Source organism: Gobio gobio, assembly GCF_949357685.1.
Source record: "Gobio gobio genome assembly, chromosome: 1".
Lineage (NCBI taxonomy): Eukaryota > Metazoa > Chordata > Actinopteri > Cypriniformes > Gobionidae > Gobio > Gobio gobio.
This window is the reverse complement of record NC_137097.1, coordinates 36,810,241-36,954,419: the sequence shown is the minus strand read 5'-3', so window position 1 is coordinate 36,954,419 and position 144,179 is coordinate 36,810,241. Positions and strand designations below refer to the sequence as shown.

The 144,179-nt window shown below is 41.3% G+C and overlaps 2 protein-coding genes across 2 annotated transcripts; both read left to right on the top strand.

The window, feature by feature from the left end:
- Window positions 1–34,529: 34,529 nt before the first annotated feature.
- cyp2k17 (cytochrome P450, family 2, subfamily K, polypeptide17) lies at window positions 34,530–121,830 on the top strand (the record flags this gene model as incomplete). Its single annotated transcript, XM_079834993.1, has 10 exons — window positions 34,530–34,630; window positions 114,179–114,281; window positions 114,356–114,518; window positions 114,770–114,919; window positions 115,004–115,164; window positions 115,250–115,429; window positions 120,880–121,021; window positions 121,110–121,294; window positions 121,400–121,541; window positions 121,643–121,830. 10 exons carry the CDS (start codon window positions 34,530–34,532, stop codon window positions 121,828–121,830), a joined length of 1,515 nt encoding a protein of 504 aa, XP_079691119.1.
- A 757-nt stretch (window positions 121,831–122,587) lies between these two features.
- cyp2k16 (cytochrome P450, family 2, subfamily K, polypeptide16) lies at window positions 122,588–137,405 on the top strand. The gene is made up of 9 exons (XM_079834872.1): window positions 122,588–122,849; window positions 123,211–123,373; window positions 129,097–129,246; window positions 129,393–129,553; window positions 131,018–131,197; window positions 131,283–131,424; window positions 135,977–136,161; window positions 136,330–136,471; window positions 136,600–137,405. The coding sequence occupies exons 1-9, from the start codon at window positions 122,652–122,654 to the stop codon at window positions 136,785–136,787; spliced, it is 1,509 nt and encodes a 502-aa protein (XP_079690998.1). The 5' UTR covers window positions 122,588–122,651; the 3' UTR covers window positions 136,788–137,405.
- The last annotated feature ends 6,774 nt before the right edge of the window (window positions 137,406–144,179 follow it).

The following is a 144,179-nucleotide window of genomic DNA, read 5'->3' as shown; positions in this document are numbered from 1 at the left end:
ACCTGGAAAATGCTGTCTTCGGAGTAGGGCTGTGCGATATTGAAGAAAAATGTGATATGCGATATCCTTGTTAAATAATGCGATATTCGATATGCGATACGAATTTGCTTTAAGTGTGTACAATTTATTTAAATTATATAAAAAAATATATATTTAAAAACTGAGAATGATACCATTTATGTGTTTCACATTCTTTCTGGGAAAAGAAAGCATCGCTACAACTTCTGAAAGTGACCAGCAGTGTTTTAGCAAAAATTAATGTCACAAATCTGACAATATAATATTACATCAATGTAAACAAACAAAAAATGTAATGCCAATATTTAAATACCAAAAACTCTTTGCTTGACTTGGTAATATATAGTTATATTGTAAGAACTCACCACTGGACTGCTATTTTCCTCCTGGTCAGCAGGTGGCGCCTCTCACCAGGCTCCTGCTGAACACTACCACTCATTATGCCTGATATGTGTCACCTGTGTTTTGCCCTATTTAAGTGGGTTTGTGCCATGGTTTATTGTTCAGTCTTGAGCCTATGTTACCTGTTGCCAGCCACAAGCTAAGTTTGTATCGAGTTATGTTTTTTGACCCTTGTGTCTGTTTTGTTTTCTCTGTTTCTTGGAAGCCTGGCTTCCTTTGTTTAGGTGTAATTTTCTAAAGTAAAGTTTGTCTTCTGTTGAAGAATCAACGACTCCTTGCTTTTTTCAACCATTAAGGCGAGACACTACAGGTGAATAGGGAATTTTTTTTTAATTACAAGATATCACTGTGAAACTTCTCCAGTTTATTACTGGCATAAACATAAGAAAAAAATTTATTACAAGTTTTGTGTAAATTAATGTTTTAAAATGCAAATGAGGCCTTATATACTTAAATATACGCTCATTTGCATACTTTTCCAAAAACAAAATCTGGAAATTGGAAAGGACCATGTTTAAAATTCTTGGTTCTATTTGTTGCCATGTTAGATGAGAGGGCTTTTACAGAGGGGATTCTGGATATCTTATTTTGTGCTTTAGTAAATTAGAGAATACTGACAATAGCCTTAAAAAATCAATTTTTGCCTTGTTTTTTGGAGTTAAAGGACCTATAACTCAGGATAGGAATGATATATCAACAAATCCCTCTGTAAAAGCCTTCAGAATATAGTTCAGTATAAGACTGCAAAAGATGGTGCTTGTAGGTGCTCTTGAAGTGAATATATCTGACTCTAAGTGTTAGAAACTCATTCTGAGAAAACGGCCTTTAAAGTTTTATACTGTATAACTGCATACATTTCTATAAAACCCCCAACCTACAAACAAAATATATATTCAGTTAATTAATATCAGTAGTGTATAATACTTAAAACACGTGGAAATTGATAAATGAATAAATTATTAATCGCAATAGCTATTAGAGAACTACCTTAAGATAAGTACCTTAAGAAACGCCAGTCACAAAAACTGCAGACGAACTGTCCCTGTTTGTTGTATTGGTCCATCTATAACTATTTGAATCTAATTCTGACGGGGTTTCGTCGTCTAATCTGTTGTTGTTTACTTTCTTTTTACTTGCTCTTGCTACTTGGTCTTTTCTGTGAGCGTTTATGAGCCGATTTCAGCGTTGTCTGCACTCTCTCAAGCACAGAATACACAAGCAAGCGGCAGCGCGTGAGAAATTCACATCGACAAATCAGATGTGTTGTTCGGCTGCAAACTTTCGCGGTTGGTTAGTTCTACAAAGGAAATATCCATAGTTGGATTAGACAGCACTGTCTGTGAGACTGAGAGCTTTATAGTGATACCAGGCATGACATGTTTCTGTGAATGGAGACGGCACGAGAGATCGCGCTAGAATAACTTTTGATGATTTCGGGTAGAAATCTAAAGGCGCACGGTGACAAAATATAATGAAATAACCAACTTAATGTGTAATGTTGACATTTTTTTTATTTTGACATGAAAGCTTGCATGTTAAGGGAGCAAACTGGCCCAAAATCTCAAAATTGACCACTGCATGAAAAAACGATGTATTCACCTGCCGTGTCTCGCCTTAAATTCATTAACTGGGGACTTAGCTCAATCAGTAAGCTCAGTGACTTTGAACACTAGAGACCCGTGTTTGATCCCCACCTAGAACAGGCCAGTTACAGCAAGACTGAACCAGAAACATGAATCCAGCAGAGGAGACATAAATGTGGATCACGTTCTGTCTGCCATAGCAGGGCAAGCTGCAGCTGATCCTTTCTGAGATTCTTCAACGATTAAATCTTCCAGCCACTTCATCCCAACAGTCCCACCTGGTAATCCTTCTCAAGCAGTGGTAGCCTCCCTGTCAGAACCCAAACTACCAGCACCAGAAAGATTTGATGGCAGTCCTGAGAAGTGTTGTGGTTTTGTCACTCAGTGCACCCTAGTATTTCAACTACAACCTGGTAGCTTCCCCACAGAGAGCAGCAATGTGGTCTACATCATCACCCTTCTCACTGGCAATGCATTAGACTGTGCCTCAACTTTGTGGGACCAACAGTCACCATTAACTGCAAACAGCGGCAGCTTCATTGCTGAAATGAGGAGGGTCTTCCACCATCCGGCCTGCACAGGAGATGTGGACTACCGTTTGCTTTGACTCTCTCAGGGGACTAGGAGTGTGGCTGAGTTTGCCATTGAGTTTCGTACACTGGCTTCAGAAAGTGGAGGGGACCAGCGAGCTTTGCAGGCCACATTCCACCAAGCCCTGTCTTCTGAACTCAAGGATGAGTTGGCACTTAGAGACCTGTCTCCGGATTTGGAATCCCTCATCGATGTAGCTATCCGAGTAGATTATCGCCTCCGAGAACGACAACAGGAACGACGTCGGGAGACTGGTGTGTATCGTCCTCAAGAATCCTCCAATACTGTTGAACCACCCTGGAAACCCAATGATCCGGAGGAACCGAGAGGGATCGCCAGATGAGGGAACGACGCTGTCCGTACTGTGGGAAGTCTGGCCATTTCCGATCCAACTGCCCTGAAAAAAAGGTCGGGAAACTGTCGGGAAAAGCCAGTTCTCATCCAGGAAAGGGGGAACTGGAACAAGAGTAGATATCTTCCCCCATTCCTGCAACCTCTTGAGTCACGATCCAAGCCACCATCTTCCACAACAAGCAGCGTCACCAGCTTGGTGCTTTCATTGATTCTGGGGCTGCTGGGAACTTTTTGGATCTAGATGTAGCCAGGCATTTGGGCATTCCATCCGTGCTCCTCTGGAAACCTCTAACTAGTACAGCGCTAGATGGCAGACCTCTGGGGTCTGGACAGGTCAGTCACTGCACTTCATTTCTTCAGTTTGAGATTGGGGGTCATAAGGAACTAATGCAATTTTTTTCTGATCCAGTCACCTGAACTCCCCCTAGTTCTTTAATTTCCATGGCTAACTTGTCACAACCCACACATTGACTGGTCCAGAGGTATAATTAAAGGTTGGGGAACTAACTGTTGTATTTCTGCTCTTTCTTTTTGCCATTCTCTTGAGATACTGGAGGCATTCACAGGGCCTTTGTCAACACTCTCCAGGTGGCTTGCCAGTATCAATTCAGACATATCTAACACTGAAGGGCTACCTGTATCAGTTTAAATCTGCCACCACAAGGTTCCAAGTCCTTCATCCTGAGTCATCTCAAGCTCCCCAGCCCACAGAAGAACTGAAGCTTCCTATTTCGAAAACTCTGAGTACTATGCCTCCTATGTTATTCCCTGAACGGTCCAGAGTTCCTCCAGAGTACACTGATCTCAGCGAAGTCTTCAGCAAGTCCCGAGCCACCTCCCTTCCTCCGCACAGGCCATATGATTGTGCTATAGACCTGGCTCCTGGAGCATGCCCACCGCGGGGTAGACTTTACTCCCTCTCTGCCCCTGAGAGGGCTGCTTGGAGAAGTACCTTAAGGAAGCCTTGGAATATGGTTTCATTTGTCCTTCAACCTCACCTGCTGGAGCAGGTTTTTTTTTTTTTTGTTGAGAAGAAGGATGGTGCCCTCAGTCCCTGCATTGACTACAGGGATCTTAACCGCATCACCATTAAGAATCGCTATCCCCTGCCCCTGATGACTACTGCTTTTGAGATCCTGCAGGGTGCCAACATTTTCTCTAAATTGGATCTCCGAAATGCCTACCATCTAGTCAGGATTTGAGAAGGTGACGAGTGGAAGACGGCATTCAACACTCCGACGGGCCACTATGAGTACAAGGTAATGCCCTTTGGCCGGGTCAATGCCCCAGCCGTCTTCCAGGCGTTCATAAATGCCCCTACGGGACATGCTGAACAAGTTCATTTTCGTCTACCTTGACGATATCCTCATTTTCTCATGTAACTACAAGGAACACGTTCGACAAGTCCTGTCCCAGTTACTTAAACACAGCCTCTTCGTCAAGCTGGAGAAGAGTGAAATCTCTATCGTTCAGTCCCTCCGAGTAACGTCAGTGACTGACGAATGGGGGGTTTCGCTTAGAAGCCAATCGCCTTTGAGCTCCAACAAAACGAGCCAATGGCATGAAAATGCCATGGGTCTGCAGAATTTGCATAATGCAAGCCCGCCCAACCGCGTGGGTATAAAGGGCGTCGCATAGCAATCTTGCATTATGTTTCTGCTTCAGAGCCGACATTTCAGCCTGAGCGTGTTTACCTCTTTCCATTTTTGGAAAGAGGTAAACACGAGCAGCTCCCTAGAGTGTTGGTGTGACGGTGCGTTCCAGCGAGACTCGTATTCCTGTCTGATCTGTACAGTGATTAGGTTTCTCCCTGGGCGCTTCAGCATCTCTGCGCAGCAAAACTCCTCACAAAAAGAGCGCAAGTGGCACGTCTTTTTCAAGATGGCTTGCCCTTGAAATGTTTCTGGGAGCAGTTGCATGGTTTCTCCGCTTGACGGGCACGGACGCTGTTTAGCATGCTTGGGCCTCGTGCATGCTGAGCGTGCGTTCGTGGATGACTCATGTTCTCACTGCGGGAACATGACCACCTCAGTGTTGCGGTCGAGACTCAGTGATCTCCGTAAAGGAGGAAGGGTCCCCTCTACCACACCCCAATCTGCTCCCACCCCGTGTGGGACCACTTTGGCTGGTGTTCAGGGTGACTTGAGGGTGACGGTGTGGAACAACCCGACGAATACTCCTCAGGCCACACCCCCTTCTAGCACACTGTTACCCGTGGTGCTGCCGGACGATGTCGCTGGTGTTTCCCGTGCTGGGCCCAGCGTGTCATTCGGTGCGTCGGCGGATGATGCTATGTTGATCGCCGCATCATAGGGCCGGCTTGATTCCTTCGAAGATGAGGATTCGGCTGTGCTGCCTCCCTCGGGAGTGCCAGCATTGCCCGAGTCGGATCCGGAGCTGACCGCCATGCTCTCCCGGGCAGCTGAGAGAACCCTCCGCCATGTCCCGAGTGCTCAAGGCTGAACGATTGGTATCTGGGGGCGGCCAGCGCCGAAGGCTAGCGCTTCCCAATCTGTCCAGGTGGCTCACTCGCACCATCAGGTTCGGCTACTCTGTCCAGTACGTGCCCTTCGCGCTTACGTAGACCGGACGCAGTGTTTCAGGACCTCAGACCAGCTCTTTGTCTGTTACGGTGGGCGGCAGAAAGGGAAGGCCCTCTCCAAGCAGAGGTTGTCCCACTGGATAGTGGACGCCATTGTCCTGGCTTACCAGGTTCAAGGCATGCCATGCCCCCTTGGGTTGAGAGCACACTCCACTAGGAGTGTTGCCTCCTCTTGGGCTTTACCGCGTGGCGTCTCGCTGACAGACATTTGTAGAGCTGCAGGCTGGGCGACACCTAACACATTTGCCAGGTTTTATAACCTCCGAGTGGAGCCTGTGTCCGCTCGTGTACTTGCCCCAAATGGCCAGTAACTGGACAGGCTCAAGTGTCATCGTTTGCTGCGCCATTCCACTCCATGGACTGGATAGGTGCGCTATTCTACTCAGGTGAGCTTCTCAGTAGGCCCTGAGCTCCTCCAGCACTTATGATGTCGACGCCAGAGTGTTTGCCAAAGTGGTCAGCTTTCGCGTTCGGCTAGGTGCCGCCGTGTGCATGGTTCCCCCACATGTGTATTTCCATGGTAAGTCTCTCTGAGCATGTGTCTTCCCTTGGCAAGTCACATTGCCACGCCTGGGGTTTAAAATGTTTTCCACCTGCGGCTGGTTACCCCGGTTTACCCGCTTACCTCAGCTCTTACTTCCCTCTTGTGCTGAATAAAAATCGGACTCCTGCTGCGTTTGTCCTGTGACTTTCGTTCGGCTCACTCACACTTTATTGAAAATATATGTTCGGTTTTTAATTGTAGTGTTTATTCTCTAACTGAATGAAATTATTGTATTATTATGAAGATCAAAACGACGTTGGGGGCGGTGTAGGGAGTGGCCTCGTAGGGCAGCGAAGCAAGTGCCTTCTGGGAGTTGTCTTTCATCCACATGAGACAAATACATTTTCTGACTTTTCTCAGTCTAGAAGGCAAATAATTTCACATTTCTACTACATAAATGACACAGTTTTAATACACATTCATCTTCCCAGTGCTGAAGTGCCCCATTAATGCACAAATGTTGCCTTACAAGTCATTGTCTGATAAAGCAGCGAGGCAAGTCAGCTGCCTAGGTTTTTCGGACGCAGCCCAGGAGTGTCCACCATCCTGCAAAGTTCAGCTATAACCCCAATTAAACACACCTGAACCAGCCAATCAAGGTCTTACTTATACTAGAAACTTCGAGACAGGTGTGTCAAGTCAAGTCACCTTCATTTATATAGCGCCATTTACAACATAGATAATTTATGTGATATTATTTATTATCATTGTATATATCATACAGTGACAATAGGAAATTAATGGAAGATATATTTATTTTGGCTGTATATTGGCTCTAGAAAAAAAGTTATTGTCCAGCTAAAGTAAGTTTATGATTGATTTATTTCCGTTAAAAGAAATCATTAGTTATTTACTTTGGGGCCACTTACACGACACCATCCACAACCAAAATAGAAAAACTCTCAATCCGTTCCGGCCGGCGTCAGCGCCCAGCAGCTATAGAGCTAAACCATTTAGGGCTTTGTAAGTAATTAGCAAGATTTTAAAATGTATGCAATGTTTAATAGGGAGCTAGTTCAGTGCTGAAAGAACGGGCTAATATGGCCATACTTCCTGGTTCTAGTAAGAACTCTAGCTGCTGCATTTTGGACCAGCTGGAGTTTATTTATTAAGCGCTTAGTGCAACCACAGAGTAGAGCATTACAACAATCTAGCCTTAAGGTCATGAACGCATGAACTGTTCTCCATTTTGCAAGTTTGATATATTTTTAAGATGGAAGACTGCGGTTTTACAAATGCTGGAAATGTGGCTTTCAAATGAAAAATTGGTATCAAAGAGCACACCCAGGTTTCGAACTGACGATGAGGATTTGACAGAGCAGCCATCAAGTGTCAGCTATGTATTCCATTCATTTTGTGAATAGGTACGTTTCGTCAGGGTGTGAAGATAGAGCGGAGTGTCGTCAGCATTAGTGAAAACGAATGATTAATTCCTAATGATAATTCCCAAGTACAGTGTGAAAAACAACAGTCCCAGCACTGAGCCATGAGGTACTCCATACTGAACTTGTGATGATATCTCTTTGCTTACTGCTACAAACTGATAATGATCAGATAAGTTTATGATTTGAACCATAAAAAAAGAAGGTTCAATCATCACTTAATAATATATTATATTTCCCTTATCAGAAGAGTATATAATTTCAGAACATAACAAAAGTCTTGACACAATTACATGAAGTAGAGTTATCAATCTTCTGCTTTTGTTCACCCACTGTTAAAGCCAAGAGTTACCACAATTGTCTTTGGTTCATTAAACCATTTTAGATTTTAGAGGGATGTAATCCAAGTTCATCACATAAAGGATAATCCAGAGAAAGGTGGCAGTTTATAAAAGAGTTCAGATATAATCCCAAATTGAAGACAATAACAAATTAAAACTTGAATCAATTGAGATGTCCTCAAAATCAAGTAGATACAAAAACCCTCAGGACAAAACAAAACAAAAAAATACAACATAAGGTTCAGCAAGCAAGATACAATTCCCACTATAAACCTGTATAAGAGGCTCCGGGGGCCTCTGGTCGTGATGTTTCTTCTTCCGTGGCTCGAGAGGCTGAGAGCAAGGGACGGGATTCGGGTCGAAACTGGCGAGCCGAGCCCGAAGGGTCTGCAGCGTCAGTTCGTCGCACTCCGGGCAGCCGCCCTGGTTGAGTGCAGCCTGCGTGTGGTCTCGTCCGAGACATGAGACGCAGATGATGTGCCGATCCTCGTCCGCGAGACAACCTCTGCACGAGACATTTGAAACAACGTCTCGGCTCTTTTTGAATGTGTAAAAAAACACAGAAAGGTATAAAAGGATATATGCCGGATGGCGCAGCTGGAAGGCAGGCTGAAGGCGGAGAATCCGACGTCCTCAGGCTGCAGAGTTCCGCTGGGTGCGTGTCGACGGCAGGCTTCGATCTGGAGCTCCGCGAGAGCAAGTCGCTGAAGAAGAATCAATCTGACTAACCTTGCGAGACAGGGTCTTATATACCCTTGGCTATGCAAATTCTGTTGCCCCTTGTGGCGGGAATTTAAAAGGACCTGATTGGTCCGTCCCGCCCCGCGGTCTCGCCATAGGTTGCTGCAATTGCAGCGGCACAGCCAATCAGCACGCAGCTGCTTCCTGCTGAGAGCTGTGCAGCTGCACTGCGTGTATAAGGTATTTTTGGATAAAAATTTGCTTCAATATCTCGAGGAAAGGAATTCCCCCATAGCGTTTAGCAAACGCAATACTCGTTCCCTCATCTTAGGGAACCGAGGTGAAGTTCGTAACCGAAGCGTTTCTCAACAAGGGTTTTCCAAATGAAAGCATGGAAAGAGCAAACACTCCCAGCTAACAGGTATCCAGTGTTGGGGGTGACGCATTACAAGTAACTTGAGTTAAGTAATAATATTACTTTTTCCAAGTAACTAGTAAAGTAACGCATTACTTTTCAAATTTACAACAAAATATCTGAGTTACTTTTTCACATTAATTTGACTGACAGCTCTCCTGCCCCCATGTTGAGAAAAATAATTGGAGAGGCGTTGTGTGTAAACATGATGGTTATTGTAGTTCCGGACTAAATGTGAGCATTTATTTATCTCACTTGCACAATAAAGATTCTGTACTCCTCAAAATGATTAAAATCATTCAAATGCAAAATCAGAGTACTATGCAAACCTCCAATAATTAAATGTTAAATAAAGCAACTATTTTTATGCATAATCTCCCTTTTTATTTAATTTACCAATGTCTTGTTACTGAACTTTGATGATGAAAATTACTAGATTTTTTGTTTTTATTGGTAAAACTTTTTTCTCCTGCATCCTATTCCACCATTATCCAGAATGGCAGCACAGCGGAGCTGTGCCCTCTACTGTTCATGCCTGAATTAGCATTTTTACCTCATAATTTTTACCCTTATTTTTTAAATTATGGTATAAAGAGGTCTTTACTGTTGCACATAAATATAATTTTTTTGTTATAAACAAAAACAAGCCCAGCCCCGGTGAGAAAAAGTAACGCAAAAGTAACGTAGGGCCCTATGATTTCCGCGATGCGGAAAACGCGGACGGAATCACGGAATTTATATATGAAAACGGAATTCTCTTAAATGCGCGGAATCGCACGGAATTTGCATATATTTTGTGGACATATTAAATAAAGATTTTTTTTTTTACTTTCTTATAATTTTTTTCAATTTAAAACAAATGTAGAAAGGTCTCTACCTAAACCGTGGCCAAATGGAGTTGTTAAACATGTTGCCTAGTAACCATACGTCCTTACTTTCCCGCGTAAGGAAAAAAATGTTGAAGCGAGTGGCTCCTGATAAGCCAACGGTGGCGGAAAAATGAAGAAACTCTCAATTGACTGCTAAATACCGGGCTGAACAATACCCCAACGACTACTATGATTCTGGACAACAACTGTTTTGTACGTTTTGTCAACATACTGTTGACTGGACCCGCAAAGACACATGTAAGGACCATTTGATATCAAAAGTTCATCTCAAGAACAAAGCTAAATCCACAGCGGGCAAATCCCTCCAGGTTACCATTGAGGCCACGACAAAATCAACAGAAGCAAGGCGTGAGTTTGTGGAAGATTTTGTTGCAATGTGTGCTGAAGCTGACATACCACTTGAGAAAATGAAGAGGATACGTCCGTTTCTTGTTAAAGGTCCCATGGCATGGCATTTTTCTATTATTTTATAATGTTTCCTGAGCTGTACTTATATTGTTAGTATGACTTTTACATCATAAAATGTCATAATTTAGAAATAAAAGGCATTTTTTCTATACTGCTGTTTGCCCTGTGGCTGAATGCCCTGCTTCAAGAGGCGTGTCTGCTGTGAGACTTCAGTAAAAACACCCACTGTTGTGATTGGCTGACATCTTTGCATTTTATATGAGCGGAGGGGGCGTGGTTTATCGAGGCACGAGCAGGCACGAGTCTGCCAGGGAGACGGATGGACCTGAGTTCACTTCACATCAGTTCTCAGCATGTCTGAACTGTTTTAGTTACAGCATATACTTTAGGTTATTAGTCTATTTCTAGTCGGAGGGACTGTCACTCATGTCAGAAAGTTAGTAACTTTAGTAAATTATGGATCAGCGCTGACTGGAGACGCGAACCGTTTAGAACGATTCAGTCCGATTTGGTGAACTGATTCGGTTCACTAAAAAGAACTGGTTCAAAAGAAAGATCGTTCGCGAACCGGACATCACTAATGTATCAGAGACTGAGCTCAGCGATTGCTAACAAAGTTATTTATAGTAACTACTGAGTTATGAGAGCGCTGTCAGTCAGCGCGAGTTTATTGTGTTTGTATCTGAGAGTTCTGAATAAACAGTCACACCGAGTCCGTCTCTTCATCATTATTCTACCAACTTTGTAACACATGCAAAGTACCATTACAGCTGTCGAGATGAACGAGTTAAAAGTAAGTGTTGATAATAGCATTATTTTTAAAATAAAATAAAAGCGTCAGTGACGCGCGTTGAGTACACAGCGCAAACAAAGACACAACAGCAGTAATCGGATGTAATCCAGTTTATTGTGGGGCTAGGCTGGCTAGCCCGGATATGCTCAAGCTTACCCCCCTTCTGCTTAATCTCACGCCGCGTTTGGTGCCTCCGCTGTGGGCCAGATGCAGTACTGTGGGTCGGGGATGTTGAAGGCCGAGCTTCGGCGTGTGTGAGGTTTATCTCTGCTGATGTTGAGCAGAAACTCATGACTGTATGCACATTTTAGAACCGATAGACGCGACGAGGACGTACAAAAACACTGACTCACAAGATATAAAACACGAAAACACCGTTCTGTCTGGAGAGAGAGAAGCCGCATTGTGTGCACGAATAATAAATAATTAGCTACACATCAGAAATCACTGATCACAGATCAGAAGGAACTGAAAAAAGACTTCTGTTTTCATTTGTACATCCAAACACTGAGAAACTGCCAGCGTTCACTCGTTCACAAGCAATGATGCAATGATCTCTCGACGAGCGTTTGCATGGGCGTGCCAGATTCTCTGGGCGGAGGAAAGGGAGGAAACCGTGCCTGCTTGGACGTCAAACCAGGAGACTTCAGGATTGGCTAGTCTGGCCTGTCATTTTCTCAAAGGCAGAGAAAGACAGCCACAACTCGGTTTTACACCGATCAACATTTCTATCCACTTGGGGACAATATTCAGGCTAGGGGAACTCATATTAATGTTGAAAAACCTCATAAAATGAAAATTTCATGCCATGGGACCTTTAAACATTGCAAGCAGGGAGGTGCACTCCCTGAAAACCCCAGCAGCCTCAGGCAAACCCACCTGCCGTCCGTAGGTCTTTGACCAGCATATGCAAAAAGTGCTCCAAGAGATCAGAGGAAAGAAATTATTTGTTGTTGTCGATGAAACCTCTGACAACCGAGATCGCAGTGTCCTCAACATTGTTATAGGTGAGCATCCAATTAACTTTTATTTAACTTGTATTTATTTTTAACTAGGGTTTATATTACATTTTAATATACAGGGAAGCAAACAGCGCGCTTTTCAGTATGCGCGCAACGTGAAGTGCAGTGCAGGGTTGCCAGGTTTTCACAACAAAACCCGCCCAGGGGGGTTTGTTGCGTTTCAGGGGGCTTCTCCGGTAAAAATCGCATTTGGGGGGTAAAATGTTTTTTTTTTTTTTTTTTGGGCATGGTTGCCTACTAAAATTTGCATTCCCGGGGCTAAATATCACAAAATTGGGGTCACTTCAACCCGTGGACATGAAAAACAGCCCGCGGCAACAGTGTTGAAATAGCCCAATTCCAGGGGGGGAAAAGCGGACTTGGCAACACTGCTAACTAGTGTTTCTTCTTGCTGCGTATCTTTTACTGTCTATGGCAGGGGTCTCCGTGGTCTGATTAACTTGCTCGTCAGGGGGCCGTTCACATGTTGTGTCTTTTGCGCACTCAAGTTTGTTAATTCCAATGTAGGCGCGCGGCAAACGCGCTCATATTGAAGCGACACGCTCATTTTTTCCAAGCGCAGCGAGATGAAAACACCTTGACTTTTCAGAATGCCGCAAGCGCACCGCAGTTCATGTGACAAAAACCAACATATCAGCTTCACCCTTTCCGTAACAACATTGAAAGCTCAGTAAACATAAATGTACGGGTGTTTTTCTCTTCTCTGTAAATAAATCTTGTAGCAGAGCTACAGCAAGCGTTTTTCGGTGGTGGAAATCTATTAGCTACTAAAACTTCTTTGCTGTTGTGGAGAGCGCAGTGCATGGTTGCATAGCAACGACAGACGCAACGGGAAAATTGGACCAAATTTTACTATAAAAGTTTTAGCTAATGTGCATTGTATTTGTAAATGTCAGTAATTTATCTTTTTTGACTCATTCTTTTTATAAAAATTATTTAAAGGCTTAAATATGTGAGGTTTATCTTTTTATAAAACCTTTTTTGTCAAAACTTATTTGAATTTCATTTTACGAAATGTGCCTATAGGGGTGGGCCGGGGATGGTGGGGCGAGGGCTTCGATTACCTCTCTCTTTTTTGACCATACATGAGTTTGCATCCCTAAATATACTTATAGTAATATAATATTTATATATAATATTCTACTAGCCTAACCTACTACATTCATCATTTTAGGAGCAAAGATAGGCAAAATAAACAGATAGATAGATAGATAGATAGATAGATAGATAGATAGATAGATAGATAGATAGATAGATAGATAGATAGATAGATAGATAGATAGATAGATAGATAGATAGATAGATAGATAGATAGATAGATAGATAGATAGTGTGGCGAGGCGGTGGGGAGCAAGGAGATCACATACACCAACTCCTTGGTGGTAACGCTAAATAATAAGCTGACTACGCCACCCCTTTTTAGAGAAAGAGGAAATAACTACCCAATGGAAATAGGGCACAGGTTCGTTACCATGGAAGGCAAAGAGACGTGGATATCGGTACAAAAATGAATTTATTAGGTCACATGAATAGATAACTTTCCGGTTACTGCTGTAATGCAGAACTTCACTCAAGTCGGTATAAGAGTGTTTGTCAACACACAGAAATTACATTAAAGCGGCTGAGGCTTACCCGTAACGGGTTGGTCTAGCTGGAAGGTGACTTATACACACACACAATATACACACCACACACACTCCAAGTGAGGTGTAAGCAGTTATACACAGCAAACCACTCTGTGCGAGAAATACCACCACCAGAAGGGCAGGAAAAGCTAGCCTCCCGATCCGGGGCCTATCAGCCTAAAATAAACACAAAAAAGAAGAAAAGAGACAACCAATATGCATACACACTAATGCACTGAATATAATAAAAAGACACCAAACAAATGATACAATTACTTTCAAATGATTGTTGATGTAAAACACTCACCACAAATGAGCACTGACTTGTAGACAACAAAAAGCAAGCAAAATATTACAACTGAATAAGGTACAAAATAAACAAAATCAAACTAAAACAAAGACAAGAGACAAACTGAAAACGTAATAACTCAATACACAAACAAACAAAAAAATAAAGAAAACAAACTAGTTGACACACCTGCAGCCAGTATCAATGGCTGACGAGCAAGACCGCGTGCACAGCTCAGGCACATACAGCGGTACTGATAAAGGGATCAAACGGCTTTAGCGTGAAAATAAAAACACGCATACGCATAACAGCAGAACAGCAGCGCCGTCTTGATGGCGCCTTTATGCAGGAACGATCTCCCCAGCACTCCCACTAAGACGGAGCACCCTCAAAGGAATCGAGCATCCTGCAGGTGATCACAACACTGCATAGAACGTACTATTGCTGTAGAGTTTTTCACAGCAGCTTGCGCATATGAATGCATTGAGAGGAAACAAACTGGGGGTAATAACAGCCTGCGCACCACCGCGGAGTCGCAAACAAAACACTAGTTCAGCATTGAATGGCAGCGCGGCCGCGCCACGGGGGCGGAGCTAACAATGACGCATCCCCCGGTAGGTTAAACTTAGTTCTTATATAGGAAGGAATCGAGTTACTGATAGGCTCTCAATAAATACGTGGGAGGGAATTTACTCATCCTGCCACAATCGCATACATAACATTTTTCCCTTTTCAATTCAATAGGCACTGAGGGAAAATACTTTCTAACTGATGTCATCTTCATGGAAAGCTGCAATTTTTTGACATTTTCACAGGCAGTACTGCAGTCACTTCATACCAGTCAATTGAACTTGAATGACATTCTTGCAGTGGTGACTGATAATGCATCATACTGTCTGAAAGCCTACAGAGAAGTACTGAAGGGAGTCATGCCTCACAGTGTCCATACAACCTGCTTATGTCATGTCATCAATTTGGTGGGAGAGACCTGGCAACACTACAAATTCTTCAGTGAGGCTACATCTCTTGTGATGTGGGTTAAGTCTGCCTTCTTCAAAAAGCCTGGAAGGAAGAGAAGATGGTTGTACTTCTTGACAATGAAGGAGGCTGAGAAACCCAAGGTACCCCTTGAGCCTGTAAGCACAAGGTGGAATAGCTGGTTTGAAGCAGTTCAATACCATGCTGAACATGTCCACCTGTACAAGGAGTTCTTCTTAGCTGAGAAGTCTTCTGCTCAGGCAGTAAGAAACATCATTGAGCTGGTTGAAACCGATGAAAAACAAGAGGCCCTCCACTTCAAGCTGACCTTCATCTCTGAAGGGTGTGGGAAACTGGTGACAGCTCTGAAAGTGCTGGAGGGCACCCACACTCCTGTAGCAGTCTCTGCATACAACATCATGGAAGATCTTGGTTCCTTTTTAGTCAATGGAACAGCCAAAACCCTTGGCTTTGGGGTAAAAACTGATGAGCTGCTGAACCAAATGAGAATGCCAAAGAAAAGGGATATGTTGGATCACCTTCACGATGGATTTCACATTGCATTTGAAAAATTTTCAAAGCACTGGGATGTCCATCCTGCCAAAAAAATCTACAAGATGATCAGAGTGTTTGATCCCAGACAGGCTCCTGCCATGGAAAGGCAGATTGAAGCCTATGGCACACTGTGGGAATTGAAGACCCCGGCATCTCCAGAGCTCAGTGAGCAGTGGGCCGCATATCAACACTGTGTCAGAAATGAAGGCATCTCAGCTTCCTTGGACCTTGCTGACTACTGGAAAGGTACAAGCCAAAGATTTCCAGCCATTGCAAACATTGCCATGTCCTACATATACTTCCCAGTCAGTTCTGTTGACTGTGAGAGGAGTTTCAGCAAGTACAAGACACTGCTCACTGACAAGAGAGAGTCTCTTACTGAGCTCAACACCAAGTGCCTTACCATCATGTACTTCAATGGAGATGTGGGCAAAAGATGGGAAATGCCTTAGAAAGCAACGCATGCCTGCTTGTATCTACAAGAAAGTAGTTCTATTTTGCCTGTTGTTCTTTGGACATGTTCATTTCTGTCAGGCACATAGCGTTGTTTCAATGTTTCTGTCTCCCTGCAGCATGGCTGCATTTAATCTTTAATTTAATATTCATCAATCCTACCTTCTAACTCTGTTACCTTCATGTTACTGTTATTTTTGGCCAGAGATTTGTTTGGTTTGGCTGAATTTTGGAGAATTTTGAAGGTGCTTTGCTGAATATATTAACAGTTTAAATAAAAAAGCTGAATTGTGAGTTTGTGTAATTTAATTTTCAAAGTCAATACTGCTTAGAAGTGAAAAGAAAACAAGCAAATCCGAAAAAACCGAAAGGGCTAAAAATAAATCCCAAAAAACGGAATTTGAAAAAAAATAAAACGGAATTTGAGAAAAAATAAAACGGATTTCATTGGGCCCTAGTAACGTAACGCATTACTTTTCTTAAAAAGTAACTAAGTAACTCAATTAGTTACTTTTTAAGGGAGTAATGCAATATTGTAAGGCTTTACTTTTCAAAGTAACTTTCACCAACACCTAACTTCTTCTTCTCTTGGTTAATGGCGGATTGCATATTGCAACTTTAAGGTGCATACCGCCACCTACTGTACAGGAGTGTGTAACATCATGTTATTTTAAAAAAAAAAAAAAAAAAAAAAAAAAATATATATATATATATATATATATATATATATATATATATATATATATATATATATATATATATATATATATATATATATATATATATATATATATATATATATATATATATATATATATATATTCTGCTCAAGGTATCCCTAACTCACTTCCCTCTTCCTTTTACTTTCTGGCCTCCCTGATCTCCCTGATAATGGCTCCCTAGTGCCCTCTAATGACTGGGAGTATAATTACAACTTGCATTCAACATAGAAGACAGGTAACCGTATACTGGAACTGTTATGCTGCGTTCACACCGAATGCGAACCTTGTGTGTTACAGCTTCTCAGAGTGTTCGTGAGCTGAAGCTCTCTCTCTTTTGGTCCTTCCGGAGCGTTGTCGATCCGCGGGAAGTTTGAAGGTAGCGAATGTTGCCGAAAAGGGAAGAAGAAAAGATCTCGTCAGAATTGAGGGAGTTGACGGAGCCCTGAGAAGGAGCGTGCTTCCTGGTCGAGGAGATGAGCCGAGGGGAGCAAGGTGCGAAGGAAGCAAAGAGACTAAAAAACGTGTCCTTTGTCTTTTAAGACAATGTCCACACCTCTCCTTAGTTAACTTGACCAATCCAGAGGGTGAATTTTGAGAGGGAAATATTTTCTTTGTCTCTGTTTAACAACCCATTTTGCATGTTTTATGATGTGTCAGAATTAGTACAGTTTTACTCCCAAGGTTGCTAAACATACTAATGATGCATCTCATAATCACATACTGTGCACCGTTGATTAAGAAAAATAGAGAGGAACATTTAGGTGCAAACGAGCTTTGGCTTGAAGGTTTTGAACATTTTGAGTCCCCCCCTTTGCCCCGTAGTGGTTCGATCCACCGCGCACCTCAACTAACGTTACCCATAGACCGTAAAAAACTACCACACAAGCTTGGGGAGAGAACAAAGCTCTTCAGACAGCAGTTGTGAAACACCAGTTAGCTGTCAAAGCTATTTTATTCACTTTAAACATCAGATTAAGTGATTATTTTCTCTTTAAAACACTGCTAACATCACTTGCCCACTGCGGCATTGCCCCGGCCGGGCCACCGTCGTTTTCACTTTTATAGTAATAAAATAATTTAGTTCAGTTAGAGAACAGACACAACAATTAAAAACTGAACGTGTCTGCTCAATACAGTACGAGCCGAACGAGCAAACCGCTGACAGACAAGATGATCGCGGAAGATTTGGTTTCAAAGCGAAATGTAAAAGCGCCTATTTAAGGGAGTGTCATTGTACTGTTTTCTTGTTGTGTTTTTCATTAAGAATAATCGGATAATGAACCCAAAATTCAAGCAACCAGCCCCCGAATTAGCGCTAATTAAACCGAAAGTATGCGCACGGCCTCTCCGTCAGATCTGTGTTGGGTTTTGCTCAATATGATAATAAGTGGCAAATCAGAGGGCTTATTGCAGTTGAATATCTAAAGATCTGAATATAGTATAAAATACTATGTGGAGGACGCAAGATAATTTAATAATTATAAATAATATGATTGCGTAGTGAACCTTAATCGTATTAAATGCACAGATCCTAAACGGTTGTAGTTCATGTGTGTTATTTGTGGAATACAGATGCGCGTCTCTTTTTAAACGGGACACTCAGAAAAAGTTATAAAAGTTTTAGTAAACAACTATCACTTTGTGTTGTTGGTCAGATAAAATGACAGAGAAAAGAAAAATGGATATTACATAATTTTTCAGTGCACCAAAACGCCAAATACGTTTTTTTTTTTTTGGCACACATATCCTTACAAGTACGATTTTGGCTGTATTATTTGTGTCCCCTTCAAAAATTGCTCTTGAGAAATTTCATGTTTATTGTCCCCCCCAACTGTTAGATGAAATTTACGCCCCTGACCATGACATTAATTTATATGCAAAAAATCAAGAAGATAAGAGCATCTCTGATGTTCAGTTGAACTGACCATTTGTGAGACACTCCAGATGCTACACTGAACACAAGCTTGCACTTAAACTGTAGAGAACAATTAAAAAAAAAAAATTTGCTCCTTTTGTTTTTTGCATTTACTTGTACTTTTACTTTCAATACTTAAGTACGTTTAATATTTTTTATGCAAAATATTTTATTCAGGGCCGTACTAAAAAAATAACATGCATTTTGTATGATCTCTCTTATTTTGTTAAAATTGTTCACAGATTCTGCAAGCAGTTCACATACTTTTTCTTGCTACTGTATGTAATCCAGTCCTTCCAGAAAAATGCAGCTTTTTTTGTGATTGTTGCGGGCAAAAATCCTTGATTTTGCGGCACATTTTCTTAAGAAATGCAATGGAAAATGCGGGATATTTATGATATTTTATGCGATAAAATTACGGGAACTTGCAAAAACTGCGGTTTGATGAAAAAGAGAAAAAAAGCACTACATCACAGAAATGAGTGCTGGGAATATTTAAGTTCTCATCTTGTTTTATTGAAGACCTTAATAAACACATGGCTCAAATTTACAAAACATTGAGTCAAACAAGTTCAGCTTTACAAAAGGAATATGCTACAACTTCTGAAAAAAATGAGAAATAACTTCCTGTTTTACAGAGGTAGCTATACAAAACAGACATTTGAGTGCTTCCAATGCACAAAGTGCAATCTCTTAAAGGGTTAGTTCACCCAAAAATGAAAATTCTGTCATTAATGACTTCCCCTCATGTCGTTGGACACCCGTAAGACCTCTGTTCATCTTCGGAACACAAACGAAGATATTTTAGTGTAAATCCGATGGCTCAGAAAGGCCTCCATTGGCACAATGCACTCTCACGACCCATAAAAGGTACTAAAGACGTCGTTACAAAGTCCATCTCACTACAGTGGTTCTACAATAACTTTATGAAGCGACGAGAATAGTTTTTGTGTGCAGAAAAAACCTAAATAACGACTTATATAGTGATGACCGATTTCAAAAAACAGCATCATGAAGCTTTGAAGCGTTATGATTCAGCAAGTCGATTCATGATTCGGATCATGTGTCAAACTGCTGAAATACGTGACTTTGGCGATCCAAACCGCTGAATTGACTCACTGATTCATAACGCTTCGAAGCATGGATAACGACCAAGATGGCGGCGCGAGTAGATCGCGAGGCTCAGCGTCTCTCCAGATTCTGCAATTTTGCGGTATTTTTCTTGTTAATCTCGGGTCTGTTCGTACAGAACAGTTGTGCTTTTACATCGTACACCCGTTGTGAGCTTTTGGATATTGGTTTGCGAATTTCCGACAGTTTTATGGACAATCTTCAACTCCTTCCTGAGATCGCTAGGACGCCCGAGGTGATGCGCTCTGCCCGGCCGGGCGGAAGTGCTAGAAGGCGGCGCTGTGATCGTAAACAAAGGCGGGGTAAGCGTGGAGGTCTAAGAGCTAAACTAAGGCTAACTCCTTACCGGCTCTCTTTACCCAGCATTTTCCTTGCCATTGTACGATCGCTAGTGAACAAAATGGAGGAGATTCGACTCAGCATTACACACAGTAAGAAACTTTTGAACTGTAACGTCCTAATCTTAACTGAAACCAGGTTAAACAGCGGAATACCGGACACCGCTATTGAGCTAGCGGGACGCCACACACTCCGGGCGGATAGAACACTAGATGGCTCCGGGAAGAGCAGAGGGGGTGGATTGTGCATTTATATTAACAAAGCTTGGTGCACAAACTCTGCTATTGTTGGGAGTCATTGTTCAGCTAACCTGGAGTTTCTCATGGTTAAATGTAGACCGTTTTATCTACCGCGGGAGTTCACTTCCACCATTATCACTGCAGCCTATATTCCCCCGGATGCTGATGCCAAGCTTGCGATGAAAGAACTTCACGCAGCCATCAGTAAACAACAGACTGATCACCCGGAAGCTGCGTTTATTGTTGCAGGTGACTTTAATCATTCAAACCTAAAGTCAGTGCTACCCAAGTTTCACCAGCATGTTTCCTGCCACACCAGAGGAAACAAAACCTTAGACCATGTTTACACAAACATGGCGGGAGCTTACGTTGCAACACCCCTCCCCCACCTGGGACAGTCAGACCACCTCTCTTTGTTTCTATCACCCAAATATTCACCCCTCATCAACCGTGTGAAGCCATCAGTAAAGACCATCAAGGTGTGGCCTGCGGGGGCAGATTCCACACTCCAGGAAAGGTTTCTAAACACAGACTGGAGTATGTTTGCTTCTCAAGCCACCAGTGGCGCTCACACGGACATTGACTCATTCACTTCCTCTGTATTGGATCATGTCAATACCACCATCGACAGTGTTACAACCCAGAAACAGATCACCACATACCCTAATCAGAAGCCTTGGATGAACAGGGAAGTTCGACTCCTGCTGAAGTCACGCAATACTGCCTTCAGATCAGGTGATGCACAAGCCTACAGTACATCCAGAGCTAACCTGAAGAGGGGCATCAAAAAGGCCAAGCACTGCTACAAGCTAAAGATAGAGGGTCACTTTTCCAACTCTGACCCTCGACGCATGTGGCAGGGCATTCAGGCCATCAGTGACTACAAACCCACCCACTCCACCCCCGCAGCCACTGATGTCAACTTCCTGAACGAGCTAAATTACTTTTACGCTCGTTTTGAAAGAGACAACAGAGAAACTGCCACCAAGCTCAAACCCTCAGCTGACCACCCACCAATCACACTCTCCTCCACAGATGTCTGCAAGGCACTGAGCCGGATCAGCGCGCACAAGGCTGCTGGACCAGACAACATCCCTGGACGTGTGCTCAGGGCATGTGCGGAGCAGCTCGCTGGGGTTTTTACAGACATTTTCAACCTGTCTCTTGCCCAAGCAGCTGTACCGACATGCTTTAAACGCACTTCCATTGTGCCAGTGCCGAAAAGCTCTAGCCCGAGGTGCCCTAATGACTACCGCCCTGTAGCACTCACACCCATCGTTATGAAGTGCTTTGAGCGGCTGGTCCTGGAACACCTAAAAGACTCTCTACCATCCACATTGGACTCACACCAGTTTGCCTACCGCAGCAATAGGAGCACAGAGGATGCAGTTTCCATGGCACTGCACTCTGTGCTCACCCATCTGGACCATAAGAACACGTATGCACGCATGCTGTTTGTTGACTTCAGCTCAGCATTCAACACTGTCATCCCATCCAAGTTAATTGCCAAACTTGGAGACCTGGGCATCAACACTTCAATGTGTAACTGGATTTTGGACTTCCTAACTGACAGACCCCAGAATGTTCGATCAGGATCCACCTGCTCCACGTCCATCACACTCAACACTGGTGTACCACAGGGCTGTGTGCTAAGTCCGTTTCTCTACTCCCTCTTCACCTCCGACTGCAAGCCTGTGTATGGATCTAATTCCATCGTCAAGTTTGCGGACGACACTACGGTGATTGGGCTCATCAGCAACAACGATGAGACTGCCTACAGGGAAGAGATCCAGCACCTGGCCACATGGTGCGCTGATAATAACCTGCTCCTCAACACCACCAAAACGAAGGAGCTCATCGTGGACTTCAGGAAAGAGTCAAGAGGCACACATGACACCATCCACATCAATGGAATGGCTGTTGAGTGTGTCTCCAGTTTCAAGTTCCTGGGGACCCACATCTCGGCGGACATGTCGTGGACGACCAACACCTCCAGCCTGGTCAAGAAGGCTCACCAGCGCCTCTTCTTCCTGAGGACACTGAGGAAGAATCAGCTCTCCTCGGCTATCCTGGTGAACTTCTATCGCTGCACAATAGAAAGCAACCTGACCAACTGTGTGGCAGTGTGGTATGGGAGCTGCTCTGTTGCGGAGCGCAAGGCACTGCAGCGGGTGGTGAAAACTGCCCAGCGCATCACAGGGACTCCACTGCCTGTCATCGAGCACATCCAGAGGAAACGCTGTCTGCATCGAGCTCGCAGCATCCTCAAGGACTCCTCTCACCCAGCCCACAGACTGTTTTCTCTCCTGCCCTCCGGCAGGCGTTTCAGGATCCTCCGGACCAGGACCAGCAGACTTAAGAACAGGTTTTTCCCCAGAGCTGTCTCTTTATTGAACTCAAACCCCCGTTGATCCACTTCCCTCATAAACTGCTAACTCTCCTACCTCACATCTTCCTTCACTTTGTTATTTGCACTACCGACTGTTTATCACAGTAACAACTGTTTACATATGCATCTTGCACTGCCATATCTTAACTGGATTATGCTCATTTGCACTGCCGACTGTATTTATAGTACCAATGTTTACATTTGCATTTTGCACCGTACTTCTAACTGTAATATGCAACCACTTTCCACTGCACTTTACACTTTTTTTTTTTCCGGATAGCTCTGTCCATAATTTATTGCACTACCCTAATCCACTGCTATTCCTCATATTAGCCTAACATATTATTGTATACCTCTATCTGTAAAATTCTGTTTATAGTAATAGCCATCTGTATATTGTATTCATAGTACATATTCACCTGTAAATTCTGTTTATAGTAATAGCCATCTGTATATTTATTCACTGTACATATTCACCTGTAAATTCAGTTCTGTTTATAGTAATAACGTCTCTCTATTTATACATATTTATATATATTCAGTACATATCCATGTCCTGCACTTACGCATCCATTGTATAACCTGCACTTGCTGCTATTGCACTTCTGGTTAGACCTAAACTGCATTTCGTTGCCTTGTACTTGTACTTGTGTAATGACAATAAAGTTGAATCTAATCTAATCTAATCTAATCTTCATGATGCTGTTTTTTGAAATCGGTCAACACACCGGGAAACTGCTTTGCGCAGTCTTTTGCTGTTATTTTTGTTGGCAAATGGGAATGTGCGTGCTTCATTTTGGTTTCACCTGTATCTATGGTTTCACCACGGGGTTTGCTGCTTTTCAATGACGTTCACGTCGGGTAATTACGTCACTTCAAAACGTTCCCATGGCAATAGGGGGAAATGGTGGCTCTTGTGTGAAGTAAACAAACATTTTTCAACTTGCTGCTAATATATTACATTTTTGCAACAAAAATGCGGGGATTATGAAATCATGCTAGCCCCGCATATTTTGCACGTGGAAATAGGCTATTTACGCGGCGAAAGTGCGGCGTATTTGAAAAAATGCGGCCCCCGCATAAATATGCGGACTTTGGCTGATTATGCATTAAATCATGCGATCGCATAATAGCGTTTTTCTGGAGGGACTGGTAATCATTGTATCTCCTTCTGTAACATGTGCTATAAACATTTAATTATTACCAAGGCTTGGGGGATTTGTGTCTCAAGGATGTATCTCAAGCTGTCTAGTATGGCAGCTTGAGCATTTGGAGCCCAAGCCTTTCGCCAAATCCAAAGATTGTCAATAAATTTCAGTCTCAAAATGGTCCTAACTAAATAATTTTTATCTTAACGGAAACGTTAAGATTATTCACAGGCTCAAACTCAAATTAATAGCCTATTCGATACCTATGTGTCTGTTGATTTGGCAAGTAATCATGCAATAAACAAGTGGGATAAAGGGCAAAATAAACCTCTTAAGTTAAAATGTAATGTATATGTATGAAGTGTCCTATTAGATCAGTTTGGTGTACATAGTGTTGCTTAGCTGGCTCAAATCCTAGATGTGAGAGTACAAAATGTTTTATAAGCTATCACTTATTTCCTAAGTTCACAGCAACACAGCTCAAAACGGTGTGATTATTAGCCTAAATTAATTCAATTATGCATAAAATATTGGAGGAAAGTGAACTTTGGTTTACTTAAGCTATTTTGATGGTGCTTGTAAGACATCTTGCATAAAATATCCCAAAAACCTGTGTCTGGGACAGCGCAAGAAAAGAAAGTTAAGATGTGGTCCGGATTTTTTGTAGCCAATTAGAAAAGCTGTCTGTAAATCATTGTGAGTGTTCAGGTTTTCTTATATTGGATTGGTGGGGAGGTCTTTGGAGGGAGGGGTTTGTGGTGCATGTGGTGGAAGAAAAAAGTGCAGCAAGTTAGCAAAACTATTTAAACTGCTTACCAATAACAGTTTACATATTCGTGCAAGTGTATGCCTAGCCCAATAAATCGCAATACCTTTGTATATATCATACAAAAAAAAGTCAGGATGGCAGATGCTGCATGGCAGAGGTAGAATAAATGCAGGCTTAATACGCAAATATACATTTTTCATTTCTTTCTGTGATTAATTGCCATTAAAAACACTTAATTTTTAAATATATTTTATAATGTAATAATTTCACAGATAATCTCCAAATTTCTCCAGTAATCCCAGTATTTAAATATTTGTTTACATTTTTATGAATGAAGGCCATTATCACTGATACTAATACTGCTACTGATACTATCAATGAAATAACAAATTAACATTTATTAGACTTAAAAAAAATAACCGTTTTTAATTTAAGTGAACTTAAAAACAATCCTCACATAAACCCTTAAAGGATTAGTTCACTTTCAAATAAACTTTTGCTTATAATATACTCACCCCCTTGTCATCCAAGATATCCATGTCTTTCTGTCTTCAGTCGAAAAGAAATGAAGATTTTTTATATAAACATTTCAGGATCTTTGTCCATATAATGGAAGTCAATAGACTCCAAACAGTTCAAGGTCCAAATGAGAGGTTCAGTACAGCTTCAAAAGGGCTTTAAACCACATCAAACGGTACCAGACGATCAATAAGGGTCTTATCTAGCGAAACGATCTGTCTTTTTTTAAAGTTTTATAAGCACAAATGCTCGCCTTGCTCTGTTCAGCGATGCGCGCTCGTGACGTCACGTAAAACGCAATTACGCTGAAAAGGTCACGCTAGACGCAGGTGCAAAGACGTTTGAATATGTGGATACGGCTGTAACACTCAGCCTAAGGAAGGCAGTTTACACAAGTTAAAAAATTCTTAACTTCTCTTTTAAAGGTGTTAGAATAAATTGCTTAACCAATAAACACAAAATAAATGATAACCCAAAGTGTATTAAACAATAAGAAACGGCAAAAACAGTATATACAATATAGAAACAAAAATGTATGTAAATGCGGTGGAATAGTCCGTTTCAGTCCAATAAGGCTTTTATACCGGGAGCACGATGAAATACAGCACTGTCCTGTTCAGTCTCTCAAAGGTGAAATACTCCAACTTGTTATTTCCTCAACGAGATAATCCTTAATAGACGATGATAACCAGTAGTGTAGAGCGATCGATCGCGTAATCCACAGTGAATTGAGAGCGTCCTCTCTGGGACACTTTTATCGGATGTGACAATCAGCTGTCTGACTGTCACGATCACAGGTCTGGGTCTTTTGTTTTGTATGGACTTTTATGTTGAAGTGCTTTCTATTTTCATTGTTTCCATGTTCTTTTCCTGTTTGGTTTCTGTATCTTCATGTTGTCTTATCAGTTGTTATGGTTACCTTCATTGTACACACCTGCAGTCTATTATCTACTCATTGTTTTGTGTATTTAAGGTCTTGGTTTTTCATGTATGGTGGCTAGTCGTTAATTGTAAGTCTGGATGTTCTGATCTGCTTTTACTGGTCTCTTGTATGGATCACGTTTGTGTTCTGGTTTTGATGTCCCTGTATTGTTCTGAGGAGTCTTGGAATTAAATGTGTGCGTGCAAATGGATTTTCTTTCAGCTTCTTCTCTCAGTGATCCGTGACAGAACGACTAGTCCCGTCCTAGCCTCCATCCAGAGCCCTGTTCCGGTGGACCCAGTTCCGGTGGTCTCAGTTCCGGTGGTCTCAGTTCCGGTGGTCTCAGTTCCGGTGGACCCAGTTCCGGTGGTCCCCGCTCCGGTGGTCCCCGCTCCGGTGGTCCCCGCTCCGGTGGTCCCCGCTCCGGTGGTCCCTGTTCCGGTTGTCCCTGTTCCGGTTGTCCCTGTTCCGGTGGTCCCTGTTCCGGTGGTCCCTGCTCCGGTGGTCCCGAGTCCGGACACGGCCTGGAGGACTGTGATGGGATGTTTTGTGGTGGCAGTCCTGCATGCTTGGGAGGAGCACAGGGCTTTCTCCAAAGCTCCGGAGGTGGTCCCAGTTCCGGTGGATCGTGTTCCGGTGGACTCCGTTCCGGTGGTCACAGTTCTGGTGGTCACAGTTCCGGTGGCTCCAGTTCCGGTGGTCCCAGTTCCGGTGGATCGTGTACCGGTGATCCCAGTTCCGGTGGATCCTGTTCCGGTGGTCCCTGCTCCGGTGGTCCCGAGTCCGGACACGGCCTGGAGGGCTGTGATGGGATGTTTTGTGGTGGCCGTCCTGCGTGCTTGGGAGGAGCACAGGGCTTTCTCCAAAGCTCCGGAGGTGGTCCCAGTTCCGGTGGATCGTGTTCCAGTGGTCCCAGTTCCAGTGGACTCAGTTCCGGTGGTCACAGTTCCGGTGGATAGTGTTCCGGTGGTCCCAGTTCCGTTGGATCATGTACCGGTGGTCCCAGTTCCGGTGGATCGTGTTTCAGGGGTCCCCACTCTGCCCGCGCCGCCCTGGCCACCTCTGCGGACCGCCCTGGCACCCTGCTCTGCCTGCGCTGCCCTGGCCACCTGAACTCTGCGGGCCGCCCTGGCACCCTGCTCTGCCTGCGCCTCCCTGGCCACCTGAACTCTGCAGGCCGCCTTTACGCTGCGGGCCGCCTTGGCCGCCTGAACTTTTTGTTTCCCCCGTCCCTCCCTGGTCTGTTCCTCCTGTCCCGCCTGGCCTGCCATCCCGCCCCCGGGTCCGCCTCCACTTTACCTCCCTCCTGGACCTTTAGGAGCGTCTGGTAGCCGCTCCATTGAGGGGAGGTTATGTCACGATCCCAGGTCTGGGTCTTTTGTTTTGTATGGACTTTTATGTTGAAGTGCTTTCTATTTTCATTGTTGCCATGTTCTTTTCCTGTTTGGTTTCTGTATCTTCATGTTGTCTTATCAGTTGTTATGGTTACCTTCATTGTACACACCTGCAGTCTATTATCTACTCATTGTTTTGTGTATTTAAGGTCTTGGTTTTTCATGTATGGTGGCTAGTCGTTAATTGTAAGTCTGGATGTTCTGATCTGCTTTTACTGGTCTCTTGTATGGATCACGTTTGTGTTCTGGTTTTGATGTCCCTGTATTGTTCTGAGTAGGGATGGCAGACGCGAAACAGACGTTTCGGGGCTTTGCCGAGATCCCGAAGCGCAGATGTTTCGAAACACTGCTCCGAACTGTGGTTCGAAACACCCATGTCACGTGACTATGGCTAAATGAAGCTTCAAAGTGTTTCATCAGGTGGCGCCTTCCGAAACTGCGTTGATTAAAGGGGGCGGGAACAAGCCACACAGTCACACATCTGTAAACCTAATTCCCCACAGTTTAAAAGTGAAGTAAATCCATCTTCACCTCGTGGGTTTTTATGAGAGGAGAGTGATTTTGTGATAGCAGTGATTTTGTGATAGCTGTGATTTTGTGATAGCAGTGAGATTTATAGTGCGCTTTGGTTAGTTATATTTAGGCTAGATTTAAATTAGATATAGGCTATTGACTGATAGGTATAGACAGTGACATATAGTTAGGATAGATATAGTGACACATTCATATAGGCTAAGTTAGATAGTGACAGATAGATAGCACAGCATAAGTTAGATATATAGAATTATATAGATATAGATTCATAGGTGATATATAGATATATTAATAGAATATATAAAAATGGAGGCTGCACGCAAGAGATGCCGTACATCTGTGGTGTGGGAGCATTTCCATTTGGAAGCACCAAATAAAGTGAGATGTGTGTATTGTGATAGGCAGCTAGCCTTCTGCAACAATACATCATCCATGTTTTTATATCATCCAAAAATATTTGTGCATGCCAGCAACAAGTGTCCCTTGTGAGAGGATTTTTTCAAAGGCTGGAGAAATTATATGTAAAAAAAGAAGTCAGCTGAGTCCTTCAACAGCAGAGCAATTCATATTTTTGAATAAAAATGTTTTGTGACAAATGTGACACATTGTGGCTTTATTTATTTTATTAATGTTCATTTTGTATAACAAACAAAATATATATAGTTCTTTACAATGACGAGGCTACAGGTTACAAAACCAAGATCATGTAGTTGTCAGACAGATGTTAAAAACAATTTTTTTTACATGGATCATTGTCAAGGTATTTCAGATCAACACATGGAAATGACCACTAGATGGCGCCGTAGAGACAGGTGTCAGATTGATTCGAAGCTTCGAAACAATATGACACATTTGCTTCAACTGCTTCAGTGCTTCACGAAGCCTCGGTCTGCCCATCACTAGTTCTGAGGAGTCTTGGAATTAAATGTGTGCGTGCAAATGGATTCTCTTTCAGCTTCTCTCAGTGATCCGTGACACTGACCCCATGACGTCAAGGGGATTCCCTGGATCTTCCCGACACAAGTCTTGCGTGAGTAAAACGGGAACACAAACACATATCCGGGTAATATACCAAAGGGGAAAACAATATACAAAAACAGCTGTATTAAATTAATAATGAAAATAATTCACAGCAGTGTAAATTTTCCCCCATTATGTGGCCGCGCTACACGGTCCTCCTTCCGCTCATTTGTAAACACTGACTCGGTACTTCCGCTTGCGTCTAGCGTGACCTTTTCAGCGTAATTGCGTTTTACGTGACGTCACGGGCGTGCATCGCTGAACAGAGCTAGGCAAGCATTTGTGCTTGTAAAACTTAAACTTTATTTATTAAAAAAAAAAAAAAGGCTGATCGTTTCGCTAGATAAGACCCTTATTGATCGTCTGGTACCGTTTGATGTGGTTTAAAGCCCTTTTGAAGCTGTACTGAACCTCTCATTTGGACCTTGAACCGTTTGGAGTCTATTGACTTCCATTATACGGACAAAGATCCTGAAATGTTTTCATCAAAAATCTTCATTTCTTTTCGACTGAAGACAGAAAGACATGGATATCTTGGATGACAAGGGGGTGAGTAAATTATAAGCAAAAATTTATTTGAAAGTTAACTGATCCTTTAATACATTTCATATTTTACCTGTGCCCTTCCTATTTATATAACAATAAGTAGGAAATATACCGAATTTGAGTAAAGTTATCAAAACGTTTGCAGTGCATACATTTAAATTATACATAGATTAATCCTTTTTAAAGCTACAAAAGTTTTTTTAGTCAAGTGCAGTGAGTAATTTAGTGAGTAATTACTTTTGTTCGTTATATTAATCACATCATAGGTGGTTAAGATCTACCGCTGCTGCACATGACGTGGATATCACATGCATCTTTTCATCATTTCCTCACAACTCTTTACAATCATTTAAGAGTTATTTAAATCATGTAAGACTGTTCTTATGAGGATACTCAACAAAACGGGCATTTTGACATGATTGTAAAAGTTATTGTTCATTCAAGAGCGAAAGAGAACTTGATTCTGGTGCGCCTTTTTTGTACTTTATGTGTGTCCTGTATCTGTCACAGACAGCGCATTCTCTTTGTCTTCTCCTCCCATTTCTACCAGTGATGCTTGATTCAACTCCCTGTGTCTACTGCCTGCACAGATATCAACAGCGCAACTTGGTTGTAGGTTGCTAGGTCGAGGTCAAAAATGGGTTGAAATTTGTATGATGTTTCGATTGTGTAAGTAGGACGTGTTTCATACAAGATATGGCAACTGGACAACCTTGGAATAATATAGACTTGGTCGGCGTCGTGTTATAGCTGGGGGCGTGGCGTGGGTGCGGAGTCGACGTGGGGTCATTTACACCACAATGGAAATGCATAGGGTTAATAACCCAGTTTAGCCTGTGTATAATCACTTTTGTCGCTCGACAAAACCTAGCCATATTGGGTCAGATTGTCTGTACAGTATCTGTGACTGATAAACAACCCAACGGAATCAATGGCCAGAGGTGTCATTTTCTCATCAACATGCTGTTACATGCTGCTCCACCAACCCCAAAATAGGTATGACATGCTTACTTTATAAATCACCCAGTCTTTCGATGAAGACGTTAATTCAGTGTTCCTGAATTAAATGGATTAAAAGTATGTATTACATACATTTAACGTTTTAAAATTATCATAAAACGTGTCTTGTGCTATGAAATTGATATTTTCAACTCCACGTTGGCCGAACAGAGTTTGGTGCTATCAATAAGAGGCAAGACCCTTGTTGGCGAACTTTGGTTAGAACTCCCGGGACCAGAGCAACTGGAGGAAAGACATACAGGCGCATTCTGGGCCATGTATGAGCCATTGCATCCAGGCCCAGCAGGGCTGGGTGACTAAGAGAGGGGACATTGCACTGTCTGATAAGAGGCGAAGAGGTCCACTTCTACTCTGTAAAATCTGGTCCAGATCTGATTGACTACTTCTGGGTGGAGTTTCCACTCCCCCATCTGTAATTTCTGTCTGGACAGTAAATCTGCTCCCACATTCGACTTACCTGGAATGTATATTGCCCTGAGTGATAGGAACTTGTCCTGGGCCCAGAGAAAAATATGCATCGCTATTTTGTTCAGATTGCATGAGCGCAGACCTCCCTGGTGATTTATGTAAGAAACTGTCGCTGTGTTGTCCAGCCGCACTAGGACATGACAGCCCCTCAATGGGGGTAGAAAGCATTTCAGGGCCAGAAATACAGCCATCAACTTGAGGCAGTTGATGTGCCTATTGAGCTGATGACCCTCCCATTCCCCTTGGGCTGGACGGTCACTTAAGACCGCACCCCGACAGGAAGGCGTCTGCCGATAACCATCTGCGACGACAAGACGCCACTGGAGTGGGACCCAAGGCAAGGAACCGGGGACTGAACCACATAGTTAGTGTACAAAGCCACGCAGCGCACACCACTTTAATTTGCCTTGAGGATTGGCCCTAAAGTCCTCTGGCTTTGAGACACAACTGAAACGGTCTTCTGTGCAACAACCCAAAAGGGAAACCCTTGGATGCTGTTGCCATGAGACCTAACACTCTTTGGTGCTGAAGAACAGTGAGATCTTGGCCTAGTCTGACTTTGCTCAGGGTATGCTGAATGGTCTTTGTTTGAGCGGGAAACATTTGTGCCCAACCCGTGACTGAAAACCAAACAAACCCTAGATAAATCATTCTCTGGGCAGAAGAACACTTTTCTTGGAGTTGAGTCTCAACCCTAGAGAAACTACAACCCCAAATCAGAAAAAGTTGGGACAGTATGGAAAACGCAAAAAAAGAAAAAGAAAAAAGAAGTGATTTCTAAATTTACTTTGACTTGTATTTCATTGCAGAGAATATGAACACAAAATATTTCATGTTTTGTCTGGTCAACTTCATGTCATTTGTAAATATGCATCCTTTCCTGTCATTCAGACCTGCAACACATTTCAAAAAAAGTTGGGACAGGAGCAATTTAGGGCTAGTAATGAGGTAAAATGGTTAAATTATGATGTGATTTGAAACAGGTGATGTCAACAGGTGATTGTAATTATGATTTGGTACAAAAGCAGCATCCAAGAAAGGTCTAATACTTTAGGAGCAAAGATGGGCCGAGGATCGCCAGTTTGCCAACAAATACGTGAGAAAATTATTGAAATGTTTAAAAACAATGTTCCTCAAAGAAAGATAGGAAGAGATTTGGATATTTCACATTCAACAGTGCATAACATAATTAAAAGTTTCAAGGAATCTGGAGGAATTTCAGTGCGTAAAGGACAAGGGCGCAAGCCTAAGCTGAACAACCGTGATCTCCGATCCCTCAGGCGGCACTGCATCAAGAATTGTCATTCATCTATAAGCGATATCACCACATGGGCTCAGGACTACTTTGGCAAACCTTTGTAAAGTACCACAATACGTAGTTACATCAATAAATGCCAGTTAAAACTGTACTGTGCCAAAAGGAAGCCCTATGTTAACAGTGTCCAGAAGCGCCGTCGACTTCTCTGGGCTCGGAGGCATCTGGGATGGACCATCACACAGTGGAAACATGTACTGTGGTCAGATGAATCAGTATTTCAGGTATTTTTTAGGAGGAATGGATGCCGTGTGCTAGGGACCAAAGAAGAAAAGGATCATCCAGACTGTTACCAGCAACAAATCCAAAAGCCAGGTTCTGTCATGGTATGGGGTTGTGTCAGTGCCCTTGGCAAAGGTAACTTGCACTTCTGTGAAGGCACCATTAATGCTGAAAAGTACATAGAGATTTTGGAGCATAATATGCTGCCTTCAAGAAGACATCTTTTCCAGGGACGTCCATGCATATTTCAACAAAACAATGCAAAACCACATTCTGCACACATTACAAAGTCCTGGCTGCGGAGGAAGAGGGTACGGGTACTTGACTGGCCTGCCTGCAGTCCCGACCTGCTTTTGAAGCGCAAAATGCGACAACGAAGACCCCGTACTGTTGCCCACCTTAAGACTTGTTTGAAGGAAGAATGGGACAAAATTACACCTGAAACACTTCATCACTTGGTGTCTTCAGTCCCTAAACGTCTTTTAAGTGTTGTGAAAAGGAATGGCAACATTACAAAGTGATAAATGCTTTACTGTCCCAACTTTTTTTGAAATGTGTTGCAGGTCTGCAAGTTGACCAGACGAAACATGAAATATTTTGTGTTCTTATTGTCTGCAATGAAATACAAGTCAAAGTAAATTTAGAAATCACTTCTCTTTTTTTTATTTGCGTTTTCCATACTGTCCCAACTTTTTCTGATTTGGGGTTGTAGATGAGCTATCACACTGTCTCTGTGTTGAAGCGCCATCTCTCGCGATTGTGCTAATATTAGCAATCGTCTATGTAATTCAAAATGTGAATCCCCGGAATCCTAATGGAGCCAGTACTGCATCCATGAATTTCATATACATGTGGTTACTAGGCCGTTACACAGAGTGGTCTGAAAACAAAAAGACCTGAAGTGAAACAGCTGGGGCTCATCTATTTATAGCCTCGTGCAGCAGGTGCGCTGATGACGTCACCAGCAGAGGTTATAGTTCAACGACGTGTTAAACACACTATTTCAACAGCTGGTCAATAAGAACAATAAGACGTTCCCATGGCGCTAATCAGCGCAGCATTAAGTGTAGCTTTTGAAAGGGACATTTTATTTGTCAGGTAAATGTGTATCATGCCAATTACAGAAGTTGAAATTCAGAAGCCAATTCAGAAATAATAAATACAAACATCAGTTGCTCAAAGAATGCATTTAAAACTAAGAAATGGATACCTGACACAGGACACACTCTTTAAGACACTCACACAGCACTGCATGGGAGTTTCTGGCCACAGAATTTCCCAAATGGCAGCTCTGCCACCTTTCCTTAAATACCCAGACCAGAACAAAAGGGTTGTAAATATTTACTACACAAATACATGTTTTCGGGGGAGACGATCAGATATCTTGAAGAGACACCACTCAAAAAGCAGAACAGAATTATCATACATTCTCATATAATCTTTCTCATACTACCAGTCACTGCAGTAAAATTGACATTTAAAATGATACCAAACATGAAAGGGAAAAAAACTATAGATTCACAAGATACATTATATGGGGTATACAGACATTCTTAGAGAACTTTCTGTGACTTGAATCAGGGGAACGGGAAGGGAGTAGGGAGAGGGGTGACGCAAGGAGAGAAGTTTGGGCAAGGTGGTGTCCTACACTCTTTCTCTGAGATCTTCATTTCAGATTAGGGAGTTTAGTGAGTTGTATTGTTTTATTGTAGGGTGGTTGATCTCAGCTTTTGTCTTAGCAGGAATTCCAAGCGTTACATTAGCAATACAATGATTAACTTTTGACAGTGGTTAGTGAACATTCTGTTCATTTCCAGGTTTAATTAATGCTTTGAATTCCAAATGTTTAATATGATCTTGGACATTTGGACCCCACTGGCATAACCATACCAGCCCTCTATTCTTTAATAGATACTTTGATGGCCCTCCTGTATAAAAGCTTATTATTGCATCTGGCAGACACTTAGCAGTTAAGCTGCTCATTTTGTAAAATGGCTGTAATCGAGTCACTTCTGCAGTTTCTCAGCACAGGAACATTACTGGGCGCTTTGCTGTTACTTCTGGTTTTGTATTTGCTTTCCTCTGGATCCAGATCTCCAAAAGAGGGGAAAGAGCCACCAGGACCCAAACCTCTGCCACTGCTAGGAAACCTGCTGACCCTTGACCTCAAGAGACCCTTTGACACTTTTTGTGAGGTGAGAACTTGACATGGACACATTTACACAATTATAGTAACATTTTGAGGTTTGTTTTTCTCTGTCTTTCAGCTGTCCAAAACATATGGAAATGTGTTCCAAGTGTTTTATGGTTCTAAAAAAGTTGTGGTACTAGTTGGACACAAAACAGTTAAAGAAGCTCTTGTGAACTATGCAGATGAGTTTGAGGACCGGGATATTATACCTGGTTTAAGGATAATATGCAAAGGACATGGTAAGAGCCACTGAATTCTGTTATTTAAAACAATGTATAAACAGTATACTGTTGATTGTTTTGCATGTCTGTTTAAATATTTAGATCAGGTGTAAAGGATCATGTTTATATAACAAAAAATCTAATTGAAATTAGTAGGACTACTAATGAGATACCTTGATATATACCATCTCGTTTTCGAGGTGGTACTAACATACACACAATCACAACATAATAAAAGAAACATAACAAAATTACAATTAACAGTACATCAACAAACAAACAACAAAACACAAACAATAATGAACATTTTACACCACCAAGTTACCAGAATAAACAATAATAAATGCACAACAAAATATACTGATCAGAGAATGCAATTAAAAATAAACATCAAGTACAAGTGTAAATAAATAAATAAAAGCATAATCAACAGTGACAGTTTAAAGGGGTCATATAATGGTACATGCACTTTTACAAGTTGATTATACGGAAATGTGTGTTGGCAGTGCCTGTACAGAACCCTCCTATAATGATAAAAATACATCCAGTGTTTTTTTTAAATCTCCTTATATGTTTTCCCCTGTCTCAAATCGAGCCGTCTGACCGTGTGACGTTACACGGTGAACGCCCCTCCTACGATTGTTGATTGACAGCAGCGTTTCAACACAGACCCGCTCTGAGCGAGCTGTCATCAGTCCGCCATTGTTGATACTCTGGAGCAGAATGGCGTCTAAGCGATTGTGGTGTTGTGTTGTTGGATGTAATAACGAACACAGCAGTCATTTTGATGATCCTAAATCCGAACCGCTGAAGACCCAGTGGCTGCTGAGTTTTGTTTTAGAAGGGAATATTCCCCCCGATCAACGTCAACGTCAATGTTTGCGCGACTCATTTCTCAGCAGACTGCTTTATAAACGAGGGTCAGTATAAAGCAGGTTTTGCTAATAAGCTGCTCTTGAAAAAAGGATTGTGTTTCTGCTGCACCTCAGGAAGAAGTGAGTGTAACGTTTTATTAACCTTTATATTAATCTTTGCAAATCGCTTGCACGCTTCATGATGAATGAGGTTAAAGCGGCATGCTTTCTGTGTATGACGTTCTCAATATAATTCATAATCCCACGTTTATAATGAACAACACGTTATGGTTGTTATTACAAACTGTGTACTCGGGTGATAAAGTTAACGTGGTAACACTACACTAAGCTTACTTTTGTACATGGTTTATAACGGTGTCTGTTACTGATTAAGAAGTAATGTAAAAAAAAAAATCTTATAACATAACATCAATCTGTCAATGAACTAACATATACATCAGTAAGTTAAACACATAGCAACTACGCTACTCTGCCAGTACAAAGATAGATCAAAGTGACATGACGTTAACCAACCATTCAGAAACGTCCTGTTCGAACTTCGTTGGGTTCGTCATCTTGTTCCTGGTCCGACTCCGGTTCAAATTGATAAGGTTGCTCAGATGTGTCCTCAGAGACTCCCGTTGCCATTATTTCTCGAAAATATACCCTCAACTGTTGTCATGGCAACACTCCACGTGTGTTGTGGTGTTGTGTTGGGTCGACCGAATGCCCCACAGAGCAGAGGGGCGGGGTGAGCAAAGCTCATTATCATTTAAAGTCACATACACTGAAATGACTTGCTGAAAACAGAGCTGGTTTTGACCAGGTAAAATTTGTGTTTTCTTACAATACTAATGAGAATTTTTAATTAAAGTATATTACAAACTTTTCATTTAGACACTAAAGAATCATATTAACTTGTACAAAAAGGGCATTCTATGACCTCTTTAATGATAACGTGTGCAATCCACCTTAAAAATAGGATGCTAAAGATTGTTTAAACAACAAAAATTATGTAATGAATCTAATGTCTGCTGGTAAATTATTCAAGTCTACTGGTGCTTTAAACATAAATGCTCTTTTGACAATTGTATTTCAAGAAAATAAGTCTGGGCAGAATGCCCTAACTTGGTAATTTAAAGAAAACGGTTACAAAGTATTGTCGTAGGTAAATGGAATAATGAAAATAAACACATTTAAATATTCAATATATAAATATTGAAGCACATGAATGTGTCTTCTTACACACAGAGATGACCATTGGAGTGCATCATACAAAGTGATGAGTAAAATAAGAATATCCCAAAACAAATCTGCAAATTCTATTATATGCTGTATTAAGCAAGCAAGACCTGATTTTGATGTTGTTTGATAAACCAACTCAATTCGGGTAGTAATTGAGAAACAAGTTTCTTATGAACACTATATGAGAAACAATTTTGATGATAAAATATGATTAATACGTAAATAATTAATAATAATAATAAATGAAAGTTGTTTATAGATTGATTGTTCAAAAACTTTAGATATAGAACATATAATAGATACCGGTCTATTAAGACTAAGTACATCATATGTACACCCTTATGAAGTGGAGCAATGCATGCACATTTCCAGATAACTGGCAACTCCCACATAGACAAAGAAAGATTTAATAAATCAGCAAGTGGATACATAAGAATATGAGAAGATAATTTAAGAAACCTATTTTCAATCCCATCTAGTCCAGCACCACTAGTCACCTTTAATTAATCAATGGCATTCTGAACGTCAGTTGGTAAGATCTTCCCAAATGAAAAATAACTATTACAAGATGAAGTCTTGTGAAATGCCAGTATTCAAGTAAGAAGCAGATACTAAAGTAGTTGATTAAATGCTTGAGCAATAGATAAAGAGTCATGTAGTATTGTATTATCAACTATGATTTGATTTATTGATTGTTTATTTGATGTATTAATAATGCTTTTAATGTTATTCCGAAATTTTAAGAAAGACATTCTTTATAATAATTAGATTTTGCATTTCGGGTTTTGGTCATGCTCAAATTTCTCAAATGCCTATAAACTTCCCAATCAGCATTACTTCTTGTCTGACAAAATGTTGTCCATGCTTTGTCCATTTGCCTAAAGAGACTTATAAATTCAGAGCTAATCCAAGGAAGATGATTGCCCTAACAGATTTCCAAGGTGCATGTTTGTCCACAACATTAATAAACTCAGTATAAAAAAATGTCCATGCATCTTGTACATTAGGAATTAAATTATATCTGTCCCAATTAATAGAAAACAGTGAATTTTTTTTTTTTTTTTATAAATCTAAATTCATTTTGGCAATTTAGGCTTTAATTTTCCATACACAAAATACAACAGAGTGGTCACTAAAGCAATCAGATATAACACCTGCCCTAGAACTCTATTTGGGTGTGAGACAAGTATCCAATCAAGAAGATATTGTGTTTGAGAAGTAATTATAGTAGGCTCAGTAATTAATTGGATAAGATTTAAACTATTAAATATATATATATATATATATATATATATATATATATATATATATATATATATATATATATATATATATATATATATATATATATTATATATATATATATATATATATATATATATATATATATATATGTGTGTATGTGTGTATGTGTGTATGTGTGTATGTATGTATGTATGTATGTATGTATGTGTATGTATGTATGTATGTGTATGTATGTATGTATATGAATGTATGTATGTATGTATGTATATGTATGTATATGTATATGTATATGTATATGTGTATATATATATATATAATTTATCAGATGACTTATCTAACTAATTCTTATTGAAATCGCCCAATAAGATTATTTCATTTCTACCAAAAACAGAATTAATGGTAGATATCAGGCAATTAAAGGACTCTACTGGTGAAGAGATTAGTATGCTTCTGATGATTATACATTTATTTGAATGAAAAACCACCTTAACAAAAATATATTAAAATATTTTAAGGATACACTGTAGGTTTAATCAACTCCTATATAAGACCTATAGAAACATAAATAGCCACACCTCCACCCCTGGAGCACCTATCATATCTATAAATAACACAATTAGTTAAGTTTATTTCATTATCTGAGACACCGTAATTAAGCCTTGTTTCAGAAAGAGTGATTATGTCAGGCTTGTTTAAATCAACCCACGCACAAAGTAAATCAATTTTGCCCACCAGACTTCTAATCTTCAAATGAATGATTTTTAATCCCTTAACCTCATCCAGCCTGAAAAATGTAATTAAAAATAATATTGTCACTGGTCAGACATAAAAACAAAAATAAATGAATCCAAAAATTCACAAGGGTGCAAAAATTACAAAATAAGTTAATCGCAAAACAACAAACATACGAGACGCTTAAATACAAAAAATATATACATCCCACACCCTTCAAGAATAACCTAGTGTAACAGTTGATATAGGCAAAGAAGCAGGCAGAGAAGATCCATGTGCAGAATGATATAATAGTAGTAATCAACATCCACAAGATACACAAACATATGTTAGCCATGACAGACCAGGAAACTCAGGACAGTAACAAGTTACAAGACACAACGACTCACAAAACACAATAAAAACACAAGCACTATAGTGGCTGTATAAAGACATTTTAACGCCAACTTACTATAAGGCAGTCCAAATAAAGGAGATCTTACAAAGCTACTATAATAGCAATAAGCATGCTTGAAGTTGAGCTTGACACATGTTCACTCACACTGCGGCCATATTGTTGTACCTGTTGTACCGGCGATCTTGTACCAAATTGTACCTTGCTGAGTTGCTTTGTACTTGTTTGCCTGACAAAGACCTTCGGGTCAAAAGTTGCACATTTTAATAAATTGATTTTTGGAAGCTGCAGTGGCAGTGTGCCGACTTTTGTTTACTCTATAGTGAAGTGCTTTATTTGATTGTTGCTTTATTTGATTATATCACCTGCCTGCATGCTACTACTTTGAACTACTTTCTCTCAAGGGTAGTTGTTTTTTACTTAGCTCGCCATATTTTGACTCATAGTAAGGGGGTTCTGTGTTGATCAGGAATAATCTTTTCCAATGGAGATAACTGGAAAGAGATGCGCCGCTTCGCTCTCAGCAACCTGCGGGACTTTGGGATGGGCAAGAGAGGAAGTGGAGAGAAAATCATAGAGGAAATTCAGTATCTGAAAGGAGAGTTTGATAAGTTTGAAGGTACAAGATGAAGACACATTTATTGACATATGCAATCTGCAATGATCTTGCTTGAAATGATCTGTTGAGGACATTTGTTTGCTCTTCACAGGGAAACCCTTTGACACAACACAGCCTGTGAACTACGCTGTGTCAAACGTCATCTCATCTATTGTGTATGGCAGCAGATTTGAATACACAGACCCACAATTCATAAAAATGGTCGACAGGGCAAACGAAACTGTTCGGGTTGGTGGATCGGCATCTGTGATGGTATATGTGATTTATTTGTTATGAAATGTATATGTAGCCTATAGGCTATATTATTTTTTGAAGCTGGTTCTCTTTCCATTTTGAAAGAGTGATTTTTGAAAGTAATTTTCTATACCATTTAAAATAGGCTATTCAAATAATTCTTCATTATATCTTCATATAGTCAGTGTGACTCATTGTAAAAGTCAATATAGGCATTTAACTTCCCAGCTAAAGCTCTGTTTACACATATCCTTTTAAAGATTTTATAGAATACATCTGTCATTCAGTCTTTTTGCATGTGAACTTGTAGTTTTACAGCATATTTCCGTGGCTGGGCCCGTTCCTGAAAAGCAAAAGGATTATCAAAAGAAATCTTCTGAAAAATAGAGCGGAGATGATGAAGTTGATCACTGGGCTGCTGGAGACTCTGAATCCAAATGATCACAGAGGGTTTGTCGACTCCTTTCTCATCCGCAAACAGAGCGACGAGGTATGGAAATAACCTGTTGTCTTGAAAAGTTAAACTAATTATGCTCTTTACCGCAGTAATTGGAAGTGAAGAAGTAACTGTCACAGGTGGTTATATATGAGTACTGCACAAAGACAAAGGAATCGGGAAACTGTCTATAATAATCAATCCATTACAGTAGAACACAACCACATTAAATCATAGACGAGACAGGACAAAAGATTGAACCTATAAGTATAAATAGGTATAAATACCAAAACTAATTAGCTAACTGATAAACAACTGGTGAACTGAATGAGGAAGACACAGACTAGAAAACTAGGTATCACAAAACAGAAACAAACACAACACATACTCCTGACAGTAACTTTAAAATAATTAGCAGGTTTAAAAAATAAGAGAGTCTGTTTTTCAGCTACACCAATTTTAACTTTTTCTGTGAATCATTATTTGTGTAGTTTAACATATTGAATGTATTATAATCAATAAACCACTTTTGTAATCGTAACATTTTATGTTTTGACAAAAGGAATAAATATTTGCTTTGTGGATTTGTACTTGTCAGAAATCTGGCAAGAAGGACACCCACTTTCACCTTGAGAATCTTCTTGTAACGGTGGGAAATCTGTTTTTTGCTGGTACTGACACGACAGGAACGACTCTGCGCTGGGGTTTGATGCTCATGGCTAAATACCCTCATATACAGGGTAATAACAGTAATCCCAAGAGTAGTTTTTCCTCTATGACAAATCAAATATTGTCTATAGGAACAAACATGCATTGCATTTGTGTGCAGATCGAGTTCATGAGGAGATTGACCGAGTGATCGGTGGATGTCAGCCAGTGGTGGAAGATAGAAAGAAATTACCGTACACAGACGCTGTGATTCATGAAACACAGAGAAGGGGCAACATAGTGCCCATGAATCTCCCTCATAAGACCAGCTGCGACGTTCACTTCAATGGATACTTCATCAAGAAGGTCAGTCAGAAGAATATTTATATGACCAATGGAAACTATAGAATGAAAATGGAGTTGCACATCTGGATATTTTAATTGGGTCTTTTCTCCATTTTCTAGGGTACCACTGTTGTTCCTCTGCTGACATCTGTTTTGAAGGATCCAAGCGAATGGGAGGAACCGAGCAGCTTTTACCCAGAACACTTTCTTGATGAGAAGGGCCAGTTTGTCAAGAGAGATGCTTTCATGCCCTTTTCTGCAGGTACAGTGAAACTTTAGCTCAATTAGTTCTGTTCCTAAACCTAGTGAGCTGCCTACCTAGTCAACATTTTAAGGCATCATAGACATGCTTCTTCAGGCTGTTTCAAAATAGGATCAAAGGTACACATATACCTTTAAGATATAAAGTTATAAAGCTTATTTTCGTGACAGAATAAAAATTTAAATAAAAGGTAATTGCGACTTTTTATCTCACTTACCTTTTTTATTTTTTATTTTATTCTGTGGAGGAAGAAAGAAAGAAAGAAAGAAAGAAAGAAAGAAAGAAAGAAAGAAAGAAAGAAAGAAAGAAAGAAAGAAAGAAAGAAAGAAAGAAAGAAAGAAAGAAAGAAAGAAAGAAAGAAAGAAAAAAAAGAAAGAAAGAAAGAAAGAAAGAAAGAAAGAAAGAAAGAAAGAAAGAAAGAAAGAAAGAAAGAAAGAAAGAAAGAAAGAAAGAAAGAAAGAAAGAAAGAAATAGAGAAATAAGCAAGCAAACAAACAATCAAACAATAAAAAAGTAACAATTATATACATTCAGAATTCTGAGAAAAAAAGTCAGAATTGCCAGATTTAAACTTGCAATTCTGAGGACAAAGTTTGAACTGAAATGCAGTAAGTTTGCTTCCTTCTTCTCTGAGAAAATCAATAATATCAGAAAGGCGATCAGCACATCCTTGAATTGCTCTGGGGTGAGACAGACCAGACCACAACCTCAGAAAGTTACTATGTCTGATTTTGAAGCAACTGGTGGTAAAATTTATAAATTTATAGAAGAAACTATACAGCACCTTAAAACGTCAACCTGCGCCCTTTTCCAAAGTCCCTTAAAATCACAGTAGTTAAGCCTCTCCTGAAAAAGAGCAATCTGGATAACACCATATTGAGCAACAACAGACCAATCTCAAATCTTCCTTCAGAGGCAAGATCATTTAAAAAGTTGTTTTCAGTCAGCTGAACAAATTCTTAAGCTGAAATGGATACTCTGACAATTGTCAATCTGGTTTCTGATCACATCACAGCACAGAGACAGCACTCATAAAGATAATAAATTATATTTGCTTAAATACTGATACAGGCAAAACTTCAATTCTGGTACTACTCGACCTCAGTGCTGCATTCAACACTGTTGACCACGACATATTTCTTGACAGGCTGGACAACTGGGTCGGGCTTTCTGGGGTGGTGCTTAAATGGTTCAGATCATACTTAGAAGGGACAGGTTACTATATGACATGGGGAGTCCCACAAAGGTCAATTCTACTCCACTCCTCCACTTCTGCACCACTCCTATTCAAATATGCTGCCACTGAGCCAAATAATGAAAAAGAACACAATGCTTACCACAGCTATGCAGACGACACCCAGATCTACTTAGCCCTATCGCCTAATGACTACAGCCCTATTGACTCCCAGTGCAAATGCATTGATGAAGTTAACAATTGGATGTGCCAAAAACTTTCTTGAGTTAAACAAAGACAAAACTGAACTCATTGCAATTGTAAACAAAGATGAAATTCTCAAGGTGAACGCATACCTTGAGGCTAGGTCTAAAAACAAAAAAATCAAGTCAGGAATCTTGGTGTGATTTTGAAGTCAGACCTGAGTTTCAGTAGTCATGTCAAAGCAATAACTAACTCATCATAATGTCATCTCAAAAATATTGCAAATTGTTTCCAGACAAGACCTACAGAAACTTGTTCATGCTTTTATCACCAGCAGAGTGGACTATTGTAATGGACTCCTCACTGGCCTTCCCAAAAAGACCATTAGACAGCTGCAGATCATACAGAACACTGCTGTCAGGATTCTGAGCAGAACCAGAAAATGAACATATCACACCAGAACCTCAGGTCCCTGCACTGCAGCTTCCGGTTACATTTAAAATTGATTTTAAAAGTACTGTTACTTGTTTATAAATCACTCAATGGCCTAGCACCTCAATACATTTCAGATATGCTGATTAACCCTTAAATGCGTAACAAGAATGAACCTCGTCGTTTTTTTCTGAAACTCAAACGTGCTACGGAACACACAAGAATGAACCTCATTAGTTCTTGAGGAAGCTCAAATGTACTGCGTAAAACAAGAATGAACCTCATTGGTTCTTGAGGAAGCTCAAACGTGCTGCGTAAAACAAGAATGAACCTCCTTGGTTCTTGAGGAAGCTCAAACGTGCTGCGTAAAACAAGAATGAACCTCATTGGATCTGGCACATCAAGCGAACATGCTTAACCCTTAAATGCATGATTGTTTCGCCAAACATTCTTACATATTTGGGTCTTTAGCGACCAGGATCTATATCTAACATGGATAGATCTCTACCTGTCACCTGTCTAATATATAAAACTCCTGATATTAGAGTAACAATTACAGAAGAATAAAATAAAACATATTTTGTTACCTTTTGGAGCTTGGAAGGGTTCAGTTTGGGCAGATGTTTTATACCATCATCACTGTCCTCGTCAGACCTCATTTCCCAGTACATCCCAGTACGGATCATATTCGCGATCTCACGCATATTCTCAAAACTCATTTTCAATGTCTTCAAAATCAATATTTGTATCACTGACAGCTTCCTTCACCAGATCCATCATCAAGTGACAGTAAATCAGTAAATCGCTGAGCCGTTTCAATTAAAATTATTATTGTGTAGTTTTCTGTCTGAGGTAACTATGAGTGAAACGTCACTTCATCATTGTGTATCAGACATTGCCACCTTGTGGAATAATGGTGAATTGCAGTTATTTCGTCATTATAGATTAACTTATTGTTGTGCATAAAACTAAATACGTACAATCTTACACACACCTCGGGTCGTTAGCGACCCTATACAATTTTGACAAAAAACTAGTGGAAAAACAGGCATTCAATTATAATTGTATTTTTTTTTTCTTGTTATATTGTTTAAAATGGATTGATCGAGGAATACTAAGAAGGTCGATGTCTAACTTAAAAAAAATAATGAGGAGGAGGGTAGTGAATGACGTCTCGGGTCGCTAAAGACCCGAGGTATGCATTTAAGGGTTAAATATAAACCCAACAGATCACTCGGATCATCAGGATCCAGTCAGTTAGAAATACCAAGGGTTCACTCAAAACAAGGAGGCTCTGCTTTTAGGCTATTATGCCAGCCGCAGCTGGAACCAGCTTCCTTAGTCACATTCAAATCCAGACTTGAAACACATCTGTTTAGCTGTGCATTTACCAAGTGAGCACTGTGCCACTGTACGTCCAATTGATTGCACTTTATCTTATCTATGTATCATATTTTATTATTTTTTATAACTGTTTTAATTTAACCTATTTTTTATTTTTTGTTACGCTTTTATTTATTTTTGGTTAGTGCTGTCTGGTTGGGAGAGTTGAGAGAATTGGGAAGTGAGACGGTGAGTTTACATACACACTCAGATGTGAGTGTGGAACACCAGGTCCTTGGATGCAGGCTGGTGTATTGCCGAAAGCCATCAGAGGCAGACGGTGGGTGATAACTCCACTCCACTGAGGGGTCGGGGGAACACTGGAAGCCATCAGAGGCAGAAGGTGTCGAAAAAATTCCTCCCTATTAAAGGGCAGGAGCTCACTAAGAAGCCGGGTTGCTACTAGTGTGTCTCACCAACCAAAAATCTCTTTTCTGTTAAGACAGGGGAGCCCCGAAATTTAGTCAGGAATAGTATTTTAGCCTTTAGTTAAATATAGCTTTTTTATGCATATGTTGTGATTTATTCTATCACTATTCTAGCGGGAAAAACAAATACAGCATTGCAAGATGTAACCTTGGAATTCAGAGAAAAAAATAATAAAAATCTAATTTGCCATGTGTAAATTCTTAGGGGGGAAAAGTCAGAATATTGTCAATTTCTTTTTTTTTTTATTCCGTTGCGGAAACAAGATTCCATATAAACCAGCTTTGCATGTATACTCAACACCAACGTATAAACAACAAAGACTGGACACATTTTGATTCTAAATGCTTTCTTAGGCCACAGGGCTTGTCTTGGAGAGAGTTTGGCCAGGATGGAGCTCTTCCTGTTCTTTACTTCCCTCCTTCAGAGCTACCGCTTCACAACTCCACCTGGAGTGTCTGGAGATGATCTGGATCTCAAAGGAATAGTTGGAATCACGTTGAATCCGTCCCCACACAAGCTGTGCGCGATCAGACGCTCCTGATCCATGAAAATTTCATCAGTCCTAAGAAGAAAACACAGAAACAAATAATCTCACCTTATTTAAATAAGAACTGGGATGGTTGTTGCACTAATTTTATGCATTGAGTAAATGTGCTTCATTGAAAATAAGAGAAAATAATTTAATGCTTTTGGCTGGTGTTTGTAAAAACAGTTTATGTTGTTCATTTGCTGTGAATTTTAAAGGGGGGGTTAAACTCATTTTCAGTCAATGTCATGTCCATCTTGAGAACCTATAGAGTAGTGTTGCATCTTTCATATCTCCGAAAAGTCTTTAGTTTTATTATATTTATAAAAGAAAGATAGCTGTACCGAGTCTTTCCGGAAAAAGCTGGTGGGGGTGTATTGTTCGGGAGGAGCTAAAGAATGACAAGCTATTGCGTTGAACTATGCATGTTTACATAGAAAAACAATGGAATCGATAGCTAACAAATCAAAGATATTTTGAAGCAATTTTACTCACCGCCTGCTTCCAACACACGACCGTGAACCTTAATCGCTGGGATTTCTCCATCTTTCAGCACTTGCACAACTCCGTTGCTGCTCCGGAAAAACAAACTCCATCCACTGTCCCATTAACGCTGGGTTCTTTGGGAAGCTGTGCAGGGTTGTCTTGCCATGACAACCAAAAACACACTTCTTTGGTGACATTGTTGATTCCGTGAAGTCCTGTGACTACAGCGCAGCCGGCTTGCTCTCTCGCTCTAGTCGTGCGCACGCCCTTCCGGGAGAAGAGCACGCATGGCACAACCCAGTCTCATATAAAAACGTACCCTGACTACGTTGGTCCAAAGTGCAAAACGTAGAGGGGTTACAATAATGGCCCTTGAATTGTATGACTGTTACATTTTTTTGCCTATTCTTTTCCTATTCTTTTGCGTCCAAGTCACGTGACTTTCAAGATTCCGGCCGTGAGAACAAAAAACATGGCGGACATTTCTCTCATTTTTAGTGGAAAAAATCAATATATTGAGCTAGTTTCTGCATTAAAATAAGTTTTGATTACATTTCTAGCGCGAAATATATATTTTATTTTCATAATATTCACTCAGTGAATGTGCATAATCACTCGCCTGCTAGTTGTTGCGAAGATTTTTCAGATCTCGGCAGAATAATGTGAAACTGTAACGTTTTGGTTGCTATGGACGCTGCTCCGTCTGACTGATCAAAACCCCACCAACTATATGCGTTGATCAACACATATGAATGTGAATGTGTGCGTCTCAATCCAAGAAATCGTCACTCCCTCGTTCAGTAGTCAGTGCCCTGAGTACTGGGGAGCTCATTGGGACATCGAAAGGGTACGAGTTACGAAAAAGAAGTACTTTTAGTTTGGAATCATTGTTCGTCCAAAAATATGAACATGCGTGTAATTTGTGGTATTACTCCCCAAAACGATATTTCAATAAATAGCCAGGCAGTGTTCCACTGATGACGTTTCTTATGACATAGTCAGTGCTGCCACCACGTGTCTGGTCTTAGTAATAACTTATTTTTTGGTTTGCTCAGTTGGGGACCCTACATTTTTCAACTATATTACAGATCGGCGCACATTGATATCATTGATATTATATGATACCCACTGTGAGGTAAGTTACTCTAAAAGTAAATAATTACTAGTTACTAATTACATCTTCAATAGTATAATTAAACTACTGTACAAACTCTCTCCAAAAAGTACTTCATTATTTATTACTTTCAAAATCCTATATTAACCTCGACTAGTTAAATGATTCAAGGATATACATGAAATGGCTTTTAAAATCATTCAAATAAATAATATAAAACTTCAAACGTTATTCTAATTAACTGAACAAAGCATTAAAAATGTGAAATTGATTCATAAAACCACGCATTTTAATGTTATAATTTAATATTGGTTATAACTCCACTATTGTATTATAATATTAAGGTTCTGCAGTCTATACACAATAAATTGTTCAATTTCAAGTAATCCCTTACCTTACTTCTTCAAGGGAAAAGTAATTAAATTACTGTAACTAATTACTTTGTAACTAGGTATACCCAACACTGATGATAAATTAAGCTAGCTGATGACATCACTGTTTTCTCCAGAGCGGCTGTACAGCCGTATCAAATTCTGTTACAGTATTTTCCTGCTTAACACTGTGAAGCTGCTTTGAAATAATCTATATTGTAAAAAGCGCTATATAAATAAAGATGACTTGACTTGACTTATTTCTGGTGTATGATCAAGTTTTTCTCTGCATGGAGGTTAATTAATTGTATTTATATTATTGGAAGTATGCAATATCTATCTATCCATCCATCCATCCATCCATCCATCCATGTGTGAAGGAGAGAGATGATCTATCAAGCTTTTGCAAACACAGCATGTGTTCTCTGGTTTGCTACAAAGTGGGAGTCTTGCAGGGTTTTGAATTTTTTTTTAATATACTGTATAACAACAACTTATGGAACAAAACAATGGACACTGAACATTCAACATTTTCTTAATTCTTTGTGTTCTCCTCCGTCACCCACTGTGGCGGCCAAGTTTTCCCACTGTAATAAAAAGAGATTGTTATTAATTTAGGTCTTTACTTCAGTCATGAATGAAATTCAAAACAAACAAGACAAGGTTAAGGGCAATGAGGAACAGCAAGCCACCCCTTCATTCAGTAGGTTTATAAACTTACAGTAACCTGATAACAGTGAATTATCTGCCTATGGTAATATTTTGGTTAAGGTTTGAATATGCATCACCTACGGTGTAGCCATTTATTTGAAATCATATACCTCTGCTCTGAAGATATCCACTGTAAAAGACCTTTGCAATTTGCTGCACAATAATAGTCTTGAAAATTTGGTCATGAACTTTGGTCCCAAGTCTTTGGACTTCTGTAAATTCCTTTAACCAATGTGTGTTACTTTAGCATCCCAATGTCAACATCTAATCAAAATTCAAGAAAAAGGAAATCCTTGCTCAGAATAAATTGGTGATTATGTCCAACATATGTCTCTCAATTATGGCAGTCAGGTTTTTCTGCCTTAAAGGTCCCATGGCATAGATGATTATATTATTATATAATGTTTCCTGGGGTGCCCTTATAATGTTAGTATGTTTATAGTTCAAAAATGGTCATAATTTAGAAATAAAAGTCATTTTTCCTAGCCTGATTTTAGCCTTTGATTTGAAAGCTCTGTTTGATTTGAAAGCTCTGCTGTGAGACCTCAGTGTAAACGCCCACTCCTGTGATTGGCTGACATTCTTGCATATGAAATAGCCAACATTAGATGTGGAACTCTCTCTAAATCTTTTACTTCTATAGCTATTATACATTTTTACTAGCTCTCAAGATTAACGAATCGTGAGAAGTTTTTTTTAAAGTATTTAGATCTATTCCTTTCACATAAAAGGTTGCAGTGATGAGCATTGAGCAGATGACAGTCTAATGATTGAATGAATGAAGATCTTATCATTGCAACGCAATTTCTGCACTCTCACTAATGATAAAATAGACAAACACAGTAAAACTTTGACTAAAAGATTAGTGCCAAAAATTGCCCTCTTACGGGCCTGAAGTGATAGCACATTTTGAAAAATGAAACTCAATCTCAGATAGTTGCTTTGCGCAGTAGATCTCTGTTCCCTTACACTGCTTACTGTTTATGTTTAAACTTTAGGCAGTATGCAACATATCATTATTTAGTTTTGATTCTAAACAATTAATCCATCCAGTTAATCTCATGGTACCCACATGCACCAAATTATAATTCATTTCGATTTGAGCAAGAGCTTTAAACAAAATAAATTAAGGTCAAGCCACATCTAGATGGCTATCCCAAATACAACCCCTTCAGTTAAGTGGATGAAGCCATTATGGATGTTAAATGGACTTGCACTTATATAGTGCCTTTATACTTTCTGGGACCACTCAAAGCACTTTTAGAATGTTCATCACTACCACCCTTTTACACACACATTCATACAGCACTGTTTGCACAACTTTGCAGACAGGCTTTGGAGATTGGATTCCCACGTATTCACACACCCAATGACACACTGGGGGGAAAGTGTGGGTTCAGTGTCTTGCCCAAGGACACTTCAACACACTGAGCCACAGCTGCCCACAAATACAAGCCAAGGCTGTTACTTTAAGTTTTGAAGTACTAAGAATTAGGCTAATGATAAATTGTACATACCAGAGTGAACAGGGCTCCCACTCCACCAACTTCATTTGGATCCCCTGAAAAAACAGGGGGGTGGGGGGTTAAGGGGTGCTGCAATTCCACTGAGTATATCTAAGACTTTTAATTATTGTAAAGCTAACCTTCTGCATTTTGCAGCGGATCACCCTCTTCACGGGGTAGTAAGGTTCCCCTTCTAGGATCCCATGGTTACATTCTGAAAGAGCAAAAAAAGTAAATGAGTTTGACCTCACATCTTCATCAATATATTAAAAAATGATTTTGACAGGCAACACATGATATATTTATGACTTAAGTATATCTGGCTAAGGCAAAATAATCACTGTATTTGAAGTCTGATTTGAAATGGTGAAATGTAAATCTAGGAAAGCTTAATAATAACCTTTGGGTTTCCCCCCCCCCCCCCCCCTCAGTTTCTTCCTATCTGGGGCTGCAGCATTCTTCTGCTTCTTTTTGTTTGCAGACATATCTGTTGAGATTAAGGAAATGTATCTGTGAAGAGCTGTTATTACAATGAATACTTGTCTAAATACCTTTTATTTTATTTTCTATCCCCTCCACTGCCCCTGCCCCTAAACCGACCCATCACACACACAAACACACACACACACACACACACACACACACACACACACACACACACACACACACACACACACACACACACACACACACACACACACACACACACACACACACACACACACACACACACACACTGCCCCTAAACCTACCCATCACACACACACACACACACACACCACACACACACACTGCCCCTAAACCTACCCATCACACACACACACACACACACACACACACACACACACACACACACACACACACACACACACACACACACTGCCCCTAAACCTACCCATCACAGGAGACATGCTGCATTTTTACATTTTCAAAAAACATCGCTTAGTGTGAATTATGACCTGTTTTCCTCATGGGGACCAAAAAATGTCCCCACAAGGACAAGGATTTCAGATATTGCCATCTTTGTGAAGACATTTTGTCCCCATACCGTAGGGATTACCAGGACACACACACACACACACACACACAAAGCCCTCAAAGTGCTCTCTGAACCTGAGCCTGTTAGGGCACATGTCCAAAATGTGAAAAAAAATTAACTTAGTCATATAGCTAAACCAAATATATCACTGGAAAGGCCTTGATCTGGAGAGTAACATATATCAATTTGAAGGTTCTATATTATTCCTGCTTTGAGAAATTGACCTTTGAACCTTAACCACAGGGCATATTTGAAGGCTTATGATTCTGGGACAAAAAGGGTTACATACATGAGACCAACTGTTATAGAAAGGTGTTGATATGGGCTATAAGTTCAGCATAGTCACCAAGGGGTGGGGGTAGGGTGGTGGGGGGTTTATGGTGTAAAAATACAAATCCCCCATTGAACAAGACAATATTTAAAGTATCATGCCAAAAATGTGTTTGATATCCCCTCAAACCCATGGGATGCCACTAATTAAGTATTTACAACTTCCAATTTTAGGCAAAACCCTGGGTTTAAAAGAAAACTACAACTCCCTAGACCCCTCTTCAGTACTTGTGTTGACATCAGCACCCCAGTTGTAGTTCTTCCGTTTTAGGGTTGTGCTAGGGTTGTGAAACGATATATCTACCCAATATATAAAATATCACCCACTGTCTAATAAATAATTATACTGCATGTATATAATCTATGCTAAGAAAAGACAAAAATGTTTGTTTAATGACGATAGTTGAACTAAAACAGGAGACCAGTGCGCCAACTGCTCTGCTCACGTGACGCAAAGCGTCATCTCCATAGTAACGGCCACGGCCATTGTTGCTACTTCCGCTACCAAAAATGTGAAAACACCTATGGAAAACACACACACATACACACACACACACACACACACACACACACACGTTTATTTTTCACAACTGAAGGCGTGATTATTAAAACCGTCATATTTGACGTCAATCTACTGTAGTGCTGCGTTATAAAACACAAATATCTTTAAGACAAGAGATATTTAATTGTCCACTTAATGTCCGCCGTTTTTGTTTTCCCGACAGGAACCTCGAGAGTCACACAAAAAAAAAACATAGACAAAAAATTAACAATCACGCAAAATAATTGACATTTCCCTCCAACACTATCTTTTTAACATCGGGCTTGACAGCGGTTATGCCTGCAGTCCTAACCTGAATGTCAATGAGTTCGCTGTGATTGGCCGCCTCGTCCAGCGGCAGTCACCTTACCCACGTTATCAGTTGACAGCCTCATGAATATGAAGAGTAAAATATATTTTTCGCCCTAGTGGCTTGCTATCATACAGGTATTATGATTAAGTTAACACTGACAAAGGCTAAAAAAATAACATACATTTCAAAGGCATATATATATATATATATGAAATAATAATATATTACTTATAGGATACATTTTAATTTTACAAGAGGGATGTTCTAGCCCTCGAACCAGAGTGGTTGAAGTGTAGATGATGACCCCTTCCTTAAAATATAGGCCTAATACTTACTTGAAAAGAATAACTCACACAAAGGGATAAACAGGAAACTAACTTAAAAGAAAACTATTCATGAATCAAACATAAGAGACATTACTAATAGTTGAAACAACAGTTCACTTTACTGGGAGAAATGAATAAAGTAGGCTTTCTAGAGCTAAGAGACTATGCCCTGTTTAATATAAAGACTAGACATCTTCAGATAGGTAGGGCTGTGTGTGTGCATGTGTGAGAGAGTGTGTGTGAGAGACTGAGAGTGTGTGTATAATAGTGGTGTGTGTAAGTGGTGTGTGTAAGTGAATGTGTGTGAGTGAGCGTGCGCGTATGTGTGTGAGTGAGCAAGTGTAGAGTATTAATATACTAACATGTGGAAACATAAGCTGGAATAACACACTCTTGGAGAGAGTAACAATACAATAGGCTATGTAAACTACAGTAGGTACAGTATATACAAACTATAATGAAGCTATGTAGGGATGCGCAATACATTTCGACCAAAAATGTAATGCTAAAAAAATGACCAATGTAATGTCATGTTTGATAGTTGTGAATCACCAGTGATTGGGTTGGGGACTATAGGGCTAACATAATGGGTTTTTATAATTTCAGAGGAATTTGTAGTACATGCTCTAAACATAAATAAATCTTACAATAGCAGTAAAATAACCTCAGGTTTCACATACAAGTTATTACAGCATTGACGTTTGGGTTCAACACACTGTGAAGACATCTTCTTAGAGTCATACATATCTCCCTAATAACTACTCTCCCAGTTCCTCATCAGTTGAGAAAATATTCTCTAAGTCTTCCTCTTCAGAGAAGTCATCCTCTTCAGAGAAGTCATCTAAGGGCAATGTTTGCAGTCCAAGAATACTTTTGTATGTTGTGCGTGCTGTAGCCAGTTGTGCTTCCACTTCACACAGTCTTCTCTTCAGCACACAAAGTAGTCCCTCACGTCCTTTCTCCATTAAGCCCTCTGTACTGCCTAAGAATGTGATATTAAAATGAGCCAATGGTAACCAGAGAAGCAAATAGAAGAAAGAGACAAACTATTTATTGTCCTTACATTTTCCATTGGCGTCTTCAGTGAGCTGAATGGTAAACTCTTCAATCAGTCCAGCAACACTCCTCATGTACTCCATGTGCTGCTTGACTTCGCGAACCACAATAACTTCTTCTTCTTTCAGTCTAGCCAGCAGCATTACCTTGTCAAAAACCTTTTTTTCCCGCTCCATATCCCCATGACCTGCAATACATTACATCAAAGTGTTATCTTACAACCTCCTATAAAATATTGGGATAGAAGATATTTTGCATGCTTGTACTTCTACAATAGAGAAATAAACCCTGACAGAATGAGATAGAACATCAGCGTTTCGCGAAGGGGTTCGATCACATAAATTTTTTTTACATCAGATTCCATATTTACATCAAGATGTGTGCATCAAAAAATTTGTATTCAGTGCATTTCAGAGGAATTACTTACATTCCCATGGCCAGGAGTAGTTGTCCACAGCCAGGAGTTCATTGGTAGGAGGCAGTTTTTCAACTTCCTCCACAGCAGCATTGTGGTCATTGATGGCAACTTCCAAGGCTTTCTTCTCAACAGCAATCTTTCTTCTCAGTTGATGCCTTCGCTTGTTCCCACATACAATGAGAAACACAAAATGAGTGTGCATTCACACGATGACTACACAAAAGCACCATTTAAAATAAGACTTGTAAGATAAGATGTATGTTTTATGATTATTGTGACAGATGTTGTGTGATCATTTTTGCATCACGTTTCATTATCTTTTGAAAAATTGTGAAAAAACTTGGGACATTTGTATCAGAATCTATTTTTAAAAAATCATAAAAAAAAAAAAAAAATAGAGGAAAAAATTGGTAGGTCAGGACATCTCTGCACTTTGCAGAAATATTGGAAATAGGGATGTCACAAGTACCGGTTCTTCGGTACCAAGTCGGTACTGAAATTTAAAAAATGTGACGATACCAGCATTTCTGTAGTACCGGTAGTATCACCTCCTGAGTATATCTGGTACCCACAGCTGCGTTCATTCGCTTCCGTGCTAATCTAAGCGCAGGGTTCCAGACTGTAGCCGAATAAATACTAGAGTATGTCAATATTAAACTGCAGAATACTGTTAAAATATTAGTCCTGCATGTTCTGCGTCTCTTTGTGAATGACGGGTGCAGATGCGTGGGCATGCATGCGACACTCGCTCGCTGTCTTAGTTTGTAGTCTCTGCTGACTGCCGTGTGCCACTATCAGGTCATTATATGAGGACACAAATGCATGAACTATAACTTCATGAGCATTTACCGTTTAATTGAGAAAACTGCCATATCATGAACACAGACACTCAAAGGTCTTCACGGCAACCCGTCAGAATAAAAGTTTGGTGTAAGATGAAGAAATTGACTAAGTATATTAGGCTACTACTGTAGCCTACTAACGTTACGTCTCTATGTATAATATTACGTCTCTACTAATAATAATAATTATGCCTAGATGGTTGTTTATTTTTCACTTGATCTTTTTTATAAACAATATTCCCTTTCGTTCAGTCACTACGACGTAACGTTAGTGACTAACGAATGGGGGTTTCGCTTAGAAGCCTATCAACTTCGAGTTTAGAGAAAACGCCCAATGGCGTGCCAATGCCATGGGCATGCGGAATTTGCATACGTAACTCCGCCTCACTGCGTGAGTATATAAGGAAGTACGAGGCAATATCACATTATGTTTCTGCTTTCGGAGCCAAGAGTACCTACCTCTTCACTCCTACAGCCTTCTGAGACTCTGTCAGCTTCTTCGAGACGAGCAGCTTTCCAGTCGGTGTTGGTGTGACGGCGCGTTCCAGTGATCGCATACTTCCTGCCTGCTGATCTGTGCAGTGGTCCGCCTGACAGCTGGTGTGTGTTTCCCTGGGCGCTTCGGCATCGACTGCAAAGTTTCCTCTCACAAAAGAGCTTGCATGTGACACGTCCTTTTCAGGATGTTTCGTCCGTGCACTTCTGGGTGCGGTAGATCGCTTTTTTCTTTCGACGGGCACGAGCGCTGCGTGACGTGTTTGGGCTTTCAGCACGCTCAGGCAGCGCTTGTGGATGACTCATGTTCCCTCTGCGGGAACCTGGCCATCTCGGTGCTTCGATCTAGACTCCGTGAATTCCGTGCTGATGCCGGAACGAGAGTCCCCTCTGCCACCCCCCGATCTGCGGTCTCCTCTGGAGGCGGCACTTTGGCTGGTGACCAGGGTGATCTGAGGGTGACGGTGTGGAACAAAGCTCCGACGCTAGTTCCTCGGCCCACACCCCCCTCTCGTGCACCTGACCCGGTCCGTGCTCAGACGTCTACATCGGGGCCGGCTCCTGCTGTCCCGACTGTGGCGTTTGGCACGGCGGAAGAGGAAGTGATGTCTTTCGCCGCATCACAAGGTGGGCTGGAGTCATCTGAGGATGATGATTCGGCTGTGCTGCCACCTTCGGGTGCGCCAGCATTGCCCGAGTCGGACCCAGAATTGACAGCCATGCTGTCTCGGGCCGCCGCAGCGCTTGGACTGGAGTGGAACCCTCCGCCTCAGCCCGAGCGTTCGCGGTTGGATGATTGGTTTTTGGGGGCGGCGCGTCCGGACACCCGTCCGGCCGCTCCTCCAATACCTTTCTTCCCCGAGGTGCATGAAGAGGTCGCGCATTCCTGGAAGTCCCCGTTGTCTTCCCGTGAACGTTTGGCGAACTCTTCCGCCTTCACCTCCCTCGATGGAGCCGCGGCTCATGGGTACACTGGGGTCCCCCCAGTCGAACGTTCTGTTGCGATGCAACTGTGTCCACAGAGCGCTTCGTCCTGGCGTGGTGACCCAAAGCACCCCTCCAAAGCCTGTAGGTTTTCGTCATCCCTGGTGGCGAAGTCCTATAGAGCTGCGGGGCAGGCCGCCGCTTCTCTGCATACCACGGCAACTCTTCAGGCTTACCAAGCCAAGTTGCTGTGTGATATGCATGAGGGAGGGGCTGATCCAGGACTCAGCATTGAGTTGCGTGCCGCCACCGACCTCGCTCTCCGGGCGACGAAGGTGACCGCACGCTCCCTGGGTCAGGTGATGTCCACAAATGTGGTCCAGGAGAGACACCTATGGCTCACCCTGTCCGATATGCGTGATGCTGAGCGAACCCGTTTCCTCAACGCCCCCATATCACAGGATGGGCTATTCGGCGGAGCGGTCGAGAGCTTCGCCCAACAGTTCTCGGCCGCTCAGAAGCAGACTGAGGCAATAAAACATATCCTGCCCCGGCGGTCAGCTGCTGCCTCCACCCAACCGCCCGCGCAGGTGCCTCAGCCCGCTCGCCGCCGAGGACGCCCTCCTGCGGCTCCCTCTACCTCTGCGCCACCCAAGCAGCAGCCTCCACCCGGGCCGCGCAGAGGCAGCCGCAGGAAGGGGTCGAAGACCCCGCGAAGAAACGCCAGGCTAAGCGGCGCTCCTGATGCGGACGGCTCAGGGATGGGCAGTTCTTTCCAGGAGACGGCGGCAGGGCCGCTCCTTCCCCCGGTGGAGGGCCGGGGGAGAATCTTTTGTTCAGCTGCTGGCCCCCGGGTCAGCAGCACCCTAATGTGGTTAAAGAAAGAACTGACAACCCCATCCCTGAGCCCCCAGAGATCGGTGACGTTAGTGCGCGCCACCCTCGGGTCTCGCCACTCTCGTCCCTCTCTGTCGCCAGCCCCCTGGCAGAGCAGACCCCAGTGGAACGCGAGTCCTTCTCTGGTCTCCTCTGTCAGGGCGCAGCCGTTAACCGTGCCCCGACCCCGGGACGCCCAACAGCCTCCCCTGTCCGGGCCGGTAACGCTGCCTCGCTGCCCCACCCAGGGTACGTCTGCCGTCCGTATGACCCCGTTGGTGCAGTCTCTGGAAGCCTGGCTTCAGCTTCCGGGGCTGTCCCGCTTGGTTGCCCGGACCGTCAGGCTCGGCTACGCGATTCAGTTCGCGCAGGCTCCTCCCCGTTACAGGGGAGTCCGCTATACCGTGACCGGGGCCCATGCCCCCGTCATGCGTGCGGAGATTGCCACTCTACTGGCGAAGGGTGCGATCGAGCCTGTCCCTCCAGCCGAAATGAGTTCTACAGCCCCTACTTCATTGTACCCAAGAAAACCGGTGGGTTACGACCAATCCTGGACCTTCGCATCCTGAACCGATCCCTTCACCGGCTTCCGTTCAGGATGTTGACTGCGAAACGCCTTTTTCAATGCGTTCGTCCTCACGATTGGTTTGCAGCGATCGACCTGAAGGACGCCTACTTCCATGTCTCCATCCTTCCTCGACACAGACCGTTCCTACGGTTTGCTTTCGAGGGGCGGGCATACCAGTACGCGGTTCTCCCATTCGGGCTATCTCTGTCCCCTCGCGTCTTCACGAAGATCGCCGAGGCAGCCCTTGCGCCCCTTCGGCAGCACGGGGTTCGCATCCTGAACTACCTCGACGACTGGCTCATACTGGGCCACTCTCGAGAGCAGGTTTGCGGACACAGAGATCTGGTTCTCCACCACTTAGCCCGTCTGGGCCTTCGGGTCAACTGGGAAAAGAGCAAACTTTGCCCCGTGCAGAGGGTCTCTTTTCTCGGTATGGAGATCGACTCGGTCGCCATGTACGCGCAGCTTTCGAGCGAGCGCGCGCAGTCTCTGCTGACTTGCCTCCGTCAAATCGAGAGCAAGAGTGCGGTTCCACTGAAACTATTTCAGAGGCTCCTGGGGCATATGGCATCTGCAGCCGCGGTAACGCCGCTCGGATTGCTTCATTTGAGACCGCTTCAGCACTGGCTTCGCGATCGAGTCCCGAGATGGGCATGGCAGTCTGGCACGCTCCGGATCCAAGTGACTCGGGCCTGCCTACAGACGCTCACCCCATGGTCGAACCTCAGTTTTCTCCGGGCCGGTGTGCCCTTAGAACGAGTGTCCAGGCATGTTGTCGTATCGACGGATGCCTCTGCCACGGGCTGGGGTGCCATGTGCAATGGACAAGCAGCCGCGGGCTCCTGGACAGGACCCCAGCGCCTCCTGCATGTCAATTGCCTCGAGTTGCTGGCAGTACGTTTCGCCCTGCACCGCTTCCGAGCGCTGCTGAGGGACCAACATGTACTTGTCCGGACAGACAACACGGCCATAGTAGCGTACATCAACCACCAGGGCGGTCTACGCTCCCGCCGTATGTCTCAACTCGCCCGCCATCTCATTCTATGGAGTCAGAAGCGCCTGAGGTCCCTTCGTGCTGTCCATATTCCGGGAGTCCTGAACCACGCAGCCGACGAGCTCTCGCGGTTTCAGCCTCTCCCGGGAGAATGGAGACTCCATCCCCGGACGGTTCAGCTGATTTGGGAACAGTTCGGCACAGGTAGATCTGTTTGCCTCCCTCGACTCTTCCCACTGCAGCCTGTATTATTCCCTGACCGAGGGCACGCTCGACACGGATGCACTGGCGCGCAGCTGGCCGCGGGGCCTACGCAAATATGCGTTCCCCCCCAGTGAGCCTACTCGCACAGCTCCTGTGCAAGATCAGGGAGGACAAGGAGCAGGTCCTTTTGGTCGCCCCGTACTGGCACGGCCGGACCTGGTTCCCCGAACTCGTACTCCTTGCGACAGCCCCTCCCTGGCCTATTCCTCTGAGACCGGACCTCCTTACTCAGAGACGGGGCACCCTTTGGCACCCACGTCCCGACCTCTGGAGCCTCCACGTGTGGCTCCTAGACGGGACGCGGCAGGTTTGAGTGGCCTACCACCTACGGTGGTCGCCACCATCACTTCCGCTAGGGCAGAGTCCACTCGGCATGCCTATGCGTTGAAGTGGAACCTCTTCGTCACCTGGTGCTCTTCCCGCCAAGAAGACCCCTGGAAATGCCCGATCGGGTCCGTGCTTGAGTTTCTCCAAGAGGGGCTGGAGCGAAGGCTGTCTCCCTCCACCCTCAAAGTATATGTGGCTGCAATATCTGCCCACCACGATTTCTTGGAGAACAAAAAGGTAAGTCAGCACGACCTGGTCATCAGGTTCCTGAGGGGAGCCAGGAGACTGAATCCTCCTCGCTCTCCTCTCGTACCCTCTTGGGACCTCGCAGTAGTGTTAACTGCTCTGCAGAGACCTCCCTTTGAGCCTTTGCGGTCGGTTTATATTAAGTTCCTGTCTATGAAGACGGCTCTGCTGACCGCATTGGCCTCAGTTAAGAGGGTCGGGGACCTGCAGGCATTTTCGGTTGACGAAGCGTGCCTGGAATTCGGGCCGGCTAACTCTCACGTGATCCTGAGACCCCGGCCTGGATATGTGCCCAAGGTTCCCACCACTCCGTTTAAGGACCAGGTGGTGAACCTGCAAGCGCTGCCTTTGGAGGAGGCAGACCCAGCCTTGGCATTGCTCTGTCCAGTACGCGCCCTCCGCGCCTACGTAGACATGACGCAGTGTTTCAGGACCTCAGACCAGCTCTTTGTCTGTTATGGTGGAGAGCGGAAGGGAAGTGCTCTCTCAAAGCAAAGGCTGTCTCACTGGATAGTGGACACCATTGCTTTGGCTTACCAGCAGCAAGGCCGACCATGTCCCCTTGGTGTGAAGGCACACTCCACCCGGAGTGTGGCCTCCTCTTGGGCTCTAGCGCATGGCGCCTCGCTAGCAGACATCTGCAGAGCTGCAGGCTGGGCGACACCCAACACATTCGCCAGATTCTACAATCTCCGAGTGGAGCCAGTGTCCGACTATGTACTCGCCCCCCCGAGGGGCTGGTGATGGGCCAGGCTCAGGTGTCTTCGCTTGCTCGCCACTCCACTCCACGGACTGGATACGTGCGATATTTCCTCAGGTGAGCTCCCCGAGAGCCCTGAGCTCCTCAAGCACTGTCGACGCCGACATCAGTCCAGTCTGCCCTTTCGAGCCCAGACCCTCATGTCCGGCCAGGTGCCCCATGTGCATGGTTCCCTCCGGCGACCCCCACATGTGTATTTCACCGTAAGTCTCCGCAGTGAGCGGGTTTCTTCCCTTGGCGTGTCCCCGCCACCCCTAGGGTTAAAAATCCACCTTCGGCTGGTACCCTAGAGATCTTCCATATGCAGCCCTCAGCGGGTCATATGTGACTCTTAAGTCCTCCCCACGGGTAGGCATTTTTGGCATTCCCTCACTGGGATATGCTTCCCAGTGTACCTTGGTATTCCTGTGTTAAGTGGGAGTCCTTCGTCCGTACTAGTCTTACGACAGGGTACTCACACTTACGCAGGGCGCTGGAAGACAGCTGAGTGGCGGGATTATATTGGGACCCCCATTCGTTAGTCACTAACGTTACGTCGTAGTGACTGAACGAAAGGGAACGTCTCGGTTACGGATGTAACCCTCGTTCCCTGAGGAGGGAACGGAGACGTAACGTCCCCTTGCCACATCAGCTGTGCTACCTGGAACGCAGGAGTTCAGTCTTGGCTCCTCAAGCAGGTAACATAATGCGATATTGCCTCGTACTTCCTTATATACTCACGCAGTGAGGCGGAGTTACGTATGCAAATTCCGCATGCCCATGGCATTGGCACGCCATTGGGCGTTTTCTCTAAACTCGAAGTTGATAGGCTTCTAAGCGAAACCCCCATTCGTTAGTCACTAACGTTACGTCTCCGTTCCCTCCTCAGGAAACGAGGGTTACATCCGTAACCGAGACGTTTAATTTTCAACAGCATACAGACTTTAAATGTTTATGTATTATTTACTTATAATGATTATCATATAAATAATAAACACATTGAATTTAATTACTTTTTTGAAAAATAGCATTTTGCTGTGGTACCGAAATTGGTACCGAGTACTGGCAAATTTTTATGACTACTGGAATTTTGGTACTGTGACATCCCTAATTGGAAATATTTGGATATTGCACTCAACCTTATTATGAATACATTTTTTCAGCATGCTGCCATTCAAATAAATGGCGTTGCTGTTTTTACTATGTATTTTTTCACAAATCTGAATTACTAGTGGCCTTTTCTGCTCTCACCAGACTGACGATACAGCTGAAATTTTCGCTGTTTGATGCCCAAATATAGCCCCTCGATGGTCCTCTGCAGGTCATTTTGGATTGTTTCTCCTTTGGATGACAACAAACAAATTAAGTAATGCCCATTTCAGTTTACAATCAGCCTCTTTTCAGATCCCCTGTACAAGAGCAGAGCCAATGATTCTTTAAAATATATCAAATCATTTTTTTTAAAGTACCTGAAGTCCACTGCTGAACATCAGACACCCACTGCTGGACTGTGTCTTGCTGTAGAGAAAACTCAGCTGTGAGTTTCTCCAGGTCCTTTGTTGCCTCTGCAATCCTTTGTACAGTCTGTCCGAAAGAAATATCCATGTTAACAAATGCTGAGACACAATTTAAAAACAAAAATGTTATTATACATATTTTCTAGTTAGTACCTTGATGTATCTTTTGGCCAGTGTCCGGTCAAGGTTTTCTGCCTTTCGCTTGTTCCAGCCACTTGCATGGATTGTTAGCATGTCTGTGCGAACTTGACACACAATGTAGGTGCAGTAATTTAGGTTCACAGTGAGGACCAAAGGTCAGATACTACATTGATCATTCTCTAATATTGTCACATAAACCTGGAAATAATCATCACCACTTAATTAACGTGTCAGAAGTTAAATTATTATAGAGAGAATCCTGATCAGTGTAAAGTTGCTGAATAGACCAGTGCTTCTCAAACCTGTACTGGGGACCCCCCTCCACTGCACATTTTGCATGTCTCCCTCATCTGACACACCTGATTATCTCATCAGCTCATTAGTAGAGACTGCAACATTGAATTAGGTGTTACTAATGAGGGAGACGTCCAAAATGTGCAATTGTTGGGGGTCCCCAGGACAGGTTTGAGAAGCACTGGACAAGACAGTTGTTTTCTAGGGGAGCACCTCTGCATGGAACTCTAAAATGCAAAGACCAAGCATCAGTGTTCAAACCCCTTGGTCTCCATTTGGACACAACTATAAGTGAAAAATGCTTACCGGCTTTTGACATGTACTTGGAACATATGGCTGCTCGGGAGAGGAAGCTGTTAACCTGTTCAACCTCCTCCCCGATTGTTGTTCCAGCTCCTTCTTGATTGCGCCCCCCCCCCCATTTTAACTCTAACACATTTACATGAATGTTATAATTTGGAAAACAACAAGTGGGGCAGAAGACAGATAATCATAATGTGTGGTACAAATGGTAAGAAATACATCTAATTGTCATTATTACCTCACACATCCATGAATGCGCTTTTGCATGCATGATGGAGAGAAATGGGCGCATATTCAGCGAGTCCTCCAACTCTGGACAGTGGTCCACAACTCTCTGCAGATATGGCCAATATTTGCAGACCACATCAGAGCAAAAAAACTGGACGGTTTGTGAAGCTAGCTGTTTCTGGAGATATAATGGGTACGCAAATATTTCTCCACGGAACATATTCAGTCCCTTCAGCAAAACCCCATGACGGCAGACAGCAACTTCAACACCTTCCTCGTCTAGTTTGTTTGCAGACTTGTTGGCGGACTCTCGTGCTGCAGTCCACTGACCCGCAGCACATCTCCCTTTCCCTGGATTCTTAAACAGATGAGGGCAAATTCACAGTTACATTTTACAAAAAAAGCTGTAAATCATGGTATTATGGCATTTGATGCAAACCAAATAATGTTTAAATTTTTTGGGGAAAAACTGGCAAGCATTCATAAAAATGTTAAATTGTGGTGTTACACATGAAGAAATATAAATTTAGCTTACATGTCCAGTTACATGTCCTTTCAACAAAGGAGGACACCTCAGCATCACTGGCCAAAAAGACTCCATCAAAAAACCCATCAGGTCTTGAAAGAAATATAGGTTTGGGTTAAATTTACTGTATAAAAGTTTGTGGCTCACTGGCATTTCATTGTACATGAATGTTACACACCCTGGTTGGCTTTTGAAACGATATAATTTTCGGTTCCCATCCACTGCAACTGCCAACATGGAGGGTGTGCATGCAGGGCACTGAAAATGCTGGACCTGAGACAGCTTGTCAACCTCAAATTTGGCATAGGCCCATTCGAGGAAGGCCCTCTGCATTGTGTCCCCACATATCTTACCACTCTGAGAGCAAAAGTGAAAAAAACAAAACAATAAGTAACTGTTTCGAAGGTTGGCTTCAGACCGTGGCGAAGAAAAGGCTTGGTCAAGAAATATGTGCTGAAACTTTGGGGATTGTAAGAACAAGTCCTAACAATGAATCAGTTATTTAAAAGGTGATCCAAACAAGATAAATTAAATGATGAGTATACTCACTCTCCCAAAGAGTTTTGTACGACACTCGAGCATGCTGACAAAAGCATGTCTCGACATCCCTGGGGCAGTGATTTTTAGATCCTCATACGTGGTGAACAAGTCCACCATGTACAAGGTCTCAAAATTGACAGTGGCTGGCCAGTAACCACTTTCAACCCAGATCACTTATGGTCACTGGCAAGGTTTTTCCACAGGAGCAGTTTACTGATGGAAGGAAGAGGTTGTATCTTCCTGAAATTTCAGTGAAAATTATTATTTTTGTTCACAAAAAAAAAACACAAAATGAAGAAATAAAAAAAAAGTTACCATTCATTCCAATTAAAATAACTGGCTTTCCCTTGGAAAAGCTTGTTTGCCCAGTGGAGCAGTCACAGCAGGGAGGAACGATTGGTAACATGCAATCTAAAAAGCAAAAATAGTTTACATATTAGAGTAAATGAAACCAAAAACTCAACAGGGAGGGTGTTATTTCTATCAAACAAAACTTCATACATAAATGTATTTAACATTTAATTATGCAACACTTTTTACAGAAGGAAATCCTACAGTTATGTAAAGGGACAACATCATCATCATGTCCTGTCCTAGGCACACTGGGCAACATGTGTCCTCCAACATATTCGATCTGAGGCCACGTTCTTCACATCTTCTCATGGAACACCTGCATTCTTCAGGTCTTCGCGAAACATCTGTCTCATGTCTTCCTTGGTCTTCCCTGTCTCCTGTGTCTTCCTGGTGGTGTCCACTTCATAACTGTTTTGGGATGTTGTTGTTTGGGCATGCGTAGGATATGTCCAGTGAGGTGCACCCTTTGCTATGTCACAGTTTCTCAAAGTCTTCACGTGGAGTACCACTCCTCCTCATGATCTCTTCGATATATGCAGAACCAATATTCATAAACTGTACTTGATGTCTGCTTATGCCTTTATCAAAAAATCATCAGTGCTCATCAGGAGTTTTAGTAAAGGACATATTTATTGCCATCGACTTCATGATGCTATAGTCCAATGTATATATCTGCATTTGTGTATTTGCATATATGCATTTGTATAACAGTGTTTGTTTGAACAAATGAAGATAGTGAGAGTGAACACCTTTTGAAATCAATATGTATTCATTAAACCTTTTATTACAGTGGTATAGTATTCACTATAGTAAATGTCCACCATAACTAAATATATGGTATCATTATATCACTACCTTGCTAATGTAAATGTAACATGAATGTATTTTATTAAAGCATTTTCTTACTGAAAATGGTTAACATTTATAATAATCATTAACTATTTGAATTGGCCTTTCATTTAGTTACAATAGAAGTGAACAATAATCTCAAGGATATAGTTTATATAGTTTTAAAGTTGAGAATGTAAAATGTTCTTAATGTTTTTGCCTATTTATTTCTTAAAGGCAAGAAACCAATATATTTTCAGATAAAGTTGAACCTCATTTCTTTTATTTGTACCGCAGCATGGTTAGTATACTGTTGTGCAGTAGTTTGGCCGCTACTTAAACTGTTTGACATTAAATATTGGAATATGCTTACAAAATTGTGTGCATTCATTATGCTTTTGTTACATTTATTTTAATTCCAAGAGTTCAGATGGTGAACGATGGCATAAAGAAGTGATTCAATTTATATATATATATATATATATATATATATATATATATATATATATAGAGAGAGAGAGAGAGAGAGAGAGAGAGAGAGAGAGAGAGAGAGAGAGAGAGAGAGAGAGAGAGAGAGAGAGAGAGAGAGAGAGAGAGAGAGAGAGAGGGAGGTTTCTCTTCCATATATATATATGCATCAGTTTAACCACACAAAGGAGATTTTTGTTTTAAAATGTGAATTGTATTAATTGTATTAGGATATCCCTTCAGTTGGAACCGGATGAGATCTGTCATCATTTTCCATAAATGGACAAGTAAGTGTGACGCCTCTGTTCTGCTGCGTTGTCATTGGCTGGGACTTTATCGCAGAACTCGCTGTGACTATCTTTTAACCGATATAAAATGGCGTTTCATGTTACAAAGTATGTTTTGGTGTTATTGTTACGTTAGTAATACTTTAAGTTAACTATAAAGTGTCGCTATGTTGTGAGAAATTACTCCTTTAACGAGATCCCAACCCTAACCCTAAGAATTCCTGCACACTTCAATGAACTACAGCGCCATGTTTCCCATTGCATTGATACACTGACAAAGGTATATGGGTAATGTAGTTTAAAACGTTTAATAATGAGACAATAAATGTTAAGTAAATGACATCTTTAATGGACAACTGGATATCTAAATATCTTCATTGTGTAAACCTTTATGACATATATGAGGGGCAGGCTGAAATTTGATATTTTACTGTGAGCACTTTTAGAAAACCTTTATGCCAGCTTTCCATATCTGTCTGAAAACTGTGCCCAACATTATTTAGTAAACATAGTATAAGCAGTTGTCCTGCCAATTTTCTCTGTGATACGCTAACCAGACTTTGAGTAACAGCCATTTGAAATGTGCTTTTTTTTGCTCTTCCAGGGGCCTCTACTGGGTCCCTGAGGGCGGAAGGGCAGTACAACATACACAGATCTATTCTCCTCATCATGGACAACAAACTTTGAGTCACATTTAAATATCAGAGTATTTTCTCTTTTCTATTCTAACATCATGCTTGTATTAGGTTTTGATGGGTATTGTGAGACCATCTGATGAAATACAGAAATATTTGAAAGAAATGTAATATAATTATTAATATTTATTTTCTTTTATGTATAAATACTCATAAATATAATGGATGACCCCACAACAACTTACCATTATCCAGTGTAAACAAAAACTATTTAGATTTACACTTCACTATTATTATTAAATATAGGACAATGCACCATTAAGTAAAATAACAAAAGAGACATTGCCAAAATTTTATGTATTTTCACGTACCTGACATCGGTAATGTGCATGCTTTAATTTTTATTGCAGTAGTAAATGTACCAGATTTATCAACATGGATCATTTTCAGTTAAGCTTAAAGTGTTTGAAATCCTTCCCTTTATTTCACTGAAAACTGGCATATTGTCACAGCATGCAAATATATGCAACTTTTTGGTGCATTGTTGTACCAAATATAATATAACCAGATAAAAAAATGTTATGTTTCAAGTAAAATAATCTTGTTAATTACTTAGATAACCTAAATCAACTCATAAAATGTGTATTTACTTTAAAAACACCATACACAATATTCACCATACTTTATCACTCAACTCTTTATTGGAGGATACAGTATACAGTTGATAAAGTAGCATAAAGAAAAATGAGATTCAAGATAAAGAAAAATGGGTCTTCAAAAATACATTAACATCATATTAATCCATTCACAGCTGCTGAAGCCACACAAATGAGTGCCACAGAATCCCATCCAGTCAACTATGATACAGAAAACAGATTTGATATTGTGTTGAAAAATAATGATTCATTATCACAGCTAGACTGGTTTCTTGTTCTTCCCTCTATCATGTTCATGTTCTATCCTGTTCTTCTTCTTCTAAACAGTTTGCCCACTTGTACCCTACAGTGTATAATTGATAAACAGATGATGTGGTCACTGATGTGGTGTAGCCTTTTCTCAACCAGAGGAAGAAGTTGTAACATCCCATTGTCAGGCATTCTCCAGTCCTGGTCTAAAGTAAAAGAAAAAACACAATTCAAATTAAGTTTAATGTAGTCAGGTTAGTATATGTTCTGCATGATTTAAGCAGTGGTGGGCTACTCTGGCCCTCAGTGTCCATTGTCCTGCAGATTTAGCTCCAACCTCAAACCCACCTGCCTATAATTATCTATAAGTAAACCTGAAGACTTTAGTTACAAATTCCAGGCATGCTCGATTAGTCTTGGAGGTAAACTCTCCATTTCAAACACTGCATGAAAAGTGGGATTTTCATCAGTATGTGACACTGTAGATTGCCGTGAAACTTCAGGTTTACGACTGTGCACGGCAATTTGCAGGCAACACCGAAAACTGCCGTAAATTGTCGTAAATTGACGTGGGCCTTGCTTGGCAGTTGTCCCCCCATGACCCCCCCTCCCCTTAATTCTAGGGGAGGCTTTATCATGTAAATGAACATGCTGTGAGCTACACAAATGCAAATCAGAGTAGCAGCAGGGGGAGTTTTATCTAGGTTCTGAATTTTTTTGACTAAAACCAGTTTAAAGTTTAAGTTAAAATGTTAATTTAAATTTAAGTTAAATGTACTCGTTTTAGTTCACATTACTAAATTTTTAGGGCAACCAGTTTGCTCCAATTTTTTAAGTAGATTCAACTTGTCCGGGCTCACAGTGTAGATTAATTACTCTATATGTCATTAGCAATAACCAATGTTATGTAAAAAAAATAAAATAATACAGGACAGCAGTGAAGACAGCAAGACAATGAACCAAAGCACACAAATAAATCAAGTAAAGCATACAGTTTACATACCAAAATAAATTTTTCCACCCTGCACTGTGAATGATTTTTTAAATGGCTATTAATCATAAATGTGAAAAGTACAAGTTTGTGTGTTTATAGTTAAGTCAGATTGTGTTTTTCTGTAATTGTCATTTAAATTGAGCTCACACCACATTTTATGAATTATCAATGCAGATTTTCAAGAGGTGGTTTCCTGGACAGGGTTTAAATTATGCCAAGAGTAGGCCTTAATCTAGTTAATCGTGAGTTAAAAAATTGTTGCCTGGAACAAAGATTAAGCACAGATTACTAACACCTGGACTATGAGTCCTGAACTAAAATAAACTGGATTCATTTACAGTTTTATCTAATTGCTTACACACAATTTCTGAAAATATGGCTCCATTTCTTGTAACTCTACACACAAAACACACAAAACATCAGACATCTCTTGCAAAAGCAACACTTTGTGCAAAACTATTTTAACTCTTCCAAAAATGTTGTTTTTGCATATATCTAACTACACACAAATATTCACAACTGAAGAATTTACAGTTGAACTGAAATAAACTGAACTGAATCAACACTGAAGTCACTTGAGCTGAATATTGACACTATATTGGCTTGTTAGAGCCGGTTTACAGCAGAATTTGTTTTGAACTTGTTACTGAAGCTGCTATGAAAAAATATATTTTGTTGTATGCATATTCTTTCTTTCTCAAACCTTAGTTTTGATTTCTAAGTGATCAATTTATGTATAAGTGTTTTCACACATGATCATTGGCTGTATGGGTCCTCAGTAAATTAATGTGGCATTTAAATGGCAAAAGTCATTCTTGTCTCTATAACTTATGGCTTTCTAAAGACAAGTTTATGGGTAAATAAAATATTAATAATATAAATAAAATGAATATCAAAACATATTTTAAATATAATGAAGTCATTTTATTATAGCACTCATCAGATGTTCCTGGAAACAAAACAGAGACAGAACAGTATAAACAAACTATACAACAAACTAAACACCAAATTACAAAAACATTATTATGTGAAAGTGAATAAAGTTGTGTGTGTGTGTGTTTTCAGTTATAAATATGTGCTGTGTAAATTAGCCTATACTTTTAGAAAATATATATAGCCTAACTTTAAAAAACAAACAATAACCCATATAGATAAATTATAATAATTGTATAATATTAAGCATTTACTTAATATACATTGCAACATTAGGCTACTTTACTCTAGCACAGTAGTCAGTTAAGCAATTAATTAATATCTTATATTAATATCCATAGCCTAGGCTACATCTAAAGGTAAGTCTGCTTTAAAAAAAAAAAATTACACTTCGACATGTACAGGATGTGCGCGTTAAGAAACACGTTCAAATGTGTCTTCTTAACATGTTAAAACTCGACTGTGTGTGTATGCCTGTTACACGACAAGAATGTGCGTGTCTACACATACAAAAGAAACACGTAAAAAATTGCTGCGTTGACGCGGAAAACAGGGCGTGTTGAAACGGTCTTAAGTCACGCGTTTCGTATAAAGAGATTTGGCCCCGGGCGCATTCCATATTAGAGCCCTAGTCCAATGACGTGCGAGGTCGAGGTCATGGCCATGACGCGTAGAAGACGAGCTTTAAGCTTTTTTGTTTTTTTACATTTCCTATGTTTTTTGCTGCTTTCCTTTTTCGCGATCAACAATGACAGGACACCGTCTTCAACTCAATCTCTGCATGGACGCGACAAACTTTTTGGACTCATTTTCAGGAGGCTGTCTTCGTCTTCACAACTCTGAGGCAAACTGCAGGCGCTATGTACCACAGCATGGGTAATGTAACGTTACGATTTAAAGAATATGCTTTTATTCAGCTGTATAAGGAAATGGATGCGTTAATAGATCCGAGCTTAAAACTGCACATTTTGTTTACACAGACTATCCTCGCCTCATAACGAAACCGTGAGCTCTTATCTGCTTGGAGCGATTTCCGCGAGTCCAGATTTAACCGCTGATCAAGACGACATTGTGTGTAACTTAAGCATAACTTCTGTTTTTCTCATTCCTTGTTTAATTTTACCGTGACTGTTTTTATTAATACCAGTCTCATGTAATTGTTTTCCAGCTGCCTGTAAGACGTATTATGAATCGACACGCCGGAGCTTCAGATACAAACAACCTGAACTTATGCTGCCTTCACGTGCTCTCGGAATTATCGTAAATACGAGTTTCCTAGGTAAACATTGCACATGAACGCCCTCACATTTTGAAACTTGAATGCAATGCGCTCGTAATCACGATTTCAGAAGTCGGAATCATCAAATTTCCGATAGCACGTGAAGGCAGCATTACATCGCAGGCAGAGTTTAGCTCGGAGTCGATCAAGAAGAAAAAGGGTAAGATTTATTATATTAGATCCGTTTTTTGTCAATGTGAGTTTTTCAGGTTGCTTATTGTCTTTATGGATTGTATTACAGTTGCTGGAAGCGAGAGAGTGCTGGATGAGGTGGACATTTGGAAGTCCTCGACCATTGAACTCATGTTTGACGAGGAAGACGGCTTTGTTGACGGGGTGTCTGGATGGATTGTGCGGCCACCGGCCTCTCGCAGCCTGGAGCTCGACGAACTTTACATTACGAGACATTACTGCTGCACTGTACATAGTTGTGTGTTTAACAATAAAGCTCTTTCTTTGAGTAAACCGCTGTGTTTTATAAATGAAGCCCTTTCTTTGAATGAACAGCTGTATGCTTATAAATGAAGCTCTTTCTTTGTATAAACGGCACGGTCCGTATAATTTTCCCATATATTCCTTGATGTTATGAATACTTCATAGCACAATAACATTAATATAAAACAAATTATTACAACATAAATTATATATTTATTATTATTATTGGGGTTTACATTTATAATGAGCCAGGGGGACCAATAATGATTGGTTTGCAGTGATCTTGGGGGGCTCTCCACCTACGTCATGGCAAAGCCCTGCAAAGAGTGGTGCGCTTATCCGAGCGCATCTCAGGCTCAGCTCTCCCGTCTCTGCAGGACATCTACACCTAACGCTGCAGAGGTAGAGCTACTAAAATCATCAGAGACATTAATCACCCTGCAAACTCTCACTTCACCCTGCTGCCATCTGGTAAGCGCTTCCGTAGCCTGATGGCAAAGACTGAAAGACTCAGGAGGAGTTTCTTCCCCCAGGCCATCAGACTCCTGAACTCAGTCACGTGACTTCACTTCACCCCGCACACGCATAAACATCCAGTTTAAACATTAACATCCACATACTGCCATTGCACTGCACTTTACTTTCCTATTGTTACTGCGTAACAACCTGTAATAAACCTTGCACATTATACTTCTTTATATATACATATATATATATTTCCCTTTCAAGGGAACTCGCGCTGCGTCAAAACGCTTTTGAGAACGCTTCTGCGTGATTGCGTCTTGAAGCACTTGTGGAATCAGTCCAATGGACAGACGGAACGTCATAGACGGGTGACGTCATAGACCGGAAACTATAAAGCACCCGTGAACACAAACAGAAACTAGCTTCTTTGCCTTCAAGAAGCGCTCTGTGTGAATCTTGTCTGTAAAAAAAAAAAAAAAAAACTGGTGTTTTTTGTCTGTCTTTAGAAAAAGTTAGGCAGGAGTTTTCCACCTTTGTTCTTGTAAAAGAAAAACATAAAAGTAAAACAAATGTGACAGCAATTCACTGGATGTGTTCATCCCTGCCCTCATTTCATTACGGGTGGGGATGCATACCGGTATTCTATGTGTGTTGACTGTTTGTTAAGCCGCCGGGCGCTCTCCGAGGAGGGCGCTTCGGCTCGCGTTCCCCGTGGCTCAGGTCCCTTCTGCCGAGGCAGAGCGGCGGCTTCAGTCGTGGGGATCGCAAATAGGTCCGGCAGAGGGGTTAGAGACGGGCATCGCCCTTTCTCAGCCTTCACCTGCCGGGTCCAGTGTTTCATCTCAGGGTGGAAGCACGCTTGCGGTTCCTTCTGCCCCGAGTGAAGCGCAGAGATGTATGTGCGTCAGCTTTCATAAAAAAGGAGTGGGCGGACATTCATTGATAAATTTCTCAAATGTGTAAGAAAAGCACGTAGCGAAAAAGAGAAAATAACGACTCGGATCTCATATTTGCAGAGGCAACATGTAGATTACAGTCTGCAATATAAACACTGCATATCACGTTTTGCCGAGGCAGCGTGTAGATGCAGTCTGCTAAGAATGTAACGGATTTGCAGAGCTCGTGTTGCCGAGGCAACACGTAGATTACAGTCTGCAATATAGTAGCGTTTGATCTTGCGTTTTGCCAAGGCAGCGCATAGATCTGGGTCTGCTAAAAATATAATGGACAGAGCTCGTGTTTGCCGAGACAACACGTAGATTACATTCTGCAATATAAGAGAAATCAATGGATCTCGTGTTGGCTGAGGCAACGCGTAGATTACATTCTGAAATATAAGAGAAATCAATGGATCTCGTGTTTGCCGAGGCAACACGTAGATCATATTGCCACAATGCATTTATAAATGGGGGAAAGAAGGAAGAGGAAAAGAAAAAGAAGCCCTTTTTCTCTGTTCCTATGTTTGACTCCTCTTTGCATTTTTCATGCAATGAATATTCAGCCAAAAGAGTGAACATCTGAGTGGTTTTGAATGCATTTCATTTTGACAAATTAAATCATATTTCTTTGTGGCTTGAGAATTTTTTATATATGGAAAATATATATACATATTTCTAAAAATCCATGGTTATGGTAAGAGCATGCGCTGAGTGCTTCGTGCCCTTTCTAATTCCAAAATGTGGAAGCAGAGTGAAGTTCTCTTAAGGCAAGGCGGTATTGAAAGACAGTTATTGTCATAAAGAGGGCTTTGTCAAAGTAAAACTCCTGACGCCATCAATGTCAGGTTTCTGAGGGAAACCCTCCGTAGGAAGGCGGTGTTCACCACACTATACGGTGCCCGTCTCCCTTCGGGGCCCTCAAGGGGACCATTCTGCCAACCTCGCCATTTCGTGTGTTTCGGGGCGCAGTGGTCTCTGGCGAACACATATCTCAGGGTCCACCCGGAAACGTAGTGGTCCTGGAATGCACGCCCCCTCCGAGGAGGGTCCTAGAGCAGTCAGGCCAGTTGTTCCCTGCGCCTTCGTGCTTCAGGGCACTGCGCTTGCTGCTCGTGGTACGCCAGAGGCCAGTCTTGAGAGACTGGTATCTCTAATATTTCTGACGATATCAATATCATGTCTCTGAGGGTCCCTTCCGTAGGAAGACGGTGTCCAGCTCATTATACTGTGCCTGTCTCCCTTCGGTGCCCTCAGGGGGACCATTCTGCCAACCCTGCCACCTCGTGTGTTTCAGGGAGCAGTCGTCTTTGACGAGCACATATCTCAGGTTCCACCCGGAAAACGTAGTGGCCCTGGGATGTGCGCCCCCTCCGAGGAGGGTCCTAGAGCAGTCAGGCCAGTTGTTCCCTGCGCCTTCGTGCTTCAGGGCACTGTGCTTGCTGCTTGTGGCCAGAGGCCAGTCTCGAGAGACTGGTATCTCTAATATTTCTGACGAGCTCATATCTCAGGTTCCACCCGGAAAACGTAGTGGCCCTGGGATGTGCGGCCCCTCCGAGGAGGGTCCTAGAGCAGTCAGGCCAGTTGTTTCCTGCGCCTTCGTGCTTCAGGGCACTGTGCTTGCTGTTCGCGGTATGTCAGAGGTCAGTCTTGAGGGACTGGCATCATGGCAGAATCTGTTAGGTTTCATGGCAGCTGCGTCCGACGGGATACCTTTTCGGCCTGCTGAGCATGAGACCGTGACAGTGGTGGCTCATAACCAAGGGGTTTCCCTGAGGGGATACCTGCTCCGCATGATTGAAGTCACGCGGCGATGCTTTCGTCCTTTAGTTATGTGGAAAGATCCTTGGTTTATGCCCTAAAGGCTGGTATTGGGGACTCATGTTCGTCGCGTTACGCTAACGACAGAGTTTTCCTTTGCGGGCTGGGGGTAGAAATCATGAGTGGTCACTCTCTAGAGTCTGAAAAAAGAAAGAAGAAGAAAGAAGCACATATCTCAGGTTCCACCCAGAAGCGTAGTGGCCCTGGGATGTGCGCCCCTCCGAGGAGGTTTCTAGAGCAGTTAGGCCAGTTGTTCCCTGCCGGTTCGCCGCTTCAGGGCACTGTGCTTGCTGCTCGTGGTACACCAGAGGCCACTCTTGAGAGACTGGTATCTATAATATTTCTGACAATATCAATATCATGTCTCTGAGGGTCCCCTCCATAGGAAGGCGGTCTCTACCTCATTATACGGTGCCCGTCTCCCTTCGGTGCCCTCAGGGGGACCATTCTGTCAACCCTGCCACCTCGTGTGTTTCAGGGCGCAGTGGTCCCTAACGAGCACATATCTCTGGTTCCACCCGGAAACGTAGTGGCCCTGGGATGTGCGCCCCCTCCGAGGAGGGTCCTAGAGCAGTCAGGCCAGTTGTTCCCTGCGCCTTTGTGCTTCAGGGCACTGCGCTTGCTGCTTGTGGTACACCAGAGGCCAGTCTCGAGAGACTGGTATCTCTAATATTTCCGACGATATCAATATCATGTCTGGGGGGACCATTCTGCCAACCCCGCCACCTTGTGTGTTTCGGGGCGCAGTGGTCCCTGACGAGCACATATCTCAGGTTCTACCCGGAAACGTAGTGGACCTGGGATGTGCGCCCCCTCCGAGGAGGGTCCTAGAGCAGTCAGGCCAGTTGTTTCCTGCGCCTTCGTGCTTCAGGGCACTGCACTTGCTGTTCGCAGTATGTCAGAGGTCAGTCTTGAGGGACTGGCACCATGGCAGAATCTGTTAGGTTTCATGGCAGTTGCGTCCAACGGGGATACCTTGTTGGCCTGCTGAGCATGAGACCATGACAGTGGTAGCTCAAAACCAAGGGGTTTCCCTGAGGGGATACCTGCTCCGCATGATTGAAGTCACGCGGCGATGCCTTCGTGCTCTAGTTATGTGGAAAGATCCTTGGTTTACGTCCTAAAGGCCGGTATTGGGGACTCATGTTCGTCGCGTTACGCTAACGACAGAGTCTTCCTTTGCGGGCTGGGGGAGCGATCATGAGTGATCCTGCTGAGGCAGGGGCTGAGGCCCGGGTAAATTTAGACTCCACACCGAGGTGGCGGAGCTTTTGTGGGTATCCAGCTCCTCCGGGACTGGACACCATGATACGGGAATGGCCGAGGCCACCCCTGTACACCTTTACCCGATTGCTCTGCTTCTAGGAGTTCTGGAGAGAATTCGCCAAGACGTGGCTCGTCTGTTGTTAATAGCTCCGTACTGGCGGGCCCGAGTAGGGCTCAGACCTAATTTCTCTTCTGGGTGGCTCTCTGCTGGAGATTCCGTTCAGTAGGGAATTTCACTCTCAAGTGAGAAGTTTGATCATCACCCCTGCCAGGAGGGTGAAACTGGGCCTGGCCTCCGAGGGGGCCCAGCCCATAAGTTCAGGTCTCTCAGCCGAGGCTGTTGAGACCATATATCACTCCAGAGCTCCGTCCACAAGGAAACTGTATTCTAGCCACATTGAAGGTGTATGTGGCAGCCTTAGCTGCTTTCCACGCTCCTTTTGGGTGAGGTTTCTTTGAGGAGAAACCTGCTAGTTACTTGTTTCCTTTGTGGCTTATTTGAGGCTTAGATCTGCAGTCAAGGGTTTGCGCCCGGCATAGGGAAAGTTCTCTTCATCCTAGGCCAGGCTATGTTGCTGGGGAAAAAATTCTACTAGCATTATAATACCTATAGTACTGCTGGCCTTTGTCCTCCTCGGCGTCAGACCAAGGGAAACTAATCTGCTTTGACCACTCCTGGGGTGCAGGTGCTATCGTAGTAGTGTGCACTTTTGATTTCACACATACGGTCACATGCTCTTATGGCGGCGTTGTTATTGCGTTCTCAAAAGCGTTTTGACGCAGCGCGAGTTCCCTTGAAAGGGAACGTCTCAGGTTACGTATGTAACCATGGTTCCCTGAGAGGGAACGAGACGCTGCGTCACCCTGCCATATTCCCTGTGTGCCCGTGAGCGACTTCTTTCAGGCTTTTTCAGAAGCTAGTTTCTGTTTGTGTTCACGGGTGCTTTATAGTTTCCGGTCTATGACGTCACCCGTCTATGACGTTCCGTCTGTCCATTGGACTGATTCCACAAGTGCTTCAAGACGCAATCACGCAGAAGCGTTCTCAAAAGCGTTTTGACGCAGCGTCTCGTTCCCTCTCAGGGAACCATGGTTACATACGTAACCTGAGACGATTTATGTTAACCACTTATTTCTAAGTCTACAGTTTATCTCACTTATCATATCCACATATTTTTTTATATTTTTATATTTTAATTTTTATCTTATTTCCTATTTTTATCTTTTACTTGATTTATTTATAATTCTACTTATGTTAATACTTTTTATTCTAATTTTATTCTATTTCTATTTCAATTTCTTGTAACTGTTATTTGCACTGTCCATGGAGCGGACCTGTTTACATTTCACTACCAGTTGTATATTGTGTATATAACTGTGTATGTGACAAATAAAACTCTTGAATCTTGAATCTTGAATCTGAACTTACATCGCAGGCGGAAACTGCGAAGTTTAGCTCGGAGTCGATCAAGAAGAAAAAGGGTAAGATTTATTATATTAGATCCGTTTTTTGTCAATGTGAGTATTTTTCAGGTTGCTTATTGTCTTTATGGATTGTATTACAGTTGCTGGAAGCGAGAGTGTGCTGGATGAGGTGGACGTTTGGAAGTCCGCGACCATTGAACTCATGTTTGACGAGGAAGACGCTTTGTTGACGGGGTGTCTGGATGGATTGTGCGGCCACCGCCCTCTCGCAGCCTGGAGCTCGACGAACTTTACATTACATTACGAGACATTACTGCTGCACTGTACATAGTTGTGTGTTTAACAATACAGCTCTTTCTTTGAGTAAACCGCTGTGTTTTATAAATTAAGCCCTTTCTTTGAATGAACAGCTGTATGCTTATAAATGAAGCCCCTTGTTTGAATAAACGGCACGGTCCGTATAATTTTCCCATATATTCCTTGATGGTATGAATACTTCACAATAACATTAATATAAAACAAATTATTACAACATAAATTATATATTTATTATTATTATTGGGGTTTACATTTATAATGAGCCAGGGGGACCAATAATGATTGGTTTGCAGTGATCTGCCAACCAATCACGAGGGATTTTTCTTTTTTAAATGTAGTGGCTTCAGCCAATAGTGAGTGAGTAAATTCAAGTCTGGCCGTTGACTCTCTGGTTTCGCTGCTATTCATATGCAAATTAGAGGCGTCGCACCTCCGCGGGCTCTCTCAGCGGGGGGCTCTCCACCTACGTCATGGTTCGTTTACGACAATTTGTGGCACAGACGAACGCGACGTTCGCTGCCTCTAAATTGTCGAAAACTGCCGAAAATTAGGGAGATTTCCGGGAGTATACAGGCGTTTACGGGGTCGAAAATTCCAGTTTTCATGCAGTGAAAAGGCCCAGAGTTGCCCATTCCTAATTTAAATTTACAAAGCCGCAGTCAGTACATTATATAATATACACATTGAAGCATTATGTATATAATATTGCAGCACATAATATTAGCCAAGTACTGACAAAAAATATTTTACCCATATCAACAGCAACCTTTTGAACTAAAAGCCCTGAGGGATGTTGATTTGTCGTGAGTCTTCGTGAGGAGAATAGAGGAGTTTTTTTATGAATGAAAGCAGCTGAGGCTCAAATTACAATCAAGCGGTACCGACGCGGTTTTCATATTCATAACTCCTGACACATATTAACAAATTACTGTCACTATAAGACTTTCAGAATAAAACAGAGGTAAAAAATGGAAGCTTGACTCTTAGATATTTTAAATGATGTATAGATTGTCATGGTAATTACTTACATCTGACAGTCATTTGAGCTAATTTAAACAAATAAAGCTTGAGGGCGAATGCGCCCTCAATCCGGTTAAGAGGTTAACTCTGCCCCAGCCAAACACAGAATTTTCCGTTATTTGTGAGAAAACGCTTCCCCGCCAAACACAGAATTTTCTTTTATTCGCTATTATACTTTTATTCGCTAGGGGGCGCTATTTCACATCTTCTGAATGAGTACAGAATCTCCTGATGAAAACACAGATGAATATGCTGCAAAAAAACAAGCGATCGTATGTAAGCAGATGCATATGTAAAATAATGTGATCATCAACATTAAACATCATATATATCAAAACGTCTCAGGTTTCACTCATAACTTATGTAGCAACAATGCCCTGATTCAATCAGACTTTTGGCCGAAATGATCAACCTTTACATTTACATTTATGCATTTGGCAGACGCTTTTATCCAAAGCGACTTACAGGGACAATCCCCCTGGATCCCCCTGGAGCAACATGGAGTAAAGGGCCTTGCTCAAGGACACACTGGTGGTGACCGCTGGGATTGAACCAGCAACCTTCTGCATTTCAGTTCCATGGTTTAACCCACTGGACCACCATCTCACACCATCTCACTACCCTAATCAAATCAGCCATAAACAAAGAGCTTTGTGTGTGATAGGGCTAAAGTTAATTAACAACCCAAGGAGCCCCAATGTCTCCGCAAGAGAATGGAGCATTGAATGGTATAGCCCCGAGACATCCACATGACTTCACGTCCCCAAACACACACATACATAGCGGTGAACGCTGAAATGTTTACACACACACACACACACACACACACACACACACACACACACACACACACACACACACACACACACACACACACACACACACACACACACACACACACACACACACACACACACACACACACGCGTTATTTGAACCATGTGGACCAAAACTTGTCTCAATAATGTTCAAATATATATCATTTGTTGATTTAATGTCTTTATACGATGTATTAGAATAACTAGGATGTTTACTGTATGTAAATCAAATCCTGTATGCCAGTAACTGTGATAATGTGGGCGGCAGTGGCTCAGTGGTTCATGTAGGTTGTCTACAAACCGGAAGGTTGGTGGTTCGATCCCCGGTTCCACCTGACCAAGTGTCGAGGTGTCCATGAGCAAGACACCTAACCCCAGCCACTCCCGACGAGCTGGATGGCGCCTTGCATGGCTGACACCGCCGTCGGTGTGTGAATGGGTGAATGTGAGGCAATATGTAAAGCGCTTTGGAAGGCCATTGGTTTGTTAAAAGCGCTATATAAATGCAGTCCATTTACCATTTACCATAATCTTGTATATCTGTACACTCACGTCGCAGAATGACAGTTCTTGGTATCTCTGTTATCGCAGAGACTCGACTGCGCCGAATCTCGTTCACAAATTACAACAAGATGCATTATTACAGAAGTACCTGCTTTCTAAGAAATAGAGGCTTAAAATTTACCACCCTATTGATTAACCCAGAGGAGGGGTATCCAGAACAATGGAACACTCGCGCCTTCTCTCTCCCCGGACTGATTGGATCCTTCCAACTCTCTGGGCGTCGGCCATTCCATCTATCATTAACTCCTTGCACTCCGCCACGACGAGGAAGACCATCCCGGCCTTCGCCCCCCTGAGAGAAGGATCCCTTTGGCATCCTAGCCACGAGAGAGCAACCGGCAAACTTCTGGAGCGACTTCCCCAAACTTCAAAGAAATTCTCCCGGACACGCAACTCCTTAGCGAACTTCCCCGACGATTCGAACTCAGACACTTACACGAGAAAGCCTAATGCAAGTATTCTATTTCGCATTTAAACTGCTTGTAAAAGTTTGTCTGAATTATTCCTAATTCACGAAATTATGAATTTCTTGAGGGCTCTGGTGAAGGTGCTTTGAAGCTGTCACTCTTTCTCTCTTTCTCTCTCTCTCTCTCTCTCTCTCTCTCTCTCCCTCGTTGATTCTCTCTTTCCATCATTCTTTTCCTTTTGATTTTATTTGTTAAGTTTGATTTTTCCTTGTTTGTACCATATCGTTTGTTTTCTCCTACATATATATGCATATTTACCCCCGTGTGACTCGTAGCTTTGTATTCTGTAGTTGTTTTATTAAAACCCAATAATTGCATTAAATTGAATCCGTATTGTTTTGCTCACAAATATCGAAGTCAATGAAACGTAAGATTTTAGCTACCTATTTAAGCTTGATTTTCCTGTGTTACTACTTCAGTAATACAAATTGTGCAAACATAAGAAATATTATTTGTCCTGATCAAACAGATCAATGTTTCTTAAGGTTTGTAAGATTGATAATTGATGAAGAAATCAATTTGGACAAAGGTTACTTTAAAATGATTAAAGGTTCCGTTATACGTTAATATTTTTCTGTACAACAAGCAAATCATATTCATAGACTCTTGAATATTCATACCATTTGAATTAATTATTCCCCGAAACCCTGTAACCTTTCAAAAGGGAACTCACACTGCGTCCTAGAGCGTTTTGGGGAACGATATACCCACGCCGCCATGCTGAGGGGAGTGCATGCCCACTGGCAGTGACAACTGTCAGAACAAGCAAATTCAAAATTAAATGCCTGAACCACTCTCCCTCAGGTCACACTGCGCTGTTAGTGACAGCATTCCCTACAGCCATAGCCCAAGCTATAAGCCTCAAGCGGAAATCTTCATACACTACATGAAGTCCTGCCCAGGCCGCTCAAAGGCCTGGAACCAAACACTTCAACAGATGGGGTCCCTTTAAGGGAATGTGGTTAGGGAACCCGAGGGAGCCCCAGCCAATCACTACTCAGGAACATATTCACCGAATGCCACCAGGGAGGACCGACCTGGTGTCACTCATAATGGACACTTCAGTCCGCCAACCCTGTGTGTTCAGAAACAGAGCCTCTGGACACTTGCCTCTAGGTAAGGCATCCAGACAGAGGGACTGCAAAACCGGCAGTAACCAACTCAGACCGTTTCTCAGAGACAGGTATGCTGGAGAGCAATACTCAGCGTAGTGCTTTACAACCCTTTAAGCAAGGGGAGTACAACTTACACCACCCTGCCTCAATGGAGGCCCCGGATTCAGTGGCCTACCATTTGTGTGCATGGGCATCAGCTCATGGCAATGCTCTGGCTTCAAGGGAGCATACTTCCAGAACCAGCATGAAATGAAGGTTACAAATTCCTGCTCGACCCAAGCCATAATGGTGGGAGCAGAATGACACAGAGCTGAAATTGGAGTACTCAAATATAGCATGCTTTAGCAGGGGAGTACTAACCACATGACCCTGAAATTCACAGGGTGAAGGCCTGCCAGTGGCTCTAGATGTACCTGGCGACCTACGTCCATGAGGCTAGCTCAGGGAGGCAGAGTCAAGCAAACCCGAAGTCTCTTCGTGAAGCGAAAGACGGCCTAACCCCACGACCACTGCTAGGTCGCTATCAAATTCTGCCTCTGCACCTACCTGCATTACTCATCTCACCCCAGAGTGCAGAAAGGGGGCAGGCCTTGGTCGAATGACTCTTACCATGAGAAGAGGCTGACATTAGGGATGCTAAAAACCCACATTCACATAGTGAAGGGCCAGAAGCGGCAATACTTTAGCAAAGCGCCTCCACCAACCCATATATAGTAATTCGATTATAGTAACCTAGGCCAGCTACGAGGTGGCCCTGTTGAGGGCCAGCCTGCAAGCATAGATCTTTACCTGAGGCTCGGAGGAGCAGCAGCCTCAAGAGAGGAGGCATGAGAGGAGGCACTCAGGCAGAACAATGTCCACAGCCCTGTGGGCCGGACATAAGATCTAACTGAAGTAGGGCTGGGCGATATGACCTAAAAAAAAAAATCCCAGATTTTTTCACAAAAAATCCAATTTATGATTTAAATCGATTTTTTTTCCCCCTCCTACTTAAAAAATCTCCAGATAACAAGTTTTAACTTCATATTGTTTATGTAAAATATTTGCGGCTTGGTAGCACATATCTGGGGACCAAAACTTTCAGCATGTGAATAAACTCCGGCTATTCCACAGTATAGATGGGAACCATATATTTTGCAATATACAATATACATATCAAAGGTTTATGAATTGATATGCAGATAAAATTATGTTTTATTAACAACAGTAGCTAATGTTCAAAAAAGTATATGGAAAATGTAAATATTCTGCTCTTATTAAACATAGGTTAACATTGTTCTTTTATAGTCTCACACTGAACTGACCAACAGCTTCAGTGATTATTAAAGGAATTATTTAAAAAAATACTATTTCTTCCACAATGCAATACCCCTTTAAACTTTTAGTTTTACAAATCAAAACATTACAAATTAAAATTGGATATTATTTAGAGCTTTGAAGTGCTGGAAAAAGTGTGAAGCACTTTAAAAACCCTTAAAGTGCTGGAATTTCAATCTCAAAATGTTGTACTAACCCTGAGATGAATAATAACAACAACGTTAAATCCACGTGGTGTTACTACAGTAAATCATGGTGAATGTTGGTGATTTGTGACTGAAACCCCTGATCTTCTCTCATGTTGTTTCCACATCAGCTCTGTTTGATCTGATATCTGTGGTTTATAACAGAATTCTGCGCCGAACGCTTCCACTAGATCTTGCAGTAGCGATGTTATTAATACTGTGGTGCATTCAAACTAGAGGTCTTTACGGAGCCCCCGAGACCTGTGTACCCGACCCGGGACCCGTACGGGTTCGGGTCTATATTTTAAATGATCAGCCGGGTCCGGGCCGGGTCCTAATCTATTACTTCGGCTCCCGGGTCTGTTTAACATTGTGTGTACACCTGCCCGTGATCAGAGTCAGTCAGCACTTCTTGTGTGTTTTTTGTAACTTGCAACTTGTAAAATTAAATGGTAAATGGTAAATGGACTGCATTTATATAGCGCTTTTAACAGACCTACGGCCATCCAAAGCGCTTTACATTTTGCCTCACATTCACCCATTCACACACTCATTCACACACCGACGGCGGTGTCAGCCATGCAAGGCGCCATCCAGCTCGTCGGGAGCAGCTGGGGTTAGGATAAGAAAAGTGTGAGCCGGGAAATAAGTTTTAAAAAAAAGAAAGAAGAAAAACACGAGCAATCTCTCTCTCTCGCTTGCGCTCGCTCTCAGACGTTGCAAGCGCACGGTAATAATGGTTACCTTCATGAGTGATGTGCGAAAAAGCTAAAAAACAACGAATATAAAGAAGTTAAACCCACGGGCACATCTTCTGTCTGGGCATCCTTCATGCATATTGTGGACAAACATGAGAAAAAAGTAAGTGCTGTCAAGTGTATTAGCCTACGTGTGACGCACTGTTGAAGTTTGATTTGAACTTATATTTAAATAATATATTTCAAATCAGCAACACAATCTCAGGTGAACTGTCACATAAATGTTTTCTATGACGTTCAAATTGCGTAAAAAAGCTAATATTTCAGGTTGCTCCAGCTGACGCGCATGTGCAGTCTCAAGCGCGTGTCATGTTTCTATGGCAACCCGAGCTTCCGCTGTGATTGACTTTAATAATAATATGAATGAACCGTCTTATTTAATCTTAAAGTTTTGGTGAACAGACTCGGTTCACAGAGATGATAGCAAATAAATAATGCTGACGTCAGCGGCCACCGAACGAGCAATCGTTATTATAGTTCAAAAAGGCAAAAGTTCAAAAAAATTATAATTCAAAAAACAGTCAAAGTTATTAACGTTATGCGAGTTAACTAGAGTCGAAATGCAAATCTGCAAAGACGCATTTGTCATCCGTCACCGTGACATAAAGTGGACTTTTAAAGCTGAAATGATGAGTGAATGCTTGGAATAACAAGAGAGAAATAACATGGATTTAACTTTTTGGCAAGGATGTAATGCATCACAATCAAGTAACTTTACAAGGAAGGGAGACGAAGGCTAACGTTGTAGGTAAGACAAAAAGTTATATTTTTCGCAACTTGTTTATTGACTTGTTAATATCAGTTTATTATGGAAAATGTGACAATCGGGTCCAGTTGGGTCTGTGTCTTCACGCCGGGTTTGGTTCCAGCTTTTAAATAATAGACGGGTCCAGGTCGGTTCCGGGTACTACATTTTTGGCATTTCTCGGATCTGCACGGGTCCGGGTCCAGCTTTTGAAATAATAGACGGGTCCGGGTCGGTTCTGTTTAGCACATTACGGGTCTCTTCGGGTTCGGGTACTAATTTTTGGACCCGTGAAGACCTCTAATTCAAACTCTTTCTAACTGGATCTCCCAGCGCTGTATAGTAACGGTGTCACGAGATCGGCCCATGTGTGAGCTTAGCTACTAACGTGAGCTTAGTCTATTAACGTCCATGCAGCTCAAACAAGTAACGTTAGCACGGTTCAGACTTCAAACACACTTTGCAGCGGGGTATTGTTTGTTCTGCGACTGACGCCGAAAACCCGAGCCAATTACGAGTGACACTTTATGTTGTAAGATGACACTGTCCGTGTTGTTTGTGTATCTCTGGCAAACGCGCGGGGGGCGGGCTGAGCCCATTCAGAACTACGGGAGGCCAGAGGGGCGTGTCGGCGGATGTTAAAAAGAAAACCGATTTTCATTCAAACAAATCGACGTAAACTACACATTCCAGTTAATCGATAAAATCAATTTATCGCCCAGCCCTAAACTGAAGCTCAAGCGTTAGTCTCTAATTTACACACTCTCCAATGCTTTTGATAGAGAGGAGACAAACTACTTTACCATGAGGTGGCTAACAGCCCAAAAAGGCCTAAAAGCTGATTAGAAACCAAACCAAGCGGTGGCATCAAACCTACTCTTAGTCTGGGAGCACGCCCACCCGCCTAGTATTGCGCTCCATACCAGTAGGAATGAGCGGTGGCCTCTGAACTACTCTCACACTGAGAGGAAGCCTAGCCACTGCACACAGAGAAACAGAGCAGTGGCTCAACCAGTGAATTAGTGTCAAGGATTGCCGACAGGCCCAGATTACTGTTGTTCAACATTCACTGATCGTTAAAACATCACAGTCTTATTTTATCTGGACAAACTCAGTATCATTAGACAGATTAAAGACTCCAGTTTTGATATTTGAACACTGTTTATGATAAAACTGGGTTGCAGTGATATTAATCTCTTAATTTATATCAGGAGAGCAAAATAATCGATCTGTAATGTAAGATACTTTGAATCAAATATCACACGCAAATGAATTCTCTCTCGTCTGCTGCGGTTCAATGTGTCCACACAGCTGCAATGAACAGCGTTTGCTTGGGCTCTTAGTTCAAAAGTGTGCATATTTGGAGAAATATTGATTTATTATAACATGTTTGCAAAATATTTCGCCATACAGAATACCATTTCTATTCATTTCCCATTATACGATCTGAAAAGCTGAAACAGTGTACATAGCGAGCTCTGTCTCTCCTCTTCCTGATTTGCGTCAGATATGAGTCAACATGCACTCATTCCTCCTCTGGAGCTGTCAATCATCTTACATGACTCAATCCTGCCCTCTGCATGACGCTCGTCTGTGTACACTTCCTCGTCCTGTGCTCAGTGAAGAACAAAACCAATTCTACATTTCTACACTTGAACTGAGAAGCAATAAACACACAGTAACTATTGCATAAGGTTTTTGTGTGATTTTTCATGTGATTTTGGCTATTTTATGTCAATAATGGATGTTTACATTATAAATGCTAAGCAGGTGTAACAATGAGCTCCATATCAATGCTATATATAACATGTTTTAACATCATCATGTGAATGAAATCCCCATTAGATCGCGGAAGAAAGCTAATACAAACACTCGATGGTGGTCTAAAGTGCAGTTTTGAGTGAAAGTGTAATTTTAATCTGTTAAATTGTGTTATGTAGCCTAATGCTAACTGTAGCTCTAATGCACATGTTGGACCAGGAGCTATATCTATTTCACGATCTATTTTGTTACACATAAGGTTCCAAGGATGTGCTTTTAGTTTTTTTTTAGTTTTTTTATAGAAAGACTTCAGATAATACATGGATTTCTGTAAAGTGCTTTTAATGGGCAAGCAATCATGCCAGCATAAAGGCTATAATGGCTGCATAAAAACAAAAGTATAATGATAAAATAATAATGAGGATTAAGTCTCATACACTCAGAGGTGTAAAACGATTGTTTTAAGACATTGTAGCATTAATTGAGCTGTTCTCCTTGCCAAACATTAGACAAAAGACTGCAAATGGGTGTTTGGAGGCCAACAACATATTTGATAGCACTTTCTCTAAAAACTCACTTCACATGGTCTTAGAAAATGTTTCATAAAATTCATAGTTTTGGACATAGCCTCAGATTTGAAATGAAGCATGACCACACTCATGGCTTCACTTTAGTTGTGGTTATATATATCATCTGGATTACTGTAACGCACTTCTTATCGGGATCCCTAACAAAAGCTTGCAGAGACTGCAGTATGTTCAGAATAGTGCTGCAAGGATCCTGATGAGAGTTTGAAAATACGATCACATCACACCACACCCATTCTCCATTCACTTCACTGGCTTCCTGTTTCCACCAGGATTGAATATAAGGTCTCCCTTCTAACCGACCAGTGCATCTATGGAAATGCACTGGGGGGGTTGATGGACTCATTCTACTCCATCCTTGTTTGATCATCGCTCTGAATCTGATCTGGATGTAGTCTTTGACAAAAACGTGATTTTCTCAGCTTTTTGTTCAAAATGTTGCTTTTTTATGAAACTTACCCATATTTAGATATTTAAGCTAGAATAAATGTTTTTGTTTAAAAGCAGAGGGTCCACTCTATCTTTTGATATATTGCATGCTCAGATATTCATACAACAAAATATTCTATGGGCCATTACATTTTTGTGAAAATGATCAAAAACCCTGGTGGTGGCTGGCAAAGAAGCCTTTTACGGATTCGACTTAAGTCTAAAGCGCAACTTATGCGAGTAATGCGACGTATTGATATATTATGCTAAACTATTTCCGATGTCACAAGTTGCGTAAGTTTCGATTGATGTGTAAGTAGACTGTGAATGGCCGTTTGGCCGGAAGCTAGAATTTTATTTGTAACTTGTTAAATATCAATATTTTTCTTACACAAACACAAAATCGCTTTGCTTCAGAAGGCCTTTATTAACCCCCTGGAGCCATGTGGAGCACTTTTATAATGGATGCATTCACTTTTTTGAGTTTATAATTGATGGTTGCAATTCACTGCCATTATAAAGCTTGGAAGCGTCAGGGTGTTTATAAATATAACTCTGATTGTATTCGTCTGAAAGAAGAAAGACACATAGACCTAAGATGGCTTGAGGTTGATTAAGTCATGGGCTATTTTTCATTTTAAAGTGAACTAATCCTTTAATTCAGGTATGGCGCTTTATACAGCATGGATTTAAGCAGCTTGTGGTGATAGATGGTGCAAATGGAATCATTTCTGCTGTAACACAGCTCTAAAAAAGACAATAGGAAACCATCATCGTTCAGTTAAGTCAGTTCATCACTTGTTATTAAAGCTATAGTTGCTATTTGAAGCATGTGTTCACATTTGTTCTTTAAGCTTTATAAGCTTATTCTTATTCTATAAGCTTGTTCTTGTTGCATATATGTTCTTAAATCTACAGCGCTATGAGAAACACGCTTGTTCTTTAAGCTGGAGTTGGTATTGGAAACGCTTGTTCTTAAAGCTATAATTGCTATTGGAAACATGCTTGTTCGTAAAGCTGTAGTTGGTATTGGAAACACTTGTTCTTAAAGCTATAATTGCTATTGGAAACACACTTGTTCTTAAAGCTAAATGCACATGCACATTCTAAAGGCTATCTAGTTGCTACTGTTGCTGCAGGGTGTATTTTTCCCTGACCAGACTACCACTAGTTTTAAAATTAGTTCTGTGATTACAACATGCTTGTTGTATCAGATTTTGTTGCCACTAGGGGTGTTAGCTTGGGATGATGCTTCCCTCATAAGATTGGATCTATAGTGCTCAACAATTGCTGCTAATGTCAGAATGGATTAACCATTCTATCAGCATCAGTTGAGGGTATTTGGGAGAAAGAAAGAGAAAAGGGTACTTTCTTGGTTCTACAGGAGTTAAACCGTCAACCAAGTATAGGGATGACGTATAAGGATGACGTACAAGGGTGACGTCATTGTCAAGTGACGCTATGATACGAACCACTTCACTGGATGGAATGGTTGATTTCTCTTGACTTCCGTGTCAGCGAAATATATAATTTGCTCTGGTAATTCTGAATTTATGCAATTCTTACATATGCATACCTATATCAGCGGTATCAGCATTACGCTTGTTGCATTAAAACCAGCAGCTGTTATTGGTGACGTTGCTAAATCTGTGTGAACTGGAGGTTGTCACCAATGTTTCTTTAGTATTGTTATGCATTTCCAAGGGAAGAGGATATTTGAAGAGGAAATCTTCATCTCTCATCTCTAGCCCACAGCTGTTTGTGTGTTGCAGGGGAGCTATTAAGGATGTTTGACCCAAGTGGTCAACTGACGCATCAGAGAAGGAACACCATTCCTGAAGGGAAGCCATCTTCACATTTTGATTAAAGATTATTAAAAGTCAACTTGCACTGATGAAGGTTTACCACAAGACTACAGCCAACAAGCACACACATCTGCACTGCATGAGAGGAATATCTGTCCACACCAGCAGGGGGTAGTAGCATTCATCACTCAAAGAATTGGAACTTGGACGACTGATATAGGCCTACAACCAGCGAGCTCAGTGCCTGATTAATTTTGATAAATCATTGCAGACGGCATCCTTCATGGAAATGTGCTCTTGTTGCTTAAAGCAGCACTAGGTAGGTTTTGCTCTCGGGGTCCCCCTACAGTTAGGAAACAGTATTGTCCTCTACTACTGTCGTAAACTCTGTCATCCTACATCAGGGGATGCATCGCACGTGCATTTGTTGACATGACAACTATGATAGCCCTGAACACTGCAGCAGGAGTTCACATGCAGGTGTTCTGCTTGCGTCGCGTGTGAAATGTCTTCATCCCAGGTACAGTGGCATATGTTTCAGCATGTCATATGAATATAATTTCATGGGTTTTATTTTTTCAAACGCCAAATGATCGCGATGCTCACGTTTACAAGCTAGCGTCATTATAGTAGCCTAGTCTATTGGTTACCGTTTTACAGAATCTATATGATACTTCAATTCAATGTTTGAAGGTAATAACCATATATTGTCAATATTATAATATCAAGCTACCATAGATGAATCTGCAAATTTGAAAAATCGATTTGCATTATAGCTTGAGGCAAGACAAATAAACAAATATCACAGACATGTTAGGTATCCTAAAATATGATTTTGTACGTCTTATGTATTTACTTGTATTTATCTTACTATTGACAGCCAAGTCAGCATCGGTCGGGCACCCCTCCTCCTCCTTCAGCTCATGCCAACGAGCAAACGCTGGCCCAATGTTGATCCTCGTCCTGCCTTTAATCCGATCACTTTCTCGTTTCCTCTTTTTGCTTTCCTCCGACAAAACCTTAGCTTTCTTATTTTTCTGTGCTGCTTCGGCCATGACTATAACATCCGGCAAACAAACGATAGTTGGGCTCGCACGTCCGAATGTCATTGGGGGGCTTCTCTTCTTCTCTCTCTCTCTCTCTCTCTCTCTCTCTCTCTCTCTCTCTCTCTCTCTCTCTCTCTCTCTCTCTCTCCACTCTTTCTTGCTCTCTCTCTCTCTCTCTCTCTCTCTCTCTTCCCTTTCTCTATCCCTCAGGTAACATTTTATTCATGCTGTGTACGATTAATGGTATAAGTTTATCATCTCATTCATTCATTTTGAAACTATTTTAAGTGTAACCATAACCAGATTTTGTCATTAAATCCTTTCTATTACCATTACTGTGCTTACTAGTTTTGATTTAGTATTGACTTTGAAGTGCTCCCTATTGCAATACAATATAGTCACCTTATAGCAACGCTCTCCCACATATTTTGCTATTGTAACTGCGCTTATCTCCGTCGTTGGTATAAGTTGCAGTGGGTGGAAATAGACGAGAAATGTACAGTTTTCTTCCATCTTTCTGATTACGTTTCTTTAGTCTTCTGGCAACCCTGCAGATTGAACCATCTGCAGGAGTCCACTCTTACATCATTATTTATGAGCAAGGTAACAAAATCGAATATTGAATATTGTAACTTTTAAGCACACAGCACAAGACACTTGTATATGTGAAAAAAATGAACAGTACTTTATTGAATTGCTCTAATACACACAAACTAATCTAACGAAAACACATACACACACATATTCATTCATACAGTGACAGGGAAATGTGATGTAACGGAGGAGGAATGGAATCCCAAATGTCTAGCATTAAACACTATTTCTTGAGAGAATCAATATACTAGCAATTCAACCTTAGTTCATTTGCTCCAGATTTGCAACAGTTCAGCCAGAATGAAGACAAATTGTGTACTTGTGTTTGGATGCTCCTGTCATTGTGGATTCCTTTTCGTGGCGAGGTTGCTGAAGGGATCTCTGCGCGCTGATTGGCTGGCGGTCAGTTGATGTTGAGTTTAGAGGGACAACATTCAGTTGTTGAATTGTACTGATACTGACTATTGTATCAGTTAACCAACAGAGGGCGCCGTATATCTGTGTTTCTTTATGTTGCTTGTAAACTGAGCAAGATCAATAAAGCACTCTGAGGAATGGCAGTCTGTGTTAATAGTGCAGTCAATACATGGTACCAGGAGTAAACTCGTAAAACATGAGTGTAATGAATAATATACGCCCACCGGACGAGCTGAAGTTGACGGGTAATGTCCACGCTAACTGGAAAGCCTTTAGGCAAAGTTTTGAGCTTTATTTGTTAGCTATAGGACTCGACGAAGGAAACGATCGACGAAAGATAGCTCTGTTGCTAACTGTAGCTGGACGGGCTGCGCTGGATGTATACAACACGTTCGTCTTTTCGGATGAAGAAAGAGACACGCTGCCCGCGGTACTGAGCAAGTTTGAGGATTACTGCACGCCGAGAAAGAACGAAACATATGAACGGTATGTCTTCAGAAACAGAATTCAAAAAGAGACTGAATCAATAGAACAGTATGTGACAGATTTGCGCCTCAAGAGTCAATCCTGCAATTTCGGCACACTGCGACTCCATGATCAGGGATCAGATTGTAATAGGAGTGCAGGACAAGAGAGTAAGGATGCTGTTGTTAAAAGAAACAGAACTTACCATTGAGAAAGCAATTGGTATTTGTCAGGCTGCAGAAAGTACGAAGATACAATTGAAGTCGTTTGAAAACGAAAGTGAAACTGCCGCTGTGGATACGGTGCAAAAACACAAAAGGAGATTTGATAAACGACAGCCACAGAAATCCAAATGGAAACCACAGGGCAGAGACTGTGATAGATGTGGAAGTAAACATGCTCCAAGAGAATGTCCAGCTTATGGCAAAGAATGTAGAAAGTGTGGAGGAAAAAATCATTTTGCCAAGTCCTGTTTAACAAAGAAAAGAGTACATGTCGTCGGACAGAAACAAGAAGAAAGTGACAGTGAGGATGGAGAACCACTGTATGTCGAAGCAGCAATTCTGACTAATAAGGATGGTAATAATGATGAATGGATAGCACCTTTGATAGTGGATGGTGTAACAGTGCCAATGAAAATCGACACAGGTGCACAAGTAAATGTCCTGCCGAGAAAATACTATAACAAGATGAACATTAAGCCAAAAGTGAGACCCAAGAAATTGGACTTAAGGGCATTTAATGATCAGCCGATCCCATTTATGGGTGTTTTCAGGGCGAGTCTTTCAGGAGAAGGGCGCACCATAAACGCACTGTTTGTTCTAGTTGAAGAGGATAGACAGCCGATTTTAGGACTGAAAGCAAGTGAAGGACTTCGGCTTATAAAGAGAGTTCATGTCATTGATAGCGCTCTAGTGACCACTAGGGGCGCAGCACATAGCAAGCAGATGGACATATGTGCAGATTCTACCACTGAGATAGTGAGAGAGTACAAGGATGTATTCCAGGGTATCGGATGCCTACCTAATCAGTACAAAATACGGCTGAAAGAAAATGCTGAACCAGTTATCCATGCAGCAAGGAAAGTGCCATTAGCCCTGAAAGAAAGACTGAGAAAAGAATTGAAATCCTTGATAGACAAAGGGATAGTGAAAAAAGTAGAAGAACCTACTGACTGGGTGAATTCTCTCGTCATTGTGGAAAAAAAGAACGGTGATCTGAGACTGTGCATCGATCCAAGAGATCTCAATAAATGGATAAAAAGAGAGCACTTTAAGTTGCCAACTAAATCAGACATCACAAGCGCAATGACTGGAGCACAATTCTTTTCCAAGCTTGATGCATCATCAGGGTTCTACCAAGTTAAATTGGATGAGGAAAGTGCAGCATTGTGCACATTTAACACTCCCTTTGGTAGACATTGTTTCCTACGAATGCCTTTTGGAATAGCCTCAGCTCCAGAGGTTTTCCACAGGACTATACAACAAATGTTCGATGGCATGGAAGGTGTGGGAGTCTTCCTGGATGATGTAGTCATATGGGGTGCTACAAGGGCAGAACATGATGAGCGACTGAGAAAGGTGATGGCACGAGCACGACAAACAGGACTGAAACTGAATAAACAAAAGTGTCAGTTTGGGGTGAGAGATATTACTTACCTGGGAGACAGACTGTCTGCTGAAGGAATACAGCCAGACCAATGTGAGTAATATACATGCCTAATAGTCACGTGCATCAGTTGTAAACACACTAACAAGCTATGTCGAAGGCTATTTGAATGAAAGTCCAATAATCAGTTATTTGATGCACTCCATAAGCTAACAGTTTCTGTGAGCTTGCTTGGAGTTTTAGCTGTGTCACGTGGAGTTCTTTTACCGCTCATTGCAACGAGCATTAGGCTTAGTCAACTATGTGGGACGATTTATTCCAAATCTGTCGGCTAACACAAAGGCATTGCGCAGTTTGCTGGAAAGTGGAACCGAGTGGCGATGGGAGCATGAACATGTGACTGAATGGGACATGCTCAAGAACAGCCTAGTTAAAGAATCAGTGCTGAAATTCTTTGATCCTGATCTTCCAGTGAAAGTATCTACTGATGCTTCAAAGGATGGACTTGGAGCAGTTCTGCTTCAAAAACATGACTTGGCATGGTTTCCAGTGGCATATGCATCACGAACGATGACTGAGGCGGAAAGAAACTATGCCCAAATAGAGAAAGAGATATTAGGAGCAGTTTTTGGATGTGAAAAGTTCCATGAATATATTTATGGAAGAGAAGTGGTACTAGAAACGGATCATAAACCACTGATTGCGATCTCAACAAAGGCACTAGGAGATGCTCCTCCTCGCATCCAACGGTTAATGCTCCGTCTCCAGAAGTACAGTTTGACATGTGAGTTCACTCCAGGGAAGCACCTGGTAATGGCAGATGCACTCAGCAGAGCATCTTTGAGCCATACAGGATCAAGTAACACGGAACATGATGTACAGGTTCATGTAGACTGCATACAAAAACACCTACCAGTGTCTGAGGATAAATGGAGAGAGATTGCTAAAGCAACAGCAGACGACCGTGAGCTACAAGCGGTAATCGACAAAATCCACCTGCCAGGAGATCAGAGGTTGACAAATCCATATCAGAGCTTTAAAGACGAGCTGTCAGTTGTGCATGGTGTGCTCCTGAGAGGGAAACGGATTGTCATACCTACCTCCATGCGCTCACAAATGGCAAAACTCACGCATGAGGGACACTTAGGCATTGAAAAATGCAAGAGACGTGCAAGAGTTTTGATGTATTGGCCACACATGAATAGGGACATTGAAGCACTGGTGCAGTGCTGCGAGACATGTCAGCGGCACAGGTACCAGCAACCAAAGGAACCCCTAATGGCCCACAGTAAACCTGAGGAACCATGGAGAAAAGTCGGAACAGACTTATTTCATCTGGCAGGGAGGGACTACCTTGTCATCATGGACTACAAGTCAAACTATCCAGAGCTGGCGATGCTGTCTAATACAACAGCACAGCAGGTGATAAAACACACTAAAGCCATTTTCGCAAGACATGGAATTCCGGTGACTGTGGTGAGTGACAACGGACCACAGTTCAGCAGTCAGGACTACAGAGACTTTGCAGAGACTTATGGGTTTAAACATGTAACATCAAGTCCACTGTACCCCCAGTCAAACGGCTTGGCTGAAAAAGGAGTTCAGATAGTGAAGCGGCTGCTGAAGAAAGCTGCTGAGACTGGAGAGGATCCTTATTTAGCACTGCTAAACTACAGAGCATCCCCTCTTGAATGTGGACGGTCTCCAGGTGAAATTCTCATGAATAGGAAGCTGAGAACACGGCTACCCTCAGCAGAACACCTGCTTCAAAAGAGACATGGAGATTATTCAAAGATAAACAGCCAAAGCAGAGCCTATGACAGGAATGCCAAGCAGTTATGTCCACTGGAACAAAAGGATACGGTACGTGTCAGATGTGATGGAAAATGGGGACCTGTAGCGAAGGTCATCAAAGAGACAACACCAAGATCCTACGAGGTACTTACTGAGTATGGTAACACACTGCGAAGAAATCGTCGTCATCTTCTGAAAGTGCCAGACACCTGTATTGAAAGTACAGACGAAGTTATCAATGATGGACTAACTGAGCAAACACGAGTAGAGGAAAACTCACCAAGCTCTACAGCTGTCACTGAAAATATCACAGAAAACTCACCTTCCACTGAGATGGGTCAGGGAAGACCACGTCGTCACGCAATGAAACCTAAAAGACTGATTGAAGAGTGTTAAGTTTGGTTTGAAATAAATGTTTACTTAGTATTTACTGAGTATTTTGACTGTTTTGATCACGCGGACTGGGAGATGTTCCGGTCGGCCTCTGATGACGACATCGAGGTCTACGCTGATAGCGTAACGTGTTTCATCAGGAAGTGCGTAGATGACGTTGTTCCGACCAAAACAATTCGGCTGTACCCAAACCAGAAGCCGTGGCTAAATGTGGATGTTCGCGCGGCACTCAATGCGCGGTCCCTCACCTTTAACTCCGGTAATGCGGAGGAGCATAAACAAGCAAGTTATGCCCTCCGGAAAACAATCAAAGCAGCAAAACGCCAGTACAGGGACAAGATTGAAGGACAGTTCAACACCACCGACTCCAGAAGCATGTGGCGGGGAATTAACATCATCACAGACTATAAAAGGAACTCAAACTCCACCGTGAACACCGCTGCCTCTCTCCCGGACGAGCTCAACACCTTTTATGCTCGCTTTGAGGGAACAAACACCGCCCTCGCGGAGAGAGAGCTCGTGGCTGAAGATACAGAGGTTAGTGCACTCTCCGTATCTGAAGCGGATGTAACCCGATCCTTCCGGCGGGTGAACGTCCGTAAAGCTGCGGGTCCAGACGGGATTCCCGGCCGCGTCATCAGAGCGTGCGCGCGCCAACTGGCTGGAGTTTTCACGGACATTTTCAACCTGTCCCTCTCCCTGTCTGTGGTCCCCACATGCTTCAAAACGTCCACCATTGTTCCTGTACCTAAGCAGTCAAAAACACTCTGCTTAAACGACTGGCGTCCTGTTGCTCTGACCCCCATCATCAGCAAATGCTTTGAGAGACTAGTCAGAGACCACATCTGCTCTGTTCTCCCCCCCTCACTGGACCCACTGCAGTTTGCATACCGCAAAAACCGCTCCACTGATGATGCCATTTCATCAACAATTCACACTGCTCTCTCCCACCTGGAAAAGAGGAACACATATGTGAGAATGCTGTTTGTAGACTACAGCTCAGCATTCAACACCATTGTGCCCTCCATACTTGACATGAAACTCCGGGCTCTCGGCTTAAACAGCCTGTTATGCAGCTGGATCCTGGACTTCCTGTCAAACAGACGCCAGGTGGTCAGAATGGGCAGTAACATCTCCTCACCACTGACTCTCAACACTGGAGCCCCTCAGGGCTGTGTTCTCAGCCCACTCCTGTACTCCTTGTACACACATGACTGTGTGGCAACCCACAGCTCCAACACCATCATCAAGTTTGCTGACGATACGACGGTGGTAGGTCTCATCACTGACAATGATGAAACGGCCTACAGAGAGGAGGTGCACACTCTGACACGGTGGTGTCAGGAGCACAACCTCTCCCTCAACGTCAGCAAGACCAAGGAGCTGGTGGTCGACTTCAGGAGGAATGAGAGAGAACACCGCCCCATCACCATCGATGGAGCACCGGTGGAGAGAGTCAGCAGCTTCAAGTTCCTCGGTGTCCACATCACAGAGGAACTCTCATGGTCCGTCCACTCCGAGGCCGTTGTGAAGAAGGCTCATCAGCGCCTTTTCTTTCTGCGACGGCTGAGGAGGTTTGGAATGAGCCGCCACATCCTCACACGGTTCTACAGCAGCACCATAGAGAGCCTGCTGACTGGCTGCATCACCACCTGGTACGGCAACAGTACCGCCCGCAGCCGCAAAGCCCTGCAGAGGGTAGTGCGCACGGCCAGCTGCATCATCGGAGGTGAGCTTCCCTCCCTCCAGGACATTTACGCCAGGCGATGTGTGAAGAGAGCTCAGAGGATCATCAGAGACTCTAGCCACCCGAGCCATGGGCTGCTCTCACTGCTGCCATCAGGCAGACGGTACCGCAGCATCAGAACACGCACCAGCCGACTCCAGAACAGCTTCTTCCCACAAACAATCAGACTCCTTAACTCTTGACCCATCAGGATCATAACACACACTGGACAGAATATCACTCAGCACAACCCACTGTAGATACACACACATTATATACACATTTATTATAATTTATTATTTATCATTTATCATATAGCACCTATTGTACATTGGATCTCTACTGTGAATAATAATGGATACTGTACATTGTATATTATTATTATTATAGCTTAATGTATACTGTTTAATGTATGTTTAGTGTATATTGTTTAAAGTATATGTATATTGTAAGTATGTGTATATTGGTTAAAGCTGTGAGAACTACACTCACATTGTGTAAATTATTTATTGTAGTGTTTTACTGTGCTGTGAGTAATTGTGGGCGCATCAGATGTGTAATCTGATGCTGCTTTAAATGTTGTACATGTCATGACTGCTATGTTGCTCGGAACTGCACCAAGAATTTCACCTGCTGTTGCACTTGTGTACATGGCTGTGTGACAATAAAGTGATTTGATTTGATTTGATTTGTATTTGCATAGTTATATGCAACAAAGTTTTGTGCAGCTAATGCTAGAAATATGCTGCAAGATTGTGTTGAATCTATTTGTTTTTATGTTATTAAGAGTAAGTGCTGTTAAAGTTTACAGACCTAATTTAAGTTATAGTTTAAAAAAAGGGAGATGTACTGATACTGACTATTGTATCAGTTAACCAACAGAGGGCGCCGTATAGCTGTGTTTCTTTATGTTGCTTGTAAACTGAGCAAGATCAATAAAGCACTCTGAGGAATGGCAGTCTGTGTTAATAGTGCAGTCAATACAGTTGAATGGATGGTTGGCTTTGCAAGGTGGAGCCTTGTTTGCCAGTTCCTGGGTAGCGTGTTGCTATGCAACGGAGTCTTCTCTGCATCTCGGTGAGCGTGCTGGATGCACAGGCTTTAAGAAGTTTTCTTCTGCAAGATTCAAACAGCTCAGATGGGAGAGTTGATGAGTGTTGAAAGAGCTCTTGGTGGCTCAAAGAGCAGATAACGTGCAGGCGGGATGATGGTAAGGTCAGCACGAATCAAAGCAAGAACAAAAGTCACTGCAAAACCAAGGCAAAAAGCAAAGCCAAACCGCTTGTCATTCGGTTATAAGCATATCCACCTGGTCCATCCTTGAATGTGTCTCAGCTAATAAGATATTGTCTTGGGCGGGTCCTACAGCCACTTCTCCTGTTCTTGCATGTAATTAGCATAATGTCCACATGATCAAACGCATTCAAACTTTTGGGAGTTTTAGTGTAGCAATTATGGCCGCAGACATATAGATGAATTAATCTTCCAAATGATTCGATCAAATTAACATCCTTTTCACAAAGCCCAATTCAGCTCCAGACCCCAGGAAATCGACCATCGATCACGAGAGAGATGGGGGCTCGATTCTGCCCGGAGCTACTAGTTGTGGATAACTGACTTCCTATGGACTCATGACCAAACTCAGTTAAAGAGGACAAAGGACTCGTTGTGTCACAAGACAAAGAAACAACCAGACCTCTGTCTTTTCAATGAGCGGTAAAAGAACTCCACGTGACACAGCTAAAACTCCAAGCAAGCTCACAGAAACTGTTAGCTTATGGAGTGCATCAAATAACTGATTATTGGACTTTCATTCAAATAGCCTTCGACATAGCTTGTTAGTGTGTTTACAACTGATACACGTGACTATTAGGCATGTATATTACTCACAATTCATGCAATTATGTAACTATTGAATGAGTGGATGAAAAGGCATTGTGTTTGATACCGGTGTGTTCGTATGGGTATAATCCAACAGATGAGCTGAATGAAATCTTTATAGAATTGATCATGTCCTTATAGTAAGAAATTAGGTCTAAATTTACTCTCTGCTTAAGAGCAGGAAACTAAATTCTATAGATAACCCAATTTTGTGGGAGGGGTGGAGACACAGTCACCCCTGAAGCCTAATTGGCCAGAACCCATCCAGGTATGGGCAAATATTTGAGTTTAATCTCAGAACACGAACGAAGAGTTCAGTTCAGAGTTCAGAGTTCTGTACAGTTCAGAGTTCGGTTCAAGTCAGCTCAAGTTCAGTTCCAGTTCGGTTCGAGCTGGTTCGCGGCCTGTTCGCAGTTCAGAGATGAGCTAAGTCCTAGCAGTATGACTAGAGTGAGTTCTGAACGGAGAGCTCCCAGGAGACGATCTGACGATCGTGACAGACCAACATCAGAGAAAATGGGTTAACAACGATTTCATTCAGGCCATCTGCTTTTCTCTCACTTTCCTTTCTTTTACTTAAAGTTTATTTTATTTCCGTTAAGTCTCGGGTTCTGTTAAGTTTTGCCGCAAAAGTCTCTCAACAACGAGTTTCTAACAGCGCGCTCCAAATTCAAACAACGCCCACAAGACTTCCATCCAGCCTGGTTTCTTCAGGTCATGTTTCATAAATGCATAATTGCTTAGGATTTCATAATTTCTCTCTCTTAGAACTTATTCTTTCCTCATCTTCTTCCTTTCTGCAACGTGTGAATGTGCGAGTGCGTGTGTTTATGTTAGATATTAGTTTGATGTGTTAGAGTAATCAATAAAGTTCCGTTTGTATTCAATGATAACTGTTCTTGTGTTATGTGCTTATCAATTTAATGTCTTGAACTGCCGATCTAAGTTACCTGGCTGTTAAATAGTGTTTCACTATTGTTCGGATATTAATATCCGCTGCAGAGTTGATATTTACGGCCCGTTCAAATGAACGCTGGAAGAGTCATTTGCTCGGCTGTAAAATAGACTCTCAAAATTCCCTATGAATTCATTAATTCATTCATTTGAGCTAAATATACATGAAGAGTTTGGTTGCAAAACGCGATAAACGCCATTTTTTGACATTTGGATTTTATTATTGGAAATCACTGTTTAGATGTACCTTAATCTATGTGTGAATTGCTGCCATTAATAAGATTTGAAAATGTACATTTTAAGCCAACACTGTAAAAAGAATGCTGTGAAAAATACAGCAACTTGCTGGCAGCAATTAGCTAGTAAGTTGCTGTATTTCATTTCACAGTATTCTTACTGTAAATGTAATCGCAGTAACTTTAAAATTACTGTACATTTTTTTACAGTAATAATCACAGTACTGTATTTCATAACTACTACTGTAATGGGGATTACTGCATTAATTTTGTGTACTGTAAAATAAAGACAGTCACAAATGCCATTTATTTTCTCACTTTTAATTAAAAAAATTCATAAAATAAAAATAGTATAGCATAATTTTTTTCAATGTTACAATTTTTCTGTGAACATTTAATTTCATCACTTTTCTGAACATACAAAAAACTTTTCTGAACAAACAAAACAATCAATATTTATTCAAATGTTTGGATAAAATTACAAATGTATAAAAATTTTATGATTTAAAAACAGCAGGATTTCAAACCTATATATTTTCTGAACATACATTTTTTTCAATAAGTTAACATTTATCTGTGAATAATTCATTTCATTTCAACACTTTTCTGAGCAAACAAAACAATCAATATGTATTCAAATTTTTGGGTAAAATTACAAATCTATAAAAATTAAACGATTTAAAGGGATAGTTCACCCAAAAATTTAAATTGTGTCATCCTTTACTCCCCCTCAACTTGTATGAATTTCTTTCTTCTGCTGAACACAAAGAAAGATATTTTGAAGAATGTCGGTAACCAGACAGTTGATGAACCCCATTGACTTCCATAGTAGGAAAAAAAAATACTATGGAAGTCAATGGGACCCATCAACTGTCTGGTTACCGACATTTTTCAAAATATCTTTCTTTGTGTTCAGCAGAAGAAAAAAATGTATACAGGTTGAGGGTGAGTAAATGATGACACAATTTTCATTTTTGGGTGAACTATCCCTTTAAAAACAGCAGGATTTCAAACCTGAATTTGTTTTTTGTTTTTTTCATAGCTATTATTCTTTTAAAACTTGACCTGGACTTCCTGGGCTGGAGTCTTCTACCCTGTAGAGGAAGAAATTCATTATTAATGTAAAAGTTTAAAGCAAGACAGATGGGTTGATGACATATACATAAAAGTTTTAAATAAATTTTAGTATTTTTTATATGCTTTGTTGGTGGTTTGTGGAGTAGCATCCCCGGGGCTGATATTTTTTATAGCTTGAATAAAGATGTAAAATGTAAATTTATTTTCGTTAACACAATTCTTATGGATTCTTATATTCTTATGGAGTTGCAACTCGACTCTTATTAGACAGTATTGGTTTCTGTCATTTGCCATTACTTTAATATTTAATAACTGTCTACATGAATAATATTATAAAATTGTACATGAATATCCCACATTTCTGCCACAATCCCATGTTTACAGTTAGTGATACAACAGTGAATGGAAAAGTATTCTAACTGGCTGGTGTTGTCACACAATGTTCCTCCTGTTTTTCATGTCAGTGTTGTTGAATCACCTTGTGTTGACGCTGTAAAACTGCATGATTTGAAAATGATGCTTGGCAGGCCTAAAGGGATAGTTCACTTTAAAATGAAAATGCTATTATCATATACTCAACCTCAAGTTGTTTCGAACCTGTATGAATTTCTTTCTTCTGCTGAACACAAAAGAATATATTTTGAAGAATGTCAGTAACCAAACAGATAACTGGAGCCAGTGACTTCCATAGTATTTTTTTCCTCCCTACTATGGAAGTCACTGGCTCCAGTTAACTGTTTGGTTACTGACATTCTTCAAAATATCCTCTTTTGAGGTCAGCAGAAGAAATAAATTCATACAGGTTTGAAACAACTTGAGAGTAAATTTTAAAGTGAACTATCCCTTTAATAGACAAGTTGCGGGCCACCCCTGACTTTCAACCACCAACTACCCACCCAAACTGGCTTCCAGTTATTCCAAGGTATTCAAGGTAACAATTAAAAGTCTCACCTGGTATTAGTTGTTCTGCCAGTCATACTCAATGAAGTCCCTGATGAATGATGCCACGTGTGGATTGAGGCACTCGGTTTTTTTTTTGGACCACCTTCCCAGTTCGTCTGCTAATCTGGACCTTTGAATTAATCAAATAAAAGACGTTATAAATGTAATTTCGCCAGATAAGACAAATATTAATACAATATATGCTCCCAAAAGTCGGGAATGGCACTTCAAAAGGCTATTAACAATCTAACGTTATAGTTTCTGCAGCTTGAAGGCAATGAAGTTCAGAAAAATCATGAAATTATTAAAAATATGTTAAGTAACGTAGCTTAACAGATACTACCTCAAGCTGCGTTTTCTCGGCCCGCTTAACTACAATGTCTGATTCCTCAGGCGGCAACAGCAAGCAAGAGAAAAAAACGAGAGATTATTAAACGGCTACCGCGCCAATAAATACAAAAAATTACACCATTTTAAATGAATGTCATTTCACAATGCTAACGTTAGACTTTGATCAAATTAAAGACGTTAAAAATGTAATGTTGCCGGATAAGACAAATCTTAATACAGTAGCCTACAGCCCATGCCATGCTCCCACAAGTTTGAATAGCATTTCACCAATCTCGTTTCTGGGGGTTTACGTTCAGAAAAATCATGATGAATCACTATGAAAAATAGGTTAAGTCTTAGGCCTAACGTACCTCAGCTGCGTTTTCTTTCAGCTCGAGACCGTCGAGAGTCGGCAGGCTTGGTTCACTCCCTCACGCGCAAGTGGTGACAGGAAAAAAAAAGTGAACATATTATGTGACGTATCTGCACCAAAAGAGATCACATACACAATTCCAATTTAATTTTTATTTAACAATGCTATCCTTCTATAAACTAATGACGTTATCAAATGTTGCCAGACTAGAAAATATATCAAAATCATACAGAAATATATATTTGTGGTAATAAAATTATAAAATGCACACACAACATGAGACGAGTTTACTACGAAGTGTGCTGCTCATTACTCTTTTCTCTCTCATTGCACTCTTAAAGTTGAACAAACAGGTGACTTTACAAGAGTAAACTTTGGAAATAAATTATGTTACCTTTCTGAAGTAAAAATTCAGATGAAAGTGGGAAATCTCGTAGCTTTCCTTGGCTGAAAAAAAATCTTCTAGAAATTGCTGTATTGTGATTCACAGGGAAAAAAAAATACTGTAGAATTTACCCGCAGTTGAAAAAAGACCATGATGCTTTGCAGATCTACAGCAACATGCTGTATACAGGTTCTACAGTAAGTATTTGCTCATTTTACAGTAATAATGCTGTGAAAACTACAGAAATTTGTTACAGTGAACTACAAAATGTATTTTTTCACAAAACGCGATATCCGCCAGCCCAGTTTCTTTACAAAGTGCGATATAGAACGTTTAGGACGCTGCGCGAGCTCAGGATGTCACGCGAGGAGAGAGTCACCGCCGGTGAAGTGCTCCGAGTTTGCTCAGTGATTTAACGATAATATCAAAACAAAAAACATATTTTTAAAAAGAGGATTCAATAGGCTAATTAAAAAACGTTTACCAGTTTATACTGTAGGCGAGCTGTCAGTCACGTAGGCTAAGTCACTGATCAACAGCTGTCTGTCAGTCAGAGAATCAAAGCTTCAGAGTCAAGCTAACGTTATGGATTTCAATGACGGATTGGAGCCGGTCATTCCAGCTGCTGTTGGGAGAAAGAGGAAGGCATCTTAAGAAAATTATCAAAGGGAGAAGACAAACGGGCAAGGCATTCAGGGGAGGGAAAACATCCAAAGATTAATTGTTGTCATCGTGCGACTGCGAGTAATGTTGGTCTGTCATGCCGACACACACACACACACACACACACACACACACACACACACACACACACACACACACACACACACACACACACACACACACACACACACACAAAACATTGATTCACTAGCTTTTCTTAATGGTATTACGTAGTAGATTATAAGGTGGATATATAGCGTTTTGCAAAAAAAAAAAAAAAAAAAACGTTATGTTGTGTATGTTCTGACCAAAACTAACTCTGAATCTTATTATTATTAATCAATCTTTGTATATACTATTCCATATATTTATGATGTATTGTTTTTTTAACCAATTTAAGATGTTTGACAATGTTAAGATAAATATGTTGCATTTTGGCATGGTTTTTGACTTATTTATGGACATAAAATTAAATAAAAAATATCCTGGATTTGAAGAATATTGTGTCCCGGCCTTCACTGAGCTCAAGTAATAGTTTAATGTACAAAAAATTGTGAATGAACTTGACTGTTGATGTCTTAAATAATAATGTCAAATAACCAACATTTCTCAAAATGGATATATCTCGTTTTGCAACGAAACTCTTCACATGTTTCCCTTTAACAGAGCCCCCTTTAAGTTCTTACATATCGGCGGACAAATAAGTTAAGGTGTAAACATTAATTCTGAATTATTTATAAATTATAGTGTCATTCGAGTCTATCATTTTAATTCAGTTCCCCGTTGAGTTATTATTTTATCTGACTCATAGTCGCTACATTAGTAAACACTTGAGGAGACCAACTTTCATAGTGTAAATATGGTGCATCCTACGCAAATCTCCTTTGCATCAAAATACTGGAAATCATTTACCCATCAAACAGAGACCAAATAACATATATTTCGTATAATTGATGTAGTAGATAATACGAATTTAGTGATACATGTCTAGCATACAGAAAGAACTCCACAGGCTATATAAAACACACATTATACATTGATATATGTTTAAAACACCCTCTGGTGTTTACCTCTTATAACTTAGATAAAAAAAACATCAGCTAAAATAACACACAGAAAGAACTTCACAGGTTATATGAAACATACATTATACATAGATATGTGTCAAGCCCCTACTGGTGATTAAATCGTATTATCGGCAGCTATTTTGAGACCATTATTTTGTTAAAACCATGAGTGAGTTTTTTGAAGTCTCTTCTTGATTTTTAGAGAGAGTCTCTGGAATGTGCAGATTGAGAGAGAGGTGTCCAAGGGAGAACAAAGAAGAGTTTTTTTTTTATTGACCATCGAGTCTGTGATCTTTGGAATGTAATGGTGTGTTTGTTCGATGAGTTTTGTTCATGGGTAATCTTACATCTTTGACGATAATGGTCCTGACAGAAATCAAGCGCAGCGTTAGTTCTGGCAGGTCACGTTAGTCAAGCATGCCACCATGCTATATTATGACCCAATATTGGATTTGTAAACTTCCATCCATTTAGCCCAAAAACCGGATACTAATGGTTTGGTCAAAAGGAAGTCTGCGTGTAAGCCTTTTCAGTATTTTGGTGAAGTTCTCTTAATTTATTGATATCTCATTTTAAATCTGACTCCATTAATAATTTTATCTGACTCCAATTTTATGTGACTCCATAAAGTGTGTTACGTTTAGAGTTTATCAGCTGATTTTAAGATTAGTTGCGATTTAATTTAGATCGTTGATTTTCTTTGTATTTTCCTAGTTTTCGTATTTGTTCATCGAGAGACCCAAAATCGCAGAGAAACAGACGCGTCTAGACCGCGCGTTCACGGACACAAAATGATTACTTCTGAGATTAGTCAGAGGATGCAGAGTGGATATGTTACCTTTTAAGTGGTTGCCCATGCTCACTCAACAAAAAGCGTAATTTTAGTAATATCCACAAACTACAACTTGCTAATCCAACGATAGTCAGAAATCGGAATATCGCGCACGCTGCACCCCATGCTTCGGTCGTGCTGTCATTGGTGTGATCTATCATAACACTAGATTTTGCTGTAATTAAGGAGTCTACATCGATCCATACTAGAAAAATTATTTCAGAATAATACAAGATAAATCAAGATTAACATTTATTTTGGCCAGACAGGAAAAGTAAATAAGTAAACAAGAATCCCTGGTACACAACTGATCAGCGTAAAAACATAAAACACAATTGCAAAGCAATATGAAAATAATTTAAAAGAGTCATCTTGCCTGGCTCATAGGTTACATGCAATGTGTGTGTGTCCCCAAAGACACTGACACAGCACCACATGGGGGTTCTGGCTACAGAATTTTTTCCCCCTGAAAGCTAGGTTACCCTCCCTTAAATACTCCAACTAGAACAAAAGGGTTGTATATATTTGCAACACAACCACCTGGTTTTGGGGGAGTGGATCAGATATCTTTGAAGAGACTCCTCAAAAGGAGAACTGAATTCTCATTAGTTTTAAATCTTTCTAATACCACTAGTGACTGCAGTGAAACTGAGACCATTTTACCATTTGCATCGAGACCTTTAAAAAGACATCAAACATGAAAGGGATAAAACAATAGATTTACAAGATACATCATCACTGGTATATCCGGATTTGGTGACTTGAAAACAGGGCAAAGAGAGGGCAAAATGGGGAGGGGGAGAAATGTTTGTCAGGGTGGTGTCACACAGTTTCCGTGAGATCTTCTCTCAAGATTAGTGACTTTTATTGTTCTATTGCTGGGGTGTGGATCTAAGATTTTATCTTAGCAGCAAAACCGATCCTTACAGATTCAATCTTTTTGTCAACTTGTTTTTTTTTTTCAATTAGAACTGGTTTTGTATTTTTTTTTTATATTAATTGTAGGCCTCATTGATCTGAGCTTGCACCTAATTTTTTGAGTGAAACGTCCACTAGTCTACTTTAATGTTTAACCAAGAAGATTGTTTTGAAAAGTTTTTATTTTGTACAAAATGGCACATATTCACTCTTGTGGTGTTCCTAGTCAAAAATGAATGGCCTACAAAAAATTGCTTATAAGTTAGTTGTTATGCCATATTATCACCAAATATTGGATTCAATCTTTTTGTCAATTGATTTTGTATTTCTTTTTTGACCTGATTATGTCAGGGTTTCTGAAACTGAGGACCCAGATGCAGATTGAACATCAAAGACTTTATTAACAAGACTCTAGACAGGGCACAACAAGGAAGTAGTAAGGTGTGAGTTCAAACAGCAGGGCAGGGGACAGACACCACGACAAGGAACCAAGGAGGACTCGACTCAGGACAGGAACCAACACAAGACAACAAGAAATAAACAAGAGCAAAAATAACAACAAAGAATAGGGAATATGCAACTAAGAAACAGAAATCTAAAAAGAAAACAAAAGAGATATAAATATATAATTTAAAAACAAACAAGATAAATACTAGAAATAAAAGACTGGAACTAGAACAAAAATAAAACAAAATTGCAAACTTGCAGGAAACTAGAGAGAGAAAAATAAGACCACTAAACTAGAGGGAAACAAAATCAAAGCTAGAGAAAACCAAAAAATAAGGCTAGGGAAAATAAGGCTAAGAACAATAACTAGGCAAGAGCAACAGCTATCACAAGGACAAGATAAGCCAGACAACGAATGCAAACAAACGCAACGAACCAGCAAGGACATGAGGGAAAGTAGCACAATATAAAGGGACCAGAGCACATGAGGATCAGGTGAGCACAATTAGTGAAATGAGGACTAGACAAGGACTAAACAAGGGGGCGTGGTAAAGGGAAACAAGGAGGCAGGACAAGAGGAACACACAAACAAAGACACAGCCTTGTGCTCAAGCACAAGACAAAACAAAGAAACACTAAACAAGGACAAAACAGACAAGACTGTCAGGGCAGGATCCTGACAGTACCCTCCCCCCAACGGACGCCTCCTGGCGTCCACACTGGGCAAAGGAAAAAAAGAGGTGGTATAAATTGGGAGGGTGGGCGGGGAACAAAACTGGGAATACCAGGGCAGACAGGAAACCCGGGGGGCAGAACTGGGGAGGAAAATAATCCAGGAGAGTAATTAGGGACTGACCAGGGAGGTGCTGACTTTGGGAACCCATAAGGGCCAGGTAACAGGGAGGGCGGGATGGGAGGGGTAGGAACAAAATTAGGGGTCCTCCTGGGAACATGGGTTTGCTGTAATGGGTGGGGTTTGAAGGTGACCTTGGTGTCAAAAACAGTCTTAGGGAAAAGTTCTTGACTGGGGAAAGATTTAGGGAAGAACTCGGGGGCCATGACTGCATTGGCAGGGAAGGTGGATCCTTGGGGAACAGACTCAGGAAACAACCTAACATTCCTCAAGACTTCATGGACAGACACAGGACTAGACTCGGAGGCTGCGGAAAGGCCCTCCAGAGCTTCAGAGACAGACACCGGACTTCACTGGACTCCTGGGCCGCACAGGTGTGCTCGGGGAAAGGCTCGTGTGCGCCCTCCTGGGCCGCACTGGCGAGCTCGGGTAAAGGCTCGTGTGCGCCCTCCTGGGCAGCACTGGCGTGCTCGGGGACAGGCTCGTGTGCGCCCTCCTGGGCCGCACTGGCGTGCTCGGGGACAGGCTCGTGTGCGCCCTCCTGGGCCGCACTGGCGAGCTCGGGGAAAGGCTCGTGTGCGCCCTCCTGGGCAGCACTGGCGTGCTCGGGGACAGGCTCGTGTGCGCCCTCCTGGGCCGCACTGGCGAGCTCGGGGAAAGGCTCGTGAGCGCCCTCCTGGGCCGCACTGGCGTGCTCGGGGACAGGCTCGTGTGCGCCCTCCTGGGCCGCACTGGCGAGCTCGGGGAAAGGCTCGTGTGCGCCCTCCTGGGCCGCACTGGCGTGCTCGGGGACAGGCTCGTGTGCGCCCTCCTGGGCCGCACTGGCGAGCTCGGGGAAAGGCTCGTGAGCGCCCTCCTGGGCCGCACTGGCGTGCTCGGGAACCGGCTCGTGTGCGCCCTCCTGGGCCGCACTGGCGAGCTCGGGGAAAGGCTCGTGTGCGCCCTCCTGGGCCGCACTGGCGAGCTCGGGGACAGGCTCGTGTGCGCCCTCCTGGGCCGCACTGGCGAGCTCGGGGAAAGGCTCGTGAGCGCCCTCCTGGGCCGCACTGGCGTGCTCGGGAACCGGCTCGTGTGCGCCCTCCTGGGCCGCACTGGCGAGCTCGGGGAAAGGCTCGTGTGCGCCCTCCTGGGCCGCACTGGCGAGCTCGGGGACAGGCTCGTGTGCGCCCTCCTGGGCCGCACTGGCGAGCTCGGGGAAAGGCTCGTGAGCGCCCTCCTGGGCCGCACTGGCGTGCTCGGGAACCGGCTCGTGTGCGCCCTCCTGGGCCGCACTGGCGAGCTCGGGGAAAGGCTCGTGTGCGCCCTCCTGGGCCGCACTGGCGAGCTCGGGGACAGGCTCGTGTGCGGGCACAAGGTCTCTGGACTGGTCTCTGGGGCCGGAGCCGACACTGGACTGGTCTCTGGGGCCGGAGCCGACACTGGACTGGTCTCTGGGGCCGGAGCCGACACTGGACTGGTCTCTGGGGCCGGAGCCGACACTGGACTGGTCTCTGGGGCCGGAGCCGACACTGGACTGGTCTCTGGGGCCGGAGCCGACACTGGACTGGTCTCTGGGGCCGGAGCCGACACTGGACTGGTCTCTGGGGCCGGAGCCGACACTGGACTGGTCTCTGGGGCCGGAGCCGACACTGGACTGGTCTCTGGGGCCGGAGCCGACACTGGACTGGTCTCTGGGGCCGGAGCCGACACTGGACTGGTCTCTGGGGCCGGAGCCGACACTGGACTGGTCTCTGGGGCCGGAGCCGACACTGGACTGGTCTCTGGGGCCGGAGCCGACACTGGACTGGTCTCTGGGGCCGGAGCCGACACTGGACTGGTCTCTGGGGCCGGAGCCGACACTGGACTGGTCTCTGGGGCCGGAGCCGACACTGGACTGGTCTCTGGGGCCGGAGCCGACACTGGACTGGTCTCTGGGGCCGGAGCCGACACTGGACTGGTCTCTGGGGCCGGAGCCGACACTGGACTGGTCTCTGGGGCCGGAGCCGACACTGGACTGGTCTCTGGGGCCGGAGCCGACACTGGACTGGTCTCTGGGGCCGGAGCCGACACTGGACTGGTCTCTGGGGCCGGAGCCGACACTGGACTGGTCTCTGGGGCCGGAGCCGACACTGGACTGGTCTCTGGGGCCGGAGCCGACACTGGACTGGTCTCTGGGGCCGGAGCCGACACTGGACTGGTCTCTGGGGCCGGAGCCGACACTGGACTGGTCTCTGGGGCCGGAGCCGACACTGGACTGGTCTCTGGGGCCGGAGCCGACACTGGACTGGTCTCTGGGGCCGGAGCCGACACTGGACTGGTCTCTGGGGCCGGAGCCGACACTGGACTGGTCTCTGGGGCCGGAGCCGACACTGGACTGGTCTCTGGGGCCGGAGCCGACACTGGACTGGTCTCTGGGGCCGGAGCCGACACTGGACTGGTCTCTGGGGCCGGAGCCGACACTGGACTGGTCTCTGGGGCCGGAGCCGACACTGGACTGGTCTCTGGGGCCGGAGCCGACACTGGACTGGTCTCTGGGGCCGGAGCCGACACTGGACTGGTCTCTGGGGCTGGAGCCTCTTGATTCAGGCCCTCCTGGATCAACAGGTTAGGGGCCTCTAGAAGGGCATCTGACTTGCCAACATTGGCCTTCCTTCTCCTCCGCTTCTGAGGACTGGCAGGAGCGGACTCTGGACTGGCAGGAGCGGACTCTGGACTGGCAGGAGCGTTGGACTCGACTGGCTCTGGACTGGCAGGAGCGTTGGACTCGACGGTCTCTGGACGGGCAGGAATGGCCGGAACTGACTTGGTGGACCAAGAGACAGATGCAGCAGTCCGAGCCGCCCTCTTCCTTCTCAACCGTCGCTGCTCAGTAGGACTCAGATGATGATCTGGGACTTGACGAGGGTGGGAGAGCGGGTTGGCCACTTTGATCAGACTCCGGGGGCGTAAGGATCTGCCAGTCTTTGCGGTGGTGCAGGTAATTAGCAAAATTCCAATAGTCCAGTACCGCTAGCTGATCCATCTCCCATTGTGGTAGGGGATCATTCAAGCAGAGATTGAATGCCGCTTTAAGGGTTGAGTCAGGGTACTTCAGGCCCCTTGCCAAGGTTCAGAAAAACTGGGCAAAGGACCGTACCTCCCGGTCCTCCTGGCGAAGCGATAACAATCCCTTCTGGAATGCCAGTCTCTCTTGGGCAGTCGCAGGGGGAGAAACACGGATGCTCATTGCTGGGTCCTGTCGTGGCTGGTTCGTTCTGTCAGGGTTTCTGAAACTGAGGACCCAGATGCAGATTGAACATCAAAGACTTTATTAACAAGACTCTAGACAGGGCACAACAAGGAAGTAGTAAGGTGTGAGTTCAAACAGCAGGGCAGGGGACAGACACCACGATGACAGGCAGGGAGGATGACCACTGAGACCAGTCCAGGGAGACCATGAAATTGACGACGCATGCAAGGCAACACCAGGCAGATGGTGGGACAACCCAGGCTGGAACACCAGGAAACTGTCCTCTCTTGATTTGAGACTTGATGTCCTCTCCCAGAATCAGCTCCAGTCTTGATTGCCAGGGATAAGGAGACAGTGGCCAAGGGAACTCAGGACAGGAACCAACACAAGACACACACACACACACGACAAGACAACAAGAAATAAACAAGAGCAAAAATAACAAAGAATAGGGAAAATGCAATTAAGAAACAGAAATCTAAAAAGAAAACAAAAGAGATATAAATATATAATTTAAAAACAAACAAGATAAATACTAGAAATAAAAGACTGGAACTAGAACAAAAATAAAACAAAATTGCAAACTTGCAGGAAACTAGAGAGAGAAAAATAAGACCACTAAACTAGAGGGAAACAAAATCAAAGCTAGAGAAAACCAAAAAATAAGGCTAGGGAGAATAAGGCTAAGAACAATAACTAGGCAAGAGCAACAGCTATCACAAGGACAAGATAAGCCAGACAACGAATGCAAACAAACGCAACGAACCAGCAAGGACATGAGGGAAAGTAGCACAATATAAAGGGACCAGAGCACATGAGGATCAGGTGAGCACAATTAGTGAAATGAGGACTAGACAAGGACTAAACAAGGGGGCGTGGTAAAGGGAAACAAGGAGGCAGGACAAGAGGAACACACAAACAAAGACACAGCCATGTGCTCAAGCACAAGACAAACAAAGAAACACTAAACAAGGACAAAACAGACGAGACTGTCAGGGCAGGATCCTGACAGATTAAGCATAGGCCTCATTGATCTGAGCTTATGCACCTCAGTTTTAAAATAAAGCATTATTTGTGAATAATTTTGCAAATATTAAATACAATCAGATAAAATACGCTGTTTATCACACTAGTGTACTTTAATGTTTAATCAGGAAGTATGGGTTGAAATGCTTTTGTTTTGTACAAAATGGCACAAAGTTACACTTGTGGTGTTCCCGGTCAAAAATGGCCGGCCATTGAAAGTGAGTGGGGGAGACTGGAAATACGAGAAACATTTTCTTTTTTTTTTAGGAGCATGTTCACATATGTACATGTGTGCTTGCAAACATAGAACCCTTGGACCTGTGCATAGGTGGATACATGCATACACACGCTACCAAACACACAAACACGGCACGTTTCGATTAATTTTATCCTACCCTGAACTGCATCTAATGTCCATCTGACATTATCACATTCGAACACACACATGCGCATATGCAGAAGCTGGCTTTAGTCTGCAGTGACCTTGATTCAAAAGAATCTTTCTTTCATGTTCTTGTTTCATCACAGCTTCCAGATGTGTTTTGGGACTTTGATGTTCTCACATAGAAGCAGACGAAAATTTACAAATACAAATGTTATAGCACAGACACATAAATGCCTCAAAGTGCCTTGCTTGTCATTCAATTTGTGGCAGCACAATGGCAAAGAAGCTCTCTGTGCACGATGTTCTTCATCAGATCATTGATCAAAATACTAGTGAGGAGGAGGCAATGCAGGATGAATCTTGCAGTGAAGGTGCATTAAAAGATGTATCAGAAGAGGAAGGCGGCGCCACTGAGCATGCTACAGACCTTGAAACAACTGATGAGAAGGGCACAGCACAAATGTTACTTTGCACCCCTTTTCAGAAAATAAAAGCATTTCAAAATACAGGTCCTGTGTTTTGTGATCTTCCACATTCATTTTCAAGTGCCGGTCATTTTTGACCAGGAACACCCCAAGTGTGACTCTGTGCCATTTTGTACCACATAAAAGTATTTCAAAACAAATGTCCTGGTTAAACATTAAAATAGACTAGTGTGATCAACAGTGTATTTTTAAAATATTTTAATATTGCCAAAATTATTCACAAATAATTATTTTTCACTCAAAAACTGATGTGTATAAGCTTAGATCAATGAGGCCTACAATTAATCTGTTTGGGAAAAAAAACAGTCCTAATTGAAAGAAAAAGATTGAATACAATATTTGTGTGATAATATAGCATAACAAGTGATTTATAAGCTATTGTAGGCCGGTCATTTTCCAACACAACACAAGGGTTAGCACAACACAACACAAAGCTATGTTGATGGTGCTGTAAGAAAATGCTTCTATCATGCATTCAATAACCATAACACCTGTGTCTGGGACAGCCCAAAAAAATAAATAGTTGAGGTGTGGCCCAGACTTTTTGTAGCCAATTAGAAACATATTCATGCAAGTGTATGCCTTGCCCAATAAACCACAATATTGTTATATATATTATACACAACAAAAAGATTATTATTATACGTCTGATGTTAAAGGCAAGTATTTTGTAGTATGTATATTATTCTTTAACATGCATGCTTAAAGAATAATGCAAGTGGCCTTAGTACTTTTAGTACTATTCATTGATGGGTGTTGTGTATATGGATGCTGTGGCAACCAGTCTGTGTTCTCATGGCTACCTTGTTTTGAATGATAAATTCTCGATGGATTTACTTGAGGTTCCTCCCATATGTAATCATCACAAGGATTTGGATGCATCAGAACGTTTGTGAAGCCTTGAAAAATGGCTGTGGTTGAATCTATGCTAAATTTTTCCAGCACAGTTACACTACTGGGTGCTTTTATTTTGTTATTAGTTTTATATCGACTTTCCTGTGACTCCAGATCTCAGAAAGAGGGAAAAGAGCCACCGGGACCCAAACCTCTGCCGCTAATGGGGAACCTGCTGACCCTTGACCTCAAGAGACCCTTTGACACCCTTTGTGAGGTGAGAACTTGACATAGACACATTTAAACGATAATAGTAACATTTTAACAGATGTCTTTCTCTGTGTCCTCAAGCTGTCCAGAACCTATGGGAATGTTTTCCAAGTGTTTTTGGGTCCTAAAAAAGTTGTGGTACTAGCTGGACACAAAACTGTAAAAGAAGCTCTTGTGAACTATGCAGATGAGTTTGGGGAGCGAGATATTACACCTGCTTTCAGGATGATTACTGATGGTCATGGTAAGAATAAATGAATGCTGTGTTTGCATTTTAAATCGTTTCTTAATTTTCCATCCAAGTGTGCCAAGTGTTTCCGTCCTGTGTGGTTTGTTATGAAGCAAAACATGAAAGCTGTGCAGGAATCTCATTGTGTTGGTTAGTTTTCTGATTATTGTTGCTCTTCGGCCATTGGAGTTTATTGCAGCCAAATGCATAGGAAAACATGTCTGATTGGGAAAGACTTTGTAATTTTCTAGACTTCTGTTGATCAGGAATCCTCTTTTCCAATGGAGAGAACTGGAGAGAGATGCGACGCTTTGCTCTCAGCAACCTGCGAGACTTCGGCATGGGCAAGAGAGGAAGTGAAGAGAAAATCGTAGAGGAAATTCAGTATCTGAAAGGAGAGTTTGATAAGTTTGAAGGTACAAGCTGAAGACACACATTTATGGACAATCATGCTCTTATGTTAAAGGATCCGTTGAGAGACATTTGTTTGCTCTTCACAGAGAAACCCTTCGACACAACACAGCCTGTGAACTACGCTGTGTCAAACATCATCTCATCGATTGTGTATGGCAGCAGATTTGAATACACAGACCCACAATTCACAAAAATGGTCGACAGGGCAAACGAAAATATTCGAGTTAGTGGATCAGCTTCTATAATGGTATGGAAGTATGTTTTACTGTATATTTTTGGTGACTTTAAAAAAAAAACCCATTAATACATGCATTTTTTTCTCTGACTTGTAGCTTTACAATATATTTCCGTGGTTGGGTCCATTCCTCAAAAGCAAAAGGATTATTGTAAGAAATGTCTTGAAAAATAAAGCAGAAATTATGAAGTTGATCACTGGGCTGCTGGAGACTCTGAATCCACACGACCGCAGAGGGTTTGTCGACTCCTTTCTCATCCGCAAACAGAGTGAAGAGGTACGGAAATCACCTTGTTCCATAGAAATACAGGAGAAAGTAAAAAGTAATCATCAGCTTGTTTATTAAATGGAATTAATTTTTATTATTATTTTTGGACTTAGTTATTAAATATGCCCAAAATATGCTACACGGTTGCAACAATTAAATATACAGTATTTGGCGACACTTAATAAGGTTCCATTTGTAGTTAGTTAAAGGCAATGTGTCATTTTTTGACATATTGTGTCAAAAAATGTCAAAAGTGGTCACTTATACAAAACAAAGGCGTAGCTTGCTTGATGACGCCTTGATTTCGATTTCGTGTCTGCAACTCTACAGCTGGTAGAAAAAAGAATCCAACGGGACTCGGGCAGAAATCATATTCATGGATGAGCTAATGTATTAAAGATTTATTAACGTTACTGTAGTATTAAGCAGGGTGGGGCTGAAAGCTGTTGGAGCGATTTCTAATGAGAGACAAGCATGAGACACGGCTCGAGAGCAGTGTAGCTTATGTTGCAGATGAGCGCTTCTGCTTCTTCCAGTCATGGATATGTGGGGAACAGCGCTGTTTTATCATATTAGACACATTTGAGTGTGTTGAAAGCTATAATGCTACTCTGTGTGTTCTGTGCAGTAAGCTAGATCATATTAGGCTTGGTAAAACATGGTCCTCGAGGTAAATCATGAAACCGAGATTTAAACAATTAGACTAACTGTGTTAAGCTATATAAAAATGATTTGTTTTCTGTCAGTTAATCGTATCAAACAGTTGCTCATCTGTCTAATGAAACACATAATATATTAAATTGTCTTTGGTGTATCCATGGTTTCTACAAAATAAAATAATAAAAAACGGAAATCGAGGGTAACACGGGTAGGCCTATGATGTCATTGAGAGCCGACGTATGGACATGGGCCGTGTGCTGGTTAAAATTGCTTATTTCTCTGGAAACGGTTGGGATAATGGAAGAACAAAAAAGTCATAACAAGTATATAAAACATTGTTCTAGTGGTTTTTGCGTATTTTAATCCAAATATATTGCATATTTTGCCTTTAACTACATTACTTAACATGTGTAACATTAATCCACTCGAGGCAAGTTGCAGAACCCAAGTGTAGTTTTATTAACAAACAAAATGCAAAAAGGCAGTGAAGTGCAAACAAACAAGGCCTGGCTTAGCTTGGCTAAAACAAGGACATGAGCATACTCACCACAGTGGTTACACGGACAATACTCGAAAAGAGACAATGGAAACATGAGGGCTATATATACACACATACAAGGAATAATGACTTAACCAGACACACTTGTAAACATTTAAACAATGAACCAATGACAAACAGAGCATTGTATCACATGACAAGACAAACCAATAGGTGTGTTTGACATCGGCTGGATGCAACCGATCGGCAAGAGTAGCCGCGTGCAGGCAGGGAGGAGCTGCAAACGGAGACGTGAAGTTGGACACTTTCTGCTTCCCGTAGTGACGCTCACGCTGTGTTTATTTTATCATCATAGCTCAGATGAAATAAATGCAATATTTGTCAAATACAGAATTCTTACACAATTCAATTCTTTATGTACTGCTTAATACAACGTCTGTTTGTACAAGAATAAAGTTCAATATATAAGCCTACACTATCAATGAAGTGGGGTCTACGTTTTTTATCGGTTTTATTTTGATAAACATGTCAATATAACATCGCGACTACATGAAAAGAGATTTTAGTTTAAAAGTAATATATATATATATATATATATATATATATATATATATATATATATATATATATATATATATATATATATATATATATATATATATATATATATATATATATATATATATGAGCATTAGTGGAACTGAAGGTTTTAGAAAAAACATGAAACACATGTGATCGCTGTCATGCAGTGAATCCGGCCAATCGTGGAACAACTGTGTCGTAATCAGAGCTTGTGCAGTCACTCTGTAGAAGCTGTGCAGAATGAAGTAGCCAGCTGCTCTGGAATCACTCTCATGGTACTTTGATAGCATACGTCAGTCACGTGGCGTCAGCGTGACAAAATTTTGAATCGGAATGCTGCTTCAAGTCAGCCTCCGATCGGTCTGCGCAGCGCTGCATGAAGTCGAACAAGCCTACTGAGAACACAACACATGAACCAAGGGACGCACATGACAAGATCACATGAGGGCAAGGGAATCACATGACTAACAGCAACCACAACTGTGATAAACTTCAAAATAAAAGACATGAAACATGAACATTAAACAAAACCAAAACAAAGTGACAACATGAACTACATTTAATAACACATTATTAAAAGTAAAGCTATCTGTTATTAATACTTAACAGACCCAAGTTAACATGAAATAAACACAAACTAACAAGTATTTTTTATTAAGAATTAGTGTAACAAATGTATTGCTCATTGTAAATGTTAACTATTGAGACCTTATTGTAAACAGATTTGTAGTTCTGTTAGTAAAATCTCTTGACTTTTTTAATCCTTGTTGAATCATTTGCCAATTGTAACCAAATGCCAATTGTAACCAAAATGTCTCCAAAGTGTGCATGCCTGTAACTCAATAAATTGTAAAGATATCTTAAAGGGGTGATGAACTGAGAAATCCAGTTTCCCTTGAGCTTTTGATACATAAAATGTCATGGTAATATAAGAATATCCTGTAAGTTTCAGAGCTGAAAACGTCCTTGTTAGTCAAAGAAAAGCTTTTATTGACACCAGGCCTAGAAAACGAGAGCTCTCAGAATAATTATGAGGATCTCTTACGTAATAGGACATAGACACCGCCTCTACAGATAAATATGCTTCTGTAGCCCCGCCCACCGACCCGTGAGCTAAGGATAGTCCCTGCATAAGCTTCCTTCTGAACACACACTTATGTGAGTAGGCTAAAACAAGTTTTTTTTATATGTGTTAGTTTTGCATAACATTACAGATCGTTTGAAATCTATTGATTACATACCTTAGCACTGTCACAGGGTGGAGAAGGTGTTATTGAATTGGTTCACTCGTGATCGGACTTGTAACGTTATGGGCCAGGCGGGAGTGTGTGTGTGTCTTCGCGTCCGCGCGAGGGTGTGTGTCCGCTTGACGCGAGTGAGTGAGTGAGTGAGTGTGTGTGTGTGTGTGTGTGTGTGGGTGTGTGTGTGTGTGTCCGCGCGAGTGAGTCAGTGTGTGTCCGCACGCATGAGTGAGTGAGTATGTGTCCGCGTGAGTGAGTGAGTGTGTGTGTGTGTGTGTGTGTGTGTGTGTGTGTGTGTGTGTGTGTCCGCGCGAGTGAGTGAGTGAGTGTGTGTGTGTGTGTGTGTCCACGCGAGTGTGTGTGTCCGCGCGTGTGTGCGTGTGTGTGTGTGTGTGAGTGAGTGAGTGTGTGTGTCCGCAAGACTGTGTGTGTGTGTGTGTGTGTGTGATTTAATCATTGTGTTTGTTGATATTTTGCGAGTCCTCTGAGCATTTCCCCCAGACGATTCCTGGGACTGACGGTAGCTGAAGCTCATTAAATATGCAAATCTTATCCAATCCTAGCCGTGGACGTTTACTTCCAAGTGTTCAATGCGGCACGCCCATCAAAACCGATCGTTTCTTCAGAGAGCATCAAAACCATGGCAGAAAATAGCCTATTACTTATTCATTATGATGTTTTTGAATGTTAAAACCACACAAATGTCATAAGTTGACCTCAGACAACAGTATAAAAAAATGTAAAAAGCCAGTTCATGACACCTTTAATATCCTTTTGGGTTTTGGTTCTTAATCTACATCTACAGGGAGTGCAGAATTATTAGGCACGTTGATTTTCTGATCATATTTTTTTTTCCAGGCACATTTGACCAATTCCAAACCACAGTAATCCTAATAACTACTATTGATTTAGTATTTAATAATGTATAAGTGATATATAATTGTTCATGAAGGCTGGAAATGAAAATCACCTTTTTTCATCAGGTGTGCAGAATTATTAGGCATGTTTTCTTTTACAGATAAATTGAGCCAAAAAAGAGATTTAACTCAGACTGAAAAGTCAAAAAGTATTAAATGCCCATGAGAAGGATGCAATACTAATGCAATACTAGACATTGCAGTTAAGGCATGACCATTGGACAGTGAAATGCTCGTTGGGTCAGCAGGGTCAGACAAAAACAGGTGGTGAAGAAAAGACACCTGTTAACTGCAAAAGAATTAAGAATTAAGGTGAAGAATTAAGGGTGAAACCATCAGGAACCCTTTAGTCTCCAGCGCCACCATTTTCCAAAGCTGCAACCTACCTGGAGTCTCCAGAAGTGCAAGGTGTCAGGATCTCAGAGACTTCAGTTAGGTAAAGAATCCTAAAAAATGACCCCCACCAGATAAGAATCACAAGCTGAAGTGTTGTAAAATACATGAAGAAGGTTTTTTTATAGGCTTTATGGACAGATAGGTTGAGAGTGACTCTTGAAGGACCAGCACCACATCCTCTAGTACCACTGTTTGAAGAATTTATCTGCCAGAATCTGGCAGTACGTTTTGGGAGTTCATTTTTAGTCCATCTCTGCAAAACGGACTTCAGGATGGACTAAAATGAACTCCCAAAACGTACTGCCAGATTCTGGAAGATGAATTCTTCAAACAGTGGTACTAGAGGATGAGGAGCTGGTCCTTCAAGAGTCATTCTCAACCTATAAAACCTATAAAGCCTATAAAAAAACCTTCTTCATGTATTTTACAACACTTCAGCTTGTGATTCTTATTTAGTGGGGGTCATTTTTTAGGATTCTTTTCCTAACTGAAGTCTCTGAGATCCTGACACCTTGCACTTCTGGAGACTCCAGGTAGGTTGCAGCTTTGGAAAATGGTGGCGCTGGAGACTAAAGGGTTCCTGATGGTTTCACCCTTAATTCTTCACCTTAATTCTTAATTCTTTTGCAGTTAACAGGTGTCTTTTCTCCGCCACATGTTTTTGTCTGGCCCTGCTGACCCAACGAGCATTTCACTGTCCAATGGTCATGCCTTAACTGCAATGTCTAGTATTGCATTAGTATTGCATCCTTCTCATGGGCATTTAATACTTTTTGACTTTTCAGTCTGAGTTAAATCTCTTTTTTGGCTCAATTTATCTGTAAAAGAAAACATGCCTAATAATTCTGCACACCTGAATATAAGGTGATTTTCATTTCCAGCCTTCATGAACAATTATATATCACTTATACATTATTAAATACTAAATCAATAGTAGTTATTAGGATTACTGGGGTTTGGAATTGGTCAAATGTGCCTGGAAAAAAAATATGATCAGAAAATCAACGTGCCTAATAATTCTGCACTCCCTGTACATTAATTGTATTGTTTATTTATTTATTTTTGTATTTTGAATGTATTGTAATCAATAAAGCACTTTGTCATATTTTGTCTGTATTTTAGTAAAAAGGAAAAATTTGTGCTTTGTGCATTTGTACTTGTCAGCAATCCGACAATAGGGACACGTATTTTCACCAGGAGAATCTTGTCATGACGGTGGGAAATATGTTTGCTGCTGGTACTGACACAACAGGAACGACTCTGCGCTGGGGTTTGATGCTCATGGCAAAATACCCTCATATACAGGGTAAAAACACAGTAATGCCAAGAGTTTTTCCTCTTTGCTGAGTCCAATGGTTTCCATAAGAACAATTGTGCATTGCATTTGTGTGCAGATCGAGTTCATGAGGAGATTGACAGAGTGATCGGTGGACGTCAGCCAATGGTGGAAGATAGAAAGAAATTACCGTACACAGACGCTGTGATTCATGAAACTCAGAGACTGGGCAACATAGTGCCCATGAATCTCCCTCATAAGACCAGCTGTGACGTTCACTTCAATGGATACTTCATCAAGAAGGTCAGTCAGAAGAATATATATATATATATACATACAATGGAAAATATATAAAAATGGAAATTAGTGCACATCTAGATAATTGTAGGTCTTTTCTCCATTCTCTAGGGTACCACTGTTGTTCCTCTGCTGACATCTGTTTTGAAGGATCCAAGTGAATGGGAGGAACCAAACAGCTTTTACCCAGAACACTTTCTTGATGAGAAGGGCCAGTTTGTCAAGAGAGATGCTTTCATACCCTTTTCTGCAGGTACAGTCAAATCTAAACTCACTGTGTTTTGAAGAAATAAACAATTGATTTGGAATTAAAAACAGTTTCTCTTTGTCTCCCTCTCTCTCTCTCTCTCTTAGGCCGAAGGGTTTGTCTTGGAGAGAGTTTGGCCAGGATGGAGCTCTTCCTGTTCTTTACTTCCCTCCTTCAGAGCTACCGCTTCACAACTCCACCTGGAGTGTCTGGAGATGATCTGGATCTCAGAGGAATAGTTGGAATAACGTTGAATCCGTCCCCACACAAGCTGTGTGCGATAAGACGCTCCTGATACTGGACAATCAAAACAGAAACAACATATTTTACTTAATTAAAAAAAAAGAACTGCCGTGATTTAACTTATTCTGAGTAAATTCACAAAATGTAAGTATGCGAATAACTCCACAAACCTGATGAGAAATGTGCAAAATCATTTCAGACTATTTTATTGCATGAATCTCCTTGAGCAACAGGAGCATGTATAACTTTTTTTGTGTTTTCACACAAAAATTAACCTCCTTTAACAAAATGATTTAAGAAGCACAACTATGTAAGGTAAGATTCAATTTGAAATAATGCAAATTTGAAATTAAATGTGAAATTAAAAAATATATATATATATATATATATATTTTTTTTTTTGAAGATAAACCTTTTCATATAAGTTTGTTTATCACTTATATTCTCATCTATGTAGAAAAATGTAGTTGTGATGTCAACTAACTGAGCCATGATAACCAGCCTGCTGAAAATGTGCCTGTTTACTGGTGGATAAATATTTATCCAATTATAACAAAATAAAATAATTTGCCAGATCTTAAGCAATCATCCGACTTTAATGACAACATTTGATGTACAAAAACCTTGTCAATGAATTTTTTTTTTCTTAATAAAAATGCATTTTAAATAAATAAAGTAAATCTTTAAAAGTGGTATAAATGAAAATAGTACTGTTGCTTTAACTGTAATCTGCTGTGTATTTACAACAACAACATTGGATTGTGTCCTAGTTTTTGACAATCTCCACCTCCAAGACCAGACGTAGCCACTCCCACTTTAGCTATGTACATTTGAACACAAACCTCCAGGTCTTTTGTGTATTGTTCTGTGAACATGGCTACCGTGGAAGCATTTCTCCAGGTTTCCAGAACAGGAACATTAATCTGTTGCTTGCTTCTGCTTTTGGTTGTTTATCTCATATTCTTTAGTTCTCAGAGAGACGAAAATGAACCTCCAGGGCCAAAACCGTTGCCACTCTTGGGAAATCTGCTAATATTGGATGTCAACAAACCACACTTGAGCCTATGTGAGGTAAGTATGAATGATATCAGTCCTATTGGGTAACTGCTTCAGCTTTGTTTCTATTGGTTCATGAGTAGAGATCCTAGAAATGTTGCCAAACCGGCCTGGTGAGATTTTACAGAGAACAATTCTGTTTTACCACAGGGAGAATAAACGATAGTTCACTCAGAAATGACAATTCTGACATAATTTATTGCCTTCATGTTGCTTCAAACCTGTATGACTTTTTTCTTCTGTGGAACACAAAATAACATATTTTGATTCCAAACAACACTTTTATATTCACACAGGATATGCCAAAAAATACTTTTGTGTTCCACAGAATAAACACAATTTTTTTTCTCCTTTACATGTCTTTACATGTTATCAGATGGCAAAGCAGTTTGGCCCAGTTTTCACGGTCTACTTTGGGCCAAAGAAAGTGGTTGTGCTTGCCGGCTACAAAACAGTGAAGAAAGCACTTGTTAATTATGCAGACGAATTTGGAGACAGAGAAATCATGCCACTGTTCCATGATTTCACTAAAGGTCATGGTAAGAGCAGCCCAATCTTCTGAAACTTAACTCTTACAGGTCTGCACAGTTTCAGGGCCCTTTAGAAGTTTTGACATGCTCTGACATTTGTGTTTTTTTCAGTTGCGTATAAAATATGAATGGCAAAAGTGTCATTACAGTGTATTCAGCTCAAACTGGGCTACCATAATAGGTGAGCAACATGTATGTGTACAGCATTTACATGCTTGTATTTTTGAGAGAAATCAAGCATATAGCATTAGTTTTGGCAGGTCACGTTAGTCAAGCTCGCATCAGCTGACTGTCAGCTGATCACGTCTACCTATAGGGATATGATGCCTATCACAGCATGCATATATAAGCTCCTTCAGTATTATCAGCTGCTATATCGCGTTTCTCCGGAGCTAATTACATCCCCAGCTCCTCCTCTCGTCAGTCAGGATTTGGCATCTGATTCCCCCTTAATCAGACTAAATTCCTGAATTAGGTTGTACATTTTAATATTGACATTAATACTATCTGCAATACATTGTTACTACTGTTCTGTTTACCCTAAGGGGGGTTTATCACTGCTCTCCCTTCTCTTATCCGTACTAGGCTACATGGATGCACAGGGAGCTCTGGCCCAGATACCATACCGCCAATCTAAACTATATGCTAATTGTCTATCACTTTGATGATAGTGATCCTGACAGAATAACGTTTATGCGTGTTTTTTGAAAATGTATAGATATATGTCCACAAGACTTTTGACTAACGGATGTTGTTGCCAGAGTTTTTGCTTCAAACTGAGATGAGAATCATTTTGCCTACTCATTCACATAAAACAATATTGGGAATTTCACCCAAATAATTAACATGTACCTAGACTGGGTAAACCCAGCCTGATCTGCTGGCGATTTGATTTCGCCCTGCAGCTCAGTCTGTAAACCTGTACATTAATTTATTCTGCTTCTGTTACCCTTTTGCGGGAAACAATCACAGACTGGCTTATCCACCTGGCGCGCTATTGGCGGGTTTAACACGATGACGGATAAAGAAGCGATGGGTCATTGCCTGATGATCATGCCTCTTATGGTCTGATTGGTTGAAGGACTATCCAATTGTGTACAGAGTCATTTGAATTGTGCTCATTTATCACGCCTCTTGTGCATTAGAAAATACATAGCAGATTCCTCAGACCAATGTTCAATCTTAAATTGAGCTTGGTCTGGTGATAGCCAGACAAGCATGTGCCCCTACAAAAGGCATACACAGGTTCGTATCACCGGTAAGAGTCAGAGACATGGGTCATTGTACAAAAATAATCTTGATTGACAATCTTAAAATATTGAAATTGATGCTAAGACATTTATTCCAAAAAGGAATTTCAAACACAGTCAAGGCCAGGGACTAGAGTTTACCAGCAGAGGCAGAAAGTCAGACTACACCACCTACAGATGAAAAATCACTGCAATTCACTGTGCTCTCTCTCTCTCTCACACACACACACACACACACACACACACACACACACACACACACACACACAAATACACACATGGGTGGATACACAATCACACACTCTGTGGGGTGGTCGCAACACACGGTGAGGAAGATACCACCACCTAATAAGAGCCCCTGGTGCTTAGGCCCTGCCAAGACAAAGAAAATGTACATCAAATAAATAGTCACTTAGAAAGTTTGATCATCAAGCTCAATCAACCAGTCAAAATACAAAACCCAAAATAAACAAATAAATCACTTTGCAACTAATGTCAGTAAGTGAACAGTTACTTGAACCAAAAGCACAATACCAACAAAATACAAAAAAAGATGTCAAAGACAAATCAAAGAGACGATAACTTTATAAACAAAACAAGTCTATTGCAACTGAAACAAAATAGTTCAAAAAAATTCAAAATGTAAGACGAAAACTAAAGTATCCCACAATGAGAATTAAAAAAAGAAAAACAAACCATTCAGGCTGCAGAAACAATATTATAAACCAAATAAGGAAATAATTAAACAAAGCAAAAACTAGAATCAATATTAGCAGCAAAAGTAAAAAACTAAAAGGAATTAAGTTAAATGAAATTTGAAAACAAAAAATTGACTAATAGAATGAAGTTTGGAAACAGAACAAAAAGAAATGGACAAATTGAATGAAGTTTGGAAAAAGAACCGCACTGCGGCCATGAATTAATGCGGAGCACCCCGACTGGAATGCAGCTATGGGCCTTCACGAACCTATGTACAAAGTGGGACTGTTACTCTGTTAGATTCAGTTTCGATGTAGCTAGCTACATTTTGGTAGTAACTTGTAGTGTATCTAACTACTTTTTCAGAAGGGTAGCTTGACTGTAGTTTAACTACTTTAATTTATAAGTAGCTTGTAGCTTGTCAAACTACAGTTTCAGAGTAGCTTCCCCAACACTGCAAATACATACCGATCGTCGAGAGAAAAGCATCAATGTTTTATCAAGAGACAACAGAACTGTATCGTTCCCTGGCGAGAACCAAAGCAGAAAAACAACAGCACTCCAGCAACTACGTCAGGTTTTACACAGCTGAGAAAGGGGAGAAGGTTAGGCAACGTTCTTACACACGGAACAGCACTTACAGAATGTGTACCTCATATGACTAATGATGTTAACAGCGCATTTTCCTACATTTTCCCGTGTCCACATCCAGTTGCACAAACAGCAATAAACAACAGCAGCAAGCTTGTGCAGTAGAAAACAGAAGCAAGCATTCCCTTCAACTCGCCGTCTCTAAAACATGCAGTAGACAGAACTCACTTCTCATAACTGAAAAACACGTTATAACTAACAACAACTAGCACGCGTTCTCCTTACCATCTCGAGTACTCGCATCCAGTTTCCAGGAAGGAATGACGCAAGCGCGTTAACGACGCCGCAGTTCCCCAATGGTGACGTATCCCAGGCAGCACGTACATTCCAGTTTTATAGCCCAGATTCGGAGATAATAGGCTAAAATGGCAAATAACTGTGACGAAAACAGAATCAGCCTTCCTGCCACATTTACAAAGCCCATATGTGAAGAGACATGAATGATCATGAATAATGCTGTGAATCACACCTGAGAGAACAAAAGAACTGTATAGTGGGCCACATACTGAATGAGCCTTTGAGTCAGGCATGTAGGGTTGCCACCTTCAGTGTGGCAAAATAAGGGACACCCATTCACGCCCCCCCCCAAAAAAAACAAAAACATTTGCATAAAGGACAAAAATAAAGAATACGTCATGAAATTATTATTTCAATATTGACAACATGACAGCTCAATAATAAATAATAAGAAAACATGACATCAAGTATGTAAACTTGCAATAGAACACATTTTATATTATTTAACATTTGATTATTTTATTTATTTCTAAAGAACTCTTTAGTAGCCTAATTGGTGCACTTTAAAGGGATAGTTCACCCAAAAATGAAAATTCCGCCATTTACTCACCCTCATGATGTTCCAAACCTGTATGAGTTTCTTTCTTCTGCTGAACACAAAAGAAGATATTTTGAAGAAAGTTTGTAACCAGGCTGCTTTGGGGCACCATTAACTTCTATAGTATCTTCCTATGTGTTCCACACAACAAAGAAATGTATACATGTTTGGAACAACTTGAGGGTGAGTAAATGATGACAGAATTTTCATTTTTGGTGAACTGTCCCTTTAAGCAGTCATTCTGAACCAGTAATCACTTTTTTTGAATTTCAAATTTGTTATTTTTTTGAAAAATTAATTTACCTAAATTATGACTATATTTACATGTAATTATTTGTCCCATTTTTATCTAAATATTTTTTTAAATGTCATAAACTTTATATGACAGGATTATTTATGTATGATTAATATAGCCTAGCTAAATTATAAATTAATAATAACATTTATTAGGCTATAATCTATTAATTAACCTGTCTAAAAAAATAATAATTCTGTCTGCCAAGCTCTGATAATGTATGGAATATTATATTAATATATTATCCATTAAAAAAAACTATAGGCCTATTCCTTTAGAAGCACGGATGTGTCTGTCACATAGACCGGTCTGTCAGCGCTACTGCTTTAAGTCAGTCAGTCTGAGCAACTGAAATGCAAAACGCAATCACGCAAAAATGAGCACCTGTACTACTTATTGTGAAATTGATTTCTTTATATTTGCTACCAGTATTCTCCACACTCCACTATGTGTGGAACTATGTAAAATACGGGACAAATCGCGTCCCGTATTGGTTTGATACGGGACGAGTCATTTTGCTTGTAAATACAGGACGATTCCGTATTTTACAGGACAGGTGGCAACCCTACAGGCATGTGACTGAGACAGAATTAAGAACAGGAAAAAAAAGAAAAAAAGTATAGTTTATTTAGAGTCAACAATATAAAGTGAGAGCCAAAGGCAAAATGTCCTATGTGGACCAGTATCAGGTCACTATAATTCTCAAATCTGTGAGATAAAAGAAAGAAGAAGAAAAAACATCTGTGAGGATACTGATAACAGGATCAACTATTGTATTAACCTTAATATAATGTTCACTCATAACAGAAAACATGATAGCTGATATTACACAGCATGTGAACAAAATGTTGTATAGGCCTATTAAATACACCAGTCAAAAGATTGAACACATTACTATTTTTAATGTTTTGAGTCTCATGCTCATCAAGCCTGCATTTATTTGATAAAAAATACAGGGGGAAAAAAACTGTAATATTTTGAAATATTATTACAATTTAAATTATGTTTTTCTATTTTTATATACTTAAAAATATAATTGATTTCGGTGATGTAAAACAGAATTTTTTGCAAGCGAAAGTTTTATTGATGTGACACTATAGGCAGTACACAATACAGTAAACACTTCATAATCTGTCCAAAACAGGCCAAATAAATCTTGTCTAAACAGTCTTACGTCTACGACATTTTATGTTGCAGCAGGATTTTTGCAGTTTAATATTCACAGACACTAACAGAATAAACTTACCTCACAATCATCGGCTGGATCCGTTGCTGTTTGAAATTTAACAGCTTTTCTTCTGAGGTAAATTATTTCAGATTATTCCTCACCGCGTCTCAAAACGATGTAAAGTACATGCACTTAACTCAATGTGTTTATTCGAGTTGATGTGGGCGGGGATACTCGCATGGATCCCGTCAGTATTTGACTTTCAAAAGAATGCGTTCTCTGTGGGCGTTGCTACATTAATGGCTAATGAGACGTTTTCAAACAGACTACATAAACAGAGAATATTTGTTCTCGATTTGATTTACATCATTTAAAACCTGGCATTTCAATGTTTCTTTAGACATATGTCTCATGTTTGTGTGACAAGTATTCAATACGTTTTCTGAAGAGTATCAGAATGAACTTCATTGACAGAGAGGATGCAGATTGCACATCATGTTTGTTTTCTTTATTTTGCAAAAAGCACAGCATTTTGTTTTTATTGATAGTGTTCACAAATAAAATTAGAAAATTAACAGATTATAATGATGTACAACACTTGCCTGAATGACCAAAATCGAAAGTATTTTGAGCCTCTTTCGCATTAAGAAAAAAAAATTAGGTGAAGGTTATATTTTGGTATATTTTCAAAAATGTATTCATATTTTGAGTATATTTTAATCAGTTCATGCATTTCCTGGGAATCGAACCCATGACCTTGGCGTCACTCGACTGTTTGAGCTACAAGAATATGATTTATGTAAGATTAATTTAAGAAATTGAACATCTTTGTAGGAATTATATTTGCCAATGGAGAGAGCTGGAAAGAGATGAGACGGTTTGCTCTCACCAACTTACGAGACTTCGGGATGGGAAAGAGAAAAATTGAGGAGAAAATCATAGAGGAAACATGCCATTTACGAGAGGAATTTGAAAAGTTTGAAGGTAAAGTACATTAATCAAATGATCAATGCTTTTAAAGAGACATACTGTAATGTAAAGTTTCAAAAGTCATATAGAAAAGCATTAGTAGTACAGAAATGGTCAGCAAATGGACTAAAAGCTGAACACCACTGCCTGTTCTTTTATAGGAAAACCTTTTGAAACCAAACACTTAATGAACTATGCTGCCTCAAGTGTCATTTCTGCCATTGTGTATGGGCACAGATTCGAGTATACAGACCCTCAGCTACGGAGTATGGTGGATCGAGCCAATGAGAGCGTCAGACTGAGTGGAACAGCATCCGTGCAGGTTGACATATGATTTGAATATATCCTGTGAGAATTAACTGGTTTATAATGGCATAGGGGAGAGCGGGGCACAACCTAATGCTTTTTGACTTTCTCAGTTTGTGTAAATCCACTTGGGGTTCAGAGTATTTATTTTTTCCCACATTAATTGCACACATGTCAAGTACAATTATGTGGTTTTGTTTCATTAATACAGTGTATACGTTTTTCTTTATTTACCCCGAAAGAATGGAAGGGAAATGTGACAACATGCCCCATAGGTGGGTTACATTGTAACATGTGGTGGGGCACAATGTAACATGACCAAATGACAGCTTAAAATCTTATCCGATATAATCAAAAAAATATCCAAGACAAACTAAAACATTTTGTCAATAAAATACACTTATTAACTTTTTAAAATAAAATAATGCCATTTTTTAATAATTAAAAATATGCTAATTTTTGTGTTTGACAACAAACACATAGCTAAATACAGCTAAACAGCAGAGTTAAAAACATCATAATAATTAATCATTTCTGAACATTGACTCTTAGTCATTATTCACCCTTTTCTTATGGTTTCTCAAAATAATTAATAAAAGTATAGAATATAATGGCATATTTCTAATAGGGGCTCATTGTAATGCAGTGTTACAACACACCCCACAACTGGGATTTAAACCATGGCTCGTGTCTTTTGCTGTTAGATCAGCATTAAAGAACGATCTCAACTGTTAAATAACAGATATAAGATTACAATAATATCGGATTTGTCTTATTTTAAATAAACACAAAAAACAGAGATGAAAACTAAACTTAAGTAAGAAATTTACTTTTGCTATGGTTAAAAAATGCACGTTACAACTAACCCCGCATTAGGTTGTGTCCCTCGCTCCCCTACACTATTGCAGGGGTGGCAAACTCTGGTCCTGAAAAGCCTTAGTCCTGCAGAGTTCAGCTCTGATAAAACTCACCTAGCTTCCTTGTAAACCTTCAGATCTTGATTAGCTTGTTCAGGTGTTTGAATAGGATGTGTTTGAATAGGGTTGAAGCAAAACTCTGTAGGACTGTGTCTCTCCAGGAACGACGTTCACCATCCTTGCACTTTTGCATTATGGTGGAAGAAACATCGGCAACACTTTAGAATAACGGTCATTAGTTAACATTAGTTAATGTATTAACTAACATGAACTAACCATGAGCAGTACATTTGTTACTGTATTTGTTCATCTTTGTTAACGTTAGTTAATATAAACACAGCTGTTCATGGTTTGTTCATGTTAGTTCACAGTGCATTAACTAATGTTAACAAGATTTTAATAATGCATTAGTAAATGTTGAAATTAACATTAACAAAGATTAATAAACGCTTTATAAGTGCAGTTCATTACTAGTTAATGTTAACTAATGTAGTTAACTAATGTTAACTAATGACCATTATTCTAAAGTGTTAACGAAACATCTCCTGATTTTGGTTCTCCAGCTCTACAACATGTTCCCTTTCTTGGGATCATGGCTCAAGAATTGGAGACTACTCATGAAAAACCTTGAGCTTGATATCAAAGAGATATCAGAGCTGGTGAGCAGTTTACGTCAAACATTGAGCCCACAGGATCTCAGAGGCTTTGTCGATTCGTTCCTCATCCGCAAGCAGACTGCAGAAGTATGGTCAATATAACAGAGCTTAAAATTTTAATGCTCATCTTGAATTTTTACTTCTTTAAATTTCTAATGTATCATTTTATCAGGAATCTGGAGAGAAGAACTCACTTTTCCACAAGCAGAACCTCATTTACACAGTTGGGAACCTGTTCATCGCTGGTACAGACACTACTAGTACAACAGTGCGCTGGGGCTTGCTGTTTATGGCCAAATATCCACACATACAGGGTATGATAAAAATATATCAATTGGAATGTTTTCTTAAAACATTATTCTGGGAATAGTATGGGTTCAGTATACTCAACAGGAACAAAGTTATTAGTCAAATTAATCTTTACTTTGTTTATATTGTGCATACTTTTTTCAGCCAGTGAATCACACCATCGCATTCAACAATCGAGACTCTGGCTTTCTCTGGCTTCTTTGACTGCCTAGAGAGAGAGAAAATACTATCAAATTCAAAAGTATTATAAATAAGCATTAACAACACAACTAACATGTTAACTTGTGTCCCCATTTGGAACCCAAATCCAAGAAATTGCATACCCCAATTAAAATAAAAAAATCATATCACAGAAAAAGGCAAAAATTATATATTTTATATTATTCTTTACAGATACATTAGCCTTATGAAAATAACCAAGATGGCTTGAAGAACACAGATAAACCATACTGTCACAATGGTGTGTTAATTCATGTTCATGCTTCATGTTTAATCAGTCAAAACGTCTCTGTCTGCATTTTATTCAGCTGCAGTGATCCTTACTAGTGCTGTGTTCCAGTTTTTATTATGCCCTTCACTCGCTAACTTCCCTCCGTCTCGTTCACTCGGATGTACGTCATTGCTTACTTTGCATGAATGCTAACTACTGGCGGAACCTTTGCAATAGACTGAACTGGAATGTCCTAAGCCCTTGATCACTTGGAATCCACTATGGAGTTGATTTATTTATTTATTTTTTGGTGTGTTTGGGTCGTTTTAAATGTTTTTAAAAAATAATGAAAATATCAGAGTTGTTTGTGATGGGGTAAATTAAACGTGATATGTGGTGACGTCACAATCATGTTGCATTATGGTATATGAAGCTACCTGAAGTGTACATATGAAGAAGACTCACGGTCAAAATCGAGGGAGCAAGGGTCTGTCCATATACACTTCCCTCATCCACTTCACAAAGTGGAACACACTTAAAAATGGCTTAGAGTAGTTTGCAAGTGCGTGTCTAAAAGTGGAGTGGAACGCAGCCTAGGGATTTCCTGGAACATTAAAAGTTTAATACTTCTATAGGTCTCACTTGTGAACTTTCTGCACGAGGACGCCCTCTACGCACGAGGACGCGTTTGACGGTCGCATGTTTCCATCTCTGCCGTCTCATATGAGGACATGAACGCACAACCGTCATCTCCAGAGCCACTGAGAGTCACTTTATGAGCATTTTACTGCCTTATTTGAGAAAAACTACCGTCATATCATAAACACACAGAAACTCAAAGATCTTCACGGCAACCCACCAAAATAAAAGTTTGGCTAACTTGAAAAATATATTACTGTTGTAAAGTAGAATTTAGATATGTCTCAATGTAATAATAATACTAACACTAATGTAATACATTATCAAAACTTTATTTTTTTAAGTAATAAATTACAATTCTTCTTTACGTTTCAATTTTAACCTTATAAAGCTCAGTTGTGCAGCACTTTGTTTGACAAAAAAAGTTTAATTAAATTAAATTAATGTATTTTGTCTTAATTTTATTACCAGAAAATACACAACACATAATTTGTGGGAAATCTTTTCATAGAAAAAAATATGTTAAAATAATATAAAAATAATAATAATACGTTTTTATTAATTAAAATAAGTACCTAGTAGCTGTAATGAGGACTCAGGCAGGTTGGGATCCATGTGCAGTTTATTTAGGTAAAACAATGTCAAGGTACAAACAGGCTTGGGCCGAATCACCAGGGAGAACAGCAGTGCAAAAGGCAAGGCAGAGAGAATGGTCAAAACAGGCAGAAGATCAGGGCAGGCAGCAAACAGTCAAGAGTCCAGTATCCAGGCAAACAGTAATCAAGAGGCAGGCAGATAAGGATCGTAAATAATGAACAAAGCAGGGTCAGAACACAGGTACAGGTAACACAAGGGAATAATGCTCAGAATTGTAGCCGGGGCAAAACAAGACTTTGCAATGAGTAACTGTGCAACCGGGTATTAAATAGTCTGTGTGATGAGGAACAGGTGTGTAGTAATCAGTCCCGGAATGTGGGTGCATGGGAAATTAAGTCCGAATGAGTGTAGTATTCCGGAGAGTGAGACCTCCGGTGGCCGCTGGTGGAAACCTCACCAGCGTTTGTGACAGTAGCCTACTATTTAGTAGTAAATATTACAGTATACAAACATCACAGACAATGGCAGACAGCGACCAGTGGTCCGTTCTTCGTACCTCGTTAACTCAGTTAGCTGGATTTGATTGTTGACGATTTGGCATGATCCTGGATTGTTTAGTTCTTCGAAGCTCATCCTGGACTTGCTGTCATAGTAACAGGTCCATAAGACTAAACCTGCTCGGGAGCAGCTTATTTCATGTAAACAGGATTAGATCATCTTGGATCATAGGGAGCATCTTGAGGTGATACTTAAAATCTGTCCCAGATTGCTGATCGTGGTTTCGAGTATCGATGCATCTGCCCTCTTCAGGGAACACAAGAATGCGCAGTAATCTTAGATAATTTAATCCAGATATTTTTATCCAATCCGCAAATTCGTTTGAAGAACCAAACAAACCAGAGATCAGTTATCAGGATTAGAAGATCTAGGATCTGTCAAATCATTTTAGATGTATTAAGCGAGGTACGAAGAACGGACCCCAGGGCAGCTCTGGCATAATGGCTCTGGCATAACACTTACAGGTAGGGTTGCCACCTTCAGTGTGGCAAAATAAGGGACAACCATTCACGACTCAACCCCCCCCCCCCCCCCCCCAAAAAATCCCCTAAAAAACAATTGCATAAAGGACAGAAATAAAGAATATGTCATGAAATGATTATTTCAACATCAACAACTTGACAGCTCAATAATAAACCATAAGAAAACATAAGATCAAGTACGTGAACTTGCAACAGAACACATGCTATATTATTTTACATTTGATTATTTTATTTTATTCTAAAGAACTCTTAGCCTATTTGGTGCACTTTATGACGCCTCATGATGTTCCAAACCTGTATGAGTTTCTTTGTTCTGCTGTACACAAAAGAAGATATTTTGAAGAAAGTTTGTACCAGGCTGCTTTGGGGGCACCATTGACTTCCACAGTAATCTTCCTATGTGTTCAACATAACAAAGAAGTGTAGGCCTATACATGTTTGGAACAACTTGAGGGTAAATAAATGAAGACAGAATTTTCATTTTTGGGTGAACTGTCCCTTTAAGCATGTCATTCTGAACCAGTAGGCCTAATCACTTTTTTGAATTTTAAAAATGTTTATTTTCTTTGAATAATTTACTTAAATTATGACTATATTATCGTGTAATTATTTGTCCCATTTTTATCTAAATATTTTTTAAATGTCATAAACTTTATATGACAGGATTATTTATTATGTATGATTAATATAGCCTAGCTAAATTATAAATTCATAATAACATTTATTAGGCTATAATCTATTAATTAACCTGTCTAAAAAATAATAATTCTGCCTGCCAAGCTCTGATAATGTATTGGAATATTATATTAATATATTATCCATTAAAAAAACTATAGGCCTACCTTTAGAAGCACAGATGTGTCTGTCACATAGACCGATCTGTCACCACAGTCAGACAGTCTGAGACACTGAAATGCTTCTCATAAAGTGTGCAGTTGGCCTGAGGTTCATCATGAGTTACTGGACAGACCTATTGATACCTTTTTTTAATATAAATTCAGTTCTATATCTGGAGATCCTCTTGCGTTTAAACGGTGGACGCGACGCGAGCTCAACATGTTTTTAAAAAACAGCGCAAGTTTACAGGCACACTCTGGCACAGCGCATGTTCTCGAGACTCCGCCGCTATGGCAACAAAGCCCGCAATCATGCACAAATGAGCTCCTGTACTACTTATTGTGAAATTGATTTCTTTATATTTGCTATCAGTATTCTCCACACTGCAAAATCCGTATGTGTTTATTGAACTATGTGTGGACCTGTGTAAAATACGGGACAAATCGCGTCCCGTATTGGTTTGATAGCCTACGGAACGCGTCATTTTGCTTGTAAATACGGGACGATTCCGTATTTTACGGGACGGGTGGCAACCCTACTTACAGGTTCTTTAGTTATTGATGTAAACATCCCAAAAGTACAGAATTTCAGGTACTAGTACCGGTACCGAAACTGGTTCAAATGTGAATGGTACCCAACCCTAGTGATAGTTTAGTGCACCATAATGCTCACATCCCCCTTTTTCAAAATTATTCCCTGTGTACATTTTTCTCCTATCTGTTGTATATTAATATGCGCTTCACATTTTTAAACTCATATTTTTATTAAAAAGAGGAGGAATGAGTGAAAATTATTTTCGTGGCTGTCAACATTATACCCCAAATGTGGCTGAACTTGTGCTGAACCAGATTATTCCCTTTATCAAACAGTCACACTATTTGTTTTTTTAGTTTTTTGTTATTAGGTATGACCTTTCTGTTTTAACTGGGCTGTATTTGACTTATTAAATACAGTATAAGTGGACATTTAACATATCTTGTGCTGGTGGGCTGAGTTCAGAAGTTCTGTTTGCAGATCGAGTTCAAGAGGAGATTGATCAGGTGATTGGTGGGCGGCAACCGATTACAGAGGACAGGAAGAACTTACCTTATACAGATGCGGTGATCCATGAAACCCAGAGACTAGCCAACATTGTACCCATGAGTATCCCTCATATGACCAGTTGTGATGTTCACTTCAATGGATACTTCATCAAGAAGGTTGTAAAATAATACAAAATACAGTACAGAAAGTAGACAATGTGTTTTTTTTTTTTTTGATCCTACACATGTACAATGGTAGTGCCGTCACACTCCTTGCAGGAGGATATACATTGTAAATACCATACCATATAAAAATGTGAAGATGTGATCTTTTTCCTTGAGCAGGGCACATGCATATTTCCTCTTCTAATGTCTGTACTGTGGGATGAAGATGAATGGGAAACACCCCACACCTTTAACCCCGAACACTTCCTGGATGAGCGTGGTCGATTTGTCAAAAGAGACGCCTTCCTGCCCTTCTCCGCAGGTATTACTTTCCTTAACATAGGGCTTGTTTGTCTTCTTTATTCATGAAATAACTAAATAAATAAGTAAATGAAATTACACATCACAAAAAAAGATATGTAGAAGTGTGTGACTTTTTCTCTTTCTCAGGCCGCAGGGTTTGCCTTGGAGAGAATTTGGCCAGGATGGAGCTCTTCCTGTTCTTCACCTCCCTCCTTCAGCATTTCCGCTTCACTCCTCCACCCGGAGTGTCTGAAGATGATCTGGATCTTACACCAGCAGTGGGCTTCACCCTGAACCCGACCCCACACAAACTGTGCGCAGTGAAGCGGTTGTGAAATCTGTTTTACAATAAAGTTGATAGTTGTGATAGATAGTTGTACATTAAAGTTTTACATTTCTTTTTCGAGGCTTTTAAAAAAATAAAATGGTCACAGCTCAGCACCCCCCCCCCCCCATTTTTTTCATTAATTGTTACAGTGGATCCTAACAGGATTGTACATACAGATTCCAGAAAGACAAGACCCTTTTATAACCCACATGGAAGGAACCTATATGAGGATATATGCACATATATGAAACCTATATGCAGTTTATATGCACATATATGCTGCATAAATACAGCATTTATGCACATATATGATAATATATATGCTGCATATATGCGTATATATGCCGCATATATGCGTATATGTAGCGCCCCCTATGCTATGAGTGTAACCCAAGCGACGCTCCGGATTCTTTAAATGTGTCTCTCGACGTGCAACTATGCAATAATGTTATTCTTTCCCTTTTAGTCTAGGAATATGTCTCTCCTAAATGACTTCAAACAACACAATATGTTAAGTATAACCAAAAACAATGATATTTATTCTCACACAAATGAAAGAAAATATGAAATGAATTAAATCACATGTATTGAATGATAAATGATCAATAAACTTCAAATGTAAATCAACACTTGTCTCGTACTGCTTATTTTCTCTTCCAGAAAATAATTAAAAGTTCAATTCACCTTCACTTTGTAACTTTAAGTGAATTAAATCACTCTATATTCTTCAAATATAAGGAAAAAGATCAAATTACTCAAATAACCTTTTACAGTTATCTCACATAACTCAGAAAAACTTCTCAATACTCACTTTATCTTTTTGGAAAACATAAAACACTTTAAGGTACCTTTTGAGTGATCACTCGTATATGCGCGCGCACACACTCTCTCACACACACACACACACACACACAATGTCAACACACCCAACCCCTCGTTGCAGGCCTGGTACCGTTGCTAGAGTTCGCTGTGGCCTAGAAACAACAAATGGCCTCTTCACTCTATTGAGCAAATAAAACAAAAACGAGATCACCTGAATTCCTCAGTCAGCAAACTCCCCGGTTTAGCAGCTCTTCATCCTCCATGAGCACACACGAACACCCTGGCTCTCACAGACGTAGCAGCTCACCATCTTCTTCCCCGACAGCAGCAGAAGAAATCCACCTGGGTTACATATATATACCACATATAGGCAAAATTGAGGTGCATATATGTGCATTTACAGGCCATATAGATCTCCTGTATTGCTTCTTTTTATCCACATACACTCTAAAAAAAAAAAGGTTCTATATTGCACCAAAAATGGTTCTTGGCTCGTAATCATAGGGGAACCTTTTTTAGTGCTATATAGCACCAATTTTGGTGCTTCAGTGGTTCTTCAGCGGTTCTTCAGAGGTTCTTCAGCGGTTCTTCAGAGGTTCTTCACCGGTTCTTTGACTAAGGTGCTATATAGCACCTCTGAAGAACCGCTGAAGAACCACTGAAGCACCAAAATTGGTGCTATATAGCACTAAAAAAGGTTCCCCTATGATTACGAGCCTTTTTTTTTAGAGTGTATAAGCCCTATACATACAAGATATATCTCCTATATAGCTCATGGCAGGATCTGGTCATTTTGTAGCTCATATCTCACTTTGGCAACTGTCATACATGATGCCTAGCTCATATTATCTTTTAATCAATGCAATAACTAAGAACTAACTAAAAAAAAAATATGCAAGAACTTATGTATGTGCGAACACGTGAAATTGGTATCTCATGTAATTGGCATGTTATGGAATTTAACTATGGCAATTAGGTGAGAGGATATGGAAAGCTATGTCTACATGTTTTCCTGAAACATTTACAAGGTCGATTCTTTCTTGTATGCAGATAGTGGAAAAGAAGGAAATGTATAACAAAATGGTTTGTGTTTTTTTATTTTGTCAATCAAGCCTTTTTTCCAATTTCAAGTCACTTCCAGATTCACATTACAGCTCATACACATCCACACATTCAACGTTACATCCACCAAATGCAATGCAAAGTTTTCTGTGTGGTCTTAATGCAGTTTCTAGATGAATATGGCTGAATAGGTGCACATATAGTTGAACATATAGGTGAACATATAGGTGCACATATAGGTGAACATATATGTGCATATATGCACACATATATATGTGCATATATGTACCTATATAGGTATATGGAAATGGAAAATGGCCAATTTTATATATGTCACAAATATTAAAAACCTATATCAAAAGCTATATTAAAACATATATGTTTATATAGGTTCTTTCCATGTGGGAAGTCATTCCAAATGATGAAAGAGTTCCAGTAGAAATCCTGTACACATTCTTTGGATATCCAAACGTTTTCTATTTCTTGTCTTTGCTTTCCATGTTTTTCAGTGCTTGTTTTTGTGACCCATTTATTGCAACAACAACAAAAAAAAACAGATTTAACACTTTACACAAAAAAATTGCATTTTTGCTTCATTATATAAACATTGATATCTCATCACCTTTATCTCAAACACAATCTGATATTTAAGTCTTATTGGGGGATCTTATTAGTTCCAACAAGATTTAGTTTTTGAAAGCAACAAGTACTAAACACCAGCGATCAACGATTTACTTGAAAGTTGTATGAATGTTTTCATACAATAAGACATTATAAACCATACTTTTTCTGTAATTTATTTGATTACAATCTCTGTTCACTCTTAAAAATAAAGGTTCTTTATTGGCATTGATGGTTCCATGAAGAACCTTAAAAATCCATGGAATCTTTCATTCCACAACAGGGTCTTTATAGTTGAAAAAAAGTTTAGGTTTTTAAAATGTTCTTCAGACCAAAAAGAAAAAACGGTTCTTTAAAGAAATGTTTACTGAAAAGGTTCTTTGGGAAATCAAAAATGGTTCTTCTGGCATCACTGTGAAAACCTTTATTTTTAAGAGTGTATATCAAAATAAGCTTGCATTTGAAGTAAAAATCAATAACTAAGAAACTTTCTGTGCCCGATTTTAAGTTCCACTTTGCTTGTTAACATTTCAGATACTGACAGATAATAAAATCAATGCACAAGTAAGTTATGCAAATCTGTTTCACAGTTGTCCAAAAAATACGGCTCAGTGTTCAAAGTGCATTTTGGACGCAAGAAGGTTGTGGTTCTGGCCGGACACAAGACAGTAAACAAGCACTTGTGAACCAGGAGGAAGAATTCGGGGAAAGAGACATTACCTCCATATTCCACAACGTCAATCAAGGATTTGGTAAACCATCAGCCTGACTAACATGACACAACACGATGTGCACTGATGCATCACTGCTAATGCTTGAGCTTAATCATTGAGCAAAGAAAGAAAATCTAGTTTTACTAGTTTACTTTTCAACATTGGTATAGAGCAGCCGTATGGGAACTATTCCACAATGTTTTATTGTTGTTAATGATCTATTTAACGGATCATCGAACAGGTTCTGGTGGACTAGATCAGTCACCTATCATCCAAATGTTTCTCCGCAGGAATCGTCTTTGCTAATGGTGACAGTTGGAAGACGATGAGAAGATTTGCTATCTCAACTCTTATTATTGATGAGACACATTCTCTGCGGGAAGAGTTTGAGAAGTTTCAAGGTAAAGCAACTGATAGTGTGAATAGCATACTTTTCTAAATATTAGATTACTTCATTTATGTAACAGATGCCAGCTATAGTCTCTGTGCGAGTAAACCTCACTCCTCTGATCTCAAGAGACGCTCTAGTGACTGACGCTAGAGGTCGTAGCCTTTAGCCTCCTTGTTAGAGTGTCCAACTCTCATGCAGGCGGACCCAGGTTCGGATCTTGCTTAACCCTCTGAAACCTGAGCTTTTTTCTGATCCCTGGAGGTGTTTTGACATGCCATGACATTTGTGCTTATTTCTGTACTTGTAACATTTTCACTTCAATATGATGTAAAAATCACTCTGCCCACTGATTTACATAAATAATGTATTGATTTAAAATTTGTATTGTGTCAGGAAGGCTTATGCAGGGAGGGCATGAATCATCATGAATATTGATGTGTTTCACACACCTGGAAAGACAAAGACACTCCCATGATGGCCCAATATCAGCTGAATTGGACTGTGAGGGAACTAGAACAAAGAATATGACGAGATTAATGGAATGGCTTTTTGATGTGTTTGCATTTATTTACAACACAACATAATCCAAATATACTAGGGCTGTCAAGTGATTAAAAATGTTAATCTAATTAATTACACAATGTGGTGCTTAATTCATCTAATTCAATCGCAAATTAATCACACATCACACACTGGCTGAGAAATTACTCCCAAAAGATCATTTTAAGTCATTATTGTGTAAAAAAATAAAATAATCAAATAGACATTACAAAAAGTATCATCAGAAATAAATATTTTTAGGTGAACTATACATTTTGTTTGTTTTTATTAATATGGAAATGTGACATTTTAATGAAATTATACTCACGTTAGGTCAGGTTAGGCCACATAGAGACGAAAGCCTTGAACGGCCACAGACAACGGCCTTGATCAACCACATAGAGACGAAAGCCTTGAACGGCCACAGACAACGGCCTTGATCAGCCACATTGAGACGAGAGCCTTGAACAGCCACGGACAATGGCCTTGATTGGCCACATAGAGACGAAAGTGGAGAGAGACAAGGCCACGTTAGGGCGCACAGAAAAGGTCACATTAGGCCGCATGGTGATGAAGCCATGTTAACCACACAGATAAGGCACGATAGGCCACAGAGACGAAGGCCACGTTAGGCCACATAGTAACGAAGCCACTTTAACCACACATATAAGGCACGATAGGCCATAGAGACGAAGGCCACGTTAGGACACATAGAGACGAAGGTCACGTTAGGCCACATAGAGACGAAAGCCTTCAACGGCCACAGACAACAGCCTTGATCAGCCACATGGAGACGGAAGCCTTGAACGGCCACAGACAACGGCCTTGATCGGCCACATAGAGACGAAAGCCTTGAACGGCCACATAGAGACGAAACCGGAGAGAGACAAGGCCGCGTTAGGGCGCACAGAAAAGGTCACATTAGGCCGCATGGAGACGAAGCCACGTTAACCACACAGATAAGGCACGATATGCCACAGAGACGAAGGCCACGTTAGGCCACATAGTGACGAAGCCACGTTAACCACACAGATAAGGCACGATAGGCCACAGAGACGAAGGCCACGTTAGGCCACATAGAGACAAAGGTCATGTTAACCATACGGATAAGGCCACGATTGGCCCCGTGGAGAGAGGACCCATGGTAGGCCACATAGAGACAAAGGTCACGTTAGGCCACATGAAGACAAAAGCCACGTTAGGCCATACAGATAAGGCCACAGATAAAGTCTTGAAAGACTATAGAGACTAACAAACACAGGATTGATAAGTTGTAATAATGATCAGCCACATAAGGACAAAAGCCTTGAACAGCCACAGACAAGGCCTTGATCGGCCACATAGAGAGGAAAGCCTTGAACGGCCACATAGAGAGGAAAGCCTTGAATGGCAATAGACAAGCCTTGATCAACCACATAGAGAAGAAAGCCTTGAACGGCCACATAGAGACGAAAGCCTTGAACGCCCATAGACAAGCCTTGATCAGCCACATAAAGAAGAAAGCCTTGAACGCCCATAGACAAGCCTCGATCAGCCACATAGAGACGAAAGCCTTGAACAGCAATCCTAAAAAATATTTTGACCCAAGGCTAAAATCTGTTGTCTTTGATAGTAAGTTTGACAAACCAACAGCCATGATACAATTTTAATCTAAGATAAATTAACTAAATGTGAATGGGTTGATGTAAACTCTGGACAAGTTCTCTTGTGCGTCTGATTATCGTACAATCTGACATTAATGCAGCTGAGTTCCCACAGTGTGACATCAGGATCATGTTTGCACAGTCTGAAAAGCAACAAATCACAATGATTATAAGCCGCAATGATTGTGTGGCCAGCTTAAATGAAGAGAAAAAAACCTCACTCGCATGTGAGAGAGCCCTTGTCATTTGCGGTGTGGCCAGGAATCAATACGCATGGGCAGACTGTGTCAATAGTCAACGCTATATTTGCTCCCCTGCATATTGTGTTAGTCATGATAGACTGTCAAATGTTGACATTTACGATGCGAGTTGTAGTGTTGAGCATAGCCAATCACAGACATGTCTGTTGAGTGCTTGAATGCAATGACCATTTGGAGGAGTTAACATAACACATAACACACACAATCAAGATTGTATTTAGAGTTTCTTTGGTGAAGGCCCCGTCCGTAGCTCCCGTCTCAGGGGGTAACGGACTCTGCATTTTCCTGCATGGAGATGAAGGCCGGGGCGCAGCCGACCCCCTGGGAGGTATAGGCAGGGACCATCCTGGTGGTGTTGGTGGAGGATGGAGGTAAATGTTGGAGTCCATCAAAAGGTGTAAGTGACCATCTTTTATGATTTGAGAATAAGGACATGATTGGTTAGGTCTGAATGTGATAAGTGACATTACATTGAATCTTCCTGGCAGAACGTGACACTAGAGCTTTCATTACTGCATTTACTCGTCTCGTGTTACTCGTATCGCATTTACTCGTCTCGTTTTTCTGGACAGAAAAACAGAACTTGTGTGATATTTTACTCGTTACTCGAGTGGTATTGATTATATCATGATGTAAATGTGAGGCCATTTTCACAGTGGCAGTTTAGTTCGAAACGGGGCACAGTTCACAAGAAACATTGTTAATGTGAGTGATGAGTTCAGGGGAGTGGAATTCAAGACTGCCTGAAGGAGGTGGTCTGAGTTCGGCTGCGCAACTTGCGCTCAAACAGTGCTGAGATTCACGTGAATGTGAAAGCAACACAGACTCAGGTGCGCAAGAAAAGTAACCTGCGTATGCGTTTTATCAGATGACGATGTATTTAGTTCAATAAAACACATGTAAGAATGATAGTGTTGATGATTTACCTTGGACACGAGCGAGAGGGAACCTGCAGTGTATTCGGGCATAGCACCAGCGGGAACAATCGCGTATTTGCGCTCTGACGTGGACCACAACAAACGTGCCCAGTGTAAAACACCCTGAGACTAAAACAGGCATTATTGAATAAAATTTTTGATTATTTGAATTTCCCATATCTTGAATTTTAGTGACATTCTAACTGCATTCTATATTCATCATACAGTGAGTTATTGCCATGCATCATATTCTTCATCAATCAACTGGATGAAATGTAAGATAAGATAAATAGGTCCGGGGCGGGGCAAGTGTGTTTATTGCGTTAATAATTTTAATGCGTTATTTTTTACAGTAATTAATTAATATAATTAACATGTTAAATAAACCTAAAATATACATAACGAAGGACAAAAAGTGGGACAAAAATAA

Bases quoted from the DNA above. Each gene is read 5' to 3' on its own strand.
- cyp2k16 (XM_079834872.1), top strand. From the start codon at position 122,652: ATGGCTACCGTGGAAGCATTTCTCCAGGTTTCCAGAACAGGAACATTA. The intron at 123,374-129,096 runs GTAAGAGCAGCC...ACATCTTTGTAG, and splicing joins TGATTTCACTAAAGGTCATG to GAATTATATTTGCCAATGGA. The intron at 129,247-129,392 runs GTAAAGTACATT...GTTCTTTTATAG, and splicing joins GGAATTTGAAAAGTTTGAAG to GAAAACCTTTTGAAACCAAA.